At 39.4% G+C, this 144,179-nt stretch overlaps 2 protein-coding genes and 1 pseudogene across 9 annotated transcripts in view; all 3 read right to left on the bottom strand.

Moving 5' to 3' along the window:
* The window catches only part of SDC1 (syndecan 1), a 24,709-nt gene extending 17,116 nt beyond the window's left edge, over positions 1–7,593 (bottom strand). Inside the window, exon 1 of the mRNA XM_057558668.1 lies at positions 7,221–7,593. Within this exon, the coding sequence (XP_057414651.1) occupies positions 7,221–7,286 (66 nt within the window). The 5' untranslated portion in view covers positions 7,287–7,593. The remainder of the gene's footprint in view (positions 1–7,220) is intronic.
* An 11,032-nt stretch (positions 7,594–18,625) lies between these two features.
* Positions 18,626–19,189, bottom strand: LOC103012609 (peptidyl-prolyl cis-trans isomerase A-like; annotated as a pseudogene).
* Positions 19,190–36,587: 17,398 nt separating this feature from the next.
* PUM2 (pumilio RNA binding family member 2) lies at positions 36,588–127,159 on the bottom strand. 8 transcript variants are annotated; one of them, XM_057557760.1, is made up of 22 exons: positions 127,006–127,141; positions 106,114–106,182; positions 105,063–105,187; positions 98,307–98,415; positions 95,040–95,227; positions 94,308–94,477; positions 91,162–91,432; positions 90,825–90,918; positions 83,990–84,115; positions 81,138–81,280; positions 79,527–79,656; positions 68,730–68,873; positions 68,323–68,613; positions 64,384–64,620; positions 48,721–48,988; positions 47,358–47,487; positions 45,628–45,762; positions 42,052–42,189; positions 40,981–41,106; positions 40,632–40,753; positions 39,873–40,065; positions 36,588–38,532 (listed from the first exon to the last, which is right to left on the bottom strand). In XM_057557760.1, the coding sequence occupies exons 5-22, from the start codon at positions 95,217–95,219 to the stop codon at positions 38,401–38,403; spliced, it is 3,030 nt and encodes a 1,009-aa protein (XP_057413743.1). In that variant the 5' UTR covers positions 95,220–95,227; positions 98,307–98,415; positions 105,063–105,187; positions 106,114–106,182; positions 127,006–127,141; the 3' UTR covers positions 36,588–38,400. The 8 variants fall into 8 exon arrangements, with proteins under 8 accessions (XP_057413743.1, XP_007183530.1, XP_007183531.1 ...); XM_007183468.3 differs by lacking the exon at positions 105,063–105,187 and having other exon boundaries at positions 127,006–127,159; XM_007183469.3 differs by lacking the exon at positions 105,063–105,187 and having other exon boundaries at positions 45,634–45,762; positions 127,006–127,159.
* Between the last annotated feature and the right edge of the window lie 17,020 nt (positions 127,160–144,179).

Raw genomic sequence — 144,179 nt, 5'->3', positions numbered from 1 at the left:
ACTGAGCCCAAGAGAGGCCCGTGCCCAGAGTCACTCAGCAGTAAAAAGGGTCGGGCTGGAAGCCAGGCCCCCGAGCCCTAGTCTTGCCTCACACACAGTGTGCTCAGGGGCAAGCTGGTTGGATGAGTCTCAGGGGAGGATCTGTGGGCCTGGCACCATGACTCAGCCGAGGAGTGGAGTGATAAGCACGCCTGCCCGCCCAACTGCCACAACCTGCCCGCTGCAGCTTCCGTTCCTGAGGATGAGCGGACCTGGGGCAGGTGGCCAGGAGGCCTGGGCGTGTGCAGAGAACACCACCCGGCCCTCACCCCCAGCCTGACCTTGCCCAGGGGCCTCCATCCACCTCTGGTTCCCACACTGAGCCCTAAGTCCACCCCTTCCAAGAGCAGCCTGCCGCGACTTCCACCCCACAGATGAGCCCTCGGGCAGGCAGTGCTCCCTCGAGTCCCCAGAGGAATAATGTTGGAGGATTCTGAGCCCCCGCTAGGTCCCCCCAGGGCCACGTTCACCCTCCCCAGGACAAGGTCTCTTTGCAACCACATGGCTGTTAGAGCTGAAGCAGATAAGAGGGGCCCCTTGAGTGCACAGGGGAACTGAGACGCAGAGGGGCACGGACCTGCCCAAGTCATACCATGGAGAATTAAACTGAGACTAGGCGGGACAGGGGTCCTGGCCACCCTTGTCTGTAGGAATAACTTCCGCACTCTTCTAAAGCCAGGGATAGAGGAAGAGCTGCAGTTAAAAAGGGAGGGAGGGAGGAAGACAGCTTCCTGGTTTCTGAGGAGGAAGTTGCAGACAGGTGGTGACCAGGTTTCCCCAAATCCCAGAGTGCAGCCTAACCTGCGGGGAAGCCCAGTGGGGAAATCGACGGGCCAAGCAAAGCCCAGCCATAGCTGCAACCCATGCAGCGTGCACACGCACGCACGGCCTCTCGTGGGGCTGCAACCCTCAGGTGAGTCACTGGGCAGAGGAGTTTCTTCCCAGGGCTGAAGGCCAGAGGAAGAGCAGCCTCTCCATATAATTAGGCAGCACCACAGAGCCATAAACGCGGGAGAGAGACCCTCAAGCCTTCCCCCTCCTGATCCGACGGCCCCAAGCCCCACGACTGCCCAGTGCCTCCACAGCCTTGAGGCCCTGCCAGACCCCCTGGCTCCCCAAACCCACAACGGCATGACAGGCAGCAGGACCCTTTCCAGAAAAAGCTTAGCCCACCCTGGCCCGTGCCACCCCTTCTCTGCAGCACTCCCCCGCAGGGTACCAAGCCCCAGGGAGCTGACCAGGTCCCCCTGCCTTGGACCTGGAAATGCAGGGGACTTTCTAGGGCTGACTCCCCACCCAATGTCAGCATCCCAAGGACAGGCAGAGGTGGTAACACCACACAGATAAAGCCAGCGCTTCTGGGGGGGCAGTGGAGGGGGCTCCCACGTCCACCTGGAGCTGGAAGTTGCATAGTTGCTGAAGTGACCCCGAGCGCAGGGTCGTGCCTCTGTGGGTGAGGGGATGCCCACACGCCTGCCCTCTCTCCGCACTGCCGGGGCACTCATGGCCGCTCAGAGGGAGGTTCCAGAATGCACGCCCAACCTCTGCCAGAACAGCTGAGAGGGAAATGACACCGCACTGAATCTGTTCCAGGGTGCAGGATCCTGGCGCCAAAAGCCCTCTTTCCACAGACTCTGTTAATCCCCTTCCCTCTCTCTAGACACACTTACGCAGGCCCTCAAGGGGGGGCTTTCAACCCAAGACTCCAAAATTCGTTGCTGAAAAGAAGGAGGAAATCAGGAAATCGTTTGTTCTGTAAAAATCCCAGGGTTCCAGGACTAGAACTCATTTAATGACAATTCCTCATGGCTGCTCTTGCAGCAGCGGCGGGACCTGGCATTGAAGGGGCCGGGAGGTGAGCCCAGTACAGGAGCCACGAGTCCTGGGTTCTGGTCGCCCCACTGGGGCCACGGTGCCCGGCTTCGAGGCTTAAAAAAAGATCTACTAATTCCACAAATGTCTCCCCAGTGTCCATGATGAAAGTCAGTGCAGGCTGGTTGTTGCCCTGGGGACAAGCACAAGGGCAAACCTTGTTGGTTTCAGCCAGTCTCCTATGCTGGGTTCGTGGGGGAGACTTGCCAGTCCTTCAATTTCTTCACGCCATACACATATGCACACACGTATGTACAAATCCTGGTTCTCCCACGTCGGCCCCTTGTAGGGGCTCACCTCTGCAGGCCTCATCCACAAAATGGGGACAATGACATACATGGTAAAGGTTTGGGGTAAATATGAAATAGGGATGCAGGAAAAGCATCGAGCACCCAATAGCAGGCACTCAATTAAAGGTGATCCTGGGCTTCCCTGGTGGCGCAGTGGTTGAGAATCTGCCTGCCGATGCAGGGGACACGGGTTCGGCCCTGGTCTGGGAAGATCCCACATGCCACGGAGCAACTAGGCCCGTGAGCCACAATTACTGAGCCTGCGCGTCTGGAGCCCGTGATCCTCAACAAGAGAGGCCGTGATAGTGAGAGGCCCGCGCGCCGCGATGAAGAGCGGCCCCCGCTTGCCGCAACTGGAGAAAGCCCTCGCACAGAAACGGAGACCCAACACAGCCAAAATTAAATAAATAAATAAATAATAATTAAAAAAAAAAAAAAAGGTGATCCTAATTCTATCGACAGCTAACATTCCTCTGGCGTTTTCATTAGCAAACACTTTCACACCTTCATTATTAAATGAATACGCAAATAAGAATGAGGACAAGGAGAACAGGTATGATGTTCTCTTTTACACAGGACATCAAGACTTGGCTGTGAAGTGACTCGCCTGAGACTACGTGGTAAATTAGTGGTGGAGCAGAGACCCAATACCAGGGCTCTACCTCACCCAAAGCTGTTTCTGGCCTGCCAAACAGTATGGGTGCACTGCCACCCGAATAAAACACAGTGTGAAAACTAGAGACAGGGCCCAAGCTAAGAATGAGAGCCCTTCGCAGTGGTTGAGAATCCATCTGCCAATGCAGGGGACACGGGTTCGAGCCCTGGTCCGGGAAGATCTTACATGCCGTGGAGCAACTAAGCCCATGCGCCACAACTACTGAGCCTGCGCTCTAAAGTCCACGAGCCACAACTACTGAGCCCACATGCCACAACTATGAAGCCTGCGTGCCTAGCGCCCGTGTTCCGCAACAAGAGAAACCACTGCAATGAGAAGCCCGCGCACCACAACGAAGAGTAGCCCCCGCTCGCCACAACTAGAGAAAGCCCGCGCGCAGCAACAAAGACCCAACGTGGCCAAAAATAAATTAATTAATTAAATAAATTAAGAAAAAAAAGAAGGAATGAGGACCCTTGCCAACCAGGATTTAGACGGAGTTAGCCTTACTGGGTCCAGGCTACCCGTGACTGGCAAGTCATTTACAACTTCAGCCAGGTGGAAGAACTTGGAACATGGGGTCATCATCAGGTGCTTACTCCAGAGGTCACTGACATCTGTTCCCCTAGGGAGCCCATAAGCACCTCCCTTGACAGCCTCTTTGTTATTCTAGGTACTATCAGGACACCACAGAGGTCATTGCTCACAGGTGAGACCCTTACTCAGCGCTGAAAACTCTTGTCTTAGAAATAATTCTAACAAATCTGACTTGTTTCTTAGTACAGCTGGAGAAAAGTGCCAGTTAGAACTGAACTGAAAAGCCGCTTGCTGTAGTTAGGCCCACAAATGTCACTTTTGGCTGCTATCAGACAGGGATGGAAGGGGAAAAAGAGCAAACCAGAATTCCAAGTGCACCAACAGAAGGGCACCAGGCCCAGGGGGAAAGTGCTCTTCACAGCTCAATAAACCCGGGAGACAAACGCCATAACCTAACATGGTGACAGCTATGAGGACCCTGGCATCCAGAGATTAAACTATGCTTAGTACTCTTTTGTTAATAAAGGAAGGGAAATAAATATTTCAGAGTCCCGCCCAAAGTAAGAATATTTTTGAGGGTAATAAGGATTCTTAGCTTCCTGAAAAAACCTGGATACCAAGGATACCTCATTCTCAAGAGACTTCAGAATCCAAAATTCTGCGGCAATAAAAAAAGATTCCTCTATAAACTACTCCAAAATTCAAGCTTTTCATTAATTCTTTCCAGGCTCCTCTCCCTCCCTTTCTTACCCCTCTCCCCACCAATCTGGGTTAATGAGGTTTTATTGGAACCCACTATGAGCCACAGGTAGAGACTTAAACCAGCCCCACCCTCCCTGTGGAGCTCAAGCCAGGAGTGACATCACCTCCAGAAGGCTCTGAGCCCAGGCGGAGGAAGTTAATGCCTCCCCCAGCCCCACCCACTCCACCAGGCCGTCGGGAAATGTCTCTACTAGCCCCCATAATTAAGGCAAAAAGGGATTTTCTGCCTTTCAAGAAAGAGAAGAGAGAAAGAGAGGAAACAGCAAATAACTTTCCAGAACAAGCAATTTTTCTTGCACGGCAAAAACAAAAGACCATGGGAATCTCACACACACACAACCACATGGAAACCTCTTTAGACAAACCTGTTCTCGTCTCTTGGGAGTGGTTTTGAGCAACCTCCTGCCCTAGCAGCCTTCCCTTGTCCAAAGTCAGGCGCCCAGGATCATACCCTACCTCACCGATCCCCAGGGGATTCTGACCTGCTTCCCACTGGGGCCAAAGTGAACCCTGGGAGAAGCCAGATCTCTGCAACCAGTGGACACCTTCTCCTATTTCAGCAAATCCCACTGCCTTATTTCTTTTAGGAAGAGAGTAGAAGAGGGCTCTGGGAAGGTACTTTATGCCCCCACTTTGAACCAAATATAGACAGCCACTGTAAAAGGGAGAGGACAGGGCTGGGAAAGAGAAAACAAACTACACTTAATAAACAAACAATCAAACAAACAAAAACCTAAGTTCTGAGCCAGTGTCTGACCCCAAAGCTTAGTGCTTTCAGGCTCAGCTCAACCACCCCCTCCAGGAAGCCCTCCCACCACTGCAGCTCTAAAGAGCCTCCCTCCCTTCCTTGTTTCCCCCTTGAAACTCAACTGCCCTGCCTTTCCATAATGTATCACATTTTCTAGGGTAGAAAAAAAAATGCAGCATCTGCTCCTTCCCAGCACACAGAAAAAGTCCGGGAAACGTGGCCCACAGAGAATCTCTAATCCCATCTGCCTCCCCGTGTTAAAAGGCGCTCTGGGATCCCCGCTCAGGAATGCCAGCCTCACCTAAGGCAAGCAAAGGAACCACCCCCAGCACTCCTGATTCTGGCTGGAAATAGGTGGAGTACTCCTGAGGCCCCATCTTGTGCCTGGAGAGAGTGGGGCAGCCAGGAAAGGCCAGGTGGGCCAGGGAGGTAAGCCAAGCACCTTCACCCTCTTCTCCAGAGTATTAACTATTGGTTCAAGGTGCAGTCTGAATCCCACAGAAGCCATGCTCTTCAAGAGTGAAGGAGAAGCCAGATGCCAACTTCTTGGACCTAAAAGCCAGGAGTGCTATGGAGACCCAGCTCAGAAATCCTGTCCTTCCCCATGGCTCCCCCAGATAGGGCACCCCACATGAACACTCCAACTCATCAGCAGTTCAAGCGGCATTAGGGACCCTTTCCTGGACTCCAAAATGTTTCCAAGCATAACGGTCACCTGGGAAGCAAGGAGGGCACTTCACATATCAGCCTGAAAAGCACCTCACCTGAGCCAGACCCTGCAAAATACCGCAAGGCTCTCAATAACTGGGAGCTACTATTATTATGGAGGGACCCGCTTTCAGAGGGTTGGCGTTGCTGAGGGACTTGTCCAGATAATACATTATAAGTGGAGGACCGGAGTACCCACTCCCGGCAGCCGCTCCTTCCCCTCCCACGTGCCTCCTTTTGCCAGAGCTAGGGAAGTCGAGCCGTCCCAGATGTGGTGGCCAGAGACTGCCACTTCCGGCACGGGAAGAGCCCCTCGGTCCGCACCTCCCCTCTCCATCCCGGGGGATGGCCGACCCGGCCCGCGGGGAGGACCCCGGGACTCTAGCAATGGGTGTGGGGACTCGGGGGTGGACATGACCACCCGGCGGCCAGGGGTGACACCTGGCGGCAGCCCAGGTCCCAGCCCATATTAGGGACGGCGCTGCGGGGCGGTTCCCAGGAAAGGGTTACAGGGGCCGAGAACAAAGCGCCCCCTTTGGGGAAGGCGGGCCAGCGGACTGCGGCTGAGGCGGGAGATCACTTTCTGGGGACCCTCGGGATGCTCTTTGTCGGCCAGGTCCCTCTTCAGAGGGGACTCACCCCTCGCCAAAGGTGGATGCTGGAGTCCTACCCAAAGGCCTCCCCCCCCAGCCTCGGGCTCCACATTTGTCCCCCTTTTCCTCCAGCTCCACTGGGCGGGCCAAGGGACCCGCCTTCCCTCGGCGCGGCTCCAGCACAAAGCCAGGCCGGGGGAGGGGAAGAGCCATTCGCGGGTCCACTCTCGGGGAAGCAGCCCGCGCGCCGCGGCGGTGCCCAGCGCCGGCTCGCGTCCCTCCCCGGGCAGCACAACTTCAGCAGCCCAGAAGTTGGGTTCTTGCGGGTCTCTAGCATTCCGGGGCCAACTTCCCGGAACCTCCCTCTACCAGCTCGGCCCGGCTCCTCTCGGGCAGCCAACGGACAGCCGAGGACCCCGCCTCCGCCCGCCCGCCCGCCCCAGTCCCCCTCGCAGCCCTGGCTGGGGCTCCTTAGCGAACACGCCCGCCTGCTCCCGCGCCGACACCGCTGCGCCCAAACTTGCCTCCGCCCGAGGGGCCAGGAGCCGGGGCTCGGCGAATCTGGTTTGAATTAGGGTCCGCGGACGGGGCGTAGTTGCCGCGATCACCGCATCCTCCCGGGTCACAGGCGGAGGAGCCGGCCGCCGCGGCGCCCGGGGTGACCGGGTGGGAGCCGGCGACCCCAGGCGCCGCCGCAGGCTGGCGGGCTCCTTCGCCTGTGGAACCGTTTTACCTAATTGAGCTCGGAGCCCCGGCGCAGGTTCCGCTCCACTGGGCGCCGCGGGCCCTGGGTCCCCGCCCCGAGCGGCGGCACCCGTGCGGCGCCCCCCGACGGCGGAGGTAATTGGGGCGGGAGCCCTGATTTCGGGGCTCCGGGTACCGGGGCCCGCCGGGCTAGCGCGGGAAGAAGGCAAGTCCCCGCTTCCCCTCCCCCTCCACGTGCAGCCGCCGACACCGGCGGCTCTGCCAACCCCGGCTTCCCGCCGCCTCCCAGCCCGGCCCCGGGCCGCACTCACCGGGAGGGCCGGCTGCAGGCGCAGCGCCAGCGCGCAGAGCCAGAGCCAGAGCGCCGGGCGCCTCATGCTGCCCGGACCGGCGGCTGGAGCGCGGCGAGCTGCGCGGGTCAGGGCTGCGCTGCGCTGCCCGGACTGCACGGGGCTCCGGGTCGGCTCCGAGGGTTGCGCTGCGCGCAGCTCCTTCGAGCGATGTCCAGCGCGCGGCTGGCTGTCCTAGGTGAGGGCTGCGGGGTCCGCCGGCTGCAATCCTTTCTACGGCTGGATTCCTCCCCGCTCAGCTCGGCTCCCGCCTGCACCTCTCCCGCCGAGCTCCGCCTTATAATAAAGCCGTAGGCCCTTAGCCGTTGCAAAAACTAGCCCTCCACCCCCAGCTCTCCAGGTCCTGGGGCCAGCCCCAGTCCCCACCCCCTAGGACCCCGCCCCCTGAGTGGCCCGGCCCCTCAGGAGCGCCCCGCCCCCGGCCCGCGGTGCGTGGGCAGAGCCTCGCCTACCTCCAGAGCCACCTTCCCAGCTGGCCGCGGTTCCGGTGTTGCAGCTCAGCAGCTCCAAGGTTCCCGGGTGGGGGGGGCCGAGCGCACTCCTTTGCGCCCCGGCCCAGGGTATTGAGGCTCTGCCCGGGAGAGTGGCGGGAGGGGCGGCAGTTGGTTGTCGACTGTGGGCGACGGTCTGCAGCGCCCTCTGGGAGTGGACACCGAGCGCCCTCCAGGTGCGTGGGACTCCCAGATCCGGTCAGGAACACTTCGAGGCTGTGCGGGGCCCCGAGGTGATGGGGCCTTAAACGGATGGACCCTTCCCTGGCTGCGGATGGGGCTGTCAGCTCCCCCCATCCCTCCCCCCAGCACAGGTTCCCACATGCGCTCGCCTTCTGCCAGTATTGGGAACGCGGGGCCTTACTTTAAACAGCTGGACACGCTCAGGAGGGGCTGTTAAAAAATAAAAAATTTAAGAATCTCCGGTCACCTCCGCCTGCCGAGGCGGGGTGGGGAATTAAGAAAGGACTTTTCGGTGTCTCTATAGAAAGCAGTGCCCTCTCTCTTCATCCTCCGAGCTAAAAGGAAAAATAAACGGCTTTGTGTCCAGGTGATCTCTGGCCTGCAGGTCTGAGAAGCACCACTGAGGTTCCTGCTCCTTCATGATTCCCGGAGAGGCCCCAGACCTCAGTCTTTCCATCACCAATCTGGAACCTCTGTGCAAAAAGACTATGGAAGACCTGCGGGTGTAGTGCAAAAGGCCCCGAAAGAAAGGGGTGGGGGGGAGACTTCCCTGGCGGTCCAGTGGTTAAGACTCCATGCTTCCACTGCAGGGAAAGAAAAGGGGAAGAACCGGCGGAGCCCTGCCGGCAACCTGGTAGGCAGGAGAGATGGTGCCAAATGACCTTGGACCTAGAGACCAAAGATGGCGTCTTCCCCACCCGCCCTCCCCAGGCAGAGGACAAGGCCCGCCTGGTTGGCCGGAACTAGGAACCAAAAAGCCTCCTGAGGCGTCTTGGCCTCTTGGGCAGTCTCCCGTGTTTCTCTTTAAACGGATTAAACGTTCCTGGGTTTTGCAAGTAGGGACAATTGGCTGCGGGCCCCTGGATTCTTCTCCACCCACCCTGCAGGTTTGCGGTGAGCTAAGCAACTTCCTGCGTCCCCATCTTATCCGCTCCCCATCAGGCCACTAAAAAGTGATGCCCCCCCCACCCCCAAACAGCACTCAGCCCTGGTTTTGCCTCTGCTCCTGTATACTTGTTTGACCTCAGGCAGCTCTCCCTTCCGGGGTCTCAGTGTCCCCGGATCTGTCTATGAGGGACGACAGATCCTCATCCGGGTTCTTGAGGCCTGATGCAGGGTCTCTTAGTGCCTCGGTTTCAAGGATCGTCCAACAGCCTGGTACCAGGCAGGGCTCCTCCAAGGAGCTCAGGGCGTCCTGGTGGGGTAAAATGCCCTTTAAGTAGAAGACCATGAAAAAAAAAGAAGACCATGAGTGTGTCTGCCAGGGGGTGGCCCATGCTCTGAAGTCTGCTCTCTAGCCCTTTCAACCCAATATGGAGGAAAAGTAGGTACGTTTGAGATCTTGCCTTTCTCTAATGCACAAAATAAAGAAAATTGAGGTCAGGGAGCATTTGATGGAGTCTTTTTATATTATAAAAATGACCAGTTCACTGTTTCTTTCAGACTGAGTAAATTTGCCCCAGATCAATGTATATTTCTTTGGACAGATTAGGAAGAGGAGGGGACTCAAGGAGGACACTTAAACAGAGAAAGGAAGTAGAGGGTCAGGGCTTGCCTTGACCCAGCTGCTTCCTGGCCTGCTTGCTTCTCCTCCCAACCCAAATTCTGCAAGAAAATCTTCCTCCCAGAAGCTCTCTCAGAGTCCCATAGTACCCAGGACATGTGCCTCCTCAGATCCCCAGTGACCCCTTGGAATGCCCCAGGGACGTCAGCCCATATGCACTGCTGTGGTCACCCTGTCTGCACTCTCACCAGTCCCTTCCTTGGGATTCCCCCAGACCTTCACAGATCTGACAACTAAAGGGTTAATGCCTGGCTGAGCAGAGGGCCTCTAGCCTCCCATCTGGAGGCACTAAGGCAAGGCATCCTCCTGATTTGTGTTCCTAATACGGAGTATTAAATATTTTTAATATCCCTGTTGAGTCACTAACTGCCTTCAATGTTGCTTCCTTCTCCCATGAGAGAAAAGAAGTTCCTGGAAGGCAGGGCCAGTGTCTCCTCCCCTCATTTCTGTCGTTCTTCCCACGTAAGCACAGGGCTTCCTTCTGGGAGAAAGGCTTCCTGTTGCCACTGGGGTGGCAGCTGGAGGAGAGAGGTTAGGAAGAGGCCGGCAGCTGGAGGAGAGAGGGTAGGAAGAGGCCGGCAGCTGTGTGTGTGGGCGGGGGGAGGGTGAACCTTGGGCACGGGGGCTGCCCCTTTGATTCATTAGGCACCTACATTGGCACAAGCATTCTCTGGGCAAGTTGACATCTATCAAAACTTAAAATGCACTTATCCATTAACTCAGGAATTCTGCTTCAGTGAATTCACTCTTCATAAGTATTTTCACCAGTGCCCAAAGAGGCATGTCTAAATGTTCACTGATAAAGGAAGAGTGAAATAAATGTTGGTATTCCCACACCATGGAATACTTACTATACAACACTTTCTTAAATTAAGAAAATGGTACGGAACATTTTTCAAAACCTATTTTTAGGTAAAAAATGCGATGCAAAGAATGATCTATATGTAGTATAGCCAACATTTTCTTAAAACAAAAACGTGAGTAAACATAGACTGCATATGTATATAGTAAAAAAGGTCTAGGGAAGGAAAATGGGATGGGGAAAGCGAAGGAGAACTTTAAAATTTTCTCAGCATTATTAAGTGTTTATAATTAGAATATATATATTACTTATCTAATTTTTTAAATTAGAAGTTATTTACTCAATCAGTGAAGATGCTTTCAACCTCAACTAATAGCTTCCACTCAAGTCGCTTGAATAATAGGACATTTATCGCATGTACCTATACCTGTATTACCCACTCAACAGCCAAAAACTCCACAACGCTGGAACTTAAGCCCCTCCTACCCTTCGGCTCCGCCTTCTCCTCTGTGCCTCCACCTTCAAGATGGTGGCAGAACGGCAGCGTTACAGCCACGCCCAGAACCGAGGCCACCTTCTCCTAGTGTCTTTCTTAGGAGTAAGGAAATAGTTCCTGAAGTTCACTCCCCACCACACACACACACTTCTTTTCCCATCTCACTGACCTGAAGTGTGTCCCGTGCCTTCATGAAGCCAGCACTAGCCAGGGGAGCTTGAATACCGGTGTGGGTGTAGCTTAACCTTCTAGGGACTTTGATTTGGGGGAGCCAATGCCACATCCACTAAATATTTCGAGTTCTTAAAGAGTATCAGACGCATGTAAAGGCATTCTTCCAGACGATACGTTTTCAGAGTAACTTCTTCCCATTATGAAGCATGTTAAAATACCGTTAATCGTTTTACTGTGAACCATTTCAAACATATAATAAAAAATAAGGTTCCCTTATATGTGGAATCTAAAAAAATGGTACAAATGAACTTATTTACAAAACAGAAATAGAGTCACAGATGCAGAAAACAAACTTATGGTTGCCAAAGGGGGAGAGGGGTGAGGAGGGATAAACTGGGAGATTGCGATTGACATATACACACTACTAAATATGGAATAGATAACTAATAAGGACCTACTGTATAACACAGGGAATTCTACTCAATACTCTGTAATGACCTATATGGGAAAAGTATCTAAAAAAGAATGGATACATGTATATGTACAACTGATTCACTTTGCTGTACAGCAGAAACTAACACAACATTGTAAATCAACTCTACTCCAATAAAAATTTTTAAAAAAGAAAAATAATAATGTTCCTCAGAAAATTAAAAATAGAATTACCATATGATCTAGAAATTTCACTTCTGGATATATACCCCAAAGAATTAAAAGCAGGGACTAGAACAGATATTTGTACACCCATGTTCATGGCAGCATTATTCCCAATAGCCAAAAGGTGGAAGCAACCCAAGTGCCCACTGACAGATGTATGGATAAATAAAAGGTGGTATATAAGTACAATGGAATATTACTCAGCCCTAAAAGGGAAGGAACATGCCATAACACTGATGAACATGCCATAACACTGATGAACCTGGAAGATTTTCTGCTCAGTTAAATAAGCCAGTCACAAAAGGACAAATACCGTATGATGCCACTTACATGAGGTTCCTGGGGTAGTCAGACTCATAGAGACAGAAAGTAGAGTAGTGGTTGCCAGGGGTTGGAGAGAGGGGAGAATGAGGCATTATTGTTGTTGTATTTTGTTTTTTTTTCTTGGCCATACCGTGCAGCATGTGGGATCTTAGTTCCCTGAACAGGGATCAAACCCATGCCCCCTGCGGTGGAAGCACGGAGTCTTAACCACTGGACCGCCAGGGAAGTCCCCATTTTAACCATTTTAAGTGTACAGTTCAGTGGCATTTAGCACATTCACATTGTTGTGCAACCATCACCATCTATCTACAGTATAGATCTTCTTTCATCTCCCCAAAATGAAACTCCATATCTGTTAAACAATAATGCCTTGGACTGCCCTGGCGGTCCAGTGGTTAAGACTCTGAGCTTCCCTGGGATGAAGTGAGAGAGTGGCATGGACATATATACACTACCAAATGTAAAATAGATAGCTAGTGGGAAGCAGCCGCATAGCACAGGGAGATCACTTCAGTGCTTTGTGACCACCTAGAGGGGTGGGATAGGGAGGGTGGGAGGGAGACACAAGAGGGAGGGGATATGGGGATATATGTATACGTACAGCTTATTCACTTTGTTATACAGCAGAAATTAACACAACATTGTAAAGCAATTATACTCCAATAAAGATGTTTAAAAACATGAAAGAGGGGCTTCCCTGGTGGCGCAGTGGTTGAGAGTCTGCCTGCTAGTGCAGGGGACACGGGTTCGAGCCCTGGTCTGGGAAGATCCCACATGCCACGGAGCGGCTGGGCCCGTGAGCCACAATTGCTGAGCCTGCGCGTCTGGAGCCTGTGCCCCGCGACGGGAGGGGCCGCGATAGAGAGAGGCCCGCGCACCGCGATGAAGGGCGGTCCCCGCACCGCGATGAAGAGTGGCCCCCGCTTGCCGCAACTGGAGAAAGCCCTCGCACGAACCGAAGACCCAACACAGCCAAAAATAAATAAATAAATAAATAAATAAATAAGAAAATCCTTTAAAAAAAAATAAAAAAAAAAAAAAATAAAAATAAAAACATGAAAGACTCCACGCTTCCACTGCAGGGGGCACGGGGTTTCATCCCTTGTAGGGAACTGAAATCCCGCACCGCCAAAAAAAAAAAAAAAAAAAAAGTTAATATGGTAAATTTTGTTATGTATATTTTACAGTAAAAAAGAATACAAAAAAAGAACCTTCAATTGCAATCCTGAAAAAAGAATACTATAATGAACACCTGTACAATAATAATATGATGATGAACACCCAGTTTGTCAAATCTTCACATGACGTCTTTTTCTTTTTTTATGAAACGAAACATCATAGATTCGACTGAGTCTTCTCAATTTATATTTTGAAATGTATCCATGTTGATACATGTGGTGCTGGGTCATTTATCTTAATTGCTGTATTATAATTCTTTGCATGCATATGCCACAATTTATTCATCCATGGACATGTGGTTGTTTCCAGTTTTTCAAAATTACACACAGTGCTGCAGTCAATTCTTTTTTTTTTTTTACATCTTTATTGGAGTATAATTGCTTTACAATGGTGTGTTAGTTTCTGCTGTATAACAAAGTGAATCAGCTATATGTATACATATATCCCCATATCTCCTCCCTCTTGCGTCTCCCTCCCACCCTCCGTATCCCACCCCTCTAGGTGGTCACAAAGCACCGAGCTGATCTCCCTGTGCTATGCGGCTGCTTCCCACTAGCTATCTATTTTACATTTGATAGTGTATATGTGTCCATGCCACTCTCTCACTTCGTCCCAGCTTACCCTTCTCCCTCCCCGTGTCCTCAAGTCCATTTTCTACGTCTGCATCTTTATTCCTGTCTGCAGTCAATTCTTGTACCTTTCTCCTTGAGTGAATGTGAGGTTTTCTCTAGAAGTAGATAGAGCTCCTGGGCTATAGGTATAAATATCTTTGGTTTTCTTAGGAATTGCTCTAAGCAATTTCTCTAAACAAATCTCTAAAGCTCTCCAAAGGGCTTACAGCAATTTACACTCCCAGCAGCAATTATGAGAGTTCCCATTTTTCTACATTCTACGTGACTTGACACTTATTGGATATTTTGTACTGTGCCAATCTGATGCATGTAAAATGATATCTCATCACCATTTTGATTTTGAATGGCTCTCTTGTTATGAAACATTTTGCTGAGGCCTTTTGTTGCTGACTGGACAGATGCTACTTGTTGCTTCCCACATCTGTTTTACTCCGCTTTTTCAGTAAAAGAGCCCCTAAATTTCAGCTGGGCTCATGGCCCCTTGTGATAAAAACTACCTTTCCCAGCATCTCTTACAACTAGGTGTAGCCACGTGATTAGTGTTTTGCTGATTAGACGTGAACAGAAGTGGCGCACTTTCAGGGAAGTGTCAAAGGGAGGAGGCATGCCCTTCTCCTTCCCTTTTCCCTTTCCTTTTGGCTGGCATGCAGATATGATGGCTGCAGCTGGAGCAGTTATCTTGGACCACGAAGTGGACTTGGGAACCAAAGCATGCATGGCAGAAGAACAGGTTAGAAGGAGCATGGGTCCCTGACCCATGAAGCACCACGCCAACCCTGGACTGCCCACCCAAACATACTCATGATGGAGAAATAGACTTCTGCTTTGCTTCAGACACTGTTATCCTGTATTTTCTATCCCTCACTAGCTAATCCAATCTAACCATATACTGATCAATTCAGTCTTCTACACAGGACCCAAGGGAATGTGGGAGGACAGTTGTCCCTGGGGAGGACGGAGAGAGGAATGGCTCTGAGGATGCCACCAATACGACCCTATAGGAGGAAACCCAGCCAGTTTCCTGGTCTTGGACTGTGTGTTAAATTCTGGATTTGACTTGAGTCACCTAACAACATCCGTCCCAAAAAGAAGTATAGACAAGAAATATCTTGTTGGAGTGAGGGGGTTCTTTCAGAGTCTGAAGGGTGTGCAGACCCTTTGCTTCTCTTGGGGACTGCTCCTGGGGACCGCTCTCGCAGGGTGGCAGGCAGGCACGGCCCCGACCTCCACGGAGGCTCAGCACGTAGCCCCTCACCCAAGCCTGCTGTGGGGCTGGGCTTGAATCCACTGGGAGACAGGAAGAATAAAAGCCGTGGGACAGTTTTGTTTCTTCTAAGCAACTAATGTACTTGTTCTCATAGAAAGTGAGAAAGATGTAACTGCATGTGTTCTGTTTTTACTGAAACAGACCAACGGGTGATTGGGTTATTACCAGTGTACTGGACTGGACATCCTGCTTCTCTGGTACCATCCTCACACCCTGCCTCACCCCCCATGCTACCTGCCCACTTCTGATGTATAGTTTCCCTCGCCTTCTTTTTTTTGGTGGGGGGATGAAGTAGGAAATAATAGCTTTATCGCTTTCCCACAGCAGGCTAATGCCCTCAAAACTGTGTGTCCTGACCTGGAGGGGGTAGTGAGGAATTTTATAGTAATGGTTCAAAGAAGGCGTGATCAGCTTGTGGACATTCTTCTGATTGGTTACCTTCCGTGGTGAGGTAAGTGGGAGTCAACATCATCAAGCCTTCTGGTTCCAACCGGTCTGGGGTCTACATGCTTGTGGGCAGTATACAGTTAACTTCTCCCACCTGGTGGTGGTTTCAGTATCTGCAAAACAGCTCAAAGATATTATGTATATCTCTTGATGGGGAATCCCTCGCCTTCTAAGGTGCCTGTAATATTTGATAGAATATCAGCAGGGGAGAGAATAAGTACATCCTATGTAAATATCATTAGAATTTACCTGTCCAAATCAGAGTATTACTTTCCCAAAGTGGTCCCCTCCGGAGACCGTGCTTATCTCCTGATGCAGTTGCTACCCATCCCATCACCCCAGGGAGGAGTAGGACTCTTTGTCTATGAGAATGACTTTTTTTTTCTTTTTGAGGCGAGTGGAGTGTAGTAGTTCATGCACTTGATAAATGTGTCCAAAGTAGCAGTGTTGCCCAACTCCCCGGAAATGCCATCCCCAGTGCCTTCCAGGTAAACAGTGTCCCTTGGGATTGTGCCCTAGGGATTCACATCCCATAGCACCTGGCCCGAATGGTGGCCCTGGAATTGGGCAGTGCAGCACTGCGACAGCTGAAAGAGTACCTGCTGGAATCAGCCCCCAAATAAGGTTCTCAAGTTTGAGGAAGTCATAGTTTTGGGGAAGAAACAGATATAGACAATCATTATAAAACAAAGAAGAACAACGTGTCATATCAGCCTGTTTATTGATAGCTGGAGGGAACAATTGATTCAGAAGGCAGAAAAAGGTTTCCTGAAAGTTTCACGGATGGGGGTTGGGAAAGCCATTAGTACCTGTCCTTAGATGAAAAGAGGGTTTTGCAGTGTATTAGTTTCCTGTGGCTGGTGTAACAAATTACTACAAATTTGGCTGCTTAAAATAAAACATATTTATTCTTTTACAGTTCTGGAAGCCAGAAGCCCAAGATCAGTTTCACTGGGCTGAAATCAAGGTATCGGCAGGATTGCACTCACTCTGGAGGCTCTAGGGGTGAATGTGTTCCTTACCTCTTCCAGCTGGTGGTTGCCATCATTTCTTGGCTTGTGTCCACCTCACTCCAATCTGCAAGGCTCTCTTTGCTCTGTCTTAACATCGCCTTCTCATCTGTGTGCAGTAAAATCTCCCTCTGCTTCCCTCCTTTAAGGATACAGGTGGTTGATTGCCCTTAGGGCCCACCTGGATAATCTAGGATAAGCTCCCCATCTCAAAATGCTTAACTGAATCACATCTGCAAATCTGCAAAAGACCCTTCTCTCAGATTTTTTTTTTTTGTTTTTTTGGTTTTTTTGGTTATGTAAAGTAATATTCACAGGTTCCGGGGATTAGGACATGGCTATTTGGGGGCCATTATTCAGCCAACTACAGAGAGAGGACTTTCCCGACCTGGTTCCAGGTGGGGAACCCAGCAAAGAACAGCCAGGGAAGCAAGAAAGAGCTTCAGAGTGTTCTGGAACTGGAAAGAGTCTGGACTGGCCAAAGCACAGGCCCCCCGGAGAGCTGGGTCAGAGGTCAGAGGGAGACTGCTTCCACTACCTGGGCCACACCCAGGCCAGAGGAGCCACCGAGCAGAGGAGGGACTCAATCAGGGTCGTGTGTTACAAAGATCCTGTGACTACTGCATGGAGGACTGGCTGCAGGGGAGACTTCTGGATGGGACACAGGGAAAGGCAGCAGAGGGAGAGGGGACATGCCTGCCTAGAGAGGGTGGCATTGAAGATGGAGGAGAGGGCAGGATGGAAAACTACGGAGGAGGTAGAATGTGATGAAGCTCGGAGATGGATGGCAGGGAGGAAGTGTGGGATTCTGAAAATCAGCAGTGGCATCTTTCCACCTGGTTTATGTAAATAGCGTGCGTCAGCGTGTGAAGTGGCCACCAGGGCTGGGGCAGCGCCAGCACTGAAGTCAGGCAGCGAAGCCCCCTGTGGCTCGTGACGCAGTTCTGGGCTACCTCGGGAGCCCCCTTTGCTGGGACAGGAAGCTCTCCGCAGGCAGCTGTGCCAATACCAGCCGTGCCTGCCCAGGTGCAGCCAGGCAGATTATTCCTGAGCCATTCCTGGGGGGGGCCGTTTGCTCCTGGCCCACGCCAGCCCATCCCCACTCGGCCATCATCAGTGACCTGGTGTCTGCGAAGCCGCCTGGCTCTCTGACTCAGCCCCGGGTTGGGAAGGGGCACTGATACTGCCCCGTGGAGGGCCAGGGAGCAGGGGAGCTGAAGGCCAAGTCCATCCCACCCTCCCCCTCCCTCCCAGCTAACAATTTCCTCTGACAAATTCTTAGCACTACTTTAGCTGTGTGACCTTGAGCAAGTAATTTAACCTCTCTGTGCTTTAATTTGCTCCTCTGTGCATTGGGGAAATGCTAGCATCTACCTTGGAGAGTTGGGAGGATTAAATGAGGTAAGCACTGTGAGGGGGCGGGCAGGGTGCCTAGCACACACACAAGGGCTCCCTGCATGTTGGTGATGCTGAAGATGTGACAGTGGGACTGGGAGAAACAGATAGACTGGAGTTTGAACTTCAGCTTTACAGCCTGAGCCCTATGTGACCTGCGGCAAGTTCCTTAAGTATTCTGAACTCCAGCTGTTGTGAAGTTGAATGAGAAAATGCACATACGACCGTTAGCACCTTACCCGGTTCCAGGCCAGGTAAATAGAAATAATTTTTAGAGAAGTTAAGCATTCTAAAGCCCCCCAGGGGAGACCCCGAGGTGGGCTCTGAAGAGATTCCTGAACTCACAGCAGTTGGGCTGTAGAAGACATGGTGTTATGTGGGTGCAGGTACCTGTGTGTACACACGTGTGCACATCTGCACACACACGTGAGCCTCACGTCCAGCCCCAGGATACATACGCAGATTCACTCCACAGATAGTGACTTCGAATTCCATCTGTCGACTGAAAAAAAATGCACAACCTAAGAGTTGTGAGTTATGTGTTTTTTTTATTTCATAACCATAAACTTAACTTTGCAATTCAGCTAAACTTGGAGGGGAATAAGGAAAATATGGAACCCAAAGAAGTGCAATGAAAGCACAAAGATTATAGTATATTTTGAGCAGATGGGAATGAAGGGGTGCTCTCCTGAGCTACAGAAGGAATGATCTGGTGGTTAAGATAAAACACAAGTCAAATTCATTATTAGATTTGTCCACAGTCAGCAATGTGATCTTCTTGCTGGTCTTGCCATTCCTGGACCCAAAGCGCTCCATGGTTTCCACAATATTCATGGCCTCTTTCACCTTGCCAAAGACCACATGCTTGCCATCCAACCACTTAGTCTTGGCAGTGCAGATGAAAAACTGGGAACCATTTGTGTTGGGGCCAGCATTTGCCATGGACAAGATGCCAGGACCCGTATGCTTCAGGAGGAAATTCTCATCATCAAACTTCTCCCCATAGATGGACTTGCCACCAGTGCCATTATGACGTGTGAAGTCACCACCCTGGCACATAAATCCCGGAATTATTCCGTGAAAGCAGGAACCTTTATAACCAAAGCCTTTCTCCCCAGTGCTCAGAGCACGAAAGTTTTCTGCTGTCTTTGGAACTTTGTCTGCAAACAGCTCGAAGGAGACACGGCCCAAGGGCTGGCCGTCGACGACGATGTCAAAAAACACGGTAGGGTTGACCATGGTTGGGCAGCGAGGGAGGTTCCGGGGTGGCGGCGTCTGCAAAGCCGTGAGTTATGTTTTATTCGGCAGACTTACTGAGGACTTAAGCCCAGGATACACCTCTCAGATAGCTCTGAGAGACAGTTCCAAGGGGGTAAGGGAGGAGACAGGATATATAAGAGTTCCTGCTGAAGAAAACAAAAAAACAAACATGTTGTTGGACTTCAAAAGATTACTGCCAATCATAAAAAACCAGACATCTCAAGTTAATGCTTTTAGTGCTTTTCCATGTATGAGAAGATGCAAGAGTCTGGGCTCATTGAAATTGTTCCTTTGATATGCATCTTAACTACCTAGGGTTAGTATCCTGTTTTTCTGAATTCCCTTCAGGGTACACCATGGGGAGGGTGGGGGAGTGGCTCCCGTGGCTGATGGCTTGGTGGCCGTAACATCCTTTGTTTACTGAAATGGCAGGTGACATTCTCTGTCCACACTTTACAGAGACTGTATTAGGCAGAGGTTGCAAACTGACAGCTTCTAGGGCTGCATTTGGCCTGTAAAAGTGTTTTGCCCTCACAATGTTTTACTTTTTGGCGGGGGAGAGGTGGCACGTCACACGGCTTTCAGGATCTTAGTTCCCTGATCAGGGATTGAACCCGGGCCCCTGCAGTGAAAGCGCCGAGTCCTAACCACTGGACCGCCAGGGAATTCCCACCCTCACAGTATTTTAAAAGAGATTTCCGTAAGTGATTACACATAAGAATCCAGATTTCTGCTTTCCTAGAAGAATGAGAAGAGCTAGTAACAACGGACCCACATCCCTTCACGGCAAAGACCAAGGACCAGCTGAAGCCTCGAGTCGTGAGGTGTGTGCATTTCCAGCTCATCCACCAGCTGCTGGGCCTTGCGGGGGTCTGAGTTCCAGACTCTGGCATCAGATTGGATTTGAACTCTGGCCCTGCCTCCCTGGACAAATCATACAACCTCTCTAAGCCTCAGTTTCTTCATCTGTAGAATGGGTATAATAATTGTACCTTCGTCATGCATTGTGATGAGGGTGAAATGAGATACTATATGTAAAGCACTTAGCACCTGGCCCTTAGGAAGCATGCTATACTTTCCACCTATTGCTGTTATTATTGCTTCTGGTACCAGCCCATGATTTTGGGATCAAAGCTGATCTCTATGAAGACTGGGAGGAAACTTCCTTAATTTGGATAGCTTGTTTTCCCTGGTCTCACCCCTGCCGGTTGATAATCCCTGGGGACCGCACTGTAGGAACCAGAACTCTCTCCCCAGACCTGATGTTTCCACATGTGTACGTGTTGACCACCCGATACTGTCCCCCCACGTTGCCCAGACTTTTTAGCCTAATCAGGAAAAACACTTATTGTTGAAGCAGAACCCCTGTGCGTTCTCATAGGGTACCATATTTGTTTATCTCCCTATCCTCCTTTTGGAATCCCGTGGTATGGAATGTTGGTGAAGCTGAAAAGAAATTCCTTTAAGTGAATATCAGGACTAAGCTGTGGGGTCAGTGGAGGAGGAGATGATGCTTGCTCTCTGAGACAGATGGACATGCAGGCAGACAAACACTTATTCAGGATACTCGGCCCAATAGGAGCCAGGCAGTGAGGCCAGGCGAGTTCAGAGGAGGCCCCTGAGATGGTGGGAGCTTCTAATGACAAGTAGGCCTTGTCTCTGCAGAGCAGAAAGGGAAGGGCCCTCCAGGCAGAGGACACAGAGTGAGCAAAGTGGGAGGGGCTGGAAAGCGCCTTGTTTTACTGGAAACCAGATCACTGGGCTTATGCTGGGAAGGTGCAGTGGGCTGGGGTCGTGGAGGGCTGTGAACGCCAACGCTGGGTGGTGGTCCTGCACCCGCAGGTGGTGGAGAGCCCTCTGATGAGAAGGCAATTTCCCCACACTTCTCCTGGCCTGAGGGGGAGCGTCTGGGCCACCCTCCAGTCCTCCAGACGAGCCCTCTTTGGGGAGGAGACAGGCTAGGAGTGAGAGCCTGAACTTCCTGCCAAAGGGTCTCTTAATTTACCCATCTTGTTGATCCATTCAATCGTTCAGTTATTCATTCATCAAACCCTTCCTTAGAAAATGGGCTTTATTGTTATTTTTAAAGTTTGCTGGTCATAATGAATTCAAACAGTGTCAAAGCAAACGACAAAACTTGAAAAGTTCCTTTAGCCCACTCCTCGAGGTAACCACTGTTAAAAGTTTGTTATGGATCCTTCCAGATTTTTTCCTATGTATACACAGTTGCATGTGTGTGTTAATATTTAGGTTAACAATATATATTGGGCCTATTTCCAAGTCAACATATATAGATCGATCCCATTTTTTAAAAATACAAGTAACCCAAGTATATATTCAGGCTATCAAAAATTCAAACAAATTCAAACGCTACGAGAAGGGTGGGGTTTATTCAGACCTTTTCCTCTGCATTTACACACATAAATGGTACTTATACAAACATCTGCAACTCACCTTTTTGACTTAACATGTCTTAGAAATGTCAGTATCTATAACCAGACTCAGTCTTGTGGCGACTCCCTGGTTTGGCTCTATGTTGATCTTTAACCATCTCCCTTCTGATGGGTGTTGTTGTTAAGACTCTGCTATCAAAAAATGCTGCCGAATATCCTCACGTGGGCTTCTTCATGCAGGGAATAAACCTTCCTAGGATGGCAGTGGATGGGCTGCATGGAAGGAGATTCTGAGAACTCTGCTGAATTGGTCCCCTGCAGGCTGGGCTTCCGCATTCCTTCCCAGGGCTGTTAAAATGGCATTGAACACCTGTCCTGACCCAGGTCCTGGCACAGCTCTTGGCAGGGATACAGTCTTAGGGTCCTATGATGGGGTGATTCAGGAGCCATGGGGGCCCAGAACTGAACAGGGAAGGCTTCCCAAGAGTAGAGTTTTGCTGGGCAGAGCAGCAAGCGGGAAGGTCTGCTCCAGGTGGACGAGGGCTTGCCTGCCAGACCTGGAAGAGCCAGGGCCATCCGTGCCCTGGTGAGTACCGCTGTCCTCTTAGTGTTCAGGGCCACGGAGGAGGGAAGGGGCAGAGGTGGAGCCAAGCTAGGGAGTGTGAATGTCACCGAGGACGGTCACAGAGGGGCATAAGCAGAGATGCTTCATCCCCCTTTCTCCCCCACCCACGCCTTTCACGCCCAAGCACACGGTCAAGGCCGACCCAGGAGAGTGGGAAGGGAAAGAGGCAGGGAACTCCCGTCTGCTAAGAGCCCACAATGAAGCAGGCCCTGTGTGAAGTGGGGTTTTCTTTTGTCCCCCCTCCCTCCTTCCTTCTTTCCTGCCCTCCTTCCTTTCTTTTGTCTAATTAATAGACTTTTTATGAGCAGTTTTAGGTTTACAGAAAAATTGAGGAGAGAGTACAGAGAGTTCCCATATACAAGCCCCCCATAGTTTCCCCATTACTAACACCCTGCATTACTGGGCGGGGGGGTTACATCTGTTACAATTGATGAACCAATATTGATACATTATTATTAACTAAAGTTCACAGTTTACATTAGGATTCATTCTTGGTGTTGTACATTCTACGAGTTCTGACGAATATATACGGTTGTGTACCCACCATTATAATATCACACAGGGTAGTTTCACTGTCCTAAAAATCCCCTCTGGTCCACGTATTCATCTCTCCCCACCACCCAACCCCTAGTAAACCCTGGTCTTCTTACTGTCTCCATAGATTGACCTTTTCTAGAATGTCATATTGTTGGAATCACACGGCACGTAGCCTTTTTTTTTTTCATAGCAGCATTATTTACAATAGCCAAGACATGGAAGCAACCTAAATGTCCATCGACAGATGAATGGACAAAGAAGATGTGGTACATATATACAGTGGAATATTACTCAGCCACTGAAAAGCATGAAATAATGCCATTTGCAGCAACATGGATGGACCTAGAGATTATCATACTAAGTGAAGTCAGACAAACATCATGATAACGGTCATACGTGGAATCTTAAAAAAGAATACAAATGAACTTATTGACAAAACAGAAACAGACTCACAGACATAGAAAACAAACTTATGGTTACCAAAGGGGAACGGGGGATAGAGGGATAAATTAGGAATTTGGGATTAACAGACATACATTACTGTATATAAAATCGATAAACAACAAAGGCCTAATGTATAGCACAGGGAACTATATTCAATATCTTGTAATAATCTATAATGGAAAAGAATATGAAAAAGAATAACTGAGTCAGTCACTTTGCTGTACACCTGAAACATTGTAAATCAACTGTACTTCAATTTTTAAAAAATTAAAAATAAAATAAAATAAATTTTTTTAAATTTGTGGTAGAACCACAAGGGATTTCTTTGTGAAATAAGGTGATCAGACACCTTATCTGATCTTCCCACTTATTCTATAATAAATGTCATAAATGAACAAAGGGATGGATGAATGAATGATGTCCATGGTGATGGATTTGGCCAATGCTTGGAGAAATGTGCACATCGAGATTGTTCTTTGGCGGGTAACTCCAGGCCTAGACCCTTTCGCCACTCAACCACACCCAAATGAAGGCAAATATTCTCTTCCTTGTTGGAAAAGACCAGAACCCATCCCCAAGCCCACCCTAGGACAACCTGTGCACTTACCAGCATCAAATATTCTCATCCCGGCTCCACACATGACCCTGGGTTTCCACATGTTCTTCCAAAGGCAGGATTCTCCTGCCCACCACCCTGCCCTGCTGCTCTGGCTTGAGAATTTTTGCAGAAGAGAACCAGAATTGCCCACAAACGGCTTTGTCTTTTCTTCTCAAATCCCAGAATTGTTAGGGATTTGCCCTGGGCTACACTTGTTAGTGAAAGATTAACGAATAAGAGAAATCTCCAAAATTAACACCAAGTCACCTCAGTCTGCTTTTCTCATTAGACAGCACACTTTTTTTAGAAAATAAAGTGAACATAAAGATGAGGGTAGAAAAATTCCTTCTCTCTTTTCCGTCCCAACCCAACTGGGTCTCATCTGAAAACTTAACGCGTCTCCTGGAGATACCATTGGCCTCCTTTGTAAGTGAATTGATGCTCATACACCTGCAGAGACCTGTGTCTTTCCATTTGCTAAGGGTCTCCTGTAGGCCTTGCTCTGTTCTTGCAGTTTTATTGCCTTAATTTGTTTAACCCACAATCATCTTGCAAAAAAAGGACAGTTACGGTCTGTGTTTTACCAATGAGGACACTGAGCTCACAGCACTTTGGGACTAACTTGCTCACAGTGTTGGGAGGCGGCGAGGCCAGGGCTCATGGCAGGTAACCGGGCCAGATGCAGCAAACAAGGGAATGCACGAGTGTACGCTTGAAGGCCTGGATACACACACAGCAGCCGCCGGCTGAGTGCCCGCGCACACCAGGTGCTGAGAATCCACAAAAGGCAGCAGGAGTGTTCAACGTCCACCACGGGCCTTGCATCCCGCCTCAAGTCCTGGATGTCACAGCTGGTGCTTCTCCTGGAGCCTCTGGGATGTTGTGAGGTCTGCTGAACTCTGCCTCCACAAAAAGCCAGCACTCACAGGGACATCCTGATGCCATCCAGGCGTCCGAACGCCCTGATCCCCTGGAGCAGCCAGTGCCCGTCGAGCGCATCCACTCGCCAACGTTCCGGAAAGAGAAGCCAGGTTCGGTTGTGAATGATGTGGGCTTTGTCGTGTGGACCTTCGTGGTTTTCTAGCTTACTTTCCGCTCAATGAAGGAGCCGGGGCACCGGTGCCTTGCCCCTTGCTCACGGCCGTCTCCGCAGAACCATGGTAGATGTTTAGTGCAAAGCTTTTTTTCTCCTTTCTGCTTCGTCCGGTGTCACTGGCTCACACGGTGCCGCACACAGAGGACGTAGCCTTTTCATATTGGCTTCTTTCACCAAGTAACATGCATTTCAGGTGCCTCCCTGTCTTTTCATAACTTGATGGCTCATTTCTCTTTATCTCTGAATCATATTCCATTGTCTGGATGCGTTCATTTGTGTATCCATTCACCTACTGAAGGATATCTTTGTTGCTTCCAAGTTTTGGCAATTATGAATACAAGCTGCTATCAACATCTGTGTGCAGTTTTTTGCATGGACATAAATTTTCAGCTCATTTGGGTAAATACTTAAGAGCACCATTGCTGGGTCATGTGGTAAGACTTTAGTTTCATGATAACAAATACAGTCACATAATAAAAAAATCATAAAAAATCGAACAATACTATATATAACATGAAGGTTGCACCTTGGCCCCAGCCCTAATCCTGTGCTTACCTTATGTTACAAATGAGGAAAGCGTGTCCCTGGGATGTAAGTGACTTGTTCTGGAGTCCACACCAGTAAGCTGTGGAACAAACACTTGCCCTGCAGGCCGTTGGAAGAGAGTCAAGGGTACTGGCCTGACTGCAGGTGTGAGGGTGACGGAGGCGGGGGGCTTGGCTTATCCCCTTCCCCTCCCCTTGCTGCTCCCTTTGGAACCCAGTCAGCACAAAGTGAGAAAACCAGGCTATGGGAAGAGGCCTCCGTGTGTGGTTGACAGCTGACAGCTGGCATCAACTGCCAGACCTGTGAGAGAATTCACTGTCTTATGATTCTAGCCCCCAGCCTTCAGGCCGCCCCAGCTGACACCGAATGCAGCAGACACACTGCCCTGCTGAGTCTGGTCCACGCTGCTAATCTATGAGTGGTTTTTTTTTTTTTTTTTTTGGCTGCACCACTCAGCTTGTGGGAACTTAGTTCCCTGACCAGGGATTGAACCGGGCCTTGGCTGTGAAAGCGTGGAGCCCTAACCACTGGACAGCCAGGGAATTCCCCAACTAATCTATGAATTAAAAAAAAAAAAGAAGAAGAAGAAGAAGGAGAATTGCTGTCGTTTTAAGCTGCTGGATTTGGGGGTGGTTTATTTCACAGCAAAAATAAGCAAAATGCATTAGAATATGACAGAATATTGCAGGCTCCTCTTGGACACTTCCTACTCTAGACCTGTAATTAGCCAATGAGAAATGGCACTTGAAGAGCATAGTCTGAACTCTTTGGGTGAATGGAATTTATAGATTAATTCGAGGAGAAACAACAATTTGCAACATCAAATCTTCTTATCCAGGAATATGCTGTCGCTATTTTAATCCATTCTTCTTTACCACCTTTCAATGAAAATTATTTTCTTCACATTGAAAATTTATTTGCTTTTTTTCATGGTTACTTCAGAGCTTTAGGTACTATCATGAATTTTTTAAAAATTTAGCTCTTTTGGGTGGATAGAAAAGCTATAGCTGTTATTAGTTGTTGTATATTAATCTTGTATCTGGCCAACTGCTTGAACTCTTAATAGTTCTAAAACTTTTTCAGTTGATTCTCTTGGATTTTTTAGGTAAACCATTCTATCATTTTTTTTCCTTTCTAAAACTTATACCTCTTACGCTTTTCTTTCTTTCTTTTTCTTTTTTTTAAAAAATATTTATTTATTTATTTGGCTGTGCCGGGTCTCAGTTGCGGCATGAAGGATCTTTAGTTGCGGCATGTGGAATCTAGTTCCCTGACCAGAGATCAAACCCAGGCCCCCTGCATTGGGAGCACAGTCTTAACCACTGGACCACCAGGGACGTCCCTCTAATGTTTTTCTTAATGCATTGTCTAGGGCCCCCCGCTTTATGCTGAATAGCGGTGGCAATTGTGGACATCCTTATTTGCTTCTGTCTTTAATGGGATTACTTCTAATGTTTCAACATTAACCTTGCTGTTTGCTTTATTTATTTATTTATTTATAATACAAACACCAAGCCATTTTATTTTATTTTTTTAATTAATTAATTTTTGGCTGCATTGGGTCTTCACTGCTTTATGCGGGCTTTCTCTAGTTGCGGCAAGCGGGGGCTACTCTTCATTGTGGTGCTCAGGCTTCTCATTGCAGTGGCTTCTCTTGTTGCAGAGCACGGGCTCTAGGCACACGGGTTTCAGTAGTTGTGGCACACGGGCTCAGTAGTTGTGGCACACAGGCTTAGTTGCTCCAGGCATTTGAGATCTTCCTGGACCAGGGCTCGAACCTGTGTCCCCTGCATTGGCAGACGGATTCTTAACCACTGTGTCACCAGGGAAGTCCCACTATTTACTTTAAATTTTTGATAGATACTACTTTTTAGGTTAAGGAAGTTTCTCAACATTGTTAGCTTGTTATGAGTTTTTATCAGCAATGAGTATTGAGCTAGACACCTGAAACTAACACAACATTGTAAATCAACTATACTTCAATAAAAACTTAAAAAAGAGAAATGGGTATTGAAATTTATCAGTTACTTTTCTTACTGTTTGATATGATTTGTTTTGCCTTATGTATTAATGTACTAAATTACATTAATAGAATTGCTAATGTTCAACTATCCTGAATTCCTGTGATAAAATTCTGCTTGGTCATGAAATATGACTCTGCTGGATGTGATTGGTTTACATATTACTTAAGAGTTTTGTATCTACACATGTAAATGAAAATAGCCCACGGTTATTGTTTGTGTGCGTACTATCATTCTGTGTTGTTTTCCAGGTTATCATAGTTTTGTAGAATAAGCTGGGAAACTTTCATTATTCTCCATGCTCTGTAAGTTTATATAAAGTAGGAATTACATGTTCCTTGAAGATTTACAGTAGGTTCACCGTCCAGACAGTCTGGGCTTGTGCCTTTATTTTAAGGGTATATCTTTGATACCTTCTTTTTTCTTTCTTTCTTTCCTTCCTTCTTAAACATTTTCAAGTGTACAGCTCAGTAGTGTTAAGTATACTCACATTGTTGTGCAACAGATCTCTAGAACTTTTTCATCTTGCAAAACTAAAATTCTATATTCATTTAACAGCGACTCTCCATTTCCCCCTCACCCCTCCAGTTCCTGGCAACCACTATTCTGTTTCTATGAATTTAACTATTTAAAATTCCTCATTTAAGTGGAATCATACAGTATGACTTTTTGTGACTAGCTACTTCACTTAGCATAATGTCCTCAAGGTTTATTCATGTTGTAGCATGTGTCAAAATTTCCTTCTTTTTTAAGGCTGAATAATATTCCATTGTATGTATATACCACATTTTTTTATCCATTCATCCATCAATGGACACTTGGGTTGTTTCTGCCTTTTGGCTGTTGTGAATAATGCTGCTATAAACATGGGTGTGCAAGTATCTCTTTGAGATCCTACTTTCTTTTGAATATATACCCAGAAGTGGGATTGCTGGATCATATGGTAATTCTATTTTTAATTTTTTGAGGAACCGCCATACTGTTTTCCATAGCAGCTGCACCATTTTACATTCCCACCAGCAGTGCACAGGGCTCCAGTTTCTGTACATCTTCACTAACACTTGCTATTTTCTGTTTGATAATAGCCATTCTAATGGGCAAGGGGTAATATCTTATTGTGGTTTTGATTTGCAGTTACCTAATGGTTAGAGATGTTGAGTATTTTTTCATATGCTTGTTGGCCATTTGTATATCATCTTTGGAGAAATGTTTCTTCATATCCTTCACACATTTTTTAATAGGGTTGTGTTTTTTCTTCTTGAGTTGTAGTTCTTTATATATTTATATTTATATATATATATATATATATATATTTTAAGATTTTTTTGATGTGGACCATTTTTAGAGTCTTTATTGAATATGTTACAACATTGCTTGTTTTATGTTTTGATTTTTTGGCCAAGAGGCAGGTGGGATCTTAGCTCCCCGACCAGGGATGGAACCCGCACTCCCTGCATTGGAAGGCAAAGTCTTAACCACTGGACCGCCATGGAAGTCCCATGTAATTTGGATATTAACCCCTTATCAGATACATGGCTTGCAAATATTTTCTCCCATCCTGTAGGTTGCTTTTTCACTCTGCTGATTGTTTCCTTTGATGCAGGCATTTTAAAATTTGATACAGTCCCATTTATCTACTTTTGCTTTTGTTGCACATACTTTTGGCATTACATGCAAGGAATCATTGCCAAATCCAATGTCATGAAGCTTTTCCCATATGTTTTCTTCTAGGAGTTGTATAGTTTTAGGTCTTGCATTTAGGCCTTTAATCCATGTTGAGTTAATTTTTGTACATGCTGTAAGGTAAGGTCCAACTTCCTTATTTAGCATGAGGATATCCTGTTTTCCCAACACCATTTGTTGAAAAGACTGTTCTTTCCTCTATTGAACGTTCTTGGCACTCGTGTTGAAGATAATTTGACCATATATGTGAGCGTTTATTTCTGCACTCTCTCTTCTATTCTGTTGGTTTGTATGTTTGTCTTTATGCTAGTCCCACACTGTTTCTGTTTGTCTTGTTTTGATTTTTTAAGATATAATTGACACATATTAGTTTCAGGTGTACAACATAATGATATGGTATTTGTATGTATTGCAAAATGATCACCATAAGTCTAGTTAACATCCAAACACTGTTTTTTGATTGCTGTAGCTTTATAAAAAGTTTTGAAATCAGGACATGTGAGACCTTCCTTCAACTTTGTTCTTTTGACTACCTTCTTAATTTCTTTTATGACTATTGGTCTGTTCAAGTTTTCTACTCTTCTTGAATCAATTCTTTTTTTTTTATTGAAGTATAGTTGATTTACAATATTGTGTTAGCAAAGTGATTCAGATATATATATGTATATACATATACACACACATATACACATATATGTATATATATATTTCAGATTCTTTTCCATTATAGGTTATTACAAGATACTGTTTCCTGTGCTATACAGTAAATCCTTATTGCTTATCTATTTTACGCATAGTACTTTGTATCTGTTAATCCCATATTCCTAATTTATCCCTCCCCCGTTCCCTTTCCCCTTTGGTAACCATAAGTTTGTTTCCTATGTCTGTGAGTCCGTTTCTGTTTTGTATCTCAATTCATTTGCATTATTTTTTAGATTCTACATATAAGTGGTATCATATATTTGTCTTTCTCTTGAATCAATTCTAGAACTTTATATTGTCCTAGAGAATTATCCATTTCATTTGATTTTTAATTTACAGGTAGACTTTTAATATAAATGGTCTCCTATAATTAAAAAAATAGGGGCTTCCCTGGTGGCGCAGTGGTTGAGAGTCTGCCTGCCAATGCAGGGGATACGGGTTCGAGCCCTGGTCTGGGAGGATCCCACATGCCGCGGAGCGACTGGGCCCGTGTGCCACAATTACTGAGCTTGCGCGTCTGGAGCCTGTGCTCCGCAACAGGAGAGGCCGCGATAGTGAGAGGCCCGCGCACCGCGATGAAGAGTGGCCCCCGCTTGCCACAACTGGAGAAGGCCCTCGCACAGAAACGAAGACCCAACACAGCCATAAATAAATAAACAAATAAATAAATAAAATTAAAAAAAAAAAAATAGATGCGCAGCCCGGCGAGTACGCGCCTCAGATTTCAGGCAAACAATGAGCAAGAAATTCCCTTTCATCTTGGAAGTTTATTACAAATCCATTGAACACTCTGGAATGTATGGAATCAGAGAGCAAGATCAAGAAAAATGGCTGAACAGCAAAAATTAGGAATTTGACCATCGATCAAAGTTTGCCCTATTTCGTAGTATCAGGCAAGATTAAAATTCCAAAGTTGACATGGATGGATTTTAGAGTAAGTGTAAACTCTAATTAAGTCAGAGGTTTTGTTCTTCGGACTGTGAAGAAATTGATGGAAGGTTTGTTTATTATGTGATAAATGGAGTTTTGCTTACTACTCAAAATAAACCTGTTCTTTAAAAAAAACTCCCCTGTAATTCTAAACATATAAACCTTTCAAAATAGATAAGATAGTAAAGTATCTATTTTTAATATTTATTACATTTTTTCTTTTCCATTATAGTTTATTACAAGATATTGAATATAGTACCCTGCGCTGTACAGTAGGGACCTTGTTTATCCAATTTATCCCCCTTTCCTTTGCCCTTTGGTACCACAAGTTTTTCTTCTATGCCTGTGAGTCTGTTTCTGTTTTGTAAATAAGTTCATTAACGTTTATTACATTTTAACTCAAACTATCTAAAACTATATTAACTAAAAATATTGCTTTTATCCATTTTCACTTTACCTGAAACAATACTTAAAACTCTACATCAATGTCTCTACTAGAGACACTTTGGAATAAAATTCGTCATAAAATTTAAAAAAAAAATTTTATATCTGATTACTAATGTTTGCATCTTCCATTTTTCATAATTCAAATTTGCCAAAAGCATGTCTAATTCATTATTGTTTTTAACTGACTCTGTTCTTTTATGTGGGGTTTATTAATTCCTTCTACTTTTTTTTTGGTAACTATTTTATTTTATTAAATTATTAAATTATCTTCAGATATTTTTTGCTAAGCATTTTCTCTGAATAGGCTTTGGTTCGAATCCCCCAGGTTTTGTATAGCACTCTCACTGTAATTAATTTTGAAGTTAGCCCAAATAGTTTATTCCAGATTAGATTAGGTCTTTTACCTAGGAGTTATTAAGAATGAACAGTATTTTAAAGATTCCTAGGATATATTTCTAGTAATAGATATATTTCTAAGATATACTTTCAGCCTCCTTTTAAAATTCTATTCAGTGAATCCTACTGCATTCCATTCAATGAATGTGCCCTGTATGATTTCAGAACTGAGTTTCAAAGAAGTAGGGGCAGGGAGGGCTCCCAAACATCCCTCCTCTCCTCTGGGTGATGCACATGCTTTCCTCCTAACCTTTGGTGTAAGATGGGCCCACCAGATGTTGAGACTCCCTGACTTTTCAAGGCTCCTTCTCATGAAAGGCCTGGGTGAGACTGAAGCGAGAGATGGGAGTTGGCAGTTGTAATGGGAATTCTTTAGCTCTGTAACTCGCAGAGCTAACTTCACCCTCCCTCCAGTTTCTCCCTACTTCGGATGCTTTGCCCATCACGTAGGTGGGTCCTTTCCAGCACTGCACTTGTCACTCCCTGCTTAAGAACTTATGATGATTTCCTATTGTTAACCACAGCATTGCTTCAAGGACCTCATTCTTTGAGGTGCTCATCAAATACAACTGTAAGAAAACATAGTAGCTGATGCCACAGCCTCAACCCCAACCTCCCAGGTCCTCCTACTCATCCTAGTGTAAGTCTATTCACCTCTCCTTCCCTTTCCCAGCCCAAGGCACTGCATCCAGTGCTGTGCTTTTCACCAGTATTTATCTTTGAAATCTTGATTTCTGTCTAGATTTAAAGCTATTGAGGTAGAAACTAATTTTTTCTCAGGCTTACTCTCTTTCCAAACAATAAATGGGACATAATGTTTTCTCAGCATGATCTTACTTGATCATGGAATAGATTAGTGGTGTATTCTTCTCCACTGTTTACCATTCTTTCCATAAGCCCTGTCTGGCCATGACCTAGGTTCTGGATACACAGTAAAGACCTGGTCCTGAACTTGAAGGGAATCTCCTACTCAACTGCACGGGCACCAGCACTGCTCCTAAAATGTCTGCTGAGGTGGGAAAATCATAATCTTCTCAAGCAGCCCTTGACTTGCCTAGGAAGTCAGACGGCCATGTCCGTGAGGAGTTATCGGGCAGACTCTGAAGGCTGAATTCTGTGATTGGTATCAGGAGTTGGGTGAGACCCTCTGGGTTTCTGATTTCTAAATACCTACTTTGAGGAGACTTCAGCTTGTCTTAACATTGTTGTGCAGGCAGATGCCAGAGGGATTGATTTAGAAGGCCAACAGGCATTATTTGTCTCAATTAAATGCTTTCCTTGTTATAATAAGCCAAATTGGCAGAAATTACTGAGGAGTGTTACTGTGGCTTCAAGTCACATCAGTCGGATGGACCCATACAGAACGCTTTTCCTCACTTGGCTATCAGTAGAGCTCACCTCTCAAAGCAAGCAGATACACATAAATGATCCAAAGCGACTCTTCAATCTTACACTCAGCAAAACATCAATACAGGGCTTCCCTGGTGGTGCGGTGGTTGAGAATCTGCCTGCCAATGCAGGGGACACGGGTTCGAGCCCTGGTCCAGGAAGATCCCACATGCCGCGGAGCAACTAAGCCCGTGCACAACTACTGAGCCTGCACTCTTGAGCCCGTGAGCCACAACTACTGAGCCTGCGCTCTAGAGCCTTCGAGCCACAGCTACTGAAGCCCGCGCACCTAGAGCCCGTGCTCCGCAACAAGAGAAGCCACCGCAGTGAGAGGCCTGTGCACGGCAATGAGGAGTAGCCCCCGCTCGCCACAACTAGAGAAAGCCCGCATGCAGCAACAAAGACAGCAACACAGCCAAAAATAAATAAGTAAAATAAATAAATTAAAAAAAAAATCAATATATTGGCAGACCACTCTTTTTACTGAAGCATAATCCCAGAACCAAGGGCTCCCAAACTACTCAGTGAAAATGATGTAAGGGATGAGTGTGAGGAATGGCAGAGACCAAAAACCTCAGTGGCTTCTGAGCCTCTAATATGCTTTCCTAGGTGTGTGTGTGTGTGTCTGTGAGAGAGAGAGAGAGAGAGATCTTTCCCACCACATTGCCTTTGATTTCCTCACGTTGCCTCCATCCTGGCAGCCATACACATCAGGGCAAAGTTACTGTTACCTGTATTAGTACCAAGAAAAAAAAAGACTAACTGTACCAAGAAAAAGAATTAAAATGCTGTAAAGTTCCTTACTCATATCTTCAGTAGTTTTCCTACTTAGTGATTTATCTGCAGCTTGAATCGAGAGCTCATTTGCAGAAACATGAGCTCCAAGCCACGTTTTGAGGCTGTATGTAGGCAAATTAAAAACAAAAAACCCCTTTTCAGTTAACTGTAACAGGAGGCACTGAGTACTCACTGCCCCTGCATGTCACACATATTTTCATTTAATCCTCACAATTTTAGGAGGCGGGTATTTCTTCCCTTGCCTACACATGAGGAAATTAAGGCTTAAAAGATGAAAGTGCTTGCCTAACAATGTAAAACTAAAGGAACCTGGGCAGTCTAGTTCCAGAATCCAAACTGAACCATTACATGCTAATGCCCAGGAAAATTTGAATCTTAAGGTAGCCAATTTCTTTCTTAAACTATCAAATAGAATACAGAGCTATTTCATTTAAGTTCCTGGTAAATATTTAGAAAAAAAAGTTGTATGACTGGAACATAAACAAGAAATTACCTACAGGATGGGGAGGTAATAAAGTTCAACAAATATTCAACCTAATTTTGAGCTTCCCACAGGATCCATCCTGTAGTTGTAAGGTTTTTAGCATCAAAAGTACTCTCAGATCTGAGGTTCTCTGGGAAGTCAGGATATTATTCCTACTTTACATAGGTAACTTAAAGGCCTAAAGGGTTACCATACAGACCACACGCCTCAGGGCCCAACCTAGGCCTGACCCACTCCTTTTCCCTCCGCAGTGCCTTCCAGAGGCCCACTGCAGCCTCTTCCAAGTGGGCACTATTCCTTCTCACCTCTGTCTAGAGATGAATTTACTGAATGTCTGTAGCATCCAAATCCCATCAGATATGTTAATCCAGGCCTTTCAAGTTAGATGGGTAAGGCAGACAGTGAATGCCGCTCCGTAGGGCTTTCTCCGCCTTCCCCTCTACTCGCCCACCCCCTTCCGAGAAACCACTGTCATTAGGGCAGATATTATAGAACACTACCCAGGTCGCTTTAGGAAGCTACTCTTCTGAAGTTGATAAGCTAGGGTGGGAGGACATGACATTTATTTCCTTTTTAGGATCTTTAATTTCATCACTACAAGTGGCGCAAGTAAACAACTCCAGAGGGGCTTTCAGTTTGGAATAGAACCAAACCAGGATAAAATTAAAATGGAGGATAAACAATGTGTGTGATGAAAACTCCTTTTCCCATTTAGTTTTATAAGATCACCATTTTGGATTCTACTGAATTATCTGTATAGATTAAAAAAAAATTAGCTATAGAAGGGAAAGGAAAATGGAAACAGTATTAGCAGCGGTTGAGAATTAGGTTCTAGGTATCTTTTTATATATATTCTCAATTCTTAAAACCATGGATTTAAAAATAGTTCCATCTCATAGTAAAGATGAAGGCACTGAGGCTGAGATAACAGACCTAAGTTCACAAGGTTTGTAAATAGTGAGGTTAAATCCATGCCTGAACCCAAACTGTACTTAATCTCCTGAAGTGCATGTGGAAAGGAAACAAACACGTGTGGGTGAAGATACGTGATTTAATTTGATCCTCAAAAACCATCATTTTATCAGTATCATTTTATCAGTAAGGAAACAGGCTTAAAGTTTCATCATATGAGGTGTATAATCACGCTATGTAATTAGATTATGAATATTAAAAGACAGAATTAATACCATCAGTGTAATCAGTGGCCCTAGACTAGCATTCATGTGATAAAGATATTTTTGTTTTCCTTAAATCAGAGTAAACCTGAATGGTCAATGGAACTGTAATTGAGGTACAGAGGGGTATTTTATCTAGAGAAAAACACAAGACCAGGTTTATTTCATACAATGTTATTCACACATTTTTCATTTTCTAATTTATACATAATATACAAAGAAGTGAAGATAACATTATTTCATATGAACCAATAAGAGCCAGGACTTAAGACAAACTGGTCCAGAAACAATCCATATCAAGACACCCAAGAGTAAGGCCTAAGTGGTTCTGCCCAATTAAGTTTATTCTGAAATGTCATTTTCAGATTATACCAAAAATCCATGCCAATTTATTAAAAGGTGGAATTAGAGAGGTGGGCACCAAAAATAGCAGATCGCAAAATTTCTAGAAAACAAAATAAACCCTAAAATACTGGGAAGATTGGTTGTCAACACTGGGATACATGGGAACATCAGGAACCCAAGACAATTGTTCAGTTTCCCAGTGTGCCATTCTCTAGGACTTTCTAAATTTGCATAAATAATTTGCCTGTGTGAACAGAAGATAAGGGTAAAGGAAAACCAGGAATTCAACTGTGCAAATCCAGGAAAGTCACCACCAATCTGCAACAAGGACAACTTTGATCCTGAAACCATGAGCTGATACTGGGAACAGAAGTTCAACACAGGTCCAAGACATTCTGAGGCTGGCAAAACAAAGTGGGGAAGAGTGGCAGAGAGCAGTTCTGTATGGAGGGAAAAAAGCTCTGTTACTGTGACTGGGACATGCTGATGAACTAGTGTGACTATGAGAAGGGACCGTGACAGTGACAAGTGGTTAAATTTTATGGCCTCAACACGGAATGTTGGGTTAGAAAACTAGAATAACTCAACATCAAACATGAAAAAGTATGCCTGGCACCCCAAACTTTATGCCGTTATTCTTAGGTTCATGATATGAACAGCTATGTGAAAAAACCTTTATATTCAATATTGTGCTCAGAAGATAGCTTTTCTTCTGCAGACTTCTAATAAAAAAATCCCTCACATGTTCAATTGAAAGAGATAGCATGGTTCATTAGTTTTTAGCACTAAACGTAAGTGGGTCAACATAAAAGTTTTATACAAAATACTGACTTCAACAAAATACAAAGCACTTTCTTTATCTTTCAGAAACTGAATATACAAAGCAAGTTTTTTTTTCCAAAATATTTTCATAGGCAAAGGATTAAAAACGATTTTAATTATACACATATGGTCACAATTTTGCCTTAAAAAGATTGTTGGGAAATGTACATAAGGCCGCTTGTAAATGTACATCATGTTACTGTTATGTCTTATGTCCAGAGAAAAAATGTTACCATACAGATTTGCTATTACTTGGGAGTAGGCTATTCAAAAATACAGTACTCTTCTGTACAAAGAAAAAAAGTCACATCACATTTAATAAGATGGAAAAAGCATTGGCCTCCATGGTAACCAAATATCTCAGTCCAATACTTTCTATTATGCACAATACCCTGACTTCTTGAAAGTGATCCAAATCCTAGCATGTCCATATTAACAGAGTCAACAACTATGTTATAAAACAAAATGTTTTTCACAATAATAAAAAGAAAGCTGGTTCATACTTCTGAAACCATATAAAGATAAAAAATTTTTAAAAAATCACTCTTGATTTGGAGAAATAAATTTACATTATACAACACTATATGCCAGGTCAGAGGGCAGGGACATAAATGTACACTAAAATGCAAATGTTTCCCAAAGAGATAAAACAAATTCCATTTACAGCATTAAGGTTTACAAATGTACACCTGTACAACCAAAGAAAACATCATTACTAAATTAGCAAGGCTTTTTATAATAAACATTGAAACATGATTTGCTTTCAAAGTGTAAACTTACATCTATTACTACACACACACAATGCATATATTTATAGGAAGCAAAAAAAGCTATCTGAATATGTAATCATGCTTAAATGTTGAGCTATCAAATTCACTTTTCAGTGGCCCCTTTTCACCTCTATCTGGTTCCTACTTTCTGAATCTACTATGAAAAAGCAAAATAAATCTCAACACTTTTTCAACATGTCCTTGTAATTCTATAAGCAAAACAATATACAAATCTCCACTCTTTCTCATTGCAAACCAAACTGAAAAGTTAAAATGGAACTTAACTTTTCGTTTAGCGTACTTAACTGGAAGTGTCACCATGATTTTGTTTTTTCTACCTCTTACAACAATTACATATGTAAGTATATACAATACTTCTGTACATTGCCAGAGACATTTTGGGGGGCAGTATTTGTATTAAAACCACATCTACTGTAAATAATGTAAGTTCTTTTCATTTCAAATCACTTAATTCTTGTCTTACTTGCCGAGTTTTTATTTGCATGATAGTTTGTGAATTACCAAAATACAACTTAACTTTCTTTTAAAAATATTAATAATATTTATGCAGTTGATTGTTAATCTGTTATAAAAGGCTTCACACAAAGGACAAAAAAAACCCATAAGGACTATATTTCTATATACATTTCTATAAACCTGTTGTGCTATGGGGTCCGTAGACCTACCAGACTGCAAGCCAGTTTATTAAAAGAATACTGTACTTTTTCCTTTAAAAACTATTTTTGTGACTTTACAAGGTAAAAATTTACAAAATATGTGACAGCATTTTTTGATACAGTTACATCATATACAGGCATTCTGTGCTTTGCCAGCAATCCAATCTGATAGGTCTCCACTCAGGGCTGAATATAATTTATAATTCACCACCCCCCACCCCCAAATATACACAAGAACCTTAAAAAATTTACAAATGGATGAATAAAGTCAATAAATAGTTTCACTTTAAAAAAAATTTGAAGATTCATAGTTGAGTTGTGTTTTGATAATTCACAAAAGAAACGTTCCTCTCACACGGTTACATCATCTTCTCTTTTTCCTTTACAGCATTCCATTTGGTGGTCCTCCAATAGGCCCTAGATCTGGGCTATTTTTCAAATAATATTTTTCCAACTTGGCCAGTATATGCTTCCCATATGTGTATTTGCGCAAAGTAGTAATGTGAGGTCGAATCTGAAAAATAAATGTTCTGCTTAGGAAATCTAAGTTATTTTAGTTTCTGATTCCTTAAAAAAGCGCCCCCAAATTTGGGTGATTTGGAAGAATAACTGAAATTTTAAAATTCAAATCCAAAGAAAGTTGTTTGCAAAAGCAGTTCTGTTCCACTCAATCTCTCCCAACTTCTACTCTCAAAATTGTTCAATGAATAAACAAACCACTTTTCCTATAAACTATTACACATGCAAACAAAACAGTAGAGGGGCTCCAAACATAGCAGAGAAGTATCACTAATGAGCTATTATATTCTTGTAAGGTTTACGAGGGCAAAGTTCTATAACTCTAAGCAACTGGACAAAAATTCAATACAAAATGGAGCAAAAGACATGAACAAGCAATCAGACGTGTGATAGCTAATACATTTAACACGTTCAATATCTCCTTAACTGTTTTAAAACTGGAAATGAGAAGAATCATATCATTATCTTTCCATCCAGACTGGCAAAGATTTTATAAATAATAACTGGTATTGATGAGATAACAGTAAAACAGGCACTTTTCTCAAATACTAGATAGATGTGCAAACTTGTACGAGATTTCTGGAGAGCTACTTGGCAGAAATCTATTAAAATGTAACATGTTCACATACTCTGTGCCAGCAATTCCACATCTAGGGATTTACCTTACAAAAACACTTAATTATGCAAAGATGTTTATATAAACACTGCTAAGAACAGTTATTAAATAATCAAAATGCCCTAAATATGATATTGATTAAATAATGCAGTTGTTAAAAATAAGACTGAAAAAAATGTTATAGTTATATATTCTTAAGCAGAAATACTAAATTTTTAAAAACACAGAAAATCAAGAGGGCAGTGTTCTTTTTAACAGTAAGTTTTCCTGTGGAAATTAATGATTTCTTAAAGAATCATTTGATTCTAGCAGGACAGAGAGAGAAAACAGCTTAATTGATTAAAAAAAAATTAAACCGATATAAATTTTCTCTTTAAGAAAATTTACTAGGTTAGTAAGAAAATTTAATCAGATTTTAAAATCAATGTTCAGCCAATGTATTATGGCAAATCAAATATACCTAAATAAGATGGTGAAGGGAAAAACAATGCTAACGGTAGGTAAATAGATGAGAAATGAATGTGATTTTACTGAGTTGATTACCTTAAGAATTTAATAAAGGGGTATATCATACCTACATCTGCCAATGGTTTTCCACTGATTTTAAATTTTCTGCAGTTGTAACAATTCTGAGGAAATTAAAGCCTAGGGAAGTTAAATGAGTAGCCTGAAGTCACACAAAGTGAATCGTCTATTTTAAGTGCTATAAACTGTATTACCTTGTGCATGATTATCTTTCTCTGAGCAGGTTCAGCCATATCAATCATCTTCTGAACTACATAGTTGGCATACTGGTCCTTCATCATGGTGTATAAGGCACTGTGAGGACCATCATTCTGGCAGCAAACTTCATCAATCAGTAATGCTCTCTCAGCACGGGATGCATGAGTAACACACTTTTCTACTACATTGCTGAAAAATTAAAGTACATACGAAAAACATTATTTTGTTATTTTTTAATAGAAAAATTTCCTTGGTTTTTCAAAGAACTTGCTCAATGCACTGGAAGACAGAAGAGTCAAAATAGGATTCTCTTGTAATTCTCTTACAGTTACTTTCAAAACAGAAATTAATATCATAGAAGAACCCATATTGGATATCTGCAAGTTTAATTACAGGCCTCAAAATTATAATTAAATAAAAATTAAAACTGTAATTCAAGTGTGGGGGAAGTAGGTCATTAATAAAGGTCTGAGGCTTTCATGAACATGCACTAAATAAATCAGATTTGCATTTATTTACACATCTTGGGGAGAAATAATTTTCCAAATACACATTTCAAAAATGGAATACATGAGGGCAAACCAATTTGTTGTGTAGATTCTATAAGAACAAAAACAACATTCTATTATGTACCTTTTGCCTCTACTAAAAAAGACTATATTCCAATGCTATATTTTACATGCATTTCTGTGCTTACTAATAAAAGCCAGAGAGTTGAAAGACTTGACCCCTGGAATTAAAACATAACGCAATACCTGGCAAACTTGTGTTGACTCAGGGCTAAGACCTTTCCTCTGATTTCAGAAACAATTTTGCTCTTGTCTTCAGGTCGACCATGTTCCAGTACATGCTGAATAACATAATTGCCATACTGATCCTAAGTGCAGATATTAAAAAATTACTTTCCTTAAGAATAATGGTAATTCTTGAAAAAGATGTTCATCAATTTTCTAAAAATTCAATAGTACAATCAGGAGAATACAACAGGCTTTTGTCTCACTGAGTGTTTCTATAATGTGTTAACAATAAATTATATTTCCTTTTAAAAAAATCAGAATATTTTCAAAAATATATAAACATTTCAAAATATTAGGGAGTTTATACCTGTACCAACTGCTCTGTATGTTGGTGAAGTTCTTCTAAGATAGGTAAGGTCTGTTCTGCAGTGCAGTGCTCTAGGATGCGCTGGATTACTCTGCAGCCATAAGGATGAGTTGAAAGTACAAACACCTTAAAACAATTAGACGAAATAAATTTCCATTTTGTGACATTTTTGGAAGGACAGGTTTTTGATAACATGCTGAATTAATTTAAAATAGAACGGGGAATTCACATTTATTGATAATATGCCAACTGTCATGTGACAAAGGCTGGGAAGCAGGGTACTGAATTTAGGAGCTAACGGATATCCTTTTTGTTTGTTTTTATACTGATTTTTAAAAAATTTTTTATTTATATTGGAGTATAGCCGATTAACAATGTTGTAATAGTTTCAGGTACACAGCAAAGCGATTCAGCCATACATATACATGTATCCATTCTCCCCCAAACTCCCCTCCTATCCACGCTGCCACATAACATTAAGCAGAGTTCCCTGTGTTATACAGTAGGTCCTCATTGGTTATCCATTTGATATACAGCAGTGTGTCAATCCCACGCTTCCTAACTATCCCTTCCCCCACCGCCGGTAACCGTAAGTTCACTAACGGATATTTTGATCAAAAGGAACCTAATCAGAAGATGGAAAGCATGTAATAATGACAAGGAATGGATTGTGCAGTAGGGGTAGTGCATGTTGTAATTAGAAGCTATTAATTATTATGTTATTAATTACTAACTGATATTTATTTTGCCTTTTATTATACAGTCCTAAGTCTTCTTCCCTCCTCTCCCTCTCCCAGAAAATTTGGAAAACACTGTTGGGCTTACAGTTCTAACAGTAGTTGTCTTTACTTCTTAGAGTAATATAAATTAAACTCATATTTCTACATTTTTCAGCTGCAAAAAATGAAGCTATCTATTGACTCACTCTATCAAAGAGGCAGAAATTAAGGCACATTCAGTATTTATCTCCTATTTTTGTATGAAAGTACTGGGTATTATCTTTTGATTTATAAAAAATATGTTAGTTAACACTCAAATTCTAACTAATTAGAAGCCAAAAATCAACCTTACTTGTCCTTTGAAAGCATCAATGATGAACTGTAGTGACTGTGGCTGAACACATTCAATACATTTTTGTACAACATGGTTTCCATTTTGATCTTTCACACATTTGAGTACATGACCATCTAGCTCCTTTACCATTTCACTCTGCAAAAGAGAAAACATTTAAATTACCTCACCAAACAGCATAGAAGGATTTTACATAAAAGTACTGAGATAGGAACAAAAGTATACTCAAAAATTTATTTGCAATTTTTTATATGTCAGAGTTTAAAATTCCCACCCCATCCCCCAAAGTGTAATAAGCAGAAGCCACTGAAGGTGAGAATTACTAAAACATTTTACAGGATTATAATGTAAATGATACCTGCTGAAATATAACTTAATGATACTCAATTTGCTATACACTACTATCTTCACTGTGTACATCTTCCACTTATCTTTCTCAGCTGACAACTAATATAATGATTTTAGAATTCTACGTTTTTTCTCTACTAAGCATACCCCTTCCCCCATTTAATAATAATAATTATTATCATTTTTTGGCTGTGCCACACAGCATGCGGGATCTTAGTTCCCCAACCAGGGATTGAACCTGTGCCCCCTGCAGTGGAAGTGAGGAGTCCTAACCACTGGACCGCCAAGGAATTTCCCCAAATAATTATTTTTGATGGCTCCTTGAGTTTATCAAGCACCCGGAAAAGGGTAAAGGAGTTGAGTGAGCACTGATGGGCTATGTGATTTTCACGTAATATCTCAATTATGAGAAGAAATTATTGTTGAGCATTTTACTCTTCTTTTTAATAATCTTATAACAAAGAACTTGATTCAGGGAATTCCCTGGCAGTCGAGTCGTTAGGACTCCGAGCTTCCACTGCTGGGGCCTGTGTTCGATCCTTGGTCGGGGAACTAAGATCCCACAAGCCGCTTGGTGCGGCCAAAAAAAAAAAAAGAACTTGACTCAATATAACTTTCCTTTATCATTTGATACCTTCTTCAGGGACAGATTCTCAGGAGATTTTAGATTTTTGCTCATTTAATGGGCAAAAATGACACCTTTCAATTTATATTTGATTACTAATAAGGTTAAACTTATTTACAGTAAGGTTTATTTACTAAGTGCATTTTCTTTTAACTAACAATCTTAGTATTTTTCTCATAGGTTTGTAAGACTTCATTAAATAAACATCTTAATCCTTAGGGAAAAATACAGGTAGCCACACAATAACCTGCGTGCCTTATTAGTGCAATAGGAAATAGTACTGTGAAGAAATGGAGTACACCTAGTGTAAACATATTCACAATTTTTTTTTTTTTTGGCTGCGCCGTGCAGCATGCAGGGTTTTAGTTCCCCGACCAGGGATCGAACCCATGTCCCCTGCAGTGGAAGTGCAGAGCCCTAACCCCTGGACCACCAGGGAATTCCCGGTATTCACATTTAAAATTTCTCTCACCCAGGGACTTCCCTGGTGGCACACAGGTTAAGAATCCACCTGCCAATGCAGCGGACACGGGTTTGACCTCTGGTCCGGGAAGATCCCACATGCCATGGAGCAACTAAGCCTGTGCGCCACAACTACAGAGCCTGCGCTCTAGAGCCCATGAGACACAAAAACGGAGCCCGCACGCCACAACTACTGAAGTCCACGCGCTCTAGGGCCCGCATGCTGCAACTACCGAAGCCCCGCGCCTAGAGCCCGTGCTCTGCAACAAAGGAAGCCACTGCAATGAGAAGCCGCACACCACAACAAAGAGTAGCACCTGCTTGCTGCAACTAGAGAAAGCCCGCGCGCAGGAACAAAGACCCAACGCAGCCAAAAAAATTCCCAAAACTCTCTCACCCAAAAAACTCTCAACTGTATTCTGACATAACTAGAGGAATCCTTGAAGTCAAGATATCACACAAATGTTAGTTATAAACTAAATATGAACTAAATTACAAAATCAAATGTACTTAAGAATCCAAACAGGAGGGAATTCCCTGGTGGTCCAGAGGTTAGGACCCTGCACTCTCACTGCCGAGGGCCTGGGTTCGATCCCTTGTCAAGGAACTAAAATCCCATAAGCCATGCAGATCGGGGTGGGGTGGGGGTGGGGGAAGAATCCAAATAGGAAATGTAATACCACTAATCATCTGAAGCTTACTCCCAATGCTTTATATTTTCAAATATTAAAGACACGTAAAATATCGTTTTTTTTTTAAAAAGAAAGAATTGGAAAATTTTACTCAAGCCAAACTTCAGGATTATAACCTGGGAGGGGCATCTCAGAAAGCTCTGAGAACTGTTTCCAAAATATCTTTAAAGTATCTATACCAGTCTGAGAGTTAAGAGCAGAGAAGTTCTAAGTACCAATACAATCAAACTGTTACTCTCTCTCCATTATGACACATCTTCAATGACTCTAAAACTCAGGATTTCCTCAAGAAGAACAATGCTATTTTCTCACAGATGTTCACTGCTGTGATTAATGTATATACATAACACATACATATCCATCCATCCATCCATATATATTATTGCCTTTAATTCTGGAATTTATCATATGAATGTAGGTTGAGAGTCAAAGCCAATCTCTTTCCAAACTTACTAATTACCAATACCTTTTAAGAAATATTTTCTTTACTCTTATTATATTTCATTGTAATACATAAGCCAGTTATATACAATATCTATGGGAGGTTATGAATTTCATTTTAAAAGTTTGTTTACCTCATGCGCAAACCATGCTAGTGATGCTACACAGTTTCTTTAAAAAATCTAGTGGATAAGCAATTTTCCTCATCCCTTACTCTCCTTAATATCCTTGTCTATTTAAAATAATTTAAAAATTTATTTTGATCATTTACAAGAAAATTCCTATGAGCACATAACTGGAATTGTACTAATCCCTTTTTTACTTAGAATACTTAGACCTTTCCATCCAAGAACATGGTATACTTCCCAATTAATTTATATGTGCTCTCTTTTCTCTTAAAGAACTGTAAATCTTGTTAAGAGGATGCTTTAGGCTACTTTTCCTGTTGAATGAAATTTTTAAAACTTTGTATATACTTTTTTTTTTTTTTTGGCCACGTCGTGCGGCTTGTGGGATCTTAGTTCCCCGACCAGGAACTGAACCACTCCCTCAGCAGTGAAAGTGCGGAGTCCTAACCACTGGACCACCAGGGAATTCCCTGTATACATTTTTAACTGGCATATAGGAATGCAATTGGTTTTAAAATATTTATTCTTATGACAGAAGTGTAAGTGCAATCCAAATAAACACTGGGAATAGTAAAATATATTCCTGATACTACAGAAAATCAAATGAGTAGTGGTAGCAGAAACACCCACCATCTAGCACTCTGCTTGACATATAGTAGGTACTCAAATACTTTCACTTAGAAATGAAAAGATGAAGAAAATGAACAGAGGACAGATCAAAGATCTGTTGTGTAACTTTCAGTTAATTACATACTCTTTTGAGATAGATTTAAAAAAATATTTTAGTCTGTGGAAATATTTAACATTTCACTCCAAGATTATTGTAAGATAAAAATTTAAAAATTGGATAAAATAATACAAAAATTTTGTCTTAACTTACAATTACCTGCTGGTCAGATGAAATAGACTCTAATGCTTTCTGAATAACACGGCAGCCATACATCTGCAATGCTAAGGGTAGAACATGACCACGAATACGAGTAGCCAGGGCTAATTTTTGATCCAAACTCCCAAACTGACAGAAAAAAAAAATTAATAAAAATGACTATAATATTACTTGGTTAAACTTGAATAACCCACTGTTTGCAGTCTATTTAATCTATTTATAAAATATCACATTTGGCAAGTGTGTAGGGAGAAGGCATTTAGGTAAAAGCAAATTAAGATAGACCCAGAGGTGCTTGAAATAATATCACTTTTTAGAGGGTAAGTCATTCTATCTACTATTTCCTTTTTACTAACATATTAACCACCTGTTATTCTTTTAAAGTAAACATCTTCACTCTTCATTTCAAACAAACACCCCCACTATCTTTTAATAAAATGAATTTCTGAGGCATACATTCAGACCAGATAATTCTCAACTATATTCTGACTGTGGAGGAAATCTGTTAAGTCAAGCTACAACATAGATGTTTAGTTATAAACTAAAAAATTTGCTGAATTACAAAATAAATGACACCTAACAAATCCACATAAAGACTGTACTACTATTCATTAATTGCTTCACATAAGACTTACTCCTAATGCTTTATATTTTCAAATATATTTCAAATATTAATCAGGACTGGTATTAAACTTCTCATTTAATGTAAGACCATACACTTAAAAAACATATAACATAAAATATGACATTTTAACCATTTTTAATTCAGTGGCATTGACTATATTCTCACCATGTGCAATCACCACCACAATCTGATTCCAAATCCTTCCATTGCCCCAAACAGAAACACTGTACTCATTAAGCAATAACCCCCTATTCCCCCTCTTACCCCAACCGGTCTACTAGTAAGACTAGGAAACCCTAGCCGACTTTATGTCTCTATGAATTTGCTTATTCTAGGTATTTCACATAAATGGAGCCCTGTAATGTTTGTTCTTTTGTACCTGGCTTATTTCACTTAGTTCCATCCATGTGTAAGCATGTATCAAAGCTTCATTCCTTCTTATGGCTGAACAATATTCTATTGCATGTATATACCACATTCTGTTTATACATTCATCTGCTGGATTGTTTCCACCTTTTGGCTATTATAAACAATGCTGAAATGAACACTGGTGTTTAAGTCCTTGTTTTCAATCCTTTTGGGTATATACCTAGGATGGAATTGCTGGGTTATATGGTAATTTTATGTTTAGTTTTTTGAGGAACTGCCAAACTTTTCCACAGTGGCTGCACCACTTTACATTCCCACCAACAATGTACAAGGGTTCTCATTTCTCCACATCTTCACAAACATTTGTTATTTTCTGTTTTTTAAATTACAGCCATCCCACTAGATGTAAAGTAGACTCTCCTTGTGGTTTTGATTTGCATTTCCCTAATGACTAAGGGTGCTGAGCTTCTTTTCATGTGCTTACTGCACATTTGAATATCTCCTATGGAGAAATGTCTATTCAAGCCCTTTGTCCATTTTTTAACTGAGCTGTCTTTTTGTTGTTGAGTTTCAGGAATTCTTCATATATTCTGGATATAAAATCTTTATCAGACATATGATCTGTAAATATTTTCTCCCAAGCTCACATATTTTTATATGAAAATAAACTCACCCAACTTTCAGAGCTTTTCTAAGCATTAAGCATATACAAACATGTATGTGTGCTTACCTCAAAAAATTTCTGTATAACATAGTTGCCAAAAACATCTGTCATTAACTGATAGGCTGCTTGTAGAATTTCATTAAATACCATCTGTCGCTCAGCTGGAGTAGCTCTTTCTAGCTTTTGCTGTATGAATCTATGTGGGAAAAATTTTAATGCCATGACAGTATATTGATAATAAGCTCCAGCAATATCCAAATCTGACTCGAGTATTATACATCCCGATATATATTGGATATATATATATACATGGACATATATATATATATATATATGTGGATATATACATATCCACATAAATAAAATCATTTCCAGAAATAGTACTAATATATTTTATTCAATTTAAAATAAAAAGAACAAAAGTTATGGAGCATTTCTTTGTTAACACCTTAATTTAAAATAACTTCTAGTCAGACTGGCAAAAAATCTGGACATGAAGATGTTTAATGCCTCTTAAGTTAGTTCTGGTTGTATTATAATCAATGAAAAACTACAAAGATATTACTGGTATTCATTTATTTTTAATAATCATATTATTACTAAGTATTTTTAGAACATAATAAAAGAAACCTTTAGCAATAAAATTCATGAGACACAACTTAATTCCTAACTAAGCTAGCCACTGTGGACTTCCTTGGTGGTCCAGTGGTTAAGACTCCGTGCTCCCAATGTAGGGGGCATGGGTTTGATCCCTGGTTGGGGAAGATGCCGCATGCCACGGCCAAAAAAAAAAAAGCTAGCCATTGTGAGTGACACAAGGTCGATTTGCTACTCTTAAGGAACTTTAAGAACTTTCAACCATAGGGAGATAAAATTTGTATGCAACTTTATAATCAAAAATTATTTTAAAAAATTTTAGATTTACTCTAAAACTATAAAAAGATACCTCAAATTTAATAAATGTATTAGAATTCTACTACTCTTTTCCTTTCTGTGTATTATCTTGAGAACACTAATTTGCATGTACCTCAAGCATTACAGTACATGTGGTCTGTTTAATGTAAACTTTGTTTTAAACATTTTTTTAGACAAAGTATATATCAGGGACACAAGTCCATAAATGTAATTTGGAGTATTATTTTCAAAAGGAAATTTAAAGAAATTAAATGTATTCTGTCAATGTAATAAAGATAATCCAATAAAAGGACATTGCTATATTTTTATTATAGAAAACTGAAGAACCATAAAAAATAAATTAAAAACCTGTATTTTTATAGTTTATCCTAACAGGAAAGAAAAATCCATATTGGATATTTATTTTTTAAACAATTCCAACTTTTATAAAGGTTAAATCATTCTAGTCAAGAAAAACTTTGGCTCTTTCAAAGCAAAAATGCAATAGAAAGTATCATAAATAATAATCACCTACCTAGAACCATGCTGGTCTTGAGAAAACTCAACTATGTGTCCAATCAAGTCTCTAAGTTGAAGGTTTGGGAAGCGGTTGTTTCTGAAATCTTCCAATAATCTACTTCGGCCAGAAGGCATAATATCAGACCTATTATACCGAAGCCGAGAAGGAGGAAAGAGCTGGCTGCTGGAGCTAAACAGACTGGAAGTGCCTGAAGCACTTCGATATTTTGCTTCTGCTCCAGGTGCTGCAGAGATATATCGACCACTACCATTTGTCAGTCCTCCTACAACAAAGCAGCTGTGGTCAGCAAATATTTTTGACAAAGTCATTCCTCAAATAAAAGTCATTTAAACCAAAAAGTCAGTCAATATAGAAATATTCACCCCACTAATTCCTATACGGTATAACAGAAAATTAAAGTTGAAGGAGAAATCTCACACATTTACTTAATGTGTGTGGCTATAATATGGGGGAAAAAGAGACTAGAAAACATGAGAAAAATAAACCTGTATTTGTTCTTGGCAGTTTAGTTTAAAAACATCTAATGTCATACACAAAACCTGTATTTGTTCTTGGAAGCTTAGTTTGAAACATAATTATAACAACTAATGTCATACATACTAGTATCAATACCAGAATACTGAAACCACCAACAAAATTTTCAGTTACATTAACAAGCAAGTTACAAACAGCTAGCAAACTCAGATTTTAAGCCACTAAAAGTTTAATTGAAATTTACTCACAGTGTTAATAGAACACCAACTACATCTGTACTTTTTTGGAATATATAAAAATTCATTAAGTCATATATACTTGTACGTAAAGAAAAATGATTTCTTAGTTAACCCGATTAAATTTCAAACTTAAAAAACCCACAATATCAGATAATAAAGCCAAATAACACACTATTTAAATTTTTTATTTAAAAAATACTCTCCATAAAATACTACTGTTTTACAGACAAGAAATAGTAGCAGTAAACATATTTATCATTCCTAGAGCTTTAATGTTGACCATTTAAAACAAATGAATAAAAAGCTTTTTTAACTTATATCCCATTCCAAAGAATACTACTAAAGGGCAGTTGATAAAAACAATAGAAGCAGGTAATTGTTTTTATTACAAATAACCATTTAAAAGTACTTGACAGTGTCCTTTTAAAAAAGAAAAATGTATAGAAAATTGTAAAATGCAGATTTAGTAGTTCAGATAAACAAAACCCACCGTCAGCTTTACACTATTGTGTATCACTTCTATTTAGAGTAGTGCTGTATGTACAATCCAGGCCACAAAGTATAGATGGTGCCAAGGACACACTGTCAGTGCAAAGTTATAGAGAGGCATTGAAGGCCAAAAAGAGTTACAGGGACAAGGAGCAGTAAAAGAGCTATAATCCTGGAGAGTGAAGTGGGTTAGAATATCCCTCGTTTACTTTCAGTCCCCACTGCCCTAGCTTTATTTTTCTTCATTAAATTTCCCATCATCCAGTATATTATACATATTTTTTACTTGAATCCTCAGCCCCATTTCCAATGTAAGTGCCATAGAATTACATTCGCCTACATGCTAGATATGTGGTACCTAAAACGATGTCTCATAGACAGTGAGTACACAAATATTTATACATATTTAATGTAATATCAACTGTCTAAGGTCTAGTTCTGTAACATCTTTCTTAAAAGTGTGTAACTTTAACAAGCCGTTTTATACACCAAAGTCATTGACATCAAATTCTCATGTTCATTCCAGTTCTACATAAACTCGTGCTCATGTATGAAAAGTCTAAAAAGTAAAAGAATTCAGCTTTTTAATACTGTCTCCATCTCTTCATTATTTATCCTTCTAGTCCCCTATTTTTATTTCTGTTTATAGTACCATCAACCGTTCACAACAATAACTGATCATTAGCCCATTCGAGTCTCGATAACAATTCCTGAACCTTTTTGTAGGGTAGGGGCGCTGTGCTTATCATTCTAATCTGTTTTCATAAACAACAATTATATCTTCCCATTCAAAGGCCACTTTGACGATGTCATTTTATACTAAAAACCTACAGCATCCTGCTAGAGTACCTTCTCTATGTTCTTCAGCTTACTTTTCAAGTCATTATTCCAAACCTACTTTTCACATGAATTTCCTAATAGTACCCTAATTGTTCACTTCTCTCCTTCTTATTCATTACTATCTCTGTACCACTGCTTATCACTACCTGAAACAAGGCCTAATCCTACCTCTTTATTCTTAATGCACTAAAGATTTCAACACCAAATTCAAAATACATACTTACCCCAGAAAACGACAATTTTATTTGGTACCTTCCAAGTAGTCCTATCAGTATCCAACAGGAATTCCTCCTGTGTCTAGATATTTCTTGATTATATTCTATCAGCTCCTAATATACCAAACTCCTGATGCACTTTGACAACTTAAAATGTCTAATGATGCCAAATGCCTTGAGTTTTAAAAAATCTTGGAATTTCAGTTCTAGAAGACTAATTACAATTAGCACTTTCATTTACAAAGTTGAAAGATTAATTTCAAAAAGGGCCAGGATACCTTCGTTTCCTTACAAATTAATTAAATAAGCATTTCAACTCAATTTAAAATATACATTAAACATTTAAAATTTGTTTTTTTAGGGAATTCCCTGGCAGTCCAGTGGTTAGGACTCCTCACTTTCACTGCTGAGGGCCTGGGTTCAATCCCGGGTCAGGAAACTAAGATCCCACAAGCCACGTGGGAAAAAAAAACAAAACAAAACTGGTTGTTTTTAAACACTGAAAGCATGTCATTCAAAACTATTTTGGGATTGAGGAATATTTTACAAAATTGGCCTATACCTTTCAAAAATGTTGAGGTCATAAAAGACTGAGAAATAGTTCAAGATTAATAAGAGTCATGACAAATAATTGTCATGTGTGAGCCCCCAAATCAATCGCCCTCTCCACCCCAATGCTCCTCCCCACCGCCTTTCTTGTAAAGGATATCAATGAGACAACTGGCAAAGTCTGAATAAAGTCGGCTGATTTGACAGTAATATTGTTAAGTTCCTGACTCTGACAAAAGAATGTCCTTACTTTCAGAACACACACACACAGTGATATGTTCATGAGTAAGGGACACTATGTCTGCAACTTCCTTTCAAAAGTATCAGGGAAAAAAATGGGTGTGAAGGGACAGGCAAATGCAGAGAGGGGAAGCGAGGAGAGGGAAACAATAATAAAGAAAATTCAGTTAAATAACATTTGGAGAATCTGGGGATAAGCTAGATTTTTTTTTTAATTGTTAATGATTTCCTCTTAAGTCTGAAATTATTTCAAAATTAGTTAAAAACAAACATACAAATTGGTCATCTATACTCATACCATTGCTACTGGTCATCTAAAAGATGTGTTCTGCACCAAATGTGTTAAAAGGTAACAGTCCCTTCAATTTATCACTGACCTCACCCCTATCATTTATCACTTCTTAATCACTAGCTTAATAAGAGTGTATGGAACATGGAGATCTGTACTATCATTTCACAGATGAAATCACTATAGTCCAAAAGTGATGTGACACGCAGCTAGGCAGCCAGGACTCTTAGGCCAGAGCTCATCACACAGTAGTGTGCTGCCCCTCATACGCTATTTACATAGGTATCTATCAAGTTCATTCATGACAACTGAATGAAGGCAAACACCTCATAACTATCCTAGTAGAAATAATATGATTTTGTAAGTTTTCATTAATTTCCTTGAGAAGTCCATTGTTTTAGAATCCTTCCCTATTTAATACCAGAAATCAAAAAGATCTTAATACTGTGAAAAACACAGGGGAGAAAAATATAAAACAACTAAAACCACCACAAAATAAATCTCACAAGTTTTTTCTTTTCATTATTTTCCACCTCCCTGGGATCTGGAATAACAACTCCTGAGCCTATTCTTTTATTTATTTACTTTTTCTATTTTTTAAAAAATAAAGATTCTCAAATCTTTCCCAGTGGATAGTTTTTATTAAAAAAAAAAAAAAGTCTACCTGAAGATTATTCTGATAGAGGTTTGGAGGCTAATAAATTAGAATCAAGATAAATGAAGGTTTCATTTTAGAGCAGGTTGTCAACTACTAATTTCAAATAAAAATGGTAATCCAAGTAGATTCAGGGTCCCGAAAAGGGTACAACTACATATAGGCTACTAGGCAGAGTCCCTTTCAGAAGGCGAGGCTCTGGAAAGCTCAAGAATGATAAGATGATAATGAAAGATGACTAGTTAGTTGGAGTGGGCAAAGAATAAATGATAAAGAATGCATACGTGGAAAAAACCTAAAATGAGGATGACCTATTTCACTTTAAGGTATTACCTTCAGTTACTTCTAACCCAGAGCCCATACACTTAGTACTTTCAGTTCGTTATTTTTTTTCTCTGATTACTTTTCAAAAGAAATATATGGAACATTCAGAGTAGACTGTAACAGCCATGTTAACTCCTTTCTTCCTTCCAATTTCTGCCTTTTGCAAATGGGACTGTCTAACCTGTGCCTGTCCCATGACTGTATTTTGGAGGCAGGTAACTTGTTTCCTAGGTTTCACAGACCCAAAGATGGAGAGGAATTTTGCCGCAGGATGGACCACATTCAGAATCTCAGCTGATTTAGAAAATAAGATTTGGGATTTTTGGAATGGTTCAAGACTCTTGGGGATGCTGGAATGGGGTGAATGTATTTTGCATGTGGGCTGAACGTGAATTTTGGGGGACCGGAGTTCAGACTGTACTGGGCTGAACTGGGCTTCCCCAAAAGATATGTTCAAGTCTTAACTCCTGGTACTTGTGGATTTGATTTTATTTGGAAATAGGATCTTTGCAAATGTAATCAAGTTAAAATGAGGTGTCATGCTGGAGTAGGTTGGGCTCTTATCCAATGACTGGTGTCCTTATAAGAGAAGGAAAATTAGGACAGACACATAGGGAGAATGCCAGGTAATGATGGAGGCGGAGACTGGCGTGCTGTGTCTACAAGCCAAAGAATGTTAAGTGTTATCAGCAACCATCAGAAGCCAGAAAGAGGCAAGGAAGGCTTGTGCTCACAGCCTTCAAGGGGAGTATGGCCCTGTTGACACCTGAATTTGACTTCTAACCTTCAGAACTGTGAGACAATAAATCTGTTTTAAGCCACTTAGTTGTAATTTGTAACAGCAGCCTTAGAACACTAACATATAATGCTATCTTAACAACACTCTGAGACAAGGATATTATCTCCATTTTACTTGTGACACAATAGGCTTAGAGAAGCTAAATCCTTAATAAATCCTTATTCAAGGATGCATAGCTAATAACTAGACTGAGTTTTTTTTTAAACTATTGTATCTGAATAATTCCCTTAAAGCTTTCGGTTATATTCTGCTATACCTCATGAAGAACATTTAATGCCATATACCATACTTAAATCTGGGATATGCTTGAGGTTACATGGGAGAATAAACCACGTAAATTTTTTTTTTTTTTAAATGGCATCTCCATGTGTGTTTTTTTTGTTTGTTTTAATTTATTTATTTATTTATTTATTTTTGGCTGTGTTGGGTCTTCGTTTCTGTGCGAGGGCTTTCTCTAGTTGTGGCAAGCGGGGGCCACTCTTCATCGCGGTGCGCGGGCCTCTCACTATCGCGGCCTCTCTTGTTGCGGAGCACAGGCTCCAGACGCGCAGGCTCAGTAGTTGTGGCTCACGGGCCTAGTTGCTCCGCGGCATGTGGGATCTTCCCGGACCAGGGCTCGAACCCGTATCCCCTGCATCGGCAGGCAGACTCTCAACCACTGCGCCACCAGGGAAGCCCTCGTAAATTTTTTAACTATAAAATTTTAACTATATATTTGCCATACAAAGGCACAACATTTTTACTCAGGAAAAACCAAGGCTTCAATGAATTAAAAAACCTACATAATTCTAGTTAAAAGTATAATCTTCCACATCATCTTAACAGACTAATATAAAAAGCAAAAAGCATAAGTATGTCACGTGTGCTACCTTAAATTTGTACATTTTATGACCATATGTAAGCAAACAATATCAGGTGCAAACTACAAACCAAAATAAAAATCTGTTGTTTCCATTTCTATTGCTTGTAATTCTTTTCTAAAAGCAACTAAGTAATTAATCTACCTTTTAGCATCTAGTGCTTCAACTTTTTAAAAATATAAAGGTAAGAGGGAGGCCATCTTCACAGAAGATACTTAATAATCTTCCCTCATTCATCAAAGAGCATTTAAACAGACTGAGTTTTTAACACATGAACTATGTAGCTCAGACTAGTATTATATCTCACTTCTACCTCTACTCACCTTGCCAATTTCCATGATTCCATCAAAAAAGGCTTATGTGATTTCAAGAACTGTCTGACTCTTACATCTTTATTGAAAACTAAACTACTTCTGTGATTACTGAACATGAGGACACTCTAAAAACCTACCCCTACCCCAAACCAAAGAACAATACACACAGGCAAAAATAAAAACTCACAACTGTCATAAAACTTCTCAAAGTGCAGTACTCTACAGAGTATGATCTTAACACACTGATCAGAGAACACACTGACTACCAGTCAAACAATGCTTTAATGTAGAAATCTATGTAGGATGTAAAATACTTTTTTTAAACAAGTAGCCAGTGTCCAAAAATAAATTCATCGATAAAACAGAAAGAAACAAAGCCACTCAAATTACTCCAACCATTTTGTTGAGATCTGAATACAGCTGACCCTCGAACAACACGGGGGTTAGGAGCATCGACTCCCACCCCACCAAAGTATATGTAGAAATTGTGACTCCCCCCAAACTTAACTACTAGTAGCCAGCCTACTGTTGACCAGAAGCCTTACCAGTAACATACAGTCTATTAACATGTTATATGCTATATATATAATTATAATTTTATGCATTCATGAAATACCTTTTAAATTTTTTTGATATTTCTATGCAGTCTGTGAATTTTTTCAAGTTGTTGCAAATCTCCAAAAAAATCTCCCACTTTTCCCCATTTTTTGGGGGGAAAACAATCCATGTATAAGTGGACCTGGGCCGTTCAAACCTGTGTTGTTCAAGGGTCAACTGTACTGTTAAAGCTGTGGAGAATGGTTTCAGCCTTCTTGTTTCTAATCTAGTAGGGAGAAAAAACCCAGAAACAACTCTAATATAGTCTGTGGTTAATTTAGTACAAAAAAACCAGAAAGGAAAGATAATAATTCTAATGGAGAGAATCACTGTGTTAAATAAAGTGCAATAAGGCAACAGCATTACAATCATTATACTGTAATTGCTGGTTTACTCATCTGTATTCACCACAAAAAAATCAAACTTGATGATGGTAGGTAGAATGATGTTTTCTTCAACAGTGTCTCTCAAGTCAAGCACAGTCTGATATAGGGATTTGACACTGGTTGAATAAATTAAGTGAATTAATTAAGCAAAATAAATAAAAACTTTCATGAGACCCCAGAATTCTTAAATGGGGGCCAATAAAACTACACATAAAAGATAAACATAAAATAGGGATTAGTTTCAGTATAAATTAAGCTTATTACTATTCTATTTAGAAAATCATGTAAAGACCCTTATCTGATCAGTTTTAATTTAAAAATTAGCAATAAAATATTATGAGATCCTTCAAGTAAAAAGTATTTAATTTAGATTAAAAGTCAATTGCAGGGGGACTTCCCTGGTGGCACAGTGATTAAGAATTGCCTGTCAATGCAGGGGACATGGGTTCAAGCCCTGGTCCAGGAAGATCTCACATGCCGCGGAGCAGCTAAGCCCGTGCGCCACAACTACTGGGCCTGCGCTCTAGAGCCTGCGAGCCACAACTGCTGAGCCCGTGTGCTACAACTACTGAAGCCCGTGCACCTAGAGCCCGCGCTCCACTACAAGTGAAGCCACCGCAGTGAGAAGCCCGTGCACCACAAGGAAGAGGAGCCCCCGCTCGCCGCAACTAGAGAAAGCCCACACGGAACAATGAAGACCCAAAGGAACCAAAAAAAAAAAAAAAAAAAAGTCAATTGCAGGCAAGTGAAAAATGCCAATATACTGACATTCAAACTCACTTTCCCCACCAACTCACAATAGGCTAAATATATTTTACCACAATTTTATAAAAAGTTCACAAAAATTCTAAACTTAGGGAATAGGAAAAGATCCTTTATTTATTTAGAGCGATAGTAGACAGAAATAAAAGCATTCTTTGAGAAGCAGTGTGACACCTTGGAATGAACCAGGTAGACCTGGACTCAAAATTTTTGTTCCTTACTAACTTCATGACTACAAGCAAGTTCCTTGATTGCTTTGAGAATGAAGTTGTGTGTGTGTGTGTGTGTGTGTGTGTGTGTAGTGTGAAAGAGGAGGCAAAGTTAATTTCTCCCCATTTGGATATTCAATTGCTCCAGTCCAACTTACTGAAAAGACCATCCTTCCTAAATACACCAGAGTGGCACCGTGGCCACAAATCAGGTAACTAAATGAGCAGGTCTATTTCTGGATCCTCTATTCCACCAATCTATTTCTCTACCCTTGTGCCAATACCACAATTTTAGTAAAACTACCACTGCAGTTTTAATAAGTTTGATATCTGGCCAAGTTATTAAATTCTAAATTTGTTCTTCAAGACTGTCTTGACTACTCTTGGCTCTGTTTTTCCATTCATATTAAATAAATCAGCTTGTCAATTTCTTTTAAAAAGCCTGAAAAATTCTTATTGAGACTGTGCTAAATCTATACATCAATTAGAAGACAGTTGGTATCTTTGTAATACTGAGTCTTTCAAGCCACAAACATGACATGTCCTTTCATTTATTTGCCTTCTTTAACTTCAGTCAGTGCTTTTATGGTTTACAGTGTAAAGATTTTGCCCTTCCTCCAATGGACTTACTCCTGGTTAAGGAAACAGTCTCATGTAAAAATATTCTAAACATAAGTCAATTTTCAGTATTACCCCATGAGACCCATGCTGCATTCATTTATAAAGGTTATTTGGCTAAACTTGCAGATCTCTCATGAAGCACATCTGCCTATATTTTAAGAGTTAGTTTTTTGATCCTATGTTTACTTAATATACATTATTTAGTATATAAACAGTGCAATAATGTAAGTTCTTGGTGAATTCTTGATAGATTGTTTTTAAGGCACATGAAGACTTATTTGATATCAGTAAGAAGGGAAGGTAGAGAAACAATTGAGGGAGGAGCTGAAATGCAAATATGAAGGAAAGGTAGAGCCAGTGAATAAAAAGTAAAACAACCAAATGATAGTAAACAATGATATACAGAATTATAGTCAACAATATTAATGTCTCCAATTTGCAAAATACATATCAAGGAAAAAAATATTTAAAAACATATTCAGTAAGAGACCAGACTTTTCTATTTTCTCTCATCCCATAAGCTTTTTTTCAAAAATTTAAAATATGCAATGGCAAGCAGACTTCAGGTCAACAGAAGGAAACAAGGCAGGAAGAAAGAAATCCATTAGGGAGATGATGGGGGACAAGATCAAAGGCTGATATAACACACTAGAGATCCAGGAATTATGAGTTACAAAGAAGTGTGTACTGGAGTAACGCCTTATATAAACTATGAATTGTTCCAAGGTGTCTCTCTTCACGTGAGTGCTACTGGAAATTTCAGTGGGATAATCCTTTTTAAATGAAAAGTTTAGCATCTGGCTGCTGGGTATTTAATGTCCACAGAATCCCCACAATCATGATGAGAAGCAAAAACTGTTGCCACACATTTCCAAATCGTTCACCTCCTCACTCTAGGTATTTTAAACAAGCACTCCAAGTGATTCTGGTATGGTAAACCACTGAATCGAATCATCAAGTATTTTTTAATCTCAAATCTGAGATTACCTTAACTGAATTAGCTGGTGAAAACATTCTCAGTCATTAGAAGCACAAAGTCATAGATAACATTATTAGAGGATAATGGATAAAACATAAGGGCAAAAATTAATCATTGTGACCCCAAACCAGAACTAAGACTAATGAATTTGTACACAGAAATGAAACATAAAATAATAAATTCTTCCACACAAGTAATAATTTTAGAACTTTTTCACAACATATTTCATACTTTTCAACAAATAAATGACTTTTAGATGCACCAATGGGTTGAAGCAGTGATTTCATTTACACCACCATGAGAATCTGTAAATAATATTCTGTTGAGAGCTGAGTATGTTGTCCTATCTATTCAGTCCTGTTGTCCAACATATATTCAGTCCCTGAGTGGCCTGCCTTATGAGTAACACATACTCTTATTTCATAGAGTAGATAAGAGCTTTTCTATAAATCTCAAGAATAACTGAGAAAGGGATCTAGAAGTCTAGTAATCTTATATACACATTTTAAAAACACATAACCTACACCACTGTGAGGTTAAATTTGAGAGGCTGAGTAGAATATTGTTTTTGATATACTTTGTAAAATTGTTCAATTCATTATAGAATAGCAGAACAGAAAAAGAAAAGATAGTATCAGGAGTAAGAACAGTGTTCTAGCTTCAGTTCTGCCATTTACTGGTTTGGGCAAGTCTCTTGGGTTCATATGACCTATAACTGTTTCATCTTTAATGGGTAGATCACTCAGCCAGTCTATGTTAACAATTAGGATGAAATGAAATAATGAATATGAAAGTGCTGTAGAAAACTATCAAATGCTATTCAGTTACAGGGAACTTGCTACTTAAAGGATAATAATACTTTCAATGAAAACTTCAAAATAATTTATATTGTTTTCTGCTTTAAGGACCGTATATGAAACTCAGAAAAATTGCACATAGCCTTACAACCAATTTGGCCATACTTGTTTTAATTCTCAAACATCTCATTCTAAGAGAAGCGGATGACCAAATCTGCCAAAGGTCAGCAATTTCAACAGATTAACTACTACTGAACAGGGAAAATGACTCTAACAGTGAATATTACCATGTCTACGTTTCAAATAAAATTTTCTGTGATTAGGAGAGAAGATAGGTTATAAAGTTTTTTAATCTACTGCAAGTTAAAGCACTATGTGACTACTGAATTCATGACATTAAGGAATCTTCAAAACTGACAGCCACCTTTGAATTAACTAATTTCACTGAGTTCAAAGCTGGAATTAGACTTTTTAACACCCTTTTCTAAAGAAAAAACAAGCCAGTTCAAAAATGAAGAGGTACAGGGGCTTCCCTGGTAGTGCAGTGGTTAAGAATCTGCCTGCCAATGCAGGGGACATGGGTTTGAGCCCTGGTCCGGGAAGATTCCACATGCCACGGAGCAACTAAGCCCGTGAGCCACAACTACTGAAGCCTGCACGCCTAGAGCCCGTGTTCCGCGACAAGAGAAGCCACCGCAATGAGAAGCCCACGCATTGCAACGAAGAGTAGCTCCCACTCGCCCCAACTAGAGAAAGCCTGCGTGCAGCAACGAAGACCCAACACAGCCAAAAATAAATAAATAAAATAATTTAAAAAAAAAAAAATGAAGAGGTACAAGGGAAGAAGCCATTAGTTTGTCAAACCCTAAGTTAAATAAAAACACAAAATGTTACTTGATACCCAAGAAGTTCCATATCAATCTTATTATGAGCATAAAGATTAGAGTAAATAAGAAATCACTAACAAATTTTAAACGTTTACTCAAAGAAGAAAAAGAAAGGAAACAAGGAAGGAAAGAACTAGTTAGCTAGCTCCAAGTTGATGAATAAAATAATACTTGAAATATTTAATCTTCTTTTACTGGGAGTAACGTATCTCAAAATAAGAGACTGACTTCTATCATAAAGAATTATAAAAAACAACTACGGGTAGATTTTTTCCCCCCAACTCTATAAATCAGTATAACATGAGAAAATAATTCACTTAATATTCAAGGCTGAACTTGAAGCCCAGAATTTGACATAGCTCTTTGCATTTCAAGATAAAAACCACTAATCTTAAAGTTGTTCTCCTTCCTTGTTCTTTTCCACTTGTTTCTCTGATCAGTATTTTAAGTGCTGCTTTTAACAAGTTGTAGTCAACGTGGGAACCAATGTGAAGGGACTCCAAATGGCCAAAGATAGTAATATTTTAGCATCAAGAAAAGGTATAAAAAGTGTTATCTCCCAGTCTGCAATGGACAGAAACATAACAACTATCCTAAAATCCATCAATTTACACTATAGGGAACAATGATGATTTAAACACAAAAACAAAAAAACCCTGCAAGTCACCTTTAGAAGTTGCTAGGGCATCAACTCATTCTCATTCTCAATTCTCATTTCCCAAGGTCAGAAAATGAAGAAAAATCAAGCATTATCCTGACTCCTACATGAACTATATATTTTAGGGTAACCTCACAACTGATGAAAGTTCTTTTCCATAGAAAAATTCCAGCTAACAAATGTAAAAGGAATGACAGAGCATCACCATTCCGCAACCTCTGAAGAAATACTTAGGTGATGATCAAAGGCTGCTAAGCCATTAGGTGGATTTGACAGACAACCTCACAAAGGAAATAACCAGACATGTGTCTCCTGATATGGTGCAGCAGAAATACAGACCCAAATAGCAAAGCAAACAACCAGATCAAACCCCTAAATTTAATTCCATTTTACAGGAAATTCAGAGAATAGAGGAACACGTTAAATACCACCATGGAGAAGAAACCATCGAGGTCCAGAATGTGGGATATTCAACAGGACAAAGTTTCTTCAAACAAATAAATGTGAAGGAAAAAAAAAAGAGGATGGGGAAATGGTTCCATATTAAAAGACATCAAACAAATGACGGACTTTATTTGGACCCTGATGGAAACACAACAACTGTAAAAAGACATTTAAGTCAATTAGGGAAATTAGAGTAATGAGAATTTATAAATTTTAAAAGGTATGATAATGATTTTGTGGCTATAATTGTTTTTAAAAAAGGAGTCTATCTCTTAGAAATTTCATACTAGAATATGGAAGATAAAATTACTTTTTCATGTTTCTGACTTCAATATATTTAAAAAGCAACAAGGTTGCAAATCTTAACAAAAATATTTTAGGTTACAAAAAAATGAACAACCAAAATTTATCAGTTGAAATACTTGTTCTTCAATCACAAAGCGACTACTGGTCATCCTGCTAAAAATACTTATGTTGATCAAATGACAACTATTTTTAAAAAATGAAACATCTTTGTTGGAAAGCCAGAAGCACACAATGTTGCTATTCACTCTTCCTGTGAATCAAGTAACTAGCATGAGCAAAGGCATAGGTGGTTTAAAAAAAAAGAAAGTTACCTGTTTCATCCAATATTTTAAGAATATAGATATCCAGACCTACCAATAACTATAATGGTTACGTGTCTTAAAAAAAATCTCATAAGAAAATCAGCTGGAACTAATTAATTCCAACCAATTCTAATGAAACTGAGAATTTATCCCTATTTTATGATATTATATTCTTAATATGTGAACAGAGTAAGATTATTTTTTAAATGGCTATGCAAATTCATTTTCATAGGTATTTTATCAATCAGCAGCCTTGATAACTTGATTCATGAAGAAATCCACTTCAGGGATATATAATTTAAAATATATATTTTTTAGACCGGAGAGCATGTAAGTCTTGCATCGTGATTCAATGACATGAAAACGAAAGATAGATTATTTCCATGAACACTATACAAAGAGCAAATTTATGAAATCTACTTAATTATTTTCAACTTGGCAGGGTCTATTCCTTGTTAACAAACAAGGTTGCTAGTCATAATATGACTAAAGCTAGAAGAAACTGGGGAATCACAAAAGAAAAATAATCTACAGACAATTTCAATCAGAGGTGTGTTTAAATACTAGATTTCAAGGTGAAGCTAAACTAAGGAGTTTAGCTTAAACTATGGGTACAAAATATCAGGCTACAATGTAGAACTGCTGGCCCACACGATGATAACTTCTCATAATTGACTAGAATTCCTTCTAGAAGCATCTATATGCCTGGGTTCTTTATAGTCAAAAAAAAATATCTAGATTGCTATTTAATTAGAGACATCTAAAAAGTCACTTATAATCCAATCTCTAAGCAAGCTATGTAGAATAATTAATGCCATTTACACAGGCACTAAAGCACAACGTAAGCATAACAGTTGACAGAAATCTGATCTGAAACTTATCTATGAAAAAAATGACAGGACGTGACAAATATAATCTTAACGAATAAAACACAAAACTACTACGAAAGGTCTATTTTTAGGTTTGCTTTGTTCCAAATTTTGGTGACAATTTCAAAGTCTCAAAGGCATGTTTTATATGGGAGTGGTTAGAGTGGGTCTGAATAGAAATAATAAAAATCAGGAATTGAGTAGCTCCTATGACTAAGAAAAGATAAATGAAGGAAAGTGGTAGGCTAAAAACTGATAAGTTTACACAAACAGTGCTGCAAAGCAGATTTTAGGACCCCACTCAAATAAATTAATTGGTTGTATACAGTCAATATCCCCAAAAAGAGCAAAGGCCCAGAATTTGGGGTGGAGGACCAGTCTTTAAAAAAGAAATCTAGCCCACTTTGTAATAACATAAATCTAAATGATGATCACTGTAAAATATTCCTTTGTTACATGGACACTTACTATATTACTGAGCTTTAGGAAAAAATAACTATAGCCTTATGATGGGGGTGGCGGGGTCAAACATAATCACTAATTTACAATATATCTGCTTACAAAAGCAACATTACTTTTTAAATCACAAGCTGATTTAAATCTTCCTAAGCACATAAGAATCAGCAATAGAATCTCTCAGTTTTAGCTGAAATGACTAGAATTACAAAAATCCAAAATCTAATTTTAATAAAATACTTTATTTGAAAAGACAGGGAGGGATTCATACACAGCCTCTGATATCCAAAAACCCTTCAAAATATACTGTTAACTACATGGCTAAATACTTCCTGGAGTGGGAAAAAGGTAACCACCAATTCAAATAATCTTGGGGTGGGGGCGATTTTAATATACAGATGTAAACCAAAGTTCTAAATGTTCCGATTTCAAGGGTACAACAAGCCTAGAACATTTTTTTCCTTAAACAATGTGTTCAAAAGTAAGAGAATTACATGGACCAAACCCATACATAATAAGATTCTCTAACTCACAAACATACTCAATTCATATACCCTGATATAACCCTGTGGTAAAATGGCCAGGCATTCAAAGGCCAAAGCAAAAACCATCATACTAAACTAAATTATTTAAAGTTCAATAACTATGTGACTAATGATTGCTTTTGGTGTGCACAAACTTTTTTTTTTGAATTTTATTTTTTTTATACAGCAGGTTCTTATTACTTATCCATTTTATATGGTGTGCACAAACTTTTGATGGTGAAATCTCTTTCACTATCACGTATAAATAATTGACTTTTCAGATGATCTAAAACACACACAAATCAAAAGCACAGACGAGAAAAAAAAACACACCACTGTATTTCATAAAAGGAACATACGATACAATAGGGGTCTTTACCTTACTGTACATTAGACCCTCACTTTGAATTTTCACAAAAGTAGAACTTTTTCAAAAGGCTAATATCTACAAGCAAAAGCAATTTGGCATGTTTTATCCAACATTAAATATTTTACACATATTATAAAACACACACACAAACACACTCACATGTATACATACAAATAAAAAGGGTTTTGGTTTTTTTTTTTTACCTAAATGCAAACTGGATGAGGATCCATGTGATGAAAGTGATGGCGGTGGCGTAAGTGAATGTCCTGGAGTTTGGCTTGGCAGAGGCATGCCTATTGGACTTGGAGAGGAGGAAAATCCCAGACTATTGTAAAATGGTTGCCCTATGGGTGCTAGGCTGCTACTAGATCTTTTGTACAAGTCAGAGCTAGTAGATAGAGACTCTCTCCTTGTGGCACTACTACTTGCAGAACTGCCAACTGAAGAAGAAATAAAAAAAACCCTAATTACATACAGTGTTAACTGAATAAAACCTATCCCCAACTCTTGCTGGGAAATAACAGAAGTGATCACAATAATTATTTTTAGAAACATTATAGAGAAGATAATTACTGTGATAACTATACATACTAACTTATTAATCATAAAAGGGTATAAATGCACCCCAAGAAAATAACCAAATATTTAAGAGCAGTCACTCATATGTTCCTTATTTCACACATATTTACCATTGACACATATGATTACTGTGCTTTAATACCCTGGTATGATTTATAAACCCTGAAATTGTAAGTTGTCTGCTTTAGGATATGCTAGAGATTAAATTCCAATAAGGTTAAATTTTGGTAGTATCCTAATCTCTGGAACCAAGTTCTTAGACTTCAACCCAAAGCCAAGAAAAGATTATACTGATAAACAGAGTATTAATACATTTCCCTCGCCATTCACATTTGATTTGGCTTCCAGCGTGTGTTCAAACCATAGTCCTTTAAAGTCCATATTGGCCCGAATATTAGTCAGCTGTGAAGTATAGATGGCAGCTAACTCCTCAGTACTTTTCACACTACACATTCTCCTTATCCTTCAACAACTAAATTACAAAATACATATGGAAAAATCAAACTTTCTCTTAGAAAACTGATAGCTCTCATTACTGTTATCAACCAAAGACATGTGTTCACTTACCCCTCAGGATCTTCCATTCCTAAGATTCTATTTCTGGCCTCATGAGCCCCATACTCAGGTAAAGGCTGATCAGCCTTTGTTTTCTTATATGGTATACAATTATATCACATCCCTTATTGTACCATATACCAAATTTTTTTTGTTCTTCACTTAATCCCCAATTCAACTATTAACCTTCTAGTTTTTTTTCTTTTGTACTTCATAAAATCATAAAAAAATGGTAGGTTCACATTACCATGTAGCTATGCATGCTCAGAAAAGCAACAAGATCTGGCTGTTAATCAACATGTATTTGGATAATCAAATTCTTTACTAAGTGTTTAAAAGGGTTGTCCAAAACTCCCAATTCATAAGTCTCACTTAGAGCCCATATTTTCCAGTATGTTTTTTACTGTTTCTAAGCCTTTTTAAACTGAAGCCTTTTACATCCAAAATAATTTCATAATACATTTCTTAACCTATCAAGTTTTTTACGGACAAGCTCTATATTCGGACCAATATGGTAATTCTTTTCAAGAGAATTTTAAAGTTTCTATTAGGTTGTGGTTTTCTAATAGCAAGTCAATTATAAATAGATCATAAGGGTATAGATCAAAGAGAAAAATTAAGCAGAGCACATGATGGTAGACCAAGTTAAGCTTATTAATACAGATAGGAAACTTAATTACATTGGTTTTACCAAATTTAAAATTCTATAAAGGAAAAATACCAGGCTCACACTACTGTATTAAGCAAAATATTATATAAACAGTATTCAACCTTTTAAACCAGTGAGTGCAGTTTCTGGAAGACTGATCATGTTTTATTGAAATTCTCACTTTTTAAGATATATTACAGGGAAATACTCGTAACTATATGCATTTTTAATAGCAAAAAATGAACACTATTGTAAGAGTGGTTTTGGCAAAACTGTCAATGTATGCTATATTAACTATGCTAATTTAAAAGGACACTGTCAAAGTGATTTTTCTAAAACATGGCTACATTTAAAATTCCTATTTATTTCAGAAAACAATTTAAATGACAAGGAAAAAGACAACAGCTCTGTAATGAGAGCAGCAGCACTATCATTCCCCTGGCAGATAATCAAAGAAACCATAGTTTTGACACATGCGATATTATTTTCCTCTAAAAAGGAAAAGCCAAGCCGAACATTTAAAAGTAATTCAGAAATAGCTTTACTTTAAACCTAACAAGCTGGCTCCTTAAATTTTACTATATGCCTAAATTATCTGCAACAGTATGACTACAAAATATAAAACAAAGTATACCTAAAATATCTAAGCGGCTAGACAGTGGAGTCACTAATCATTTATCAACTGTGGATAAAATGTTAAATTACAAACTTTCAATTGTAAAAGAACATTCTAATGGGTCATAGAAATGGTGATTTAATTACTTTATTACAATGGCTAATGGTGAGCTGAGTTATAAACTAGGGTATTTAACACTACTAAGCATTAGTAATTTCATCATATGGGTAAAAGAATGACTGTGTATATGTTACTGTGTGTGTACATGAGCACATGAACACATTATATTTTAGATTTCATATAGGTATGGAACTGCCATAATGTAAAAAGGCAATGGGTAGACTTCGAAGAGTACCTAAGTGCAGCACTTGAATGAACGCTCATGAAATGTCCAAGAGGAGGGAGATGACAGGTTATTTACTGGTATTTAGGGGTGGCAATTGTTAATGCCCTCTGAAGCAAGGTAAAACAGAGGTACCCCAAACTGGAAATCAGAATGGAGTAAGCAATGCTCATAAATAAGGGAGGAATGAAGATGATCAGTTTTTGGGAAAGAGGCATCTGCAGGGGACATCTGTAGAGAACAAAATGTTGATGGCTCACCAGTTCCTGAATGCAGGGGGAAGGCTCTTAACAACTAAGAGACAAATGGGAATTTGGGGTTCCTACAAATCTATACCAGAACATCAGTGACATTTTATTAGAAAAGGGAACATGAGATTTATCAAGTCTTTTCTCTATTTTTCCTGGATTATTTAGGGTCTACAATCTATAGAAACTAGTTATTTCCACACAAAAAATTTTTTTTTATAAAGTTATATGTTCTTTTGATTTTCTCCAGCAATCTAGGATTATTTGGGGAAAATGCTTGTCAATTGTGTTAGAAACAAAAAAATGAGTCTATGGGAGCACTTGGGCTAGAGATAAAAAGACTAACCTCCAAAAGGAATGAAAAAAAATCAAACAGGAAAATTAAGACTAAACAGTCTCTATGTTCACTAGACTCTTCCTCGGAAGATCCCATGCCCATTTCTTTAGGTAATTTTGTATTAGGCAAATATATTTCCCTTTTGTATTTCATTGTAACAAAAAAGCATTCTGCACCTAAAAGTTTATAGTTGTTCTAGACCATCATATTTATAAATATGAATGTTCGAGAAGTTCAGAAGATACTGTCTTAGAAAATTGGCAAGCACAGTTAGTAATGACTGGCATGTGTTAGTTTTGCCATTTTTCACACCAGAAAAGAATATAATTTAATGTGGTGGGAAAACAGATGAGAACCAGATTTTACTCAAGGACACGAGAGGAATAAAAAACCTCTTGAGGTGTGAATAAATGGCCCTGCCCCTCATAAAGAAAAGGCTGTCAATTGTACCAAGAGAATGAGAGTAAGCTGTTTTTTCCCTGTTTCCTGAATACTCTGGAAACACCAGAGACTGATAATGCAATGTGTGTCAACAGGGTGTCAGTGTGGGCCTCTTCTGATTTCAGCTCTTCCTCAGTTACAAAATCAGTTTGTGTGGGTAAATTATTTATTTTGTGAAGCTATTTAAAATTTGGATTTCATTCCTAGATGTTGCAGGAGGTGGTTTTTCAGCTACAAAACTAAACCAATAAACCAGTATCTTACTCCTGTCCTTTCTACACCACAAGCTATTACTGTTTATATTAATATTAAAAACAAATACATATACCTCATGTCCACTTAGCAGAGTACACTCATCTTAAAAAGAAACTTACCTGATGAACCAAATCCACTGAGGGCTGAGCCTATAGCAGCACCCAAAGAGCTACTGCTTCCAAAGCCAAGAGATGTACTTCCAGGTTGGCCAGGTCCGTGAGAAAATAAAGAACTGCTCTGGGAGCTATTAGTCAAAGAAGTGCTCCCGTAAAATGAATTAGACTGCAGATTAGTGCTCGGCTGCTGCGGCGGCTGCTGCTGCGGTGGTGGCTGAGTGCCAAGTGGCCGGAAGAGACCATTTGTGCTGCCTGTGAGACTATTTGCAGTTCCTCCAGCTGCTGCTGCCGCTGCTGTAAATTAAATTTCAGACACTTCTTAAAACTACCCAGAAAACCATTTTCTATTTTTAAAACATCTCAAACAACACCAGAAAAATATTATCCCTGAAAATGTCAGTTACACTTACCAGCCTGTGCTGCTGCTGAACTAATTAAAACAGGTGTTGGAGCCATTAATCGAACTGGAGCTCCAAGGCCAGTTCTTGCTCCAGGGCCAACCACTAAGGCACCAGTCTGATCATAATAGGCAGTTGGAGTTAGTACTTGATAGCCTAGATAATAGTAAAATAAATGTTTACCAATGAAAACATTTATTATAGAAAACATGTATTTATTTTCCCCCGCATTTGTGTTTTTATCAACCAGAAAACACAGCTATTTATGCTGTTAATATAAAAACCGTTAGTCACCATATAAAAAGAAAACACAGCTGAGAAGATATTACTAAATATATGAAAATATAGTAAAGCACAAATAAATTTTTTTCCTAAATTTTAACAGGGATGCCTCTCGCTTATGGACAACAAAATGATGAGATATATTCCTTGATATTGAAACCATAGGTAATCAAGGGCTGATGCTTGAAAGTTATTACCATTTAGTCAGTTGTCCCGAGAGGAGAATGGATAGAAAGACTAAGGGAAGTGAGGGAGAACACTGTACGATTTATTATGCAATTTTAGTAAATTTCTAAACCAAGTGCCTCATTACCAGCATTCCCTTAGATTTTCATTTGTAAGCAGCCCTTTAAAAATTAAATCATGATATAAACAGATAACTCAAAATCATAAGGTTTAACAGTCAATTTGTAAAGGTTCTCAAGCTGGAGTCTGAATAAAAATCACATAGGCATTAGTTTTATTACAGCCTTTACCGCAAGGCAGGTGACAATTTGCATTATTCAGAACGACAGGTGAGTGAAGTTTATCTCTTCACAGACCTTCTCAGTAGGGACTCCTCATCTGAACCACAGAACGGAAAATGACTATTTCAAACAGAAAAGTGACTATTTTGCCAATTCTCTCAAGGATGGTACATAGTAAGTACCACTCAAGATGCATGGGAGAGAAGTTAACTATATATATACAGTGGATACTTTAAGGCAATAGGGCTTATTCTCTCCCAGAACGCAGGTTGAGAAAGGCTGTCTTATACAGTAACAGAGACTCAGGCTCAAAAGTCTGAGGACCACTTGCAAAAATGCACTGGTAACCTTGGATACTTTTTTTTTTTTTTTTTTGTAGGTCAGAGACATTTATTGTATGTATTACTTAACAATTTTAAAAAAGAAATTGTTTTTTAATTATTTACATGGCCCTTTTGATGCCGCCTTATCCCCCCCCAAACTCTTATTTTCCTATGTCATATAATACATAACACAGCAAGGCTCATAGACCTCCAGGTTAAGACTGGAGGTAGAGCAGCAGGTACAACGTGAGGATGCTGAGGCCTGGCCACATGGTACATTCAGACAGCTGTCAGCCTTTCCCATCCCGCAGCTGTCAGGGATCTGTGGCTTCCTGGGTACCCTTGGATACTTTTAAATGTAAACACTACTTTCCCCACTAAGACCAAAACTTTCACATGCAAAGGCTGTTTTAATTAAATACAGTAATTCTGCTTTGCAATGACCATTTTACTAATACAATGGATATGAATTAGGAGAACCAGCCAAATGAAGAGAAGCATCGGGCAAAACCTAGGAGGGAATGTAGAGCTTTCAAGCCCTCTCCTCATGGAGTGAACATGATGAGTTTGAGAAGATTATTAGATATCCAACTGTAACTGTCGCATAGGATATGCAAGTCTAGAGTTCAGGAGAGTGGTTCAGGCTGGAATTATAAATATGGGAGTGGTCAACATAAGGATGGTATAAGCTAAAAAGGACGAAATCACCAAGAAAATAAAAGGGCAGGGCTTACGGCCTGAGGGTACTTTACATGAAGAGGCTGGAGAGAGCAGGAACAAGGGAAGAGACTGAGAGGAAATAGCCAGTAAAGAAGAAAGAAAATTCAAACAATTTGGTCTCTTGGAGGCCAAAGAAAAAAGAATTTGAACGAAGACTGAGTGATCAACAATGTCAAATGCTGCTAAAAGCCATTAAGAGTTGAGAACCTGACCAATGAATTTAGCAACATGGAAGTCATTCTGGTAAGGATAAAAGCCAAACTGCAGTGAATTCAGTAAAGAATGGAAGAACCATAAACAAGTACAGAAATGCTTTTGAGGAGTTTTGCTGTAAAAAAAAAAAAAAAAAAAAAGGACCAGAGGGGAGCTACAGAAAGGGGGCTGAGAGTAATTTTTTTCTTAACCAGAAAATGTACTTGATTAGCAGAGCATGATACTTAGGTGTTTAAAAATTTTATTGTTATTGTGAAATAAAACACATAAAAAGTACAAAAAACAGTACATTATAATGACTACAACACAAAAAAGTATAACTACTATCCAAGCCAAGAAATAGAAAACTGCCCAGCATCCCACCTCTCCAAAGTCCCTGCTCTACCAGTCTTCTCTTTCCCTTAGAGTTACACATTCTACTTCCCATAAATGCTTCTCTCTAAACAATCATTTGGTTTGAATTATTTAAAAAATTTTAGGTACGATTCATCCATGTGGTTATACATAGACCTTCTAATTTCCATTTTCATTATTGTATAGCACCTCATTGGACAAACACCACAATGAATTTATCCATTCTACGCTTACACGGTTCCCAGTTTGGGGCCACTGCCGACAGTACTGCCATAAACGTTCTTGTATATGTATGCTGGTGTGTTATGTGTACATATTTCTCTAATCTAAGGTATATATCTAGTAGTTGACACCCTGGGCCAAAGGGCATGTGTATTTTCAAACTTTGGCAAATAATGCCGAGCTGCCTTCAAAGTGGTTGTGCAAATTTACACGCTTACCACCTTGGTATTAGAGTTCCCACTGCTCCATGACTTCAGTAATACTTGATAATGTCAGACTTTTAAAAACTGGCCAATCTGAAAGATAGGCAGAAGCATTCTGTTGTGGTTTTGATTTTCTTTCCCCATAAGGAGGCTGAGCATCTTTTCATATGCTAATTAGGCATTGGGATTTCCTCTGGGGAAACAGATGTTCAAGTCTCTTTCACCCATTTTCCTATTGGTCTGCCTTTTCTTATTGATTTATAATTCTTTATGTATGCTGGATTCAGGTGTTTCACCGTTTTAATGTATTGCAAATATCTTCTTCCATTCTTAGCCTGACCTGTGATTCTCTTTATGGTGACTTTTGAAGTAATGGGTTCAAATTTATTATTTCCTTTATTTTCATTAAAAAATTTCCCTATATTATCTTCTGATAGCTTTAAAATTCCACTTTTCCGCACTTAGGTCTAAAATCCAAATGGAGCTGAGTACTGAACACAGGATAGGGCAGCGGTTCAATTTGTTGCCCAAATCATCAATTTTATTTCATCTTATTTCATCTTATTTATGAAACAAGTCATTCATTCCTCCCTACTGCTTTTTGCTGCTTTCTTTGCTATTAATTAGGTGGCCATTTCTTTTGGGATCTCACTTTTGGGGTCTCTACTTTGTTCCACTGGTCTGTTTGTCCATGTTCAACTGCAGCTTTAGAGTAAATCTTACTCTGTAAGTTAGAACAGAGCAAGTCCTTCTACTTATTTTTGTTCTTTAAGAATGTTTTGGCTAATCTTGACTCTTTGCATTTTCAATAAATTTTAGTATCAGCTGTCAAAAAGAACCACAGAAAGAACCCATTGGGTTTTTGATTGGAAATGCACTGAAACTACAGGTTAATATGGGGAGAACTGACAAGTTTAAAATATTGCGTTGCCCAATGGTTTGTTTATTTAGGTCTCCTTTAATGTCTAAACAAAGCTGCTTCCCATAGAAACTGGGCACATTTTCTGTCACACTTATTCCTAGGTACTTCTGACTACTGTAAATAACCTTCAAATTTTTCATTTCAAAACATTATGGTGTTGGGAGTGCCCTTGCAGTCCAGCGGTTAGGACTCAGCGCTTTTATTGCTGTGGGCCTGGGTTCAATCCCTGGTTGGGGAGCTAAGACCCCGCAAGCAGCGCAGCATGTCAGAAAGAAAAAAAAAAGAAAAAGAAAAGGCTGTTGGTTAACAGAAAAAGATTTTTAACCTGATTTTTATATCCAAAAACCTTAACAAAAACACATTAATTCTAACACTTTATCTGCAGATTCAGTTAATACAATCATATTTTCTGCAAATGACAGTTGTGTTTTTCTATTTACAGAACTTTTTCATTTTACTAGAATTTCTCTCATGTTATATACTGGCTAGGCTCTTTAATATAATGTTGAAGAGAAGTATTGTTAGCAGAAATCCTTGTCTTAATCCCAGTCTTAGATGGAACACTTTCAAGTATTTCCTATAAATAGTAAAGTCTATCATCCTTGGGAAGTGGGGTGGGGTGTTTAATTCCCTCCCAACTCCCCAGCATATTAAAGATGTTATCTTCTGGTTCATATTTGTTAAAGAGGTTTTTTTTTTAAAAAGTCAATATATAAATTTATTATGCTTTTCCTGCATCTTTTGAGAAGTCCTTATGACTATTATTTTTTTTTTTTTTTATTTACTTATGGCTGTGTTGGGTCTTCGTTTCTGTGTGAGGGCTTTCTCTAGTTGCGGTGAGCAGGGGCCACTCTTCATCGCGGTGCGCGGGCTTCTCACTATCGCGGCCTCTCTTGTTGCGGAGCACAGGCTCCAGACGTGCAGGCTCAGTAATTGTGGCTCACGGGCCCAGCTGCTCCGCGGCATGTGGGATCTTCCCAGACCAGGGGTTGAACCCGTGTCCCCTGCACTGGCAGGCAGACTCTCAACCACTGCGCCACCAAGGAAGCCCGATTATTATCTTTTAATGTGGCGAATTACACTGTGATTTACTAATGCTCATCTTGCATTCTTTGGATAAAACCAACTTGTTCATGATATATTATCCTGCTTTATATTGCTACATCTGGTTTGCTAATATTTGAGGATTTCTAAATCCATGTTCATAAGTCTGATGAGCCTACAATTTTCCTTTTCTGCACTGTTTGACGGGTTTTAATATCAAGATTATGCTAGTACCATAAAATGGCATGGGAAGAACACCCTCTTTTTCTGTTCTCTGGAATTTTAAAAATTGGAATTGTTGGAATTATTTCTTCCTTGAATGCTTGATATCATTCACCACTGAAGTTGTGTTGGCCTGGAATTTTCTTGGAATATTTTTGATTACTCAATTGATTTAATGGTAATGAACTTTAGATTTTCTGTATATCCTTGAGTGTGTTTGGTTACATTTTTCTAGTTATTTGTCCATTTTGTCTACAATTTCCAATTTCTTAACATGAGATTTGTTCCTAATACCCTCTTATGATTATTTTATTTTTCTGATATTGGTTATTATGTCTTCTCTCTTTACTTTTTTTTTTGATGAACCTCTCAGACGTTTATCAATTTTATTAGTCCTTTCAAAGACGTAAATTTTGGGATAACCTGACTCTTTTAACTATATGTTTGTCATCTATTTCATCCACATCAGTTTCTATCTTTATTATTTGGCTTCCTTCTACAATTCTTTGGGTTTATTCTCTTCATTTCATGGTTCCCAGATAGAAATTTATTTTCTAATGTATGCATTGAAGCCTATATACTCCTGCCATTTGCAGCAATATGGATGGACCTAGAGATTATCATACTAAGTGAAGTAAGCCACACAGAGAAAGACAACTATCATATGATATTGCTTATATGTGGAATCTAAAAAAAAAAAATGATACAAATGAACTTACGCACAAAACAGAAATAGACCCACGGACAGAGAAAACAAACTTATGGTTACCAAAAGGGAAGGGGGGGTGGAAATCAGAGAAGTTTCGGATTAACATATACACACTACTATATATAAAATAGATAACCAACAAGGACCTACTGTATAGCACAGGGAACTATACTCAATATTTTATAATAACCTATAAGGAAAAAGAACCTGAAAAATAATATATACATATAAATATAACTGAATCACTCTGCTGTACACCTGAAACTAACAACATTGTAAGTCAACTATACTTCAATTAAAAAAAAAAAGGCCTATATACTCCTCTTCTATGTTTTGTTTTTAAGTGTAGTCCACAAGTCTAAATATGTAGCATTTTCATAATCATTCAGTTCAAAAGTTTCTAATTTCTATTGTATTATCTTTTTGTTACTTATCTAAAAGACACAAGAGATTAAAAAAGACATGGTCCCCACACTCAAGAATTATACAACTTGTAGCAAAGATAATGTACTATATATTCTTAATTCTAAGATGCCACTTATTTTCAGACATGACATTGATCAAATAACTTTCCTTAGGGAGAAATACATAACTCTTCCACTTTAATTTTAAGACACTTTACACCTCCAAACCTGGTAAAATAATTAAATTAAGAAAACAAACCACAAATAGCTAAATGAAATGCAAGGCAGACAGAAGTAGTAAAGAAAGGAGCAAGTTATGTGCCACAAGAATGGCAAAAAGAATGATTATTATTATTTTTCTTTTTTTTGGCTGCGCCACACAGCCTATAGGATCTTAGTTGCCTGACCAGGGATCGAACCCACACCCCCTGCGCTGGGAGCGCTGTGTCTTAACCACTGGACTGCCAGGGAAGTCCCAGGAGGAATAGTATTAATGAACAAGCACTGGGAAAGATTTGGGAAGGCTTCATGTAAAGGATCATATTAAACGATGAGAAGGAAAGTTAATCACAAAGTATAAAGCAAGGCTTTAAAAAGGAAAATGTAAAAGTATATACCCCAATTTTGCTTAAAATTTATAAAAGTGTATTCTAAACTAAAAGTATTAGCTAGGGCTGAAGGCATAAAAGGATGTTTGTGGAACAGTATGTGGTCTAGTGTGTTAAAGCATAGGACCAGGACACTACTGATTCGGTTAAAAGGTATCAATATTTTGGAGCTATATTAATGAAAATGTTAAGAACCAGAATGGTATAAACTAACCTGTATTTTTGAAAGGTAACTGAGAGGAGAATAAAAAGATGAAATAAACAGAAGAGACTGGAGGCAGACGGAGTTAGTGGGAGGATATAGGAGAAGCTGAACAAGAATAGCAGAGATGAAAAGAAGTGAACATGAGAGAATAAACAACAATTGGCAAGTCATTGAATGTGGAGCACAGAAGAAAACCAAGAGTTAAAGACGACTCTGAGAATGAAGCCAAAAATTTCTAGCTCAAGGGGATAGCGGGGTTAATACTGAAATAGGGTAAACAAAAAGATAAGCAAATTTGGGAGAGGTGAGTTCATTTTTGGACATTTTCAGTTTAAGGAGTGGCAGGAACATATACAGGCTAATATCTTGTACAAATGTAGAAATGTGTTAAGTGTTCAGAAAAGAATCCAAGATGCAGACGTAAACTCACTGGTTTACTGGTATAGGAATGACAGGTGAAAAGATGAAAGTAGTTAAGACTCTTCCACCAAAAAAATATAAAGTATCCCTATTTTTCCAATATTGAAACTAAGGTTCAAAGAGGAAAGTAACATGGCCAAGGTCACACAATTAAGTGGCAGAGCAATATGGCAGATCTGACTCCAAAGCATCTAGTCACTAAGCCAGAATGTCTTTTACACTTAAGTGATATACAGAGGAAAGGGAGACTGACAAAAAGCAATGAGAAAGATGGGAGAGCCGGGAGAGTAAAATATCACACAAATGTAGTGGAGAGGAGTTGCAGAAAGTTGGACATACAACAAAGCTGTGTAATACAGCAAAGAATTGAGAAAAGTAAGGATGGAGGACAGGAAGTCATACTTTGGCACTGAGTTACATTACAGCTACTGAAAAGGAATCGTGGAGGCGGGGCTTAAAAGAAGTGTGGGGTAGAATGTAAATTCTGAAAGGTAGTATAAGAGGGGAGCACAAGAGAGATAAAGCCTTTTAGGATGAAGAGGCAGACTAGCATCGTGGTTATGGAAAAGGAGGTGACAGAGGGAGAAAGACGGAAAATACAAGACTAAAAAACAATGATGGCATATATAATCAAGCAGAAGGATTGAAAGTCTATAATCAATACAGTACAAGGAACAGGGATTTGATGGATGAGAAGTGAAGGGTAGAAGGTGGAAAAGCTAAGGATTGCATGAGATTTGAAGAAATAAACAACAATTTTCTAAGCAAGCTTTTGTATTAGCTTTATATCTTTAAAACATATAAAGATACAACACATAAAACTTTATATCTATGTAACTATTTGAATAAGGGAGAATTATTTCATCATAGTCCTGGGCAGAATAAAGTACAGAAGGTATTAGAGAAAAGTTTTACAGTGAGGGAATCATATGAACAGTCAACAAGTCACTTAGGCACACAAATATTATTTCTAGTAAAGCCCTTTTTGTGAAAATGATTTTTACATTTACAGTTGTAAAGGGATTAAATGTTGTGGCTTAGAAGGTTAGGTAAAATAATCTGTTTTTTTTTCCTAAAAGTTTTACCTGCTTTTAATTTTCTCATCACTCCGAAGATAGTCAATTGTTTTTAGACAAATATCGTGTAAAAAGTGGTTTTCTTTTAGGAGTACCAAGACAGAGTTCACTGATGAACAGAACAAAACAAAACAAAAAAAGCAATAAAGAGCTTTCTTATAGAATGGAAAGAAGTGAACATAAAAATAAATTTTGAGAAGACCAAAGTTGATAAAATTAATAGCAAAATACCTTGATGTTTTTAGTAAATAAGAACATGAGCTGAATATGAGGAAGAGGAGCAAAGGCATTTATAAGAAATGGATAATAGGACCAGCACCAAAAGTCTAAAACAATAAGCAATAAGTTAAAGGGAGAAGCAAATAAACACAGGTCAGAAGCATTCTCTTAAATCAAAATCCTACTTAGAATCTAGTAAGACAGGACTGTTGTACTCCATGACTCTTCTCCCTTTTCTATTTATAGCTAAAACCCAAGAGGAACCCAGAATGGTCTTAGCAGTGGCTTTCCTAACCCCCAGCTCAGTTCTTTTTAGCCCTGTTCCATGTCTCTCCATGTGCCTACAACTTCTGCTTCACAGTCCATTTCCCTAAGGGCTGCTTTTGCCAGGGTCTCTAATCTACAGCAGCTCTGGGACAGCAGCTTCCATGAAGCAGGTATACAGCTGGGGTAAAAAAGGAAAATAATGAAAATGCCCCCATTCTATTATCATTTGTACTTCAGGGACAGCAATATTAACATCCTTTTTTTCATTCAGTAGGCTAAACAAGATGATAAACTCAGACCTTAGAATTTCAGAGAGAACAGAATGAATGTAATTGATACAGAAATCCTCAAAATAATATACAGAAATATTTAGCAGCATATAAAAAAAAACCCTCAATCATGTAGTCAGGATCGTTTCCAATGCATTAAACACATCTCCTAAATGATCTGAATAGAAAATTTATCTACAGTACAATTAATGAAAACTGGAACACGTATTTCATTAATCAGTATAGTTGACTCTTAAATACTGCAGGGGTTGGGGCACCAACCCTCTGTGCAACTGAAAATCTGCAAATAACTTTACAGTTAACCCTCCATATCCACTATTTTGCACCCGCAGGATTGAACCAACCACAGATTGTGTAGTACTATAGTACATATTTATTGAAAAATATCCACATAAGTGGACCCACGCAGTTCAAACCCATGGTTGTTCAAGGGTTAGCTGTAATCTACAGCTGAAGGAGTAACTACTCATATACTAAAAGTGAAAAAATGGCATGCTTGAAAGTTGAGTCTTTAGGAATGAAGAGAAAAGAAGGAATAGAATGGGAAGTGATGCATTATCTACGGACATTCAAATGTAGCCTTTAAAAACATAACAAGTGCTAACAGATAACTAATAAGAACCTGCTGTATAAAAATAAAATAAAATAAAATTCAAAAGAACCAAACATAACAAGTGCTGCTTCATTAGCTTAAGAAAAATACCTTCCTTCCATCTTCCACTATTATTTTTTTTTTAATTTATTAATTTATTTATTTATTTATTTATGGCTGTGATGGGTCTTCGTTTCTTTGTGAGGGCTTTCTCTAGTTGCGGCAAGTGGGGGCCACTCTTCATCGCGGTGTGCGGGCCTCTCACTATCGCAGCCTCTCTTGTTGCGGAGCACAAGCTCCAGACGCGCAGGCTCAGTAATTGTGGCTCACGGGCCCAGCTGCTCCGCGGCATGTGGGATCTTCCCAGACCAGGGCTCGAACCCGTGTCCCCTGCATTGGCAGGCAGATTCTCAACCACTGCGCCACCAGGGAAGCCCTATTCCACTATTATTAAAGTACTAATTTTGTATTTAGTTTCACAAATTTACTTCACAAAAAATGTATTTTGTTGGCCTTTTCTAAAAGTTGTACTGTGGCAATGGGCAGAAAACTTTAGTGAATACTGATGCCATTAGGTTATAAAAACCAACAGATTAAAATACTATAAATGTGCTACACAAGACTGAACAATGTTCTAAGTGGAAAATGTTAGCTGTACACTTTTCAACATTAACTAATTAAATGACTATCCTTGTAAGGCAGAAATGGCAAACAGGTTTTGTCTGACATGCCACCTAATGGTTTTATTTCTTAAAGCACTGCATTAAGAATTCTGGGCTACACTCCACTGGAAAGATGCTATGATTTACGCCATAAACAGACTTAAGAAAAAAAGGTTTTTGAGAATTCTAACACATATTTGCCATCCCTGTCATTAAGTCTCACAAACAATACTGATTTCAACTATTGGCACCTGAGTTGTAAATAATGCATTGCAGGGTAGGCAAGATTTAAAGACATTTCTTGATTTTTCTCACTCCTCAGTGTGAGAATCTACATTTAACATTTTAAATCTATTCAAATTTCCACAATTAACCAACTATATACCTGGCATGCCGGTAGCAAGACCCTGACCAAAAGCCAAAGTTGGATTTGCTGCTGCTAGTGATTCAGCTTGCTGCCCTTGCTGGCCCTGATTGGGAGTAAGAGGGCGCTGACCTGCTCCAGCACGAAGAACCTACAAAGGACAAACAATTTCCTTAAAAACGAAATTATAAAATAACAAATAAATTTATCTCAGACAACTCTGTATATATCACAGATAGCCTTTGGGTATTCTTTGAACATATTTACATTCAATGAAATGTCAGTTTACCATAAAAAAATACAAATAACGTAACACCGAAAACATAATCTATTAAGCAGCATGGTAGAGGGTCTTCAGGAACAATTATTTCTAGTATTTGTGCTCTTTAACCTACCAAAGTAGTATTAAAATGAGAGAGATATTTGGGCGGTGAGAGGGGAATGGCAAAATCTTAGATGAAGACAAAAGTTTAAATTTTATTATTTTCTGAGACTGAAAACTATAAATTAAGTATGATTATTCAATTAGTCTGGTACGAGATTGTGGTACAGAGTGAAAACTTCAAATTGAACCAAGTTTTCAGAATTCAGAAGCTTTAATTAAAGTGAGTAAAAAGCTGCTTTTTACTGTAAAACCTTAGGGTTAAAAAAGGAACACAAGATTTCATCAAAAAATGTGAAAACTCTTAAGGCTGGTCAAACTTTACTGCTTCGTAATACATAGTTATTGCAGTATCTATACACAAGCATGATACACATTAATTTCACAAAGATAAATACTTAAACAATTCAGGACAAGGGGGATTCATCTTAAGTCCATCCGTGTAAGTAAGCATCACGCACAGGTATATGTAATGTTTAGGCAATGTGATATTTTTATCTGCCCAAAGAAGACACAGATTTAAAAAGAATTTATTAAATGGTGCTGTGGTATAATCTACAAGGACTGAGCTAAAGGATAGCTTTAACAGAACATCAATATAGTTTAAAAGAAAATTCAACTGCCAAGTAACAAACATTATACTTGTCATTAAGTTGCTTCTTTGGTATAAATATGATAAATTTGACAACCAGAATTCTGGAATTTTTATCAGAATTTTTCTTTTACATTTATTTATAAAAATAGTTCCAGAAAAGTGGCTGAAATTAAAAAATCTTAAAAATAAACATATTCTGTTTTAAGAAATTAAATCTAACCTTTAGTGAAAATATTTCATCTTTCCTCGCTTAAAACCAAAGTACCCAGTAATCTCCTTTTTCTGGTCAGAAATATATTAATATTTAAAATAGTAACTTAAATACCCAGAAGAAAATGAAATGACAATTACTTTGATAGAAACATTATGAGCACACTTTAAGAAGTGATGAAAAGAAAATTAAAAATTGCTAGAGATTTCAAGACAGTTTCAATAATAGAAATGTTGAAGTGGAATACAACCAAATCTTTAAGTTCATATATATGACTAGTGGAGAAAAAAAAACACATAATCAATATTTGTATACCAACTATATGATAAGTACTGTGCTACATATTGGGGAAGATAAAAAGAAAAAAACACAGATCTTGAATGCAGGGAGCTCATGAAATTTCCAAGACTCTTCAGGTAGTATTTAATGAAGGCAGGCCTATACCTGTTGCTGTCCAGGCTGAGCTTGTGATGCTGCTTGCTGATTTGCTGTGTTGTTTGCCGCAGCTGCAGCCTGCTGCTGAAATAAATTGGCTGGATACACCCCCCACGGAACACCATAATACTGAGGTGGAACCACTGCCGGACCTAAACCCCACATCCCACCCCCCCAAAAAAAATAAAAAAAGTCACTACATTTTATAGATAAATAAGGTCAGTTACCATTAGATCATAAAAAAGGGACAGTGCATAAGACTCAGAGCAGATGTCCTTACAATCCTCTACCCACATACAACTGTCTTCCTCTTTCTCTTTTTCCCAATTTTACTAGAGAAAGTCTCACTGAGGTATGGATTATTAAAAAAGAAAGTATTCAGAGGTGACAGCAGTCGTCTTAATGAAAAGATGTGAACTAAACTCAAGAAGACCAATGAATTGACAGGACACTGAACCATCTATTCAACACCTATTGAATGCTAGTTTATGCATTTGATATTGGCAAATAGGAACATTAAACACCATAAAACTGTAAGATTTCCTATACTCAATTCAGCATTTTCTTTAAAAAGGAATTTTTAAAATTGAAAACATTTTTGGCTTTTAATTTGTAATCTATAACATAAAACTAGGGAACACGTTGGTACTAAGCTTGCTACAACTGTATTTTAATTGTAAACTGTGAATTTTAAAATATTCTTCATATTTGAAACAGAATTAGTTACAATTCTCACAAAACAACTGAAAATCACATAAAAACAAATGAAACATCAGTGTCTTTATGGTTAGGAAGATGGAACTAGTAAGTTAAGACAAGAAAGAACTAGGAAATATAATCATGGGCATAGACATAAAAAAGCAAACCAGGAAAAATAGAATGAATTCTTGCTCTGTTTTACTTTATTCAAGATAAAATTTGATTTCTGGACAGTAAATAGTATCACACAATAAGCCCTGTCATTAAACTAATGATTATGATGTCATGTTTCCTGACTGATACATGTCCCTAAATTCCACTGATATGATTTTAGTATATCTAATGTGTATACTTTAGAAAGTCAAACTCTTGGTTTCACTTTATTTTGGAAGAAAATAAAGCCCAGTGTAACTGACTGAATCACTAAAATGAAAAGCTGTAAACAGTTTAAAGGTAAAATATATTTCTAAAGATAGTTTAAGCACAATCTACAATGAAGACTCTTAAAATATAGAAAAGGATTTATGAAGAAAGGATACACTGTCCAAACAAAACAAAAGAATCAGACATCCATCTAGAACCTCTCTGTCCAAAAGTAGCTAGAAGTCATCTGTGGCTAAACAATTAAAAGCTGGAGAGCCTGAGTTAAGATGTGCTGTAAGTATGTAATACACACAGGATTTTGAAGACTTAGCATTAAAAATAAATAAATAAAATAAAGTATCTATTAATAATTTTTAAAATATTGATTATATGATATACTGGGCTAAATCAAACATACTGAAATTAATTTCATCTGTGGTTTACTTTTATAATGTGGTTACTAGAAAAATCTAAGTTATATTATCTGGCTCATGTTCTATTTCTACTGAACAGTGCTGATCTTAGAAAGTCTAAGTAAGTTCAGAACACCAGGAATTCTTATCTCAAAACTAATGACCTCTTAAAGTTGCTTCTTTCAGTTCCATAGATTAATGATTCTATGTATGTATGATATACTAGCACTTTACATACTAACATCCGTTAAATAGTACCAGGAAAGCTCACATCTTTATGGAATCACATGCAGATCTATACCAAAAACTACTGAATGTGACAGGTTAGTTTCAGTCTAAGATAGCAAACAAGAATTTGAAATTAACATTTTTTTCACGTCTTAAAGTCTTGAGTATAAAAAAAACGCCTATGAAAAGACTAACTGTTCTGCAGTCACAATAATAAAAAACTACCAGAAGCGGATTTAAAATTAATTGATCAGTGATAATTCAGTGAACTTATCAGTGACAGCTTAAAGTTATGAAAAGTTAGCCGATCAGCAGACTCAACCCAAGGAACACACTTCTATGGCTGACATCTCCATCTTCCTGCCTTGGTAACCAACATAAATCATGCTTAAGACAAATTCATTCCTGTCTCTCTAACTAACTCAACATAAAACAACCTTCCCCCAAAACCTATAGAAGATAAGCAAATCACTCTGCTCAGTAAGACTGTGCCTAAATGGTACACAACTCTCCCTTACTTAAATAAGACATAAATACAGTTTGGTTTTAAAAAAATTTTTTTTCCAGCTTTATTGCCATACAACTGACATGTGACATTGTGTACTTTTGGTTTTTACTTCAGATTTTGAGTGGTGGTTATCAGGCTTTGACAGTTAATAAGTTCTTTCCACCTCAATCCCACCTTTTTGTCCCTCAGCTTGCCTGCACATTTTAACATTGCTAATTTAACTTTACTTTTTAGATACTCATTCTCTTAAGATCACTGAACCTCTTTACCTTGTACTATCCCTGACCTGGGTATTTATAGCAGCTACCCCCAGTTTATTTTCTGAGAAGTAACTTTATTTGCACTGTCTCTGTGGGTAATGGGATCAGTCACAAGAATAAAGATTTGTGGCTGCTAATGTAAGATTTCTGAGACTATAAAACTAAAATGTAAAACAACTATGTACAGGAGGAAACGAGTTATCAGACCTAGGTTTTCTCCTGTAGCATTACAGTCGAAAAATAAACTAACTCTGGAAACTTCAGTTCATTCTGGATAAATGTTTCAGGTTTTTCCTAGAAACTTCAGTTTGCCCAAACAGACAAAAATAAAGCTTATCCCAAAATTAAAACTAAATCCATAACAAGCAACAAGTATGAACAGTAAGTTACCTGCTAATGTTGCTGCTGCAGCCAATCCTGCTGCAGTATACGGATCAGTCCCTGGAGGAGCAGCACTAATAATATATGGATTTGGCACAAATGCAGCTGGAGCAAGGCCTGCTGAGAATACACCAGCTGTATTTTAAAGGGGGAGAAATAATAAATAAAAAAATATGTATGATTTTCTTCATCAGGTTAAAAAAAAAAACATTTCTTCTGAAATTAGGGTTGGTGGGGGAGGAGAGGGTGTATAATGATTCTAATTCTTATTAACTAAGTGACCTTGGGCATGTAATACAACCTGACCCTGGGGTTCTTTGTTTATGAAACTGGTTTATCACCAGTGATTTTTGTTAGAACTAAATATATATGACTGTATAGTACTAGCATATACACACAATAAATGTTTAGAGCTAGAATTGCTATTGTTCAATAGTGGTTTTTCATTCAATCTTTATTAAGCCATACTGTTAGCTAGGGATTCAACACTGAGACAGATAGGATCTGCCCTCATAAATCACTCCATCTAGTGAGAAAAACAAACTAGTACGTTGGCAATTAGAATATAGTGTAAGTGCTATATGAGCACAGAAAGTAGGCGTAGCCAAGAAGCTTTTGGTAGGATGGAGTGGGGTTGTAGTGTATAAGATAAAACTGGAGCTATAATCTGAATGAAGACTCATGAAGAGTTTCCTGGGTCATGCTAAGTAGTTTGGACTTTATCCTGAAAGTAAAACAATGAAGAATTTTAAGCAGGAGCGTAAACCCACTTCTGAGTCTAATATATGCCAATATAGATTTGGTTAAGGATAAGAAAGATTTTAAAATATTCATTTGCAGTACTTATTAAAGAAAGAAGAAAACTGCTGGTATTGAGCAGGAATCAGTATGTAGACCTTTTATCATAAGGTACTAAAAAATTACTTTGAAAATATACTGCGAGAGTTTCCTCTTCTGGAAACCGTGACAAGTACACGGTAGGGAAATAATTAAAGAGAATGTGTTTAAAGTTGAAGGAGCTCAAAAAGGTTCAAGTTAAAAGATGATGGTGGGGAGATATGGGCATAAAGCAGGTGGACATAAAACGATTTTTAAAAAAGTATTCAAAAGGTACATTTATCTTAAAATCTAGGTCGTAAAATCAAGATTCAGAAACCTAATTCTAACTATATTAAAGTGGCTTCCACATTTTTTGACTGTGACCCACAATGTAAAATATATTTCCCTAGTGTCCATATACACACACACCCCACAAACAAAAATCTCAAAAAAATATTTATCCTTATGAAGTTCCAATGCACTGTTTTCTATTTAATTTTTCTCTTCATTGATTTCTAAATTACTTAATTTTAAGAAATATTGGCCATAAGCTACAATACTGATTTCATGCCCAGACATAGCATGGCCATTTGAAAAATCTGCTTTTAATAAAAGAAATAAGAATTAAACAGAGGGTTCAACAAAATCCTTGCACTATTTAAAAAATCATTTGCTCAAAGTTGCATTCTTAGCTATGCCCTAGGTCGAAGGTTTCAAGATTTCCTTCTGGTTCCTCTACTGTGATTATCTTTATGACAAGAATAAAGATGTACTGATATCCATGTTCTACTCCTATGACTACAGATCGAAAAGTCAGGGCCTAATTTTATATTCTATATTTTTATGATTAAAAAAGATTGCTTTTAAAAAATGAAATACTATTGAAGTATATAACGTGGAAAGCCAAAGTCCTCATGTAACCTTTACTGACAGGTGGTTTATAGCCTTCTAAAACTTTTTTTTCAATTTTAGACATGATTTTAATACAGCTCTCTCCATATTTATATTACAAAGCAGATAAAAAGCAGGACGGTTTCAAATATTTTAAAAACAAGGAATTAGTGTGACCTAACGGATATATATTGAACCTTCTGCCAAAAAAATGAAGAAAACTTATTTTAAGCTCACATGATTCACTTAGAAATATTTGCAACACATTAGACACCAAACCATATGCTTGTTTGTGTACATATAAATATGTATATGTTTGCATGTATAAATACATGTTTTTGAATCTGTGTTTACATATGCACATATGTATAAATGTATACCCTTCTAAATTTTTACATTTATATAGACACACAGTCATACATTTTATATTACAGGGTATAACGGTATTTTAATATGCTTTTTTCACTTGCCAATTAACCACAGATCCCTTTCTACGTCAACAGATACCTATCTAATTCATTTTGGGGGGATGGGGGGTGGGGGGGAGGCAGGGGTGCTGCGTGGCTTGTCGATCTTAGTTCCCCAACCAGGGATGGAACCCTAGCCCTTGGCAGTGAAAGCACGAGTCCTAACCACTAGAACGCCAGGGAATTCCCTAGTTCATTTTTTTATAGCTTCATAGTTTTGTATCCCTCTACATAGAAGGAACATGATTTAACCAGTCTACTACAGATATATATTTAGATGATTCACAAGTTTTTGCTATAAATAATGCTGCTATTATTCTTAAAGTATAATACAGTATCATCATATCCTCATGAAAATTCACGTAAATGGACAAGTATATATAAATTCTTGATCCACATTTCCAGATTACCCTCCAGGAAAGTTATACCAATTTACGTTACTACCATAAGTACATGAGAATACCACTTACACTCCCACTGAAATAGGATATTATCAAACTTTTTAAAAGCTGTCAACGTCAGAAGTAAAATAAAGCATTAAAATTTTTTGGTTTTAATCTATAGTTCTTCGGCTATCAAAGAGAAAAAAAACATATCAAATCTTTTATACCTTTATTTTTCCTCATTAAAATTTTTAATCCATCAGGAATATGACCCAATTATCTCCAACTTATTCTCCAAAGATATTCTTTTATAATTAGTTTGCAATGTCAAGGTTAAAATTACCCTACCACTGCACCCCAAACACACACACACACCCATTTCAGAGTGTTCTTGTTTACTGATCGACTTGTATGTTTCTAGGCCAGTGCCACACCGTTTTAATCACTGTGGATAAAAATTGTTTTGAAATATGGTTGAGTACGTCCACCTCTCATTTTAGTGTTCTATTTATTTTCTGGTTTCACTTTTCTGAGATAAACATCAAAAGCAAACTTTCAAGTTCAAAAAAAAAAAAATCCTGTTGGGATTCCAATCAATATATTAAATTCACAACTTAAGGAGAATTGACCTCTTTACAGTAATGAGTTTCCCCCAAAGGGCATGTGTCCCCATTTACTTAAGCTTTCAGAAAAAGTTTACAGTTTTCTTTACATACACCTTGCACTGATTTAGTTACTCCCTACTCCACCCCACATCTTGATTACTATGTGCTATATTTCAGTGTTCATAAGTTTTATCTTCTGGTTCATTTCCTCCTAGGTGATAGTTAGTTAATTATGCAACCCACCTATGTCTTTTTTTTTTTTTTACAAGGTTCTGAAATGGTCTGTTTTCACATCATTCTGTTGTTTCAAGACCTCCGATCTTTGATGACTTAAATCCTTTATCTCTTAATATTCTAAATAAACATTTTAAAGTTCTTTTCAGAACTTTAAAGTTCTCTTATTTCTACATCTTGGGTGTAAATTCTACTATATGTTATATGACTGCCTTCTGACTGCTCTTTCTTGTTTGCATTGTAATTTCTGTTTTAGATACTATCTTATATGAGAGATTCTCTTACACTTATTCATCCCAATTGCCAACTACACACCATAAGGTGAAGTCTCCAAACCAAGTCTTTATTAGTGACTTGGGGGTCTAACCCTCCAACCCCAATCCTGGCACTGTGCAGGCCTTCTGCTTATTTATCCCTCTTGCAGCCCGCTACAGGCCTCACAGATTTATTTCCAGTTTACTCCTATGGATCACCTCTCAATTTCCTATCCTACAGAAATTCCCCAGCCATCAAAACAACCCCACCTTTTTCTTCTCTCTCTCTCTCTCCCCCTTTTGAGTGTGGCTGTATATTTTAAAACATAAAATGTATTGTATCTATACCTCTTTCTGGTCCAGTCCATGGGGCAAGTTCTAGCCTGCTACCTATTTTTGTATGAATTAGCTAAGAATAATTTAAACATTCTAAAATGGTTGAAAATAATAATTTGTAACAAATGAAAATTATACAAAATTCATATAACAGTGCCCATAGTAAAGTTTTATAGAACACAGCTGTACTCATTTATGTATTGTCTACGACTGCTTTGTGCTGTAACAGCAGGGTTGAGTAGTTGTGACTGAAACCATATGGCTTGCAAAATTTAAATATTTACTATCTGGGACTTTATAGAAAAAGTTTGTCAACCCCATTCCAGAATATGCACTGTCTGTTATGGTAGTTATTACCATATATAGCTACTGGGCATTTAAAATGTGACTAGTCTAAACTGAGATCTGCTCAACGTGGGAAAATGCATACCTGATTTCAAAGACTTTATATGAAGAAGAGAATTTAAAATTTCTTATTAGTAAGTGTTATATTGATTACACTTGAAATATTTTGGATACAATGGATTAAATAAAATATTATTCAAACTAATTTCACCTACTTCTTTTTACTTTTTAAAATGTAGCTACTAAATAATTTTAAATTCTATGTGGCCCATATTATATTTCTCTTGGGACAGTGCTGTTCTAAACGAACTATCAGCCAGCTAAGAGATGACTGAGCACACCTGGATAAAAGGACTACGATCAACACTCTCTCTTTCTATTTAACTATGGAACAAAGATGAAAAGGTGGGATCCATTTTGCTAAGTTATGCTTTCTTAGAAATTTCCATTTTATTCAGGTTTTCAAATTTATTTGCATAGTTTCCCAGATGGCTTCACAAAGTTGTTCTAAGTCGTACCAAACCTTTAAAGATCATGTAAGACCGAATGTAAATGAAAATACTCCAAGGCATTAAAAAAAGGAACATTTCTAAATTATTTTTATGAAGCAAGTATATTGATATCAAAACCTAACAAGAAATGCAAAAATGCACACACACAAACTTAAGGACTAACTTCATTATATGTTGATTAAAAAAAATCCTAAATAAAACATTAGCAAATTAAAAGAGCTCATTAAAATAATTATATACAATTCTTCCAAATTCTAAGAACACAGGAATGATTCAATTATTAGAAAATATCATTCATAAAATTAATAAATACTAATCAAGAGCTTTCATAGATACCAATTGAAAGATATAATGAAAGACAGGAAGGCATTTACAATGATAGCAAAAGCATTTACAATGATAGCAAAAGATAAAATACCAAAGAACAAACTTATTGAGAAATACGCAAACTTACATGAGAAACACTTTAAAGCAATCATAAACAACACAGAAGCAGACTTGAACAAAATTAAAGATACACTATGTCCTGGATAAGAATACTTAATGTCATAAAGATGTTGATCTTCCTAAGTTAAGATTTTAACCTGATCTGGAAGTAAATAAAAGGATTCTAAAGTTCATATGAAAAAGCAAATAAGAACCAAAAACTTAAAACTCCCAAAAGGAAGAGCAATAATGGGTATCCTAGCCTGCTACATATAAATCATACCACAAAGCGTCAAGAAATAAAAAGTGCTGTACTGGCCCACGAGTAGACAGGAATCAGTATGTTTCTAAAAACAAGTAAGAAGTACTGAAGGACAGGGATACAGAAGGCTGAAGAAAACTGGAAAAAACAGGTCCAGAGTACATGCTGCTATTAGAAGTCATCTAGAAATGTGTGGTCATCTTTGATTAAAACCAAAAATAAAATTTTAGACCTGGAAAGACTTCTTGGATTGACATAGAGCAATACACAGTTAAGGGAACAGAACCAACTTAGTATGTCCCACCCCCTGCCCCCAAACATACTGATGTTGAGAGTGTTCACAACTTTTCCAACCAGGAAATAAATCAAGGTCAGCCAAAATCAGGTGTAAAAACGGTTCCACGAACATGATAAAATAACATAAATCTATACACACACATTTACCAATGTCACATACCTGGTTTAGGTATTGTACTATAATTATGTAAGATGTAGTCATTTAGGGAAAACTGGGTGGGGAATCTCTTTGTACTCTCCTTGCAACCTCACGTGAATCAGTAATTATTTCAAAATAACAACAACAACAAAAAAATCCAAGACACAAAAACACATACTAATGCCTGAACTCTACCAGTAACACATATGTAATTGTAATAATTCACATTATAGTAAAGACTATAAAGGTCAAAGACTAAATAGCTTAATGAATTAAGGAAGAAAATATTCAAAGAAATTTTCTTGGGATTCCTATTTCCAACCCATTTTAAAAATAAACATTCTGACTTGATATGAACACCCATAACTACACTTGAATTTCCAAGTGTTTGATGCTCTCGACTTCACACTGAGAAAAAAACTTATGTGCTCGGACTTCCCAGGTGGGCCAGTGGTTAGGACTTTGCCTTCCAGTACCAGGGGTGTGGGTTCAATCCCTGGTCGGGGAGCTAAGATCCCACATGCTTCATGGCCAAAAAAACCCCCAAAACATAAAACAGAAGCAATATTGTAACTAATTCAATAAAGACTTTAAAAATGGTCCACATAAAAAAAAAAATCTTTAAAAACAAACTTATGTGTTGATAGTTTTTATCAAGTTATAGATTTTTATTTCACCAAGGATACAAATAAAAGCCAAACTGTTCTTCCCTAATCTTTACTCTTGCCATGTAATCTACTACTGTTTTATCTCAATGAGATGTTTCAAAAGTAATGAAATAACACCATTCAGTAAATACGAAAGGAACATTCTAAACACTTTAACGCAAGATTTTCTAACAGTGTAATCAAAATGGTAAGTTATAAAGACTCACCTATATGTGGCTGCTGAGCTGTGGCTAATGCATATTGCTGCTGTTGAGCTGCAGTTAACTGTTGAACTGTCAGTGCATTAGTCCTCTGAAAGAGCTATTAAGAAAAATATTTAATACAAAGATTAGTCTCAGAGCATTTCATTTTTGTTTAGAAAGCTAAGAACAGAATATTATAAATACATATTTGAATCACTTTCTCAACTACAAGGACATTTTATTCAATAAGACACTAAATGTTCAAGAATACCCCTATTATTTATGTCAATGTCTCATAGCACTTCAGGCTATACTAGTACATAGTTAAGAGGAACTTCTTTAAAGGAGTGGCATGCTTTACCTGCTGCTGGGAGTTGTAGTCGAAAAGGCCTACAGTAGCTCCTGAAGAGTCCATTGGTACCTGATTACCAGGATAGTCAAACTGTAAGGAATCCAGACCAACTTGTTCCATGGCATCTAGATTCTGAGTTTCAGGATTTGAAAATTCTTCAACGAGTGGTTTATTAGCTGTAGGATTAGGAAGAGGCCCCAATCCTTCTGGGGGATTAGTATTGGGGCCCAGGCGCTCAACTACTTCAGTTGGAGAGGCTTGACGACTTCCAGGAGTACGACTATGTAAACAAAACAGAAATGAATAAAAGTAACAAGTATGTCAAAAGGTGAAATGGGAAAGTAGGAAAATCATGAAAAAACAAATGGCTGTAAAACACAGAGGGCAAATTAGGCACCCTAGGTCACTAACCATTCTACTTTATCACATTTTTTTTCTGTTTAATCTAGCCTCCTCTTAAGAGCTGACATGGTTTCATTTTTTAAATATCATTAGTGACCACTGTCCCCGATTTGAATAGCATAAAGATATAACTCAATTTTACAGATAAGGAAATTTGACAATACCACAATTTAAGCTTAGACTACCCAAAACTTTTGTCTCAAATCAGACAAAATGAATCGTAGGTATGAACAGCAGACTATCAAGTGACAAATATGGGAAGGCTGAAAACCAAAACCCGCCTACCATACTCCCATCCTGTCCACCAGCACATAATTTTCCTAACATCTTGCTTAATATTTCAGAAAAAAAAACTGGCCATAAAGAATCATATGGCCTTCATGACTTAAGGGTGTAAAATACACAATATGACAGAAAAGGCCAGTGAACCAAGACAGAAAGCTGACTCCTGATTCTATCTTTAAGTATTATTTTGAGCAAATCATTTCATCTTCCAGGCCTTAGTTTCCTTACTGAGACTGAAGAGGTGACCTTGTGGTTCCAAATAACAAGAACAAAAAGACTATTTGTGAAAACCTTCTGTGAGCTCTCCAAAAACCATCTTTATCATACCAAATTGTTTCAGTTTAAATCATGAGAATAGAAATGTATAACATATTAATCAAAAATTAAGTATGCACATCAATGAAAAATATAATCTTACACACACAAAAAGCAACTTTCCCCACTGACTAGCCTTCTTAATTTTCTGAAGAAATTTATTAACATTGGACTAAATTTTAAGCACCGACTCTTCTCTTTTTATCAACATCCTTCACAGTCTAAACTTTATTTTCATTTTATTTCTTGACATAATTAATTCTCATTTACAGTCTCTTTCCTTCTACAGAAGTATTTTATGTAAGATCCTTTCCCTCACAAGAAACAAGTCTGTTCTGGAACCATCAGTTCATAGTATATTCAAATATAAGTACATTAAATAAATGGCAATAACTATTTTACCTGGCTTTCAATGTCAGTTGTTACACCTATGTAACTGACCCCAACTTCAGGTGCTTCACGTTGGGATAAATTTGTTAACATGTACAGAACATTTCACAGAGCAATTGCTTAATTACAAGAATTGTTTTCCAGATATTTAGGCAGACTTACATTTTATTTCAAAATTAACCATTGTCCTTGCAACATCAGAAGAAATTTCAAATTCCTTTCCCCTTTATCCACACCTAATTTTTCATATGAATAATCCCAAGGCTTGTTTTTCATTCAGAATATAGGGGAAGAAAAAAATAAAACTGAAAGGGTCCTCTTTAAAGTCAGCCAATTAGAAAAAAGAAAGCCTGCTATAGTTCTTTCATTCCTTTCAGTTCTACTCCAATAATATATATATATGTTGATGATGTATCAGTTAATGTACATAATAATGATGTGTTGCCATGACCAGATGACCACAGCTATTAGTTTGAAATGGCTTTATATTGTTGAAGACAATATTGTATCTGAAACATTTTATAAGCAATTTTAAATACATACCCCAAACTTAAACAGAATAAAATTAGAATGCTATTGAATGTAAAGTTCATATTAATATGAAGAAGTATAGCCTCTCATACAAAACAACTCTAAAAGCAAAAAGTAGAGGATACAATAGAAAAAAGTCATTATGCTATGAGTGGTGCTATTTTCTTGCTATAGTTAACGGTGTATTAACACTTCAATTATAAATGTATACTCTGCAGGTTTATAGTCAACTCAGTTTTAAATGCATACCCTTGACTAAAACATAGATTAAGTAATAGCAGAAGCGCTAAATCAGAATTAGGTCCTAAAAACAAAGTGAATAGCATTAATTTCTTGTCAAAAGAGGTTTACTGGTTTTGGATGCTTTTTTGTATTTACAACAGATAGAAATGGCACTGTTTTTAAGAAGCATTGTTAGTCTGCTTTTGATAATTAAAGGCAATAAACGTAAACATGTACCTACAACTAACTGATATTCCATGGTTCACAAGATCGCAAAGAAACAGCTTATTTTCAGGTATAGGCCCCAAGGCAACTGACTACTGAAGTATAAAGTATAGGAAATCAGTATGAAGAAACAACTCCCTGTACGAAGAAACAACACCCTAATATTTAGATAAATGTGCACTGCCTAATCCAAGTCCAAAGGTTAGAAGAAACAATTACTTGTCATAAAGAGACAATAAAAAATCTGCAACTGAACTTAAATTCTGAACTTAAAACTAACTTTGGAAGTCTCTAATATGTTCCCCCCCTTCCTAATTTCAGCAAGATTAAGTATTAGCACAAACTCAGAGTAAAAGCGGGGACAGGAGATGCAATACAGGGATAGAAGAGGAAACTCTACAGAAAGGTGCTCAAGAGCAAACCCAAGAAGAGTTTGCCAAGAAAACTCACAGATTAAACCTAAAATTCACTAAATTTTAGCAGGGAGAAAACAGTTAAAATTTAGACTACCATATTAGCAGAAAGGTAACGGCAGCTTCTAACATTATTCCTTCAATGGAATGCATTGTTTTAGAGACTTTAAAGAATTGTTTTTTTAAAAAATGGCACATAATCATTAACTAATATTCCTTACAAAAAATTTTAAATCTTCCTCCAGATTAATACAAGGTACAAAGGGAAATAAAAAAACCAAAATTGGAAAAATGTCTACATCAGTCACATCAGCTAGTAGCAATAATCCCTAAAGAGATATGCTTTTCTTCTTGAGAAAGTTAAAATCTTACTTAAAATCTTTGCAATCGGCATCCATTCCATTTGGCAAACCTCTGCCATTTATTTTAGAATCATCATCATCTCCTTGTTTAAGATCTCTGTTTTGGTCCTCCTCAAATGGAGAAGCCTTGCCTTTTTGATCTCCTTTCTCAGGTCCATCTGTTTCAGCATCTCTAGTGCCCTGAGGAAAAAGAGTCTGTTTGATTCTGAATATTTAATAGAACACAAAAAAAGGCACCATGAGGTGACCTAAAACTATACTATAGTGCATGTAAACAATAAAAACATTGAATCTTATTTTAATTTCGTAGTCAACTAATTTATAAAAGGCCAAAAAAATTGAGTACAAACCAGTGATTTATAACAGAAGGGCTAAGGCAACCTTAACTATAGCGGTGCTGGAAAAGCAGTAACACCACAAATCAGATAAAAATTCTACTTAATGCACAGATGATTTTGTTTTTTACTTTCATATCAAGTACTACCATGAATATGCAATTTTAATCTTACAAATTTTGTTTTTTAATTAATATGGGTTTTTTTGGTAACATGGTTAAGATTAGAAATATTCCCAGTGGTTCTACCATTTCATGTATTTCAAGTGGCCAAGACAAGAAAACAAGAGCACCAATAGCTATGAAATTTCCTTTAGTTCTAGGAAGGGCCAGAAAAAGAAACTGGCTTAAGGACAACCAAATAACAATCAAGCAATTTAAAAACCTTTCTTTACTCAAAATACTTACAAAAGTTCCCTTCCTAAATCGAGAATCCAATTTATCAGCAGGAGAAGAACTTAATACATATTCTACCATGCTCACACCAAGGCCTCCACTTTCTGATCGCGGAGACAATATTGCATTTACTTCACTGTTTCCATGAAAACCCTGTCCAGATCTTCTCTGTACCATAATAGGCTGGGACATTGAATGGTCTGTTTGGAAGAAAGAACACAATTACAAATTCGTACTTTTAAGCTAACAAAATGTATTTACATGAATTAATATACTAAAGTAAGAAAAATCAGCATATTGTTTTATTTTGAATATTACTGTAATCCTTATAAAAAGATCTAGAGTCTGTTGAGACTCACTGGCCTGGGCACATTTCTTGAGAATACAGATTAAGAAAGCCATTTGCAAAAAAAAAAAAAAAAAAAAAAAAAAAAGAAAGCCATTTGCTAAAAGGCAGGTAAAAGCCTATGTGAAGAACAGTCAAACCCAAAGTTCAATGGAGATAGAAACTAACTTGACATCTCCACTGCCTGTAAGCATCTTATTAAAAAGTTCTAAACAATTCAAAACAAAAAACTTTAGAGATAAAACCTGAAATAAAAGTAACTTCTAAACTGGCAGAGGCACTTCTCAAGCTCACAGTTTCGTACTGGACAGATTCAGAACACACGGCTGTACTGCTATAAACACAAATGACTAAGTTTAGAAAAACCAGTAATATCACAGAATTTTCTATTCTTGGTATAAAAAATTAAGTATCCCTTAAGATTTTTTAAAAAACACCTTCTAGTCTAAAAGTTTTCCATTTATTTTTAACAAAAAATTCATCCATATGGTACGAATACATTTTCTACATATTTTTGTGACAAAAAGAAAAAGCAATACTTAAGATCTGAAAGCAAAGAAGATACAAACATAATAAAACATTTGAGGAAGAGTCACATAGATTTGCAGAAAAAAATTTTAAAAAGGAACCAATAAGCCACAATTTATATCTGGCTCATATGTGAACACGTACCACACTAAATACTAGGCATCATCCTCAAAGGGTTGAACTATCACAGAGGTATACTCACTCATCATTTTATTAACTGCAGTAATTTTTAAATGACTGGTACTTTTGTTAAACCATATTAAAACACTTCCATGTCAGTACCTTTATCCATGAGATTAGTCATTATATTTTTTCATTCAGTCATTCACCCATTCATTCACAGTTTAAATGTTGATTTACTGTCTCTCCTATGCTGGGCACTGTGCTATGTATGGGGAATCCAAGAACAAACAGTCCCTGACTTCAAAAGAGACTATAGGTGTAACAAGAGGCAATCATAATAGAGTAAAAGCACTTCAATAAAAATAACCCAGGATACTATGGGGAACAGAAAGAAAGGGCATCTATCAATTCTTCCCAGTCTTAGAGTGAATCCCAAAGAAGTGATATGAAGAGTAGAGAGCAAAAAACAGGTGAAAATGGGGGTGGAAAGAGCATTTCGGTTTGAACATCCTGGTTTCTCTAAGGCCTAAAAGTGCAGGAGAACACAACGAAATTAACAATTACAAGTAACTCAGTTCAGCTGAGAAGGAAATATGTGTATGATAAAATCTCCTGTAGTCATGGAAAGAATCCTAGAATGACAATTCTTTTAGGACAAGGAATGTGTTATTCGTATTTGTACATGCTTGGCATTCAATAAATGTTTGTTCAGTAAACAAAATAATCCATTCATTTCTATTTTTCTCATTTCTCCTAGTAAAGACTAATACTCATCTTCAAAATTTTATCTGTACAACTAAAAAAGTTAAGTTGGAAGAGGGAGTGGTACAAGGAATTAACTAAAATTATAAACTTGACACTAAAAAGATACATCAGGAATATATAAACAGTTGCTTAAATGTTTTATTGCTGGTACTAGTTGTCCTCCAAATATAACATACCAAAGATATTTCCCCACCATCCATCTTGAAAATATCACTCATTACCATGTTGTGCTCAAGATGTTTTGCTTTGGAATGCTTTAAAACATTTTGGTTCTGGTAAATAGAGCAATTAACCATTCAACTTTCAAAATAAAAAACCAAACACGTCTATCAACCAAGTTTTCAAGCACATTATTTTAGCAAAGAAAGTGCCTTTTGTGGGAAAAATGTATCCTAGTCCTTATGAGTGCAATCTATATAGGTTAATACAAATCCAGAAAAAAAAATTCCTTGAGGATGGGGATCATATATCTCACTTATCTTTGTATTCTCCAAACCTGGCATATTATATTACATATTGTTTGAAATCAAAGAAAATTCCCAGTATTTTAGTCTAATTTAGTAGTTAGCAAAGTTTTCAATCTTTTTCAGTTTTGACTATAAAACAGTATTAATCACTAAAATTTTCCAGCTTTTCCTAACTTAAAAAAATTATTTTACCCTTAAAAACAAAATTTAAGACTATATAGGAATTAAAAATCTTTTTAATAATTTGGAGAATAAAAAAGTACCTGGTAATTTACACCCAAAATATAAGGTTAAGTTGATAATTATCATCCAGAAATTTGTTTTTATATTACTTTGATCATTTTGTATAGCTTTAGTAAGCTGCATTAAACTTAGTTACAAAGGGAAACTTATTTGTAAAATACATGTTCAAAGTTCCATGTGTATATCTCAAATTTTACTAGTCAGAAACATTTAAAAATATAATCAGTACTATTTTAAGAATATAACTATGCTCTTTAATTTACCAATAAATACTATCACCCCTGTGAGTTATACTCCTTACACCCCAGTTCCTTTTCCCTTAAGAGTTTCTTGGACCTATGTCTCTCTTCACTACTTACGGATATCAAAAACATTCAAAGTCTGCTCCCTTTCTGGGAATTCTACCTTACTAAGGGGGTTTACTTCCTTTGTGGGTGTGGCTGACGTCTAATAAAGCTTGACTGAGCTGCAATTAAATAAATCAGTCACTGTCCATTAATACAATTCAAGCTTAAAAATTCCTATGGTTAATGTGTCCTCTATTTTAACTGAAATTCAGAATTTTATAATCAGAGTTTAACCTCAAATAAAACTTCTTAATAAAATCTTATTGTGACAGACATTCCTAATCAATAAGTGGACCGTTAGATATGAGTTACTTTACATAAGAAAATGTGCATTATAAGGATATATGAAATCCTCACAGATACTGCAAAGTTTCTCCAAATACTGTCTGGGGGGCAGGGTTAAAAGAAAATTCAAGTATTCAACAAATTCAGAACTCTCACACATACACCAATAACTTACGAGAAGTTCCCCATGCAGTCTCTCTCCATTCATCATCTCCAAGAAATATGCCTTTTTGTCCATCTTTTGTTGAATCATCAGGTTCCCAAAATTTTTTGGTAGGCAAAAGCTATTTGGAAGGGAAAAAAATATTGTATTTAAATTTTATTCTAATTACAAAGAGCTAAAACATAGAGGAAAGTAAACTTACCACCAACAGGCACAAGTTAGTTTTCAATGCTAATGAAAATTCAGATGACCTATTTCTTAATTTGTCCAGTTAACAATAACTCCCCACTTATGCTTAGATACTGGCTCTAATAATTCTAGACCTGAAAAGTCGACTTCAGACTTTTCTACATTTTTCAAATGGTTTTACTGTCATGTGATATTTTTTATAATTTTTTTCAAAAGACTAAACTTCTTAATACAGTAATACAATAAAAATATCTAAACAAATGATTAAAATTTTTCCTTTACTTCCAAGTATTGCCCTTGGATCACCTCCTATCCTACAGCTTCAATGATAGAAAATTTTCATTCTTACTTCACAATGTAATGGAGGTGAACTACACAATTCTTCCTAGGTCCTCAATACTAACAATCTATTGATCCCAAATCAGGAAGCTATGGGATGGCAGAAGAGACACATAGAAAAGACCCTTAAATACTTTTTGAGGTAACAATGTCAAAGCCCTGTGCCCTATCCTATACTGTAACATACACAAGTGTATAAAAATTGTGTTGATGTAACCATTCAATGATGATTCAAAATGTACATTTGGCCAATTCCTAATGAGACTTTAACGTTCATCCAGGTCTCCCCTCTCTACCTTTCCTGACACTCAGAGGAGGCAAACTGAGGATATGTTTGTTTGAAAAGAACAGACTGGTTTCTAAAACATGCATTTGACATTTAAATAAGCATTTGTAAGACACCCATCCCTCTCAGCCCATAATTAGGTCCTCATAATCAAACCTGTATATACTTCTATTACTACACTTATCACACTAAATTACCTGTGTTTGCCTCCTTAAGGGCCTGGTGACCTTATCTTCAGAGAGCTCACAAATATAAACCAACCATAATAAAATGAACTTAGTGAAACCTGAATTGGGTCTGAGAGATAAGACTGTATGTGTGTTGGAGGTTTAAAATGTGAATGGAAGGTGGGGAGGACACAAGAAATTATGAACAGAGGCACAACTTGAGAAAATGCAGTTTGTAGAATAGGGTGTGAGATGGAGGAACAGATGTGGAAGCTGATGTTGTTAAAGCTATCTAGGCAGACTATGAGGAACCTCAAAGACATGCTAAAGAAATACCAATAGTATATTACATTGAAGCAACAGGGACTCAAGAGAGGATGGCAAGAGTGACACTGTGTTTCAGAAAACAATTCAAGTTGTAAGTTTTAAGAATAATGGATATTCTAGACTAGAGGCAAAGAAATCATTAAGGAGAATTACAACAGAGCCAAGACAACAAGAACTGAAACAAGGTACTGGCAGAAAGAACTGAGAAAATAAAATGGATTTCAGAAACATTCAGGAGAGTCAACAGGATATGAATAAAAATAAGGGGAGGTCTGGGACTCCCCTGGTGGTCCAGCAGCTACAGCTCCAAGATCCCAATGCAAGGGGCCTGGGTTCGATCCCTGGTCAGGGAACTAGATCCCACATGCCGCAACTAAGAGTTTGCATGCCGCAACTAAAAAGTCCCACACGCTGCAACGTAGATCCTACATGCTGCAACTAAGACCCGACACAGCCAAATAAACAAACAAACAAATAAATATTAAAAAAAAAAAATAAGGGGAGGTTGATAAAAAGAATAAAAGTTTAAAATGTGGGTAATGAGGTAAATGATACTACTGACCAAAACAGAAAAAAAACAGGATAAGCGGCTTTGGAGGGAGGAGGGAAAATTCAATTTGGGCATATATCCCTAGGATCTTTTGCTAAACTAAATATTGTTAATTTTACTGCTATTTTAAGAAAGAAAACTTTTTGCATGTTAGGACCTTCCTGAGCTGCAAACGATTTGTATTTAAAGTATAGACATTTTATTTACTTATTTTTATTATTTTCAAAGATTTTATTTATTTATTTTGGCCACGCTGCACGGCTTGAGGGATCCTAGTTCCATGACCAGGGATCGAACTTGTGCCCCTGCAGTGGAAGGGCGGAGCCTTAACCACTGGACCACCAGGGAATTCCCTAAAGTATAGACATTTAAAACAATAATCTGCTCTAATAAAGATCCCGGTAAAATACAACCTCTGTTGCTGCGATTTTTAAAAATCTCACTATAAAAGTTTCATGAAAATATTCAAACAAAATGTAAATCTGATAATGCAGTACTAAAACACTGCACTTGATATATTTAAATAATTGAACATTTATTCATAGTAAAACCCAAGTTAATCCCTTTAAAGTACTGTATAAATAAGCCATTTCAGGCAGAAGGAAATGGCTCCTGAGCAAATAATGCTTTTATCCTATACTTCATAAAGAAAAATGTTTTAACAGCAAAATAAGGATAACAAATAAGAAATCAGAAATGAAGTTATAACAACTTAGTAGAAGCATTTATTACAGACATAGAAGCGGCTGAAACAAACTAATCTTCTGAGGTAAGAGAAATAATAGAATCTTTTTGAGGAGCCTATTCCAGTCTTTCGGGATAAGAGTCCATGTAGTACAGTAGTAGTTCATAGATCACTGCTTTGACACCCAAACTGTAAAACTGGGGGCGGGGGAAGTCTATGTCAAGCACTTACCCAGTGTGCTTACTTTCTGCCAGGCACTGGGCTATGAATGTCTCTTCATTTTGCAAACATTTATAAGTTATCACGGACTGGCAAACAATTTAGCAGTTAATAAAATTGACACTTTTCCTAACAAAGGCCCTTATCACCATTCTAGAAACAGCTGTGACAGTACAGACACTGATTTCAAATATTTTTAGAGAAACTACTGGCTTGTGACCAAGAATTAAGTTAAAATGGACTAAATATAGGGGAAGGCAACAATTCAGGATATCCAGGATAGAACAGTTAAAAAGAAAAGAAATGAAAAGAAAAGAAAAGAAAAGATTAAGTGGTACAAAGGTTGGAATAGCAATAAAAGTAGTGTTTTGCCCCTGGAGACTCTTTTACTATAGTAGAAATGGGAGAGCACAAAAACAAGGGCTAAGAGATCTTGAAGATCTGTAAAACATATTATCCAATACTGTTTCATATTAGTTCCCTACTTCACAAAAGCTCTAAACCAAGGTCAAGCAACTCAGTATTTCTTGTCAGCCTACTCCTCCATCCTTCCAACTCAGAAATCATTGGGTGGACATACAAATTCATCCCTCCACTATCCACCATTTTATTAGTTCTTTCCTTCAAGAGGCATTTATGGCTTGCCCTTTTCCATCTCCAAAGAAATCAGTCAACACCATAGTATACTACCGCAAAATAAATAATTATTAAAATTCCTGCTAGAATTTATACTGTGAGGTGCACTTACACTTCAGATTTTTCTAATACAAATTGTTATGTAAAATCACCAAGCCAAGCAAATTAATATAATCCTAAGAATTAAAAGAACTTGAAGGCTCTATGTCTACATTATAGCGTTCATATAACATCCAAACTGGGACACGTTTGAGAAAGGGAGTGCTATTAACAATTATGCCACGAAAACACGTATCTGGACAGTCTGGGCAAATTAGGATGTAAGGTGACTCTATTTACAATGGAAGTTCATAAAAGATAGGCAGGCATAGATGCTAATAACCAAGTGTGTAGAAAACAACAGCCACAAGGGAACTCCAGAATGGTGCTTTTCCAGACTTTCATCTTTTCCGTTAATGAAAGATATCAATACTTAATGTTTTCAAATCATACTACTTCCCCGAATCTTCTACATTCCCAATATCCCTTAATATCAGCAGCAAATATTATTAGATGTCATCACTTCCAATGGGAAGCAGTACTGTAAATAGTCAAGGCACTCAAGAGTTCAAACTGCTCTTCAAGCACTGTTTACTTGGTATTGGGCCAGTTAAGTAACTGTTCTGAGCCTCAGTTTCTTCATCTGTAAAGTAAGGATAATAATAAAGCTACTGTTATAGAGTTTTCTATGAGGCAATAATGAAATAATATAAGTAAACTACTTAGAACAGCATCTAGCACGTGACAAACATACATATTACGTATCTTCACTACGAAAAGTATGAATCCTTTAATATTCTAAAACATGAGTAACACGCTGGCCAGCAACATTTAACTGGCTGATTATTTTAAATGATTGTAAGAGTATTCATTACAAAAATCTTGTCTATAGCTGTTTGCCTTCTTTTTTAGTTTGAGTATCCTAGGGGGATCATGAAACTACACTACTTACATCAATAAAAAACAGCTGCCTAATAAAGTCACATTTTGCATAAGGAAACAGAATCAGAGGTTAAATAAACTATCCAAGATTACATGTAAGATTACATATGTAGCTAGTAAGTGGCAGCATTAGAAGCTGAAACCATAACTGTTTAATTCTAAAGCCCATTTTCTTTACACTTAACTACCACAGAAGATGGTTCTTTCCAATCATAGTCTAACTCATCAATATTTCTAAAAATATTCAGTTATTAGGCCACGACTAGCCATAATGAAAAAAATAAAACAGTTCAAGATGTTATCAAGATATTCAGACTATATAATGTGGGAATTCATTAGAGTGGATAAAGTTTATGATAGAATGTCTAAGATAGGGATTTACAAACATTAACGATAATCAGCTATTTAAAACAGCTGGTTTACATTCCAGTTATCCCTAACAGCTCAGATCAGAGCTAGAGCATTTGGGAGATATATGTGATTCATACAAAAGGCTATTCTTATTACTACCTTCAAAGAAGTCAGTCTTTCTCACTAGTGATACAGCACTAGTGATAGATCACTAGTGTTATATCACTAGTGATAGATCTGAGAGAAATATATAGCACTAGTGATAGATCTGAGAGAAAACAGAAGTCTCCTTACTCTTCTCTCCAGTACATTTTCCACTTCACTATACTACCTGGGATCTTAGTACATAAATTTTCTCTAATGTTTTCTTTAAATATTACTGTGTCAGAAAAGAAAGGAGGGAGCTTTATCATACTAAGCTATGAAAATACTCCCCCAAAACACATTAACTCAGTGATTTAAAGTTAAATTCTGGGTTCCCTAAAGAATTTCAGCCAGGAGCCTCTTTTTCCACACACACACACACACACAAAGTTCCTGTTTAATTTTCATGTATAAAAATAAATAGGTATGTGTCTCTGCAGTACAGTTTTAAAAAACCTTACTAATGAAGCTGAGTTCAACCGCCTATGGGTTAGCTTTGCTCTTTTTAAGCCATGTGACATAACACAAACTGTTAGGCCTTTTGACAAAAATGTGCTATGGAAAAAATCGGAAAGGATGAGTTTATGAATGGATGAATACAAATCTGTTCCTATTCTGGATGAACAACTAGAAGAAACCACCCTTCCGATGATGAGTCAGTAAAAGCTATCATGATGTACATAACCCAGTACATTTGAAAATAACCCTGTATGTAATGCAGTGCTTTGTACATTATAGATTTACAGCAACTTAAGACATAATAAGTAAAGCTTTATTTTTAAAGAAAAAGTCAAGATAGGGCAATATATTAGAAAAGGATGTCACATTAAAAAAAATAAACAAGCCATTTTAGAAAACTCAAGAGCCAGAAACTCAAGGCTGCTTTTAGGTTATTAAAATGAATGAATTCTGGGATAAAACAAAAAACCTCACCTGTCAGGAAAGGAGGAGAAGACTGGTGAGAGAGAGACAGGCAAAGAAGGAAATCCCAGAAGGTTCCCTGCTGCCTGCGAGATGAGGAAAGATAGAAAGGCTTGTGGGAGAGAGAACCCAGAGACAGAAACCTCAATAGGTTTCTTAGCTATCTCTTAGAGGTAACAGAATTAGTTGGTAAACTGTTAAGAAAAAAACTTAATTAGTGAGTAACAGCTTATTTAAAAATACATTTTTAATAGATGAAGGTCACAGAAGCACTGACCTGCTGCTACCTGCCAACAACCAGACAGCCTAACCCTAGCCATTTTTACTCTGCATATCTGACATTTCCATTAAGAAAAGCCTAGATTTAAGCTTAGATCATTTAACATGCTATTAAAACCAGCGTCTCTTCTCCAGAAACCTCAAATACCCCTCCCTCCACCCTCCAAATACCTAAACTCTCTCAACTACTGTTTCTGATCATGACATTTATTTTTAAAACTGCCAACATGTCTTTGGGTTTGTCAAATACTACTTAAAAAGGGAGAAAAAAAGAGCCAATTTGTAAATACATACACAATGTAGATCTGCAAAGTAAAGTGTCGTGGGGTCTAAACAAATCAAGGTAAGGGTGTGACTTTGTCTGGTCTTTAAGAAAATCAAGTTCAAGTTTGTCACAGACTAGGCTGAAGCACTGTTCAAACCTGCTTTTAAGATATGTTATTCTGCTTTCTAAAGACCAAAGAAAACAAGTAACAGGGAAAAAAACAAAAGCCCTTTTCAACTGCTGATTCTTATTCACCCATAGTGTAAATAATACCTAAGCCGCCACTGCACCGCAGTGAAGCTGCAAGGTTCTTTTTTAGCTAAAAAATTATTCCCTCTCTCAAATTTTCTTAGGGCCCAGAGTTTTACCTTAAGCGCTGGACTAACAAGTTTACTTTGGCAATACTTATGCTTAAGCACCTTAACTCACCCTTAAATCAGTCCTCTGAAAATGACAAACTCTTTGGAAAACGCTGTTCTGAAGAAGGGGAGGGTTAGCTAGCTGCAGGGTGCCCTCTTGTGGCCCAGAAGAGTGACTGGACTCTTTTTCTGCATCTGAAGAGCACAGCATTGGATGGAGTGAGTCTCATGAAGGTCTACCAAAGTAAAATAATCTCCAGGAGCAAGCAGTTAATTACACATCTTAGGTCTGTTCATGGTTATTTTCTATTATCAAAGTCCACACTATGTTAGTACTACAGAACATGACAAAACAAAAATGTGACGGCAAGGGTTTTCATAATCAATTAAAGTTTTCTAAATATTCATAAAGTATATGGAAAACTAAGTACTTTTGATGTCTTAAATTATGTAATGGTGAGGTTAAATGGGATGCCCCAATGAAAATCATAGATTAACAGGACTGATAAAAGCCAAAATTTTAGAGTGCCCACTGTGCCCTAGTCATTCAAAGCTAACAATCTACAGAGGAGACTAATATAAAACAAATAAACTGTAACCAGTAATATAATAAAAGTATGTACAAAGATCCATGAGAAGTCAGATGAGGAAGTAATTAATTTTACTGCAGATATCAATGGGACAATTAAGAGTCTTTTTCAGTAGAGTCCTGCAGAGGATTAGAAGTTTATTAAGCAAACAATGAACAAGGAGAAATTTTTGTAAGAAAGAACAGTGAACAATTAAGTGTGGCTAAAGCAAACATAGCATACATATATAAAACAGCAGGACAAAGATCAAGGAAGGCTCTTTTCTGATCAAAGTGATTATGGTCCATTACCAAAATAGAAGACATTATCTAATCAGGTCAATCAAATCAACTAGACACAAATAACCTCACTAAAATTACTGCTAAAAGTTTAAAAAAAAAGCTGAAAATCCCACAACTACAGATTTCAAAAGCCCACATCATTTGGAAGATATAACCACTATTTTCAAGGAGATTTACGGTTAAAAAACAAGTCTCAATGGCTCAAATAATCAAAGTGAGGTATACATTCTTAGTATTCGTAAATATTTACCTCTCCCATTCCCCGAGATTCTAATGCAAGAGCTTGAAAATCATGATTCATTTCATCCACAGATCAAACCTGTTGAATAACAAAAAGAAACATTAGTAGAAAGAAAAATTTGAACAACAGACTGCATCAACTATTTTTATATTACATTGCTGCTATTACTGATGTTATAGCATGAGCTGAGATGGACAAGAATCCATTTCTCTATAAAGACAGGTTTTCCTAAATAGAGCACCATAGCAATCTACACTAAAATTAGTGGGAAACCTGGGGTCAACGGTTCTTGGATTATTCTGTGTGCCAAAAGAAACCCCTACTAGTTTCCTGCGCAAAAGAAAAGATGGAAAGTAAAGAACAGAAAAAGTGAGCTCACGTACTAAAATACAGTTACCTTTTTTTTTTTTTTTTGGCCATGCTGCGCCTCATGTGGGATCTTAGTTCCTGGACTAGGGATTGGATGCCTGCCCCCTGCCGTGGAAGCGTGGAGTCTTAACCACTGGACCTCCAGGGAAATCTCCAGTTATCTTCTTTTTAAAAAAAATGCTGTAATTCCTATTGCAAAATTATTACTTTGCACTACTTCTTTAAGATTTCTCAAAATTTCTCAGAATTTCATTATTTGTACATCTTATACCAATGATAAAAAAATTTTTTAAAGTGGTGATCCAGTTCTACCTCAAAGCAACATATAATCTGCTGTGAGAGTAATTATAATATTCAGAGGTTTCCTTAAGAATAATTCCTTTCCCTACAATAATCAAAACAGCATGGAAATGGCACAAACACATAGATCAATGGAACAGAAGAGAGCCCAGAAATAAACCCATGCACTTATGGTCAATTAATCTATATAACAAAGGAGGCAAGAGTATACATGGAAAGAAGACAGTCTCTTCAACAAGTGGTGCTGGGAAAACTGGACAGCTACATGTATTAAAAAACAATGAGAACATTATCTCATACCATATAAAAAAAAAAGCTCAAAATGGATTAAAGACCTAAATGTAAGACTTGAAATCATAAAACTCTTGGAAGAGAAAATAGGCAGAACACTTCTGACATAAATCACAGCAATATTTTTTGGATCTGTCTCCTAAGACAAAGTAAAAGCAAAAATAAAGAAATGGGACCTAATTAAACTTAAAAGCTTTTGCATAGCAAAAGAAATCATCAATAAACTAAAAAGACAACCAACAGAATGGGAGAAAATAATTGCAAATGATATGACTGACAAGGGGTTAATATCCAAAATAAACAGCAGATACAACTCAACTAAAAAAAAAAACAAAAAAACCCACCCCCAGCCAAAAAAAACACACATCCCAATCAAAAAATGGGCAGAAGACCGGAATAGACATTTTTCCAGAGAAGAAATACAGATGTCTAACAGGCACATGAAAAGATGCTCAACATCACTAATTATTAGAAAAATGCAAATCAAAACAACAGAGATATCACCTCACAACTATCAGAATGGCTGTCATCAAAAAAATCTACAAATAACACAGGACTTCCATGGTGGTGCAGTGGTTGGGAATCTGCCTGCCAATGCAGGTGACAAGGGTTCGATCCCTGGTCCGGGAAGATCCCAAACGCCGCGCAGCAGCTAAGCCCGTGCACCACAGCTCCTGACCCTGCGCTCTAGAGTCTGCGAGCCACAACTACCAAAGCCCGCGTGCCTAGAGCCCGTGCCGCGCAACGAGAGAAGCCACCGCAGTGAGAAGCCTGCGCACCGCAACAAAGAGTAGCCCCCGCTTGCTGCAACTAGAGAAAGCCAGCGCGCAGCAACGAACACCCAACGCCACAATCAATTAATAAAAACATGGGCCAGAAATTCCCCTAAACTTGATGAAAGCAATATTTACGGATTCAAGATGCTCAGTGAACCCCAGGCAAGATAAATAGGAAAAACAAAAACGAGACCACACATCCACACACATCACAATAAAAGTGCTGAAAATCAAAGAGAAAATCCTGAAAGCAGCTAGAGGAAAAACATTACAAAAAGGGGAAAAATGATGAGTGACCACTGACTTCGCACTAGAAACAATGGGGACCAGAATAAAAAGGACAGACTTTAGAGGGCTGAAAGAAGAAAAATGCTAACCTAGAATTTTTATCTGATGGAAATATCCTTCAAGAATAAAGGCTAAAAGACACTTTTAGGTAAAAGGAAAATAAAATTTGTTAAATAGACTTCCACCTCAGAAAATCCCTTAAAAAAATTCTTAGGCTAAAGGAAAAGGGTACCAGATGGAAACTCAAATCAGGAAGGAATTAAGAGCACCAGAAATGCTAAGTATGTGCATAAGTACAGAGGACTAGTTTTTCCTCTCAATTTCTTTAAAACACATATGCCCATGTAAAGAAAAAATTTCATTATGGGTTTGATAACATATGCAGATGAACCAATTTACATGTACAACCAATATCTACTATAAAAAATATCTCTAGCCATACCATCATGACACCTAGTGATTTAAAGCAAAACCCAGTTTGAGATCAAAATACTCTTTTATCACACAACATTATACAGTTGGCCCTCTATATCCATGAGTTCCACATCTGCAGGTTTCACCAATCAGGGATCAAAAGTATTAAAAAAAAAAATTCCAGGGCTTCCCTGGTGGCGCAGTGGTTGAGAATCTGCCTGCCAATGCAGGGGACACGGGTTCGAGCCCTGGTCTGGGAAGATCCCACATGCCACGGAGCGACTAGGCCCGTGAGCCACAACTACTGAGCCTGCGCGTCTGGAGCCTGTGCTCCCAACAAGAGAGGCCGCGATAGTGAGAGGCCCGCACACCGCGATGAAGAGTGGCCCCCGCTTGCCGCAACTGGAGAAAGCCCTCGCACAGAAACGAAGACCCAACACAGCTAAAAATAAATAAATAAATAAATAAATTTATTAAAAAAAAAAAAAAAATTCCAGAAAGTTCCAAAAAGCCGGGAATTAAATTCCCTGAGGGCTGGCAGTTATTTATCAATACATAGCACTGACATTGTATTTACAACTATTTACAAAACATTTACATTGTATTAGGTATTATAAGTAACCTAGAAATGATTTAAAGTATACCCTAGTATGCACACAGGTTATATGCAAATACTACACCATTTTATACAAGGAACGTGAACATCCTCAGATTTTGGTATTGGGCTGGGGAGGCACCTGGAACCAATGCCCTGCAGATACCGAGGAACAACTGTACATCCATAAATACATATATAGTTTGGAGGGGCCCCCAATTATCTGATAAGTAAAGGAATCTTAGTCCAAATGTGTCCTACACTTCTCAGTCACGCAATCAAAGTTCTACATCTCACATGACACAATTCACTCTAATGTCTAGTATGGTCTGCTCAAACCATCTTTGATTTCCCTTGTTTCTTTAAAATTTCCTAAATTTGGGCAAGGTCCATTTTATTTTTCTATTTAAGTACTTCCTAGGGTCTCCATATTCCCCTAGACTCGATGTCCTTTATATTTTTTCTTAAGATGATTTACATTTGTGATTTCACTTTCTTTAAAACTTACATTTTATAGACCTTGTATTTTCTAGATTTCCCATCCCATTACAGCCTCAACTTCTTCCAAGCCATCAACTGTTTCCCAAACCTAATGGCCAATCATTGGAAAGCTTTGAGATACTACTGACACGTTATCAGGAATCATGTATTGATATTTTCAATCACCTAAAGAGGTGTTCTAATTTCTTAAGAACGCTTCAAATTTAAATCCTACCAACTTGACAATGCAGACATATAATTCTGAGTTCATAATTCAATTTATGAACATACACTAAATGATATTAAGCCCTGAAATCTGGGCTCAACATACAAAGATCACACCAATTACAGTCATTAAAAAAAAATCTCGGGCTTCCCTGGTGGCGCAGTGGTTGGAAATCCGCCTGCCAGTGCAGGGGACACGGGTTTGTGCCCCGGTCCGGGAGGATCCCACATGCCGCGGAACAGCTGGACCCGTGAGCCACAACTACTGAGCCTGCGTGTCTGGAGCCTGTGCTCCGCAACGGGAGAGGCCGCGACGGTGAGAGGCCCGCGCACCGCGATGAAGAGTGGCCCCCGCTCGCCGCAACTGGAGGAAGCCCTTGCACAGAAACTACGACCCAACACATCCAAAAATAAATAAATAAATAAATTTATTTTTTTAAAAAAAAAACCTCCCATGTGACATCTTATTTATCTGTATCCTCTGAGGACACACTGTCCTTATTAAGATAATTATTCCACTAGGGCCAAAAACATAAGATTCTTATTATTTAGGATGGAAATAGTTCTAAAATGGATTCATTATTCTGCAATCCTGAAGAAATAATGGACAAATTTTATATTTAAGATAATGTGGTAGAGTACAAATAGTATGTGATTTTGATTCAGAATATAAGAGTTCGAGTTTTAACTTTTGCCCGTTGTCTAACCTCTAAATCTTACTTATCTGCTGTGAAGATCAAACTAGATAATGTATCCAAAAGTGTTTTGTGAGCAATAAAAAGTGTTCAACAAATAACTAGTTATTATTAAGACCATCATTACATACTACTCAAGAAAGAACTGATACTTCCTTAGACTCTTGGGGTGCTCAATGTTTTGTGTTTCTTGTATGCTTCTGTTAGTATTTCAGCCTCCTGCCTTCTTGTCAGGTTAAATATCACTTGACTTGAACATACAGTATCCCTTCTGACCTTTCTAATTAGGTTGCTTTTAATTTGTAGTAATCTGTAGCCTCAGATGAGTGTGGTAGACTTGTAAGAGTAAATAAGCTCTAAGAAGGAAACTACCTCCAACAAACAAAAAAACACATTCTAAAGTTACAATCCTTTCTTAGGAAAGCAATTTGGCATCATATATACAGGTTCGTATATCTTGAGCCAGTCTCCCCAACTTTGAAAATCAATCCTAAAAGAAAACCTAAATACAAAAAAGTTTTATGTAGAAAGATGTTTGTAGCAGTGTTGCTTGCAGATCCTGAAATTATAAGCTGCATAACTGTCTCACAATAGTTAAGTGATATAACACATCTATAAAGTATCGTGTAACTATTAAAAATATTAAAAATCACAATTTTTATTTTATTACAATAAATCTGTATAATCTATGAATGAGAGAAAGAAGATTTTTATTAGTAAAAAAGGAGTAGACTTAAGAAATCTTCTCAGGAGTAAAAGCATCAGAGCTTTACCAAAGCCCCTTCTTTGCTTACTTCTACATTTTCATCTGTGGTCCAAATAGATAAGGTAATAAGTTAAAGAAACTTTGGATAAATGCGAGAGGTCTCTTAGCTATATGGATCCACATACTTTTGTGGTGAATCATGCCCTAGTGCAGGGGTCAACAAACTTTTTCTGTAAAGACCCGGACAGTATACATTTTAGGCTTTACAGGCCATATGGTCCCTCAACTTCTCAACTATGCATCTGTAGCACAAAAGCAGCCATAGACAATAAGAAAATGAACGAGCACGAATGTGTCCTAATAAAGCTTTATTTATGAACAGTGAAGTCTGAATTCCATATTTTTCATGTGTCACAAAATATTATTTTTCTTTTGATTTTTTCCCCCAACCATTAAAAATTCTAAAAGTCAATTCTAGAGAGCAGTTCAAACAAAAACAGGTGGTGGGCCAGATGTGGCCTGTAGGCCAAAGTTTGCTGACCTCTGCTCTACTGCATTTACTCTCGACTGTTCCACAAAAAATCAAATGCAGATAATTCACTCTCAAACTCGAGCAGACCCAAAGTTAAGCATCAGGGCTTTGCTTTCAACCTTTTCATTTATACTCTCACCATGTACATTTTTAATTTTAATAATGAACGGGAATTTCAGATTACGTTTAAATGGAGGTTATTATTTTCTTTCAATGAACAGGGTGGGTTATGGGGAAAAGACTTTAAAAACAAGACAAAACAAAACTCACAAAGCAAGACTCAAGCTCAGCTTTTCAGTTTAAGGTGTTACCATTTATTTCAACTATGAGAATGCAAATGGAGGAGAAAGTGGGCAAAACAATGAGATACAAAGAAAATAAACACTTTCGATTCTTCTGCAATGACCTTCATATTAACCATAATGAAACTGCAGGGGTAGGGGTCACACATATGCCACTAAGGACTCTTAAAATTTCTGCGCTGGTGTCACCTGATGGCAAGGGAAAAGAATCTGGACATAATTTAACAACTCTCCCCTGCATGGTTAGACCTAAGGGAGAAAGGGAACAATCTCTTCTTTCAACAAGCAATGGAGTATCTAGCTATCAGTTATATAATACTGAACTAACTAGTTCCCTTGAAGAAAATGTATCCCAGAATTATATAGTACACACTATACTGCTTGGGGGTGTAAAGTCTGTCTTCATTGTTTGGTCTGCATTATTATTATTTTTTTTTTAAAGAAGATCCTTGCAATCTAAGTTTTTTTTTTTTTTTTAAAGCTTCTTTCTTTCTTTATTTATTTATTTTTTGGCTGTGTTGGGTCTTCGTTTCTGTGCGAGGGCTTTCTCTAGCTGCGGAGAGCAAGAGCGGGGGCCACTCTTCACCGCGGTGCGCAGGCCTCTCACTGTTGCGGCCTCTCTTGTTGTGGAGCACAAGCTCCAGACGCGCAGGCTCAGTAATTGTGGCTCACGGGCCTAGCTGCTCCGCGGCATGTGGGATCTTCCCAGACCAGGGCTCGAACCCGTGTCGCCTGCATTGGTAGGCAGATTCTCAACCACTGAGCCACCAGGGAAGCCCTGGTCTGCATTATTAAGCCATGAAGTTTTCCAATATTATTTCCTTAAACAATTAGAATTTGCTAACATAGAAAATACATAATAGAAACTTTTCTATGGACAAGACCATGTGTAATCTTGAGGTAAATTTAAATTAAAAAGTTAATAGTTTTTGAGGTTATGTTTCCTAGCAAAAGAAGGGTGTCTTATTAAGTTCTAAAATTTAACAGTATTAGCTAATTTTTCTGTAGACAACATTTTTACTAATTATGTGAGAAAAACAGGTAAAGTACTTCAAATAACAACTTGGTTAGGTTTTGTGGGTTTTCATATTAACTAATGCATAAGCCAAAAGGTTTACAAATAGTTGGTGTAATGAACCAAGAATATGCATTATTTTCTCAGGTAACATCTGATCCAATTCCTTACCATATGCCTACCATAAAAAATAGGTTGGGGGGGCAAAAACCATTTAAAGCTACAATAAATGGTATTAAAGCACCAGCATATAACACCAATTACATTTTCATAGTATTATAATTAGTTCTATTTTAAAGCCATAGTAGTAATTAAACTCTGGAGTTAAAGGGGCTAGGAACTGTGTCTTAGCCACCAAAATGCTCAATATATACTGAATGAAAAAAAATCATTCTATATTTTATGAAATGTAAATTCAGATCATGAAATCATCTAACATCTGGATAGTGACTGTTTATAAATGCCTTCATATATATTATTACACAATGCTCATTTTAATAGAGACGTAAACAAGACTTTTCCTCAGACTTTCTGTACAACTGAAAACATTTACCGAACATAAAATGAGTGCAACTTCCCATTGGCACTACTTCTCCAAACTGGTCCTCTAACACCTGGAGGCTGTTGCTACCTCATGCATCCATTACAAAAACAACAAAATTACATGAAAACTGGGACTTCCCTGGTGGTCCACTGGGTAAGACTCCGTGCTCGCAATGCAGAGGGCCCGGGTTCAATCCCTGGTCCGGGAACTAGATCCCTCAAGCGTGCCACAACTGAAGAGTCTGCATGCTGCAACTAAGAAGCCTGCATGCCCCAACTAAAAGATCCCACGTGCAGCAACAAAGACCTGGCGCACCCTAATAAATAAATTTTTTAAAAATTACATGAAAACTTAATTGATTCACATAAGTCAATACACACAAAGAGTAACTTAAGCTGCTTACAAAATATTCTTAGTCATACTCCTTGGACTGTTTTTAGTGAACATAATCATTGAGCATTAGTGGTATCCATTGAAAACAGGTACTAAAGTCCTTAAGAATACCTTAGTCTCTTCAGCATAGTAAATCACGCAAATTTTCCAACAAAATTCATTTGTTTAGCAATGTCTTTTCTTATCCATATGACAAAGGTAAACGTAAATCCAGGTTTAAGTATTTCTGGTAGACCATTAGCCTTCACAGACTTAATATTAAAAATCTCTAGGAACCACCATCAACACCTAGTAATCTGTTATTTATCTGGGGGTACAAATTGAATCACACACTTTTCTAGTGGTGTTGGACAAGTCACTCAGGTGGTAGCTAAGCCAGGAGCCATAAATATTTTTTTGATATTTGCTACTCATTTGTCCATGTACTTCATGGGGGAATTACATACTTGTTTTACCAGCATTAAGAACAGTACTGTATAACTGACTTGACTATGTTAAGGAAAAGTCAGATTTTACATTTTGAATAAAACTTGGCAAAAAAAATGTGTTATCAATATACAGACTCCCAGAAACTAGAAATCTTCAGAGACCCTAGCTCAAATCTTCTAACTAAGATTAGAAATTAAGATTGTTTCATCACCGGCATTAAGATATTAAATAAATGCTTACCAAATATTTATGTGCAAGAATACTTTAGCTCTTTGAGGATCAATCTCAGATATCATATTTCTCAAGGAGACTAAGTAGGGTAAATATATACTTATGCAATGCAAATATAAGGCAAGGTATTTTTTTTTTCCTTAGAATTCTCTCAAAGGCGAATCACCATATATTTGAGTCCTTACAAAGTCTCTTATATTACAAGGCATTCTCTCAATTGGTTTGGTTTAAGAAATAAAATACTGCTTATGGAAATTCTTTTTTTTCCTTTGAAAAACAAAATACTGTTTAGAGAAGATCTACACACTAAAACAACCTCAATCAACGCTAGTTTTTCATGCTTTTACATATCACCTGAGAGAAGTAGGTCAAATAACTTAGATGGAAATGAAGATAATTATTAGATAACGCAAAGTGGCTCTAATGAGTCCAAGATACATGTGAAATGTCCAAGATATATTATGAAGTGAGTCCCCCAAAAGCAGTATTTCTAAATTAATGTTCTTATATGTAATCTAATATGCCATCACCCTAAAAGTGGAACAAGCAGACATCATATGCCTCATGACATAATGTAATACAAAACAGTACCACCAATGAAGAATTACGGCCTTAAAAAAAACCCCAGTAAACATCAATCTAATAATAAAGCTGCTAGATCTAAATACTGATTTATCAGAAATATGAGACAGAGAGAGAGCAGTCAATAGATAACACAAGGAAGCAATCACCCAATCTAGAATACGGAAAAAATAAAAAATTCACCTAATTTCACTATCAATGAAATTTTAGAAGAGGAGGAGAGGGAGGATTATTATATACACTAAAAGACTTAAAAGTCAAATATATTGTATACACTTTGTTTGAATCCTGATTCTAACAAACCAACTATAAAAAAACTTTTGAGAAAATCAGGGAAATCTAGATATAGAATGGGTATTTGATGATATTAAGGAATTTTGTTAGCTGTGATAATAGCAAGAAGATTGCATTTTTTAATGAGTTCTCATCAGTAAGAGAATTTATGCTTAAACTGGCTACTGTCTGGGATTTGCTCTGAAATACTTCAAAAAAGTAAAATATGGGTATAAAGATTTCACACAATGTTGAATATGGATGATAGGTCTCCAAGGGTGTATTGTACTATTCTACTTGTGCTTGAAAATTTCCATAATAAGTTTAACAAAATAACAATATGACAAGCAGCCATGTGAAGCAGGTGGTATTTAAGCTGGGCCCTGAAGGATAGGTACAATTTGGACACCCCCTCCCCCCACACACACACTTTTAAACAAAACATTTATAAACTGCAGCTTGTAAAGGGGGTTACTCTCCAGAAAGTTAACTGACTTAGGGTCCAAGCTGTTGTTTAAACCTAACATCACTTATTATTTCAACCATATTTTTGACAAGTAGTATATGAAATTTAAAAAAAAAAAACTGATTTCCAAATGAGCATAAACCTCTTTGGACTAATTTCTATCAGACACCATCCCCCAAAGAGAACAAGAGAATGTACTGAGCACTTGATTTTATGCCAGAGATGACACTAGGCACATTATATTTAATTCTGATTACAATCCAGCAAAGTAGGTATTGTATTCCTACTTTACAAATAAGGAAATTGTGGTCAATTTACCTACCCTAATAGACAAAGCTACTAAAATGGCAGAGGATTCAACACCATCAAGACCTCAAAAGCTCCGTGCTCTTTTCCATACCAACCAAGCATAAACCATCACTCTGTTCCCCAACCTTCCTTTTGCTAAACTATTCCAGTCCCCTGGACAGCTCTTTGCCATTTATCTCTTCATGTGCAAATCCTACAAATCCCTTAAAGTTTGGCTCACATGCCACTTTCTCCATTAAAACCTCCCCCAAGTCATCTTTTTCTCAATTCTCATGGCATTTAATTTGTATTTTTAAATGTATAAATATCATCTTATCCATTAGACTTTAAAACTTCTCTCAATCAGAATTATGATTAAAAAAACATGATAATATTATCAACTATACACCTGTTAAAAAGCATGAAATGGATGTATTTACGCATACATGGAAAAAATTCTAGGATACTAAGTGAAAAGGCAAGGTGAAAACAGTGTTTCTATCATTCCACTTTTGTAAAAACAGGAAACAATCAGAAAGAGTGACACAACCATTAACAGTGGTCACATCAGGAGAAGGGTATGCATGATTTTTATTTTACATTTTATAGTTCTATACTCTGAATATTTCCCATTTGTTACTTATATTTTTAAAATATTTAAAATATATACATGTTAAAAATCACTAAAGTTAACTTGGAAATCAACAGTCTTATATGGCAGAACTCAAACATACATACTACCTATACATGAGAGATATCATGACTTACAAACAAACATAAAAGAAAAACATCTTTTCAATAAATTAAGCATCACTTAAAAATATTCTCTGGGGCTTCCCTGGTGGCGCAGTGGTTGAGAATCCGCCTGCCAATGCAGGGGACACGGGTTCGAACCCTGGTCTGGGAAGATCCCACAGGCCGCGGAGCGGCTGGGCCCGTGAGCCATAATTACTGCGCGTCTGGAGCCTGTGCTCCGCAACAAGAGAGGCCGCGATAGTAAGAGGTCCGCACACCGCGATGAAGAGTGGCCCCCGCTTGCCACAACTAGAGAAAGCCCTCGCACAGAAACGAAGACCCAACACAGCCATAAATAAATAAATAAAAATTAAAAAAATAAAAAAGATATCTTATAAAAAAATATATATATTCTCTGGAATTCCCTGGCGGTCCAGTCGTTAGGACTCAGTGCTTTCACTGCCATGGGCCCAGGTTCAATCCCGCCCCTTATGTGTAAACTTCTAAGGGTTTTTAAGATGATATAAAGGAATTTACACATATACCCAATACCTACTACAGTAACTATCTCTAGCCACACCTTCATGAGACTTTGAGTTTAAAAAAAATCAAAATCCAATTTGTAGATCTAAATGTTCTATCATCACCTGATTTAAAGGAATTACACTTGTGGTCAGCACTTAGTTTTTTAAATCTAAGTTAGTTCTACCCTACTCTTTGATACATTCCTGCAAAGTGTTAAAAAAGAAATGGAGCCAACCAAATCATATATTTAAACACAATATATTTGACAGTATGCTATAATAAACATGATTTACATATTTCTAGCTTTCAAAGTATTTCATAGTATTGTCCTTTGCTTTGTAAGTATTCTTTGACAAAAAATTAGGAAAGAAGAGGTGAACTGGTTTAGAAACAATTTACCATTACTCCCTACCACTCAAGACTATCACTGACCCGAATTCAGAAAATCCCAATGGAAGCCAAAATACTCCAGTTCTAGGCTATATTTCATTCCTAACAGCAATGTGAATACATAAGATTAATCACTACAGGAAGCTAACTCCAAGTCTGGTGCCCTGAAGGTTTAATTATCCGGGGTAAAATACACCACATTAAAATCTGGGATGGATCAAAGATGTGCCTTTCTCAGTACACATAGGGAGGATCTGTAAATTGATCCTCAGGAAGCTACATGTGCTAACATTTTGGAAACACTTCATGTACTCCTCAGGGTTATTAGCATCTCAATTTTAAGGTCACTGGTTCGCAAATCCTCACAGTGCACTAGAATCTAGACAGAAGGTTTGAAAACTACTAACACTCAGATCCCACTTATCTAAGACTTATTTGAATTAGTCCGGGCAGGGAGAAAGGCACAGATTTTTTTTTTTTTTTTGGCACAGATTTTTATTAGTATTTTTAAGCTCTCCAGGCAATGCTTCCCTGTGCAGATAGGATTGAAAGCCTTACATACACCATACCACCTACAGCTAAGGGATATATTCACAAGCACCCTAATGGTTTTCCAACTAAAAAATTTTGTGCCATTCATCATGGTGTAACAGAAACAGAAACCAGAACCAAAAGATCTAGAATATGGTACCATGTTTGCCTCTAACTAGCTGATTGAACTCAGACCACTTGAACTCTCTGGTTCTGTTTCCCCATTTACAAATGAGAATAACAACGCTTCCTCTTAAGGTTATTGTGAAGACTAAATTAGATAATATGTGAAATTGCAATGTAAGTCCTTTCTAGAATACTGACTCACCATAATGAGTGAACATATTTTTTTCTGCTTAAGACTCAATATATAATCCTTTGACACAGTAATTTCTCTTCTGGTAATTTAACTTACATAAACAACAGCAATAACATAAAAGAATGAAGTGAATAATGGTATTTGCTGCAGCACTGCTTGCAGTGGTTCAAAAACAGAAAATGAACAACCTAAACTCGACAAAAATGGGTTAGCAAAATAAAAAACCGTACACTAAGTATTAAAAGTTATTAAAGTTATATGTACTAATACAATAAAATATCCATGATATTAAATAAAAACACCAAGTTGCCTAAGGTGTGTAACCTGATCCCAGTTTTGTTTAACAAAAGAGGAGCAATGTATATGTTTGTGTGGAGTATGAAAAAAATAAACACCTAACTTTGGTAGGAGAGGGGTACTGTTGGCTTTATCTTTTTATATTTCTGTGTTGTAAGGCTCGTTGACGTTAGCAAAATAAAGTTTTTTTAAAAAAGGTCCTATATTAATACAGTTTAAACACATTATAGTTTAGAAGCTTCATCACAGTCAATAGAGTACAAGCAATCTTGTGCTATTTTCAGTTCATTTTAGTACTAGGCTGAATGCCCAACAACCGAAGACTTGTCTCGAATGGCTACCTAGTAATTTTCAATTGTTACACAGTATCAATAGAATCAGTATGACACCAAGGAGAAATAACTTAAGAAATGTTAATTAGGTTGTAACAGAGAACTAAAGGAAATCATTTGAGTTCATGGTCTGAGACAACTGGAAAAAACAAAAACCACTTTAAGCAGCAGACTTCAGTGCAGTTTTTAAAATATTTTTTCTTCAGACAAAAATTTTCCAAAGTGTGTTCCTTAATCACCAACGCACAGTGTTCTTTAAAATAAGAGGTTCCTCATCCAATACATTTAAGATATGCTGCTCCCCAGCACCCACTTGTTCTTTTGCAAGCTGAGTACATGGTCATTCTGGAATTCATTCTCTGTGATAATAACATAGTAAAGGCTCTGAGAAGTCCCACAATTAAAACTGTTTAACTGGGAATTTCCTGGCAGTCCAGTGGTTATGACTCCGCGCTTACACTGCTGAGGGCCTGAGTTCCATCCCTGGTTGAGGAACTAAGATCCTACAAGCAGCACAGTGAGACATGCATGCATGCATGCATAAATAAATAAATCTGCTTAACTTTAACCCAGTATTATTGTAACTTTCTATAAGCATGTTAACACAAAGCTTATTATTTTGAGAAGCAGCTATTTCTAGTCATTTCCAAGAAAAAAAATGAACGAGTGAGTTATCTATTTCAACTTTCTTGAACTTTTGTCTAGGGAAAGTCATAACCTATGACGGTTAAAAGTTTTTAAAATGTTTAGTTTATTATGCCTATCATGAACAGTCTAAGAAAAATATTAGCGGTACAAATCTTTGAATTAAACAAATATGAGGAAATCCTTTAGGTGATGAATATGAATTGTGATTTTTTAAAAAGTTCCTCAAATATTCAAGAACAAGCCTTGAATTGGTGATCTGTTTCCCAATGACTTTAAAGTGATATGACCAAACCAATTGCCTAAAGATATAAAAGTTAAAAAAAAAAATTCTAAGTTGTTGCTTAGAAAACAACAAAAAACCAAACATCTAGACTGCAGTGTCTGAAAAGAGAAACCAAATCTATGTCAGTTTCAAGGAGTACTAAGTTATATGCCATAAAGTGTCTGTGGTAGAAATATACTTGAGTATAATCTAAATGAAATTTACTCTATATTCATTTAAATAAAAATTTTTGGAAGAAGGCACACCAAGTAACTCATAGGAAATGTACACAATAAAACAAAAACTAATCTTAGGAAAGTAAGCAAATACTAAATAACAAAAACAGTAAGTAAACTTTAACTTCTGAAAGACACAAAGTTGGGGGTGGTGACAGAACATTACATAAAATTTTCATTATCCAATTCCTTGGAGACAACCTCATTTTTAACACTAAGCTTTAAAAGAAATCTCTTATATGGGGTATTATAGAGAACAGAGAGTTGTAATAGAAAATATGCTCAACAACTCTCTTCGCAGATGCAAGGTTTCAGAATCTCATTTTTTTAGAGTCAATCCCTGAAGGAAAGTCATGTGTCTAACTCCTCTAACACAAGGCAGGGAAAACGATTCACAGTAATTATGTTATTAAGGTTCCTGGAAAATATAGTCTAAATCCTCCCAAGATATAATCTTGGATCTCCAAAGTCTTCTTCAGAATTGTTCAAATTAAAAAAGGCCCTGGACTTCCCTGGTGGCACACTGGTTAAGAATCCGCCTGCCAACGCAGGGGACACGGGTTTGATCCCTGGTCCGGAAAGATCCCACATGCCGCGAAGCAACTAAGCCCGTGTGCCACAACTACTAAGCCCACGTGCCACAACTACTGAAGTCCTCGCGCCTAGAGCCCGTGCTCAACAAGAGAAGCCACGACAATGAGAAGCCCACGCACTGCAATGAAGAGTAGCCCCCGCTCGCCGCAACTAGAGAAAGCCGGCACACAGCAATGAAGACCCAACGCAGCCAAATAAATAAATACATTTAAAAAAAAAAAGGCCCTTTAATCTAGTGTGCTGCTACCTGTATCTCCAATCAAATCTTTTCAATTCTCCTCCTTACCCCCACTTTAAGCTCTGCCATTCTCCCCTATCTGGGTCACTACACATACTAATCCCTCTGGCTAAATGCCACTTCACCCATCTCTTGACTAAATTAACTTTTCTAAGTCTTTTTATACTCAACTTTACCTCTTCCGGAAAGCTTTTCCTAACCCCCTAAAGTGTCTACCTGAGTCCAGAGCACTTTTGCAACACCACCTCCAGTGGCACTTAGTGTACTGCACTGTGTAAACATGAGTTTAATCATCTTCCTCTCCACTGTAAACATAAGCTTATAGTTACAGTAAAACTATAAGAACAGGGATCACTGTACCACCAACATCTAAGGACAATCTGGCACATGATAGGCCTGCAAACCTCAAAAAATGAATGCAAGTTTCTGGTAGTCTAGCTTGATGAAATGATACAACTAAGAATATCCAGAGTAACAAATGGACTGAAAGTCAAGTAATACTCCATGAGTATCTTCTCAACCAGACTTACCATAAAAATTAGCAACAATTTGTCTTTGGCAAGATCCTTGAATACTCCTATTTTTGCCAGTGTAGGAACCAAATAATTTAGAGATTAAATGAAGGCACCTTTGGATGAAAAGCAATCAATTATATTTCAACTGCAAGGTGGTCCAAGATAACATCTGTAGGCAAAACCTGGAGCTATCATCTTCTCTAAACTTCAAATCTTAATTCTGTTTATGTTAAATTGGTTTCAAATGACTCAGGTTTTGCCACAGAAAGTATAACATTTTGCATTAAGTCATGCTAAAAGTGCTAATACTACATAGATGTTAAATAAATGACCTGGTCACCAAAATGGAAGACACAAGTAGCTCCTTTCTGTATACAATTCTTTGTTGGTATGTAACAAAGTCATACCATAGTCCATATTTTTCTCTACCAACAATATGCCTCATTTGACTGCTTAGGAAAGATCTGTACTTAGAGTCAGCCTGCCTCTGCCATTTATTTACTTTTTAAAGTCAGAATGAATAAAACCATCTTATACATTAGTGAAGACTATCTCCTGCTGATCTCTTTCAGAAACAGTGCCTAAAATCAGAGATTACCACCTTGAGATCTAGAACTTGCTACTCTTGACATAAAATGTCCAGTAAAACTGAACCCACAAAGATTTCTCTAAAACTAGTCTCTCTACACACTTTTTTTCTGGGGGACTAAAGGGAAAAAAAAAAAGTTAACCTCCCTCCCCATACTATTTTTTATGTACTCTGGTGGTCAGCTACAGGCTTTATTTTCCTAGGCAGGTATCAAATAGGTGGTTTTGTAATGTCACTTTATAGTCAATTTCACCAAATCCCTTCCAGGAAGCAGATTTTTGGAGATTTTTATGGTTCAAATATACATATCGCCGTAGGTAGGTGAAAATGTCTGCCTTCTTTTTCTGTCCCATTTGCAGTCAAAGTATTCTGACACCCTAACTACCCCTTCTCCCTTCAGACTTCTTCCCCCTTTTTGTATTTGGTAGCTACAGTGAAATTCTGGAATATATATATACGGTGTACACAATCTAGATGTTTTCTAGTACTCTAAAATCTTTTCTCGCTCCACAATAGTAAGAGAATAAGAAGTGAAAATCTGTGATATGTAAACTGAAAATGGATGGGAGTACAGAAGCTATATTTGCAGAGGTGGTATATACTAAAGAAACTATCTTTTTGCCAACATGCTTGAATAACCATCCCTTTTAACTTTTTTTTTTGAATTTTTGAATTTTATTTATTTTTTTATAGAGCTGGTTCTTATCCCTTTTTAATTCTTCAATGCACTTTAGAAAAATGAGTCAGGCAAGGGCCAAAAATAACTTTTCATTTTAAGAAAAATCAATGAGGGACTTCCCTGGTGGCGCAGTGGTTAAGAATCCGCCTGCCAATGCAGGGGACACGGGTTCGATCCCTGGTCTGGGAAGATCCCACATGCTGCGGAGCAACTAAGGCCCTGCGCCACAATTACTGAGCCTGCGCTCTAAAGCCCGTGTGCCACAACTACGTGCCTAGAGCCCGTGCTCCGCAACAAGAGAAGCCACTGCAATGAGAAGCATGCGCATCACAACGAAGAGTAGCCCCCGCTCGCTGCAACTAGAGAAAGCCTGTGCACAGCAACGAAGACCCAAGGCAGCCAAAAATAAATAAGTAAGATAAAATAAATTTAAAAAGTCAATGAAACAAAACCTTCTGCAATTTCAATAAGAATTAAAATGACCCTCTGTGGGAATTCCCTGGCGGTCCAGTGGTTAGGACTGAGCGCTTTCACTGCCGTGGGCCGGGATTCAATCCCTGGTAGGGGAACTAAGACCCCGCAAGCCTCGTGGCATGGCCAAAAAAAAAAAAAGACCCTTTGGAAGCTGACACTTGTGTTCAATTAGGCAAGCTTTAATTTCTCATTTATAAATAAATTGGATCTTTTAAGTTACTGAAAGGAAAAGTCACTAGGGAAAAAATATTATTAAGCTTATGTCTCTAAGCATACTGCTACATGAAAATCAGAAGAAAAAGCATATGCCATGCACCTACCTATGTAATAATTCTATACAATGTTTCACTGGAAAAGCATGAAAATAATATTTCTCTGTAAATTCACTTTTCCACTGCAAAAGCAACTTTTAAAAAAATGTCTTCTATCTATATTGCTAAATATAAAAATCACTATTTAAACGTTAGCTTCTAAATGACAGGGTTTGAAGAAACCTTTTTCCCACCACATCAGAATTCAGGAGTGAGAGACATTAGGAGTTAGGCTGATGGTAATCCAAATAGCTCCTTTATTACTGAAAAGCTACACTGGAAAGCATACTCTAAACCTAGACCAACGGGGCTTCCTAACACCACACCCCATAATTATCCTAACCCAGTCACAGGTAGCACCGGACAACCATGGTCCTCCTCCAAAAAGGGACAGAGTCTATCCCTGGTGGCCTCCAGAAAAAGCAAAGTGCTTTCTGCAAGGGGGCAGGCTCTGAAAGAGAAAGAGGAAAGGGGCTGAGCCGTACTTGATCAGTTCCTTCTTACAAACTCATCAAAGGGAAGAGTGAGAAGGTGGGACAATAGGAGCAAGTCAGACTATTTTTATGCTTTCTTAAGAACAGCAAAAAATCTATCTAATATGTCACAAACCAATTTACACTATTATAAGTACAATTATTATCTTAATCACACCTGTCAGTAAAAATGGCCTTAAACTGTGAATGCAAGCTAGACAAAGCCATATGAGGTACAAACATTCAGATGTTTAAAATATGTATCCACAAGTCTTAAAAACATGAGAAAATACAGAATATTTTCCTATCTTAGAAACCCAACGAATTCAAAGGTTGTTAAATTAGAAACTACAAAGAATTTGAGTCCAGGAGACAGAACCAACCTCCACTTAAAATTATGAAGATCCTATCAGTATCTATAAAAAGGGGACCATCTGGTCACTGAGAAGATTGGTTTTGGATGTCACACCTGGCCCAAATCTCTGATACTTACTTCTGTTAAATAGGATAAGTACCTGCACGAGAAAATAAATTCTCTTTCAACACCAGAAACGTTTATAGACAAGTATGGAAGGTTTAAGAGAAACAAAATCCTTATATTTGTATCTGTGCTCAGACAGCATTATTTGGTTTATATACCTGTAATGCCTAAGAAAAATTGGCCTATTTAAAGTGACCACCTTGTAAGAACAACTTTAATACGGCAGTAATTAATTTACTTTTAAAAAAGCTGAAATCTTACTAATATCAAAACATCAAAGAACTTTAGACTCAAATTGAGAAAACCATGTGTTAAAACAATTTAAATTGTTTGAAGATGTTTAAGCTTGTTAATCGCAAATCTAACTCGAAGATAAGAGACCTGTGCAAACAACAAAAATGAACTTTACAAAAAACTGAACTTTAGAAGTGAGAGAGTGGCATGGACATATATACACTACCAAATGTGAAACAGCTAGTGGGAAGCAGCCGCATAGCACAGGGAGATCAGCTCGGTGCTTTGTGACCCCCTAGAGGGGTGGGATAGGGAGGGTGGGAGGGAGACGCAAGAGGGAGGAGATATGGGGATATATGTATATACATATAGCTGATTCACTTTGTTACACAGCAGAAAGTAACACAACATTGTAAAGCAATTATACTCCAATAAAGATGTTAAAAAAAAAGCTTAAAAACCAGGATTCTGAAATATAACTTTAATTTTTTAAAAAATACGGCTTACTTCATACAAAAACCGCCCCCAAGGACACCGAAAGACAATTCTAAAATAACTCAATTTCACCAAAAATTGGACTTCTAAAGACATTCTTGAAATAAGGGAAATGCCAGCAACTATTTAGGACTGTGCAGATAAAGCAAATCATTTCTTAAAAGCAGGATATTAAAAAACTATGAATAGAAACGTAGCCAATTAAAACTATTTATCTTTGTGTTTTTAACCGGATTCCTAGCCAGAAATCCTTAAATCATCCTCCAATGCTCCAGGTCACATGGTGAAGAGTCACCTATTAAACACGAATCCAAGCAGTAAACAAGCTTTTAAAATCCTTAGGTAACACCCTTTATTAAAATTTTCTTGGTATACAATACCTTTACAAGTATTACATTTCTCTCAAGCATTTAAAAGCCTTTTTCTAATAAAGCTTTCCTCAAAAACCTTCACCCAAAAAAATCTGTCACCAGTTTTCTTAAGTTAAAATCTCACAAAGTACTAAAGTCCAGATTTTAACATGATTGTCTTATTACACCTAATACGTCCGCAAGTCCCATCCTACCCAAATGTTTAAATATGTGTCACAATGTACAGCTAAGAAAAATCGGTTTTCCCTAGCTATGTTCTCAGAAGTAACATTAACTTTTACACGCGTGTTTGGGCATACAACTTTTAACAATTTATCTTCCCCAAATTTGGCCCAGTTCAAATACAAAACGACTGCTAAAATGTTTGAAGCCCCTAATCTCTTCTTTGGTTTTAATTTACACATTTCCCAAAGTATCGAAATCTGTTCCGCTAACAAAAACACAACATTCCTAACACACCGAACCCAAGTCGCCTTTTCTTTCAAACCCACACCTGTCTACCGGAAGCTTTTCCTGCACACACTCGGGCCCTCGAGAATTCCCACACTTGTTTTCATAAGCCCACGCCTTCCTCTTCGCCCACTTCCAACTCGCACGCTTCTCGGGATCCACCCGGCCTCTCCCCCCATTCCCAGCCCAAGGGCTGGGCGAGCGGGCGGACAGCTCGGTCTCTAACCCCGAGCGCGCCGAAACCAAGGAAGAGCCGGGTGGGCCACCCAGCGCCGCGAGGCTGAGGCGTGGGGAGGAAAGGAAGCGGGAAAGCCGAGAGCACCCCCCGCCGGGCCCACACCCCCTTCCGGCACCCCTCCCCCTGCATTGTGCGAGCGGGCCCAAGGCCGCAGCCGTTCCGGGCAGCCCGCAGGCCCCGTCCACCCTCCCTCCGGCAGGCGGCCCCCGCCGAGGCCGCCACACAAAGCCCGGGGAGCCAGCCCCGCGGCGCCAGAGCACGGGGAGAGGGTGCAAGCGCGACTGACTTACGGGGCTGCTGCGGCCGCGCTGCCTCAGCCGGGGACACCGACCGTTGGGCACACGGCGGCGTCGCTCTTGGCCGTCCTCCCCTCCTCTGCCTTCGGTGGCGGCAATATCTTCTTTCTCCACCTACCTCCCTCCCCCCCACCCCACCTCCTCCTTCTCCTCCCCCCCCTCCTCCGAACCACCGAAGTACCGAGGGTGAGACACAGAGACTCACAACAACATGGCTGCCACCGCCGCCTCCCCTCCCCTCCCCCCCGGCCAGCGGGCGCGCGCAAGGCACTCCGGGAGATAAGGGAGGGGGAGCGCTCACCGACGTGCTGCTCTTCTCAGTGGCTTCTGACGCTTCTCCCGCGCTCCGGGCGCCGGCCGGCGGGAGCTCTGCGCGTGCGCACGCTCTCTGCGCTCGCGCGTTTCGGCCTTTCCTCCCGCGTGTGCTCACCCGCCCTCACCTTGCGGGCTAGCTGCTGGTTCTGAGCTCGGCTGGGGCGCCAGGCGGGAGCGCGCGCCGGGCTCGGGAGCGCGCGTCGGGCTTCGGCAGCGCAGGCGTGGTGTTTCCGAAGTCGGCTTACGTCTCTGTCTTCCCGCGTGGGGCCTAGTCTTCCGAACTCGCTTACCCTCGGCTTCCTGCCCCGTAGCTCATTGTTCTCCCCCAGCTGCCTGTGGGGGTGTCAGCGCCCCCGACCGTGGGGTACTCCTCGCACTTCTCTTTCGTGGTGCTGGCACCCACAAGAGCCGGACAGTAGTCCAGGCCTTTAGGTTTCACCCTTACCCTCTCCCCGAAGCAAGACAGTGGAGACCCAACTTGGGTGGAAGAGTGAACCCTTTAAGTGGACTGTCATTCTCCTAGTCGTTGCTGAATGGCCAGGTGGAGCCGGCTCAGCAGATTGTCGCCCCCCCTCCCCCCCTTGCTTGGCCCGGTAAACACAAAGGAAACTCAGGTTGTTCGCTCGCGGCTCCTTCCCAGGTCTGGATTTCTGTAGCAGGCTCTTAATAGCCTTCCTGTGTTCAGTCTCACTACCTCCAGTGAGTTCTGGTCACTGCCATCTAACATGAAAATCTGATTCCTGGCACTCATCTTCGCCTTCAGCTTCTTGGTTTCTGTTACCCACACTGCATTTCCCAAGTGTGTTCTGTTCAATGCTAATAGATGTCCCTGTAAAAAATGTCCTATAATCAAGTAAGCATGGGAGACACTGGGATGTAAATATTTTGCCTGCTTTCTCCTTTCCCGCCATTGAGCTGATAACAGCAAAAGAGTCTTTATGTACAGTTGCTTAGTCTGGGTAAAAAGAGGCCCTCCCTGAGAATTCGGAACTGGGACTAAGAGACCCTAATCTCTCCCTAAGAAGTCTCTTAAACCTGGGATCTCTGGGCTGATTGGTCCCACCGTGTGGATAGGAAACCCATGGAGATGAGTGGAGTTGAGAGAGGAGAGTTCTGACATTTCTCTCCCCCTTCGTTCCTGGACCTCGTTGGCGGCCTCTTGGGTTCTGAAACAAATGCCTCGATTCAGATAATAAAATCTGCTTTTTTGCTTCAGCTAGATAAAGAGAGTTTCTGTCACAACCAAGAGTTCTAACTAAAAGCCATGCGTATACCATAGTTATTATTTATTTAGTGCTTATAGTATGCAAGCACTATAGCTTTTTCCTTGTCCCATTTAATATACTCATAAGCAGGGCGCTTCACTAGCATGTGACCTGTGCAGTCCCACAAAGCCTCAAGCTTTAGAAAGAAGCGTTCCACAACTGGTTTAATGCTTTGTTGTTGCCATCTAGAAAGTCTTAGTTTTTGGAAAAGAGAGGGCCCTCGTTTTCATTTTGTACTGGGCTCCACAAATTATATAGCCCGTCCTGTCTATGAGGTATTATTGCTGTTTAACAAAAGGCTTCTTTACTCCCAGACTGCTTAGCACCCTTAAAATCAAAATATGCTTTGCAAATATCCAAGTGAGGGACATGGTATGCAACATTTCCCAGACAAATTTGACTGTATAAGACTTTTTTCCATGGTAAATCTCTTAGAGGTTTTGTGCTCTGCAGAACACAGACCAAAGCCCAGCCCTTTAGTGATTTGACTGCCTATCTACAGCTCCTGGTTCCCTGTGCATGGTGAGCAGTTTCTTGCCTCTGTGCCTTCACGTATGCTTTGCAATCTGGCCTTGCTCATTAAGCACCTTCTGATTATAATTGGCTTCTCTTGTAGATTTACCTGCAAGGAAAGAACACGCACCTCAGCTACTATAAATATCAGGTATGCTTGATATTTAAGGTGGACATTGTAAATGTCATTGACATTGACGCCTGACAGCCACTTTAATCACCTGGGAGCTCATTAGAAATGCAGAATCTCGGCCCCACTCCAGACGTAATGAATCAAAATCTGCATTTTAACAAGATTCCCAGGCAGTTTCTCTACACAATAAAGTTTAAGAAGCATTGGTGATCCAATCACAATAATTCAATCTCACTTAATAGGAACTGTTTCTGGAATGGGTGGGTTATCCATTTTGAGCGAGTGAGACATGAAGATGCCAACCCGGAGCATCTGGGAGGGGGGAGCGGGATCCAGTCTCTCTCTCCTTCTGGATGTGAAAAAGACAGCAAGAAAGCATGTTGCCTCAGTTCCTGCTGTCAGGCATCTTATGACTACAAGGGAACCTAGACTGTGGCCAAGTAGCCTACCCAGAGTATTCATTCTCCCCTTCTTGAGTAACAAACAGGTCCAGTGGATATTCCCATGGGACAGAGGAGGCATAGGATGGAATGAGTGCCCTAGACCTTCCAGCAACACGCATTGCATCTTAGGAATGTGTCTATATGGCCTGTTGAGACAAGTGGTTCTCAACCAGAGTTTCATATCAGGATCACGGGGGCAACATTTTAAAGATATCAATTTCCAGGCCCCATCCCAGAGATTTTTATTTAATGGGTGTGGGCGGAAGTCTAGACACATGTTTTTAAAAAGCTCCTCAGTGGTTATACTGTGTAGCCATTGAGAACCACCAGCTTAGACAGATCACATCTTACAGCATAATGCCATTTCAGTATTCCCTATGCAAATGCCCCCTTTCCACTGGGACTGCTCAGGAAACTTCTTGTAAACTCCTTTTATAACTTTGTCATTTTTATGAAAATAATTTAAACCTTTTATAAAAGCTTCAAGAAATAAAAGCTCATATCATCCCAATTTTAATATCACAGAAATACTACAAATATCCACAGTTGGTGAACACCATTATTAAATAGATAAATACAGATAGAAGGATGGATAGAGAGCTACACAGATAGAGTGTAACAGGAATAGGCTCAATTCGCACAGGCTGTTTTTAAAGTACAGCGTTGAATATAATCTTACTTGAGTTTAACAAAAGAAGTAAACGAAGGAAATACTCAGATGCATGTTTCTTCACTGCAAGAGAAATTGACTTGTAAAGGGTTTCTCAAAGGTTAAACACAATTATAAAAATCACTAATAAGACAGAGTAACTTTTTCAAACTACATGCTTCAATATTGGTCAGTACTAAGTTCCCTGCTATGAAAGATAGATCTGCACACTTTCACTTCCTTCTACCTCCTTCCTGTACTTCCTAATTTTTTGCTCATATTATTTTTCACTTTGTCAGGGTTTATAACATTTACATTCTATTTTAATCCATCATTTCCATATTGATTTGTCTTAATTTCAGTATTTAAATGTATTTTTATTTATTTTTTTAATTGAAGTATAGTTAATTTACAGTATTGTGTTATTTCTGGTGTACAGCAGATTCAGTTATACATATATATATATATATATATACATTCTTTTCAGATTCTTTTCCGTTATAGTATATTTAAAGATACTGAATATAGTTCCCTGTGCTATACAGTAGGATCTTGTTGTTTATCTATTTTATATATAGTAGCACATATCTGCTAATCCCAAACTCCTAATTTATCCCTCCCCCCCCATCTTTGTTTCCCCGTTGGTAACCGTTAAGTTTGTTTTCTATGTCTGTGAGTCTATTTCTGTTTTGTAAATAAGTTCATTTGTATCTTTTTCTAGATTCCACGTATAAGTGATATCATATGATATTTGTCTTTCTCTGTCTGACTTACTTCACTTAGTATGATAATCTCTAGGTCTATCCATGTTGCTGCAAATGGCATTATTTTATTCTTTTTTATGTTGAATAATATTCCATTATATATATGTACCACATCTTCTTTATCCATTCCTCTGTTGATGGACGTTTAGGTTGCTTCCATGTCCTGACTATTGTAAATAGTGCTGCTATGAACATTGCAGTGCATGTATCTTTTCAAATTAGAGTTTTCTCCAGATATATGCCCAGGAGTGGGATTGCTGGATCATATGGTAACTCTATTTTTAGTTTTTTGAGGAACCTCCATACTCTTCTCCATAGTGGCTGCCCCAGTTTACATTCCCAGCAACGGTGTAGGTGGGTTCCCTTTTCTCCACACCCTCTCCAGTTAAATGTATTTATTGTTCATTGCTTCTTCCTTTCTGTCTTCATTTTGATTCGGTTATATGCATTTCATCATGTATCAGCCTCTACTTGGGTTGCAAACCACCCCCAACAGTCGTTTCCTAGATCCCAATTCTGTGGGTTAGTCAGCTGGGCTGCATTCAGCTGGGAGTTTCAGCTGGTCTCTCCTGGGTTCACCTATGCAACTGCAGTCCGCTGGTGGCTTGGTAGGGAGCCTTGGCTCCAGTCAGGTGGTCAGCCAAGGCCCTTTGCAGCCTCTCCAGCAAGCTTGCTCAGACCTGTTCACGTGGTGGCAGAGAGGGAGACTGGAAGATGCAATGTCCCCTGAGGCGTAGGTTCGGACCTCATACAGTGTCCCACCCATTACAAGTCACTGGCCAAAGCAAATCTTAAGGCCAGCATGGATTTGACAGAGGAAGACACAGACTTTATCTTTTGATGACAGAAGTTTCAAAGTATTTGTGTCTATTTGCAATCTTTCATGATAGCTTCATATTCCCTAAGTTATTTCATGCTTGAAAATGCCTTTCTGTTTTAATTAAACTCAAGCAACAACTATTCTTGGGTCTTGCTGTTTTTCCCCTCAGGACTTTGTGAACATTGCTTTTAGGGGAAAGTCTTATGGAAAACCCGAGGCTGATTTGATTTTAACCTACTTTAAGAATTTTTTCTCTACTTTTGAACTTCAGTGTCTTAACCACAATATGTCTCACTGTCAGTCTCTAACAGATTTGCCTGGTATTAAAATATAACCTTGATATTTGGAAATTAAGTGGTTTTCTTTTATCATTTCAGGGAACTTTTTCTGTTTGTACATTTATATATTCATTTCTTGTTACAAATCCAAAATAAGTTATAATTCATGATTTCTGTACTAGCTTTGAATATTTTTTCTCTGACCTTTGATAGATTCTCTACTTCAGGGACAATAATTATTCTTATTTGAAACGTTTTGTGCAACTACTATTGTAAAGCTTATGTAAAGATACTATTAAAAAGAATTTTTGGGACTTCCCTGGTGGCACAGTGGTTAAGAATCTGCCTGCGAGTGCAGGGGACACGGGTTCGAGCCCTGGTCTGGGAAGATTCCACATGCCGCGGAGCAACTAAGCCCGTGCACCACAACTACTGAGCCTGCGCTCTAGGGCCTGCGAGCCACAACTACTGAGCCCGAGTGCCACAACTACTGAAGCCTGCGTGCCTAGAGCCTGTGCTCTGCAACAAGAGAAGCCACTGCAATGAGAAGCCTGTGCACGGCAACAAAGAGTAGCCCCCACTCACCGCAACTAGAGACAGCCCACGTGCAGCAACAAAGACCCAATGCAGCCAAAAAAGTAAATAAATAAATAAATAAATAAAAAAAAAAAGAATTTTTTTTGGCTGCACTGCACAGCTTGTGGGATCTTAGTTCCCTGACCAGGGATCGAACCCGCAGCCCCTGCAGCAGAACCTGGGAATCTTAACTACCGGACTGCCAGAGAAGTTCCTGGAACTAATTTTTTTTTTTTTTTTAATAATTTTTTTTTTTTTTTTAGTTTATTTATTTATGGCTGTGTTGGGTCTTCGTTTCTGTGTGAGGGCTTTCTCTAGTTGTGGCAAGTGGGGACCACTCTTCATCATGGTGCGCGGGCCTCTCACTATCGCGGCCTCTCTTGTTGCGGAGCACAGGCTCCAGACGCGCAAGCTCAGTAATTGTGGCTCACGGGCCCAGCTGCTCCGCGGCATGTGGGATCTTCCCAGACCAGGGCTCGAACCCGTGTCCCCTGCATTGGCAGGCAGATTCTCAACCACTGCGCCACCAGGGAAGCCCCGGAACTAATTTTTTTGAAGTCATGTTATTAAAGTATATTATAGCATAAACGTTTGCAGAAAATGTGGCTGTTTCTTTTCTTTCTTTCTTTCTTTCTTTTTAAATTCCTTTTCCATGCCTTCATTGTGAATTTTTTCTGCATCTTATTTTTTGTTTAAATGAGTCTCTTTTTAGACAACTTTGCTGGCTTTTATTTTTAAAACAGATTTACAGGCCATGCAGTTTGCCTGTTTAACGTGTACAATTCAGTGCGTTTTAGCGTATCCACAGATATGTGCAACCATCAGCACAGTCAATTTTAGAATATTTTCATCACTTTAAAAAGAAAACATACCTTAGGCTATCACTCTACTGTCCCTGATACCTCCTAGTCCTAAGCAACAACTAACTCACTTTTTTTCTGTGTAGATAATTTGCCTCTTCTGGACATTTTATATAAATGGAATCATATTAGATGTGGGTTTTTGGTGACTGTCTTCTTTCACTTAGCATAATGTTTCAAGGTTCATCTATGGGATAGCATGTATCAATATTTCATTCCTTTTTATGGCCAAATAATATTCCATTGCACAGATATGCCACATTTTGTTTATCCATTCAGTTGATAGACACTTGGGTTGTTTCTACCTTGTAGCTTTTATGAATACACTGCTGTGAACATTTGTGTACAAGTTTTTGTGAGGAGTGCTTTTGTTCTTTGATTATGGTTTCTCTCATAGTGGGTTTGCTGTCTTTTGTGTGATGTATTCCTTCTCCTCCCACCCCACCCCCTCCCCCCTTGTAGTACGTTTGCCTAATGGAAAGGCCCCTTTTATTTTCTTGCTACTCAAGGTCACCCTGGGCAGACTTGGCATGCTTTCTTTTTGCTTTGAGCAACTGCCAGTGAAATTTCTGATAGCGTTCTCACTCATCTGGGACCAATGTGTCTTCCCTTCAAAGTGTTAGTTTGAGTACTGGGTATAGTTTGAAGCCACTTTTCTGTAGCCTCAGGACACCATGGTGGAAGAGGGAAAGAGCTCAGTCAGCACTAGGCTGATTTCTTGCTGGATGACCTAGATTCTGGTCACTCAGTAGAGGTTCTCTTAAACGTTCTTTGCCAAGGTCCATGACACCCGGTCAAAGGTCTGTTCTACTCCCCTGGGCTTCAGCTTGTTGTGTCAACTAAGAGTGCCCTGCAGGTGGCAAACTATGGTGACATCCACTTTGCTTCCTGGTTTGCCCTATCGTAGCAGCTTGGTCTGTTAGCATCCTATCTCACTGCTAAAGTGAAGCAAGAGTCCTGACCAGCCCGTGCATAGCTGCCATAAGCCTCCTTCCCCTTCCAGGACAGAGCCCAATTATTTAAGGAATTGTATATTTGTAGAGGCTTGGTTTATAACAATTTTCCATTTTCAAAATTATGAGGAGAAATTTTTCTTAGATGTTCTTAGTCTGGTGAGTTTCTGTAACATGGAATAATCCCTTGCTCTCAAAGTGAAACATCCAGTCTCAAGTATAGCATTTCTCCAAAGCTTTTATTTCCAATCTCAAAGTGGTTTCTACAGTTTCCTTCTGTGATTTTGGTGGTATTCTAAGGAACACACGGCTTGAATTCCACTCCCTTGCCCTAAAGCCTGTACAAAATAAAGAACCCCGCTGTTAGCTAAACCTTGACTATCATTGCTCTTCCATGACAGGCAATTAAACAATAGGATCTGGATTGTGGTATGTTTTGGGTTTGGGGAACAGGTGTTCTAGCTTGGGTAAGCTGTGGTGGCTGTGGTTTTATTTGCTTGTGTTCTCTAAATGTTTGTGCATAAAGCCAGGGCTGCTGTGATCTTATATATTCCATTGCCCCTGAAGGAGAGGCCAAATGAATATTAGAGGGAGAGCCAGAGGGGTTTCCTTGAATATAAACATGCCTGGGTAGGGTGGGTTTTCCCAGCTTTTTGTGGTTTCTCAGAGGGAAAATCCTGGCCATTTGGGCATAGTGGAGAGTAACAGCTTCCTTGCCTTGAAATAAGGAAGGTAGGTCCTAGAAACCGGGAGATCTATGACTTTGTCCAATGTCTCTGACCAAAGCAAGGGCAAAACTGGAACAAGAGACTTTATATTATCTCAGACACACCGCACTTCCATAATTCCCAGAGTCTGACTTGCATACCATTGGGGTGCTTTCTGAGGCTGTGAGGTGAGTCAAGGAGTCAAACTATGCTCATAAATTAAAAAATAAATCACCATCAGTCCATAAGGTCTAGGAAAATCTACTAGTATCTTCTGCTTTATAGACTGCCAGGGATGGAGATTTGGAAAGTAGATTGTATTTTCTCATTTTGTCATTAAACTAGAGATGCATTCCCATGAGAAAAAAATATATATAAAAAATATTATTGGAAACTTCCTAGTAGTGCAGCAGGCTCACTGTGAAATTGTGATTTATAATAAGAAATGTATATTTGGTCGTAGGCCCCATTCCTGGCACAGAGCTCCTAAAACCCTTGTAATCTTCTATGTGAAAAGAGAAACAAAGGTGTCTTTTGCTATTCATAACAAGTCTCTTTCAACCACACCTGAGTTTACATTAAGAAGGTGACTTTTGGACTTCCCTGGTGGCGCAGTGGTTGAGAATCTGCCTGCCAATGCAGGGGACACAGGTTCGAGCCCTGGTCTGGGAAGATCCCACATGCCGCGGAGCAACTGGGCCCGTGAGCCACAATTACTGAGCTTGCGCGTCTGGAGCCTGTGCTCCGCAACAAGAGAGGCCACGATAGTGAGAGGCCCGCGCACCATGATGAAGAGTGGCCCCCGCTTGCCGCAACTAGATAAAGCCCTCGCGCAGAAACGAAGACCCAACACAGCTAAAAATAAATAAATAAATTAATTAATTAAAAAAAAAAAAAGGTGACTTTTGGAAAACCTCTAAAGATGGGGACCGGTTGCCAGGGGAACCAATTGGGTAATTAAAAGATTGGAACTTTCAGCCCCACCCCTTGACCTCCAGCAGAGCAAGGAGGGGCTGGAGATTGAGTTCCATCACCAAGTCCAATAATTTAAACAATCATGTCTACAAATGAAACCTCCAAAAACCCTAAACAACTGGAGTTTGGAGAGCTTCCGGGTTGGTGAACATGTGGGGGTGATGGGAGGATGGCACACGTGGAGAGGGCATGGAAACTCTGCGCCCCTTTCCTCGTGCCTTGTCCTATGCATCTCTGCCATCTGGCTGTTCTGAGTGGTATTCCTTTATAATAAACTGGTAATCTAGTAAGTAAACTATTTTCCTGACTTCTGTGAGCCTCTCTAGCAAATTATCAAAACCAAGGAGGTCATTGTGGGAACCTGGGAACCTCTGATTTATAGCCAGTAGGTCAGAAGCACAGGGGACAACCCGGACTTGTGATTGGCATCTGCAGTGGGGGAGGGTGGGCAGGTCTTCCGGGATGGGTGTCTGCTCCAGCCCTGGATAGATAGCGTCAGAATTGAATTGAATTACAGGACACCCAGTTAATGTCTACAGAGAACTGGAGAATTGCTTGGTGTGGGAACGCGCCCTCCCCCACCCACGACATATTTGGTGACAAGAAGTGAAGTATGGAGAGTAGCAGAGGGAGGAAAGAGTTTTTCTATTAGTTGGTACATGGAGGAATCAAAGAGTTTTTCCTATTCCCTCGCCCTCTGTGTTCATGGTCCCCTGTATGCTGCACGTGTCCAAGGGGCTTTAAGATAGCCCTCCCATCGCTGACGCTCACAGAGAGGGCTGATCCCAGAGAGAAAACAGCGTGGCAGGGAAAACAGAACTGCCCTGTTGCACAGTCTTCTCGGGTTAACAAGTAGAGCCAACATTCAGCATTTTATAAAGCATGTTAGAGAGAAGCAAATCCTCCTTTGAAATACAGACATAAGTAAAAGCTGAGAATCCTTGGCCATGAATAGTAACAAATGGGTTGAAGGAAGAGGTAAACCTCCTAGAGCAAACTACACCCTGTGGGACAATCTTGGCATGGGTCCCACAAAGTTGGACATGGAGGAAACCTGAGGGGAAGAAACTATTCTCTTGGCCACACTAGTTACAGACTTTCACCAGTTTCTAAGTGAGACGAAACTGGAGCCAAGATCAGAACCTTCTGCCCAGCATTTATAATTCATTGTCTTTGAGAATTTAGAGTAAACCGATTGTGGTTCTCATTCCAGGGTATGTGCTCCTCGTTCTCAACTAATCCTTTTGGTGTCTACACATAGTCCCACATAAAACCTCAAGATTTTGCTATAGGTGATATCAAGGCTGGGAGAATCTTATTGCACTATTCAAGTCAAAAATCTAGGGCAGGGCTTCCCTGGTGGCTCATTGGTTGAGAATCTGCCTGCCAATGCAGGAGACACGGGTTCGAGCCCTAGTCTCGGAGAATCCCACATGCCGCGGAGCAACTAGGCCCGTGAGCCACAATTACTGAGCCTGCACATCTGGAGCCTGTGCTCCGCAACAAGAGAGGCCGCGATAGTGAGAGGCCCGTGCACCGCGATGAAGACTGGCCTCCACTTGCCGCAGCTGGAGAGCGCCCTCGCACAGAGACGAAGACCCCACACAGCCATAAATAAATAAATAAATAAATAAATATTAAAAAAAAAAGTGTAGGGCATACATTGGTCAAAACAAGATGAGTAACTGCTCTTTCAGTGCTGCTTTAACGAGATTCTGTCTGAGAGTACGTTATGGTACATGCATCTCGTGATGCACACCTGTAGTGTCACCCTCCACGTGTGCCGTGTGCTAACCTGCATCTGCACCCACATGCCCACCATCAGTGTCCTGTCTTCACTGTGCCCCTTGTGCACCTACATGCCCATCAACACCTTCGCAGGGTCACCATCGTCAGTGGGCTAAGATTACTAAGTCCAGGTCCTTGGCATGTTCTGATTTTCGTTTCCTTTTCAGAGAAATACAAGATCCCAGGGTGGAAAGCATTTACTCGTGGTAGCTTCATTCTTCCTCTTTGCTCAGATCAACAGTCTGAGTCATCCCTGGAGTCATCTTTGACTTTTATCTTTCTCTAATACCACACATGCAATCTACCTGAAAATCCTGTTGGCTCTGCCTTTGAAATATACTCAGATTCCACCCATTTCTTACTACTTACACCATAACTTCCAACCACTGTGGTCTAGGCTACCATCATCCCCCAGGTGGATTATTGCAAAACCTTGTCTTCCTACCCCCTCCCTTGCCCAGCTCTAGTCTATTCTGCACCCAGCAGCAAGTGTGTCCCTTTTATAACTCAAGTCAGATCATGTCTCTCCTCTGCTCAGAACCCTTTAATAGCTTCCCGTGTCACTTGGAATAAATCCAGAATCTTTGCCATGACATTTGTGATCTGCCTCCCAGCTATCTCTCAGATCTACTCCTCTTACCCTTACTTAAGCCACACTGGATGCTGGGCTGTTCCTAAAACACATCAGACACTCTTGCTTCAGGGTCTTTGTGTGTGTGTGTTTTTTAAAATAAATAAAATTTATTTATTTATTTATCTATCTATCTATTTATTTATTTATTTATTTTGGCTGCGTTGTGTCTTCGTTGCTGCGTGCAGGCTTTCTCTAGTCACTCACGTTCTTTGCAGCCATTTTGTATCCTCTTACTCTGATTGATTTTTCTTCTTGGCATGTAGCACCGTCTCAAGAATTATTTGTTTATTTATGATCTGTCTTCCCATACCAGGATGTAAGCTCCATGAGGGCAGGGACTTTGTTGTGTTCAGTGCTGGACCCCAGCTCCTAGGACAGTGCTTGACACGGAGAAGGCGTGTGAGAAATATGTGTGGAGTGAATGAATGAACTCCTTGTGGGAGGTGTCTACTCACACTTGCATGTCTGGGGAAAAAACTTTTATAGGGATTTCCTCCAGACCCTCTGAAGAGAAGCAGTCAAGGAAGCCGCTGTCTGGCTCTGCTTTTGTCCTCACCGCAGCTGGCACCTGTCCCGGGAAAGGGAGGTTGAGGTGTGGGAGAGCTGGAAAAGTGAGATGCTTATGCCAGTTTTTAGGAGTGCAGGCCTTGTGAAATGGAGCCATCTAAACCCGTCTGACAGGAGTGAGGGCGGGATTCTGTCCAGACTTGTCAAAATTCTGCCCAAACTAGAGAATCTTGGGGCCTTCCCAAGTCCTGATTCTGTCCGTGCCAAGTGAGACTTGCAGAGAGGGCACTGTGACAGTCCCAGAGTTCTTGCTAAGGGCCAGGGACCAGGGACTGAGTCAGTGAAGGAATGGGGCATCATCCCAATACACAAAGGAGGTAGAAGCTGCAACCTATTTTGCCATGAAACCAGCAGCTACAGGTAAGCAGAGTCTTACTTTTAGAGTCATCCATTCATTGGGTGAATATTTCCTGTGTATGTGCTATGTGCTAAGCACAATTTTAGGCCTTATAGGACTGCTCTAGGAGCTGAAGATTCTGGGATGTGGACCACGGGGCCACAGGGAGGGACTGAAGTTGGCTCAGGAGAGTGCCCAGATCCTCTTCAAGTCCCAGGCCCCCTCCGGTCTCCCCTTGTCTCTGTAGGAGAGGCAACTGAGGTATCAAGGGCTGCTTTTCCACCTCCAGCCGGGATCGGCACTGCCTAGGTCACCGAGGCTGCTGGTGACCCGCGGAGGCACTGGGCAGCCTCTGAAGGTTCCTACCCCTTCTCCTCACCTTGAGGGCCCCTCGGTCCCTCCTCCTAACTCCCTAAGGGATGCAGGGTCGTCTCCATCACCTGCTGCCCTGTGCTCTGGACCCAGAGCTCCACCTGCTGACGGACTATCCCCTTCGGGAGAGACAGGAGAGGGCCAACTTATAAACCAGTCAGTCATGCTGGGAGTTTAGAATGGAGCCCAGGCACTGAGGCCCAGAAGCCAGTCTTGACTCAGGCAGAAGTTTCCCCCTCTGGGTGCCTCAAGGCCTGGAGGGCAATGGGAGATCCAGACTCTCCAGCAGGGCATGACAACCCTGAGGTCTTACAGGCTGGCCTCACCCATTCACCCTCAGGCACAGGGACCTGGGTGCCAGCTCAGATTCTATAGGACTTTGGGAGTGGCAGGACTTCTGTGATAACTGTCTTCTCCCTGGCAGCTGGAGGGGGTGTAAACACTTGGGTGGACGTCTGAAACAGCAGGTGAGGCTAAGAACTCACAACGGCTGATGTGATCCGGTTTCCAAAATTTGGCACTCCCTGCCTGGCCCATGAAACCCATCCTGAGCTCCTGTGATGACCAGCCCAGTGGGGCTGGGGCTGTCCTCACAAGTAGAACAATGGCATTACTTTGGGTCACCTCTGGGGATGCTTTCAGCACTGCTGTTCTCTGACTCGAGAGAAGAGAGCTGTGTCTACTGAGCTTTTATTTATTTATTTATTTATTATTTAAAAATTTTTTTTTGATCGAGCTGCGGGATCTTAGTTCCCCGACCAGGGCTCGAACCTGTGCCCGCTGCAGTGGAAGTGCTGAGTCTTAACCACTGGACAGCCAGGGAAGTCCCTCTACCAGGCTTTTAGACTTTTCCGTTTCTCTATAAGAACACTCTGAGCTCTGAGCACAGCACTTTGTATTTTTCAGGGCATATTTATACATGGTTCCTTGAGAGAATCCAGACCCGCTGGTGGCCTGGCCAGAGGTTGGCGTTTGCAGAGTCTGGGCACTGGGATTGTGCTTGAACCTCGGTTCTCCAAGCGAGGGAAGCTAGTGAGTGACAGGAAGGGTAACCACAGACAGCAAAGCATTCCCGAGGGCCTCAAAATACCTGAAGGGAGGTGCTACCAAATGGGCTTCCACCTCAGAAAGAGGGAGGGAGGTGGGAGGTCGAGGAGGATCTCATGATTGTTAAAAATTAGTTTGATTTTTTTTTTAATGACCCTATCTGGCGGCCAGAGGTTGCTGAGATATGATCATTTGGGTGAAATAAGCAGGGTTGCTCCAGGGCTGGGGAGGTAAAATATTTCACAAAATCTGGGACATTTCTGCCTGGAGCCCAGCACCTCTGGCACCTCAGGCAGCAGCTTTGGACACAGGGGAGAGAGCATTCTTGGGAACCATGGCATTTGCATAAGGGGCACTGGTGCTGAGGCAGAGGAGAGGTGCCCTCCCTGCAGGATCCTGGGAGGGGACTTGGAGGAGCCGGCAGGAGGGAGAACAGGGGGAAGGTGGGCCACGCTGACTGTAGCTGCCCGACTGGTTTGTGAGCACGCATGAGGCACTGCCTGAGAGCTCCTCAAAATGCTTAAGAAGTTTTCAGGGCCCTGGAGCCCAGAGTGGGCAAGTGGGAAGGAGAGTAGGAATCTGACTTATTGAATTTGCATCCACAGGCGGACGGGACGTCGGGACTTTTGGGTTGTACCTACAATGTTCCTCTAGTCACTTAGGATTTGTGTTTTACAGAGTGGGAAGCAGCCCGTGAGGCTCATGGTAAAACACAACGTCTAAAGCACAGTGTCCTGGCCTTGAGGCGCTGCCCTTCATCCCCCGAACCCACTGCTGAGAGCAAGGTCTGCCTCCTTGCACGAGTGATGACAACCCAGCAATGGCTTCATGGGGACCCTGAAGCGACCCCCACTGTAGATGCAGGACACTTAGGTCTGACAGGTGGGAGACGGCTGGGGAGGACAGGTTCAGGTCAGTCATAGCCAACAGGCCTCAGCCTCCCCAGTCCTCTCAGACCGAGAGCACCCTGAGCTGGCTCCTTCCCCCACCCCCATTATTTTTTTGGCAGTTCTAGGCTCTAACCTTATTTTCTTTTTTTTAACTTAAAAAAAAAATTTTTTTTTTCATTTTTGGCTGTGTTGGGTCTTCGTTGCTGTGCACAGGCTTTCTCTAGTTGCAGCAAGCAGGGGCTACTCTTCATTGCGGTGCGTGGGCTTCTCATTGTCGTGCCTTCTCTTGTTGCGTAGCATGTGCTCTAGGCGCGCAGGCTCAGTAGTGGTGGCACACGGGCTCAGTAGTTGTGGCACACGGGCTCTAGAACGCAGGCTCAGTAGTTGTGGTGCACGGGCTTAGTTGCTCCACGGCATGTGGGACCTTCCCGGCCCAGGGCTCGAACCCGTGTCCCCTGCATTGGCAGGCAGATTCTTAACCACTGCACCACCAGGGAAGTCTCCCAAAATTGCTGGCTTCTTACCTCAGACACTAGATAATTTCCCTTTCCTGCTGACCGCATTCTACCCCTCATTTCCCGTCTATTTTCTTCTTTCCCAATCTTTGCTACCCTCTCTCTAGTACTTCCCCTTCATAAGACCCCACGGGTGCTGGTGGGAAGAGAACCACGCTGCCTCTTCTTTTGACCTCTGTCTGATAAGCTTTGTGGAGAACGTGTAGGTGGGAATGGGATCCCTGGGGAATTCTACTCCACTGAGAAGTCTCCGTGGCACTTTACCTATTCACAAAGCTTCTTCATTACACGAGATAGCAACTGGTCATCATCGTGCTCCAGTAATGTGTGTCGGGGAGCATTTTCTCATATGCTTCCCCCACTCTGGACACCACCGTCTGGACCACAATTAGCAGCTGAGTTCACTTACCATGCCTACATGCGACTCCAGGGCCCTGCAGACTTGACTTACATGAATTAAGAAGGATTCTTCAACTAAGACTTTTATTTATGCAAGAAATATTTTTTTGATTATCTGAGACAATTGAAAACAACCAAAATAACTCACACGGTACACCGGCAGTCAATTATACAATGATCACAAATTCTGTAGAGCTGCGCTGTCTGCTGTGGTAGCCACTAGCTACATGGGCCTATTGAAATATTTTAATTAATGAAATTTAAGTAAAATTAAAAATGCAGATCCTCAGTTGCATTAGTCACATTTCAAGTGCTCAACAGCCAGACGTAGCTAGTGCTGCTGTATTAGTGCCGATAGAGAACATTTCTACCATGGCAGAGAAAATATATTACAACTCTGTTCCACAGTCATCCAATCTCTGAAACTGCTGAAACTCTTATCCAGGTGTGACCAATGAAAACAGTCCTGTCCAGTCCTGTCCATATGTTCCTCATCATTAATTCTGAAGCTTTCCTACCTGTGACCCTCATCCCATGCTGTGTGACCCACAAGGAGTAACTCTTGATATCTTTGCTGATCTGCTCATTACAAAGAATTCTGTCTTTCCATCTGCGATTGCTTGGAGTTTACATTTTAAGTGCAGAATCCTCTTCAGCAAGAACGGCTTTAGAGAGTGAATCCTAGGAGCTTGCATGAAAACCTCTCCTTTCTGGAACTTGGCTGAGTTGTCCTGGGAACATGTGTCCTGCATTTACACAAGTCTGAGTCAGTAAGGTGCCAGACACAGAGCTTAGGGCAAGAACCAAGGTCTTCAGAGTTGCCTGCTTGTCCTTTGGTTCAAACGCCCTTGGGCTGTTGTAATCATTAACTCTTTTTATTTTTTTTAAATTTTATTTATTTTATTATTTATTTTATTTTTGGCTGCGTTGGGTCTTTGTTGGTGAGCGCAGGCTTTTCTCTAGTTGCGGAGAGCGGGGGCTACTCTTCGTTGCGGTGTGCAGGCTTCTCATTGCGACGGCTTCTCTCGCTGCTGAGCATGGGCTCTAGAGTGCAGGCTCAGTAGTTGTGGTGCCGGGCCTAGTTGCTCCGCGGCATGTGGGATCCTCCTGGACCAGGGCTCGAACCCATGTCCCCTGCATTGGCAGGCGGACTCCCAACCACTGCACCACCAGGGAAGCCCTGTAATCATTAACTCTTGCAGGAGGCTCAGAGCATCTGCTTCTGATCAACTAGAGGCAGCTTCTATTGAAGTCCTGAGTTGGGGAGAAGAAATGGGTGAGAGGGTGGCAGGCAAGAGCTTGGGGGCTGGGCACGGGGGAGGGAGGGAAATTGACCTGCAGTGCAGTGTCCCTGATCAGCTCTGGCAC

Source organism: Balaenoptera acutorostrata, chromosome 12, assembly GCF_949987535.1.
Source record: "Balaenoptera acutorostrata chromosome 12, mBalAcu1.1, whole genome shotgun sequence".
In the NCBI taxonomy this organism is placed as follows: domain Eukaryota; kingdom Metazoa; phylum Chordata; class Mammalia; order Artiodactyla; family Balaenopteridae; genus Balaenoptera; species Balaenoptera acutorostrata.
Note: the sequence above shows the minus strand (reverse complement) of the source record. Positions and strands in the feature narration are given on the sequence as shown.

Bases quoted from the DNA above. Each gene is read 5' to 3' on its own strand.
- PUM2 (XM_007183468.3), bottom strand. From the start codon at position 106,164: ATGAATCATGATTTTCAAGCTCTTGCATTAGAATCTCGGGGAATGGGA. The intron at 47,488-48,720 runs GTAGGTGATTAT...TTTCCCACATAG, and splicing joins CAAGACCAGCATGGTTCTAG to ATTCATACAGCAAAAGCTAG. The intron at 38,533-39,872 runs GTAATACAGTTT...TTTATTTTTCAG, and splicing joins GAAAGATAATCATGCACAAG to ATTCGACCTCACATTACTAC.